Source organism: Nycticebus coucang, chromosome 22 (assembly GCF_027406575.1).
Source record: "Nycticebus coucang isolate mNycCou1 chromosome 22, mNycCou1.pri, whole genome shotgun sequence".
Taxonomy (NCBI): domain Eukaryota; kingdom Metazoa; phylum Chordata; class Mammalia; order Primates; family Lorisidae; genus Nycticebus; species Nycticebus coucang.
This window is the reverse complement of record NC_069801.1, coordinates 33,490,674-33,624,818: the sequence shown is the minus strand read 5'-3', so window position 1 is coordinate 33,624,818 and position 134,145 is coordinate 33,490,674. Positions and strand designations below refer to the sequence as shown.

General features: G+C 46.6%; 4 protein-coding genes and 1 long non-coding RNA gene across 12 annotated transcripts; 3 read left to right on the top strand and 2 right to left on the bottom strand.

Annotated features, from left to right (window-relative positions):
- Positions 1-9,604: 9,604 nt before the first annotated feature.
- LOC128574493 (small nuclear ribonucleoprotein Sm D2-like) lies at positions 9,605-10,290 on the bottom strand. The gene has a single exon (XM_053575087.1). It carries the CDS (start codon positions 10,062-10,064, stop codon positions 9,708-9,710), a length of 357 nt encoding a protein of 118 aa, XP_053431062.1. The 5' UTR covers positions 10,065-10,290; the 3' UTR covers positions 9,605-9,707.
- Positions 10,291-21,105: 10,815 nt separating this feature from the next.
- On the top strand, positions 21,106-25,933 carry LOC128574494 (60S ribosomal protein L39-like). The gene has a single exon (XM_053575088.1). The coding sequence runs from the start codon at positions 22,334-22,336 to the stop codon at positions 22,565-22,567; it is 234 nt and encodes a 77-aa protein (XP_053431063.1). The 5' UTR covers positions 21,106-22,333; the 3' UTR covers positions 22,568-25,933.
- A 43,979-nt stretch (positions 25,934-69,912) lies between these two features.
- MFSD2A (MFSD2 lysolipid transporter A, lysophospholipid) lies at positions 69,913-83,118 on the bottom strand. 3 transcript variants are annotated; one of them, XM_053575058.1, is made up of 14 exons: positions 82,856-83,118; positions 81,161-81,292; positions 79,236-79,360; positions 75,530-75,653; positions 75,315-75,393; positions 74,542-74,699; positions 73,999-74,089; positions 73,757-73,878; positions 73,501-73,584; positions 72,954-73,037; positions 72,753-72,865; positions 72,180-72,323; positions 71,913-72,089; positions 69,913-70,375 (listed from the first exon to the last, which is right to left on the bottom strand). In XM_053575058.1, exons 1-14 carry the CDS (start codon positions 82,946-82,948, stop codon positions 70,312-70,314), a joined length of 1,590 nt encoding a protein of 529 aa, XP_053431033.1. In that variant the 5' UTR covers positions 82,949-83,118; the 3' UTR covers positions 69,913-70,311. The 3 variants fall into 3 exon arrangements, with proteins under 3 accessions (XP_053431033.1, XP_053431035.1, XP_053431034.1); XM_053575060.1 differs by lacking the exon at positions 82,856-83,118 and adding an exon at positions 82,344-82,440; XM_053575059.1 differs by lacking the exon at positions 74,542-74,699 and having other exon boundaries at positions 75,530-75,583; positions 82,856-83,116.
- LOC128574497 (uncharacterized) lies at positions 82,505-86,189 on the top strand. Its single transcript, XR_008376811.1, has 3 exons — positions 82,505-82,615; positions 83,259-83,380; positions 83,896-86,189. It is a non-coding gene; the product is annotated as an uncharacterized LOC128574497 (long non-coding RNA).
- Positions 86,190-100,629: 14,440 nt separating this feature from the next.
- On the top strand, positions 100,630-132,604 carry MYCL (MYCL proto-oncogene, bHLH transcription factor). 6 transcript variants are annotated; one of them, XM_053575078.1, is made up of 4 exons: positions 100,630-100,790; positions 104,803-104,925; positions 128,380-128,884; positions 131,829-132,604. In XM_053575078.1, the coding sequence occupies exons 3-4, from the start codon at positions 128,389-128,391 to the stop codon at positions 132,428-132,430; spliced, it is 1,098 nt and encodes a 365-aa protein (XP_053431053.1). In that variant the 5' UTR covers positions 100,630-100,790; positions 104,803-104,925; positions 128,380-128,388; the 3' UTR covers positions 132,431-132,604. The 6 variants fall into 6 exon arrangements, 5 of the variants coding, with proteins under 5 accessions (XP_053431053.1, XP_053431050.1, XP_053431051.1 ...); XM_053575075.1 differs by lacking the exon at positions 100,630-100,790 and adding an exon at positions 102,835-102,948; XR_008376808.1 differs by lacking the exons at positions 100,630-100,790; positions 128,380-128,884; positions 131,829-132,604 and adding exons at positions 102,835-102,948; positions 125,637-125,831.
- The last annotated feature ends 1,541 nt before the right edge of the window (positions 132,605-134,145 follow it).

Here is a 134,145-nt window from a genome sequence, read left to right as displayed (position 1 = left end):
TTTAACTCTTCTTTTTCTCCTGTCCCATTTCCGATCAGTGCCTATTGGCTCTGATTTCAAAATTTATCCTAAATCTCTTGACTTAATCGTTTTCTGCACTGCTATCTACTCCAAGACACTATCATATTAATATCTTGCCTGAACTATCTTAAGAGTCTCTTAATTTATCCCCTAATTTGTCTCTCTTTGATATCCTTTCCTACATAATGAATCTATGAACTAAAGAGACAAGTTATCTGCTTTCTCTACACATCCTACAGACAAGGGTGGGAAAGGAATAGTATAACCACTACAGTGACGCTCTTTCAAAAAGAGAAAAAGGGAGGCACACAGCAGAGACAGTTCCAAAATCCAACAGGCAAAGGTTGATTAGGACTTAGTCCAACTGCCTGAGAGTCATTCACTATGGATTTTTGTTTGTTTTGAGACAGAGTCTCACTATATCGTCCTCGGTAGAGTGCCGTGGTGTCACAGCTCACAGCAACCTCAAACTCTTGGGCTTAAGTGATTCTCTGGCCTCAGCCTCCTAAGTAGCTGGGACTACAGGCACCTGCCACAATGCCCAGCTATTTTTTGGTTGCAGTTATCATTGTTGTTTTAGCTGGCCTAGGCCAGATTCCAACTCACCAGCCTGGATATATGTGGCCTGTGCCCTACTCACTGAGCTATTGGTGCCACCCTGGATTTTTTTTTTTTTTTAATATTTCAGGTTAATTTGAAGGTACATACAATTAGGTTAAATTGTTTGCATTTGTAAGGTGAAGTCCAAGTTTTAGTTGTATCCTTCATCCAAAAAGTGTACCATGTACCTATACATCGTACCCATTAGTTGGGAATTTACTGAACCCCGTCCTCCATATCCCTCTTCTTGAATTTGAGTTTTTCTTTAATGTGGGCCTGCAGTTGTTAATCTACTAGTTTCAAGTTAATATTGAGTATATACTAGTGGCGCCTGTGGCTCAATGAGTAGGGCACCAACCCCATATACCACGGGTGGTGGGTTCGAACCCAGCCCTGGCCAAACTACAACCAAAAAATAGCCAGGCATTGTGGTGGGCACCTATAGTCCCAGCTACTTAGGAGGCTGAGGCAAAAGAATCACTTAAGCCCAAGAGTTGGAGGTTGCTATGAGGTGTGACGCCATAGCACTCTACTGAGGGTGATAAAGTAAGACTCTGTTTCTAAAAAATAAAAAAAAAAAAAAATATATATATATATAGAGTACATAGGATGCTTGATTGCTAATTCTTTTTTTTTTTTGAATGGCATTAGCAAGAGATCAATGTATGATTTTCCTTTTTTTTTTTTTTTGTAGAGACAGAGTCTCACTTTATAGCCCTCTGTAGGGTGCCATGGCATCACACAGCTCACAGCAACCTCCGACTCCTGGGCTTCAGCGATTCTCCTGCCTCAGCCTCCCGAGTAGCTGGGACTACAGGCGTCCATTTTTTTTTTTTTTTTTTGAGAAAGAATCTTACTTTGTTGCCCTTGGTAGAGTGTTGTGGCATCATAGCTTACAGCAACCTCTAACTCTTGGGCTCAAGTGATCCTCTTGCTTCAGCCTCCAGAGTAGCTGGGACTATGGGGGTACACCACAATGCCCAGCAATTTTTATTTATTTATTTATTTATGTTTTGCTTTTTTTTTTTTTTTTTGAGACAGAGTCTCACTTTGTCAACTTCAGTAGAGTGCTGTGGCGTCACAGCTCACAGCAACCTCCAGCTCTTGGGCTTAGGTGATTCTCTTGCCTCAGCCTCCCGAGTAGCTGGGACTACAGGTGCCAGCTTTTTTTTTTTTTGTTGCAGTTTGGCCAGGGCCGGGTTTGAACCCACCACCCTTGGTATATGGGGCCGGTGCCCTACTCACTGAGCCACAGGCGCCGCTCACCCAGCTATTTTTAGAGACGGGTTCTCACTCTTGCTCAGGCTGGTCTTGGACTCCTGTGCTCAGGCAATCCACCCACCTTAGCCTCCCAGAGTGCTAAGATTATAGGTGTGAGCCACCGTGCCTGACCTATGATTTTCTTTTCTTATGATACTTTACTTAGGAAAATGTTCTTCAAATCTTTGCATATGAATACAATAGAAACAAAGCCTCCATCTTTTTCTATGGCTGAATAGTATTCCATGGTATACATATACCACAGGTTAATCCATTCATGGATTGATAGATGCTTGAGTTATTTCCACATCTTTGCAATTGCATTCACTGTGGATTTGGTTCCAGTGTCTGGGCTCTTGGTTCCACCCTCTGAAACATCCTTCCTTCCTTTTCCATAAGAAAATTGAGTTTCCATTTGAGTAGCCTTTTCAGCCTGCTTCCCACCCATGAAAAAATAGGGGTGCAAAGGCATCTTTGCATTTTGTACTATGTTCCCCTATCAATTCCAGATAACGATACTTCTGCTAGAGCAATTCCCTTAAGAGTTTTTTGAGTTTTTCTGCATCAAATTATAATCACTCCATTCAACAACAAGCCGCTGTCACGAATCTCTTTGAGATAAGCTCTTTTCTATTGTAAGAGACTGGTGGGAAATAATGTCCTTAAGGTCTTTGGAGAGCCTTTTTTCTGTCAGACACACTCTATAAAGAAACTCCTTAGATATTTTTGAAGTCTTAACCCTTAATTTCTTTTTTAGATAGTATTTTCCTATAATTTGTTGGATTTTATTTCTGCCAAGAGCCATTTCTTTTTTTTTTTTTGTAGAGACAGAGTCTCACTTTATGGCCCTCTGTAGAGTGCCGTGGCCTCACACAGCTCACAGCAACCTCCAACTCCTGGGCTTAAGCGATTCTCTTGCCTCAGCCTCCCGAGTAGCTGAGACTACAGGCGCCCGCCACAGCGCCCGGCTATTTTTTGGTTGCAGTTTGGCCGGGGCCGGGTTTGAACCCGCCACCCTCAGTATATGGGGCCGGCGCCCTACCGACTGAGCCACAGGCGCCGCCCCAAGAGCCATTTCTTAATTTTAGAATCATTTACCATCTGAAGAGACTGGCAATGAAAAACAGTTTTATGTTCAAGCCCATTAAGTCCTGGTCTCATATATTAGCTGTATTGAGATACGTAGTATAATTCACATGCCATACAATTTACCCATTTAAAACATAGAATTCAATAGTTTTTATTTTTATTTTATTTTATGTATGTATTCATTTTTGAGACAGAGTCTCAGGATGTCCTGGGTAGAGCGCCATGGCGTCACAGCTTACAACAACCTCAACCTCTTGGGCTTAAGCAATTTTCTTGCCTCAGCCTCCCAGGCAGCCGGGACAATGCCTGGCTATTTTTTGGTTATCGTTGTCATTGTCGTTTGGTGGGCCCAGGCTGGATTCCAACCAGCCAGCTCCAGTGTATGTGGCTGGCACCCTAGCCGCTTGCGCCACAGGTGCTGCGCCTGTATTTATTTATTTATTTATTTATTTATTTATTTATTTATTTTGTAGAGACAGAGTCTCACTTTATGGCCCTCGGTAGAGTGCCGTGGCCTCACACAGCTCACAGCAACCTCCAACTCCTGGGCTTAAGCGATTCTCTTGCCTCAGCCTCCCGAGCAGCTGGGACTACAGGCGCCTGCCACAACGCCCAGCTATTTTTTGGTTGCAGTTTGGCCAGGGCCGGGCTTGAACCCGCCACCCTCGGCACATGGGGCCGGCGCCCCACTGACTGAGCCACAGGCACCGCCCTTATTTATTTTTTTTTTTGAGACACAGTCTTACTTTGTTACCCTTGGTAGAGTTCTGTGATGTCATAGCTCCCAAGCAATCCTCCTGCCTCAGCCTCCCACATAGCTGAGACTACAGGCGCCTGCCACAACACCTGGCTATTTTTAGAGACGGGGTCTCACTCTTGCTCAGGTTGGTCTTGAACTTGTGAGTTCAGACAATCTACCTGCCTTGGTCTTCCAGAGTGCTAGGATTACAGACGTGAGCCACTGCACCTGGCCAATTCAGTTGTTTTTAGTATATTCATAGACTTGTACGACTATCATCACAATCAATCTTAGAACATTTTCATCACATAAAATATATACTAGGATCTTTTTTGATCCCACTAGCAGTCATGCTCCATTTCCCCTTGTCTTAGTCTGTTTGTGCTGCTGTAACAAAATACATGAGACGAGATAATTTGTTAACAACAGAAATTTCTCACAGTTCTGGCGATTTGGAAGGCCAAGATCAAGGAACTGGCATGTGGGGTCTGGAAAGGGCCTTGGTGTCTGGCCTTTTTTGCTGTGTCCTCACATGGCTAGAAAAGCCAAAGGGTGGAAGGAAAAAAGGAACAACCACTGTGTCCTTGGGTGGCAGAAGAGGTGGGAGGGAGTGGGCCGGCTCGCCTCCTCTCATGAGACCTTTGTAAGGGCTCCGAAAGGCCCCACCTCTCGAAACTGTTACACTGGTTTAAATCAGTGGTTCTCAACCTTCCTAAAGCTATGACCCTTTGGGTCGCGACCCACAGGTTGAGAACTGCTGTTTTAAATAAAACCTAAAATAGTTGGGCGGCGCCTGTGGCTCAAAGGACGTAGGGTGCAGGCCCCATATGCCGGAGGTAGCAGATTCAAACCCAGCCCCAGCCAAAAACTGCAAAAAAAAAAAAAAAGAAAAAAAAAACCACTAACATATTTTTTAAGTTTCAACAGATGAATTTGGGGGACACATTCAAACCAGAGCACCCCCCACTCCTCCCTGCTCAGCCATAAGCCATCACTAATCTACTTTTTATCTCTGTAGATTTACCTTTCTGGGCATTTCACACGTTAAATAAAATTTATCAGGCTGCTCCTGTGGCTCAAGGAGTAGGGCACCGGCCTCAAATACTGGGGGTGGCAGGTTTACCCCAGCCCTGGCCAAAACCTGCAAAAAAAAAAAAAAGTTTATGGGAGCCCATTGATTTGGACTAGGCTCCTACACTAACCCTAATAAACCAAACTGATACAGAGTTTAACTACATTTGCTTAACTTTACTTAACTGCAAGAGGCTCTATAACCAATTAACCAATCAAACTATAACCAATTACTTGTCTCTACACCTCCACTCCCGTTTCCTATAAATGCTGCCAGATCACGGTATTGAATGGAGTTCCCTGAACTTGTTCCTGTCTGGAGGGCTGTCCAATTTGGAAATTGTTTTTGTTTTGCTTTGCTTTGCTTTGTTTTGCTCTGTTTCACTTTGGTTGTCTTTGTTCAAATAAACTCAGTTGAAGTTTGGACTTGTCTAAGATTTTTTTTTTTCAGTTTAACACATATAAATGGAATCATATAATATGTGGGTTCCTTTATACTTAACAGTTTGTTTTTTAGTTTATCTCTTTCCTCTCACATTTTATCACAGGCAGCATGTAGAAGCCAGGTAGCACTTTCAATATTTTGCCTAGAAATCTCCTTGGCTAGGTTATTCAGCTCATTAGAAACATTTCCTATTTTCTATATTATCACTTGTGACAGTACTGGGAAAAGATTCCCTTTCTTACAGTTTTCAAAAATTGTTTTCTTTCTCACTTCCCTTTTTGCTCCCATCAACCACCTCCCCAAGGTCCTTCAGGTTTCAGTCAACACTCTGTCTGAGGCCCTGTGGCATTTTCCCTCAAATCCCTTCCAGGCCAGGCAGTGGTTCACACCCGTAAACCCAGCACTCTAGGAGGCCAATGCAGGTGGACTGCCTGAGCTCAGGAGTTCAAGACCAGCCTGAGCAAGAGTAACACCCCATCTTTAAAAATAGCCAGCGTTGTGGCGGGCACCTGTAATCCAAGCTACTCGGGAGGCTGAGGCAAGAGAATCACCTAAGCCCAAGAGGAGTCAGAGGTTGCTGTGAGCTCTAATGCCATGGCACTCTAACAAGGGTGACAAAGTCTCAGAAAAAGAAAAAAAAAAAAAGCCCTTCCAGCTTCTGTCTGCTGTCCAGTGATAAAGCCAATACCATATGTTTTAGGCTCTTATTATGGTAGCACACAGACCAAACCGTTTCTCAGAAACAGGGTAACCTCAAGTCCTCCTGCAGGCAGCTGCTAAGGATAGAATCAGAAATTCAAAGGAGAATTGCCTGTGAAAGATAAATGAGAGGAAGCAGGAGTATCCAGGAAAAGCCTTCAGGCCATGATGCAGGCCTGACACCCATGAAAGGAAAGGAAGAAAGAAGGAAGATTGGGTGGGAAGGGGCCCAGAGTGTAGTGTAGCTCTGAAAAAGTCCAGGCCAGGCCGATTGCCCACTGGAGGAGTCCCACATTGGGTGGAAGTGGCCCACCTCTACGTGCCGGCTGGGCTCAGTCATTGGCTGGGACTACTACAAGGAGAGTGTGCCTTGGCAAGAGTGCCATGCCAAATCCCAAAAGTATGGAAGTTGAAAGTTGTCACCCACTTCCACTTCTCACAGCAGATTCTCTTCTTGGAGGTAGAGGTTGTACACACAGTTCAACCCTGCACTGCTCAGATGTACTGTGCCATAATCTTTGGAGAGCATCTCCTCTGTGGCTCTCACAGGCCTCTCTTCCTGAGGGGAAACTTAGAAAAGGGAGGTTAATGGGGTAACCTACAGCCCCCTACTGCTACACACAGTTGTCTTTTTTTAAAAACCAGTTTTGAAATACTTGTGTAGTACAAGTTTAACCCCCTTTCAATTCCATGCTTTGCAAATATTTTTATCTTTGGCTTTATTCTCTTTTTCTTGGCTTTTTATAGCACATGGTGGCTTGAATCTGTAATCCCAGTTACTCAGGAGGATGAGGCAAAAGATTGCTTGAGGGCAGGAGTTCAGGGTTAGAGTGAGCTATGATCATACCACTTCAGACAGAATAAGAACCTGTCTCAAAAAAAAAAAGTAGTTTAAAAGAATTTTAAAAAATGGGCCAGGCAAGGTGGCTCACATCTGTAATCCTAGCACTCTGGGAGTCCAAGGTGGGTGGATTGCCTAAGCTCACAAGTTCAAGACCAGCCTGAGCCAGAGTGAGACCTCATCTCTAAAACTATCCAGGCATTGTGGTGGTGCTGGGAGTCCCAGCTACTTGGGAAGCTGAGGCAAGAGAATTGCTTGAGCCCAAGAGTTTGAGGTTGCTGTGAGCTGTAATGCCATGGCATTCTACCCAGGGTGAGATAAAGTGAGATTCTGTCTCAAAAAAAAAAAAAGGATTTTTATGAAGTCTAATAAACCTAACTTTGCTATAACCTCCTGAATTTTTCTCTTGTTTAAAAGGTCTTTATAGGCTTGGTGCCTGTGGCTCAAGCAGCTAAGGCCCCAGCCACATACACCTGAGCTGGCAGGTTCGAATCCAGCCCAGGCCCGCCAAACAACAATGACGGCTGCAACCAAAAAAATGCCGGGCGTTGTGGCGGGTGCCTGTATTTCCAGCTACTTGGGAGGTGGAGGCAAGGAGAATCGCCTGAGCCCAGGAGTTGGAGGTTGCTGTGAGCTGTGATGCCACAGCACTCTATCCAGGGCGACAGCTTGAAGCTCTGTCTCAAAAAAAAAGTCTTTATAAATCATAAGCTATACATTTAGACTTCAAAATTTTATTTTACATTTCTTTTCCTTTTTTTTTTTTTTTGTCTTTTTTGTCTTTTCACTTTGTCACCCTTAATAGACTGCCATGGTGTCATAGCTTGCAGCAACCTCAAACTCCTGGGCTCAAGTGATACTCTTACCTCAGCCTCCCGAGTAGCTGGGACCGCAGGCACTCAACACAATGGGCTATTTTTTCTCTTGTTCAGGCAATCCACACCTCTCAGCCTCCCAGAGTGCTAGGATTATAGGTGTGAGCCACCATGCTCAGCCCTTTATTTTACATTTTTTTTTTTTTTTATTTTGGCCAGGGCTAGGTTTGAACCCGCCACCTCTGGCATATGGGACCGGCGCCCTACTCCTTGAGCCACAGGCGCTGCCCCTATTTTATATTTTTAATGTTTTTTATATTTAAACTTTAGTGCATCCAAATCCAGAATTAATTTCTTTCTTTCTTCCTTTCTTCCTGCCTTTCTTCATTCCTTCATTTCCTTCTTCTGCTTCCTTTTTTTCCTTCCTTCATTTCTTTCTTTCTTCCCTCCCTTCCTCTTTATCTTTCTTTTTCTCTCTCTTTCTTCCTTTATTTCAGAGATGAGGTCTCACTAATGTTGCCCAGGCTGGTGTGCACTGGTTATTCACAGGCACTATTTAGCACACTACAGCCTGGAACTCCTAGCTTCAAGCAATTCTCTTGTCTCAGCCTCCCAGGTAGCCAGAATGTATTTCTGAATGTAGTTAAGTTTATAAATCCAGATTGAGTTTGGGAAATCAATCTCATTTTATTCCAGGTGGATGACTAATTGTGCCATTGCATTTATCAAATAAACCATACCTTCTTAAATAAATTAAAATACTATTTTAGGCTCAGCACCTATAGCTCAGTGGTTAGGGCACTGACCACATACATCAGAGCTGGTGGGTTTGAACCCGGCCAGGCCTGCTAAACAACAAGGACAACTGCAACAACAACAAAAAAGTAACCAGGTGTTGTGGTGGGTGCCTATAGTACCAGCTACTTGGGAGGCTGAGGCAAGAGAATTGCTGCAGTCCAAGAGTTTGAGGTTGCTGTGAGCTGTGATGCCACAGCACTCTACTGAGGGTGACATAGTGAAACTCTCTCTCAAAAATAATAATAATAATAATAATGAAATACTATTTTAATCATTTCTAAAATTTCCAGGGACATTGGAATACATGTCTGAACTCTATTTTCATGCTAACTTATATATTTCATAATCAATATTTTCTTATTTTGGTTTCATGATCAGAACACAAACATTATGAATAATTTGTACATAATCCTTAATCCAAACCATGTGACACAGGGATTTATATGGTGGAACCTCCATAGTTGACCACCTCCTACCTTGATCACCTCCTTAAGTTGACCTTATTTTCATAGACTGGACATGTATGTGTCAGTACAATTTGTGCATATCTTATAGATCCTCTCAAATAAACAAGGGGCTACTAAGAATGTAGATGCTTCAGAAACTCTTTTCTACTCTTTTAATAATCTTTTTTTTTTTGGCTCGGCGCCTGTGGCTCAAGCAGCTAAGGCGCCAGCCACATACACCAGAGCTGGCGGGTTTGAATCCAGCCCGGACCCAACAACCAACAATGATGGCTGCAACCAAAAAATAGCCAGGTGTTGTGGCGGGTGCCTGTAGTCCCAGCTACTTGGGAGGCGGAGGCAGGAGACTCGCTTGAGCCCAGGAGTTGGAGGCTGCTGTGAGCTGTGATGCCATGTCACTCTACCCAGGGTGACAGCTTGAGGCTCTGTCTCAAAAAAAAAAAAAAAAAAATAATAATAATTTTTTTTTTTTTGACACTGAGCCTCCCAAGTGGCTGGGACTACAGGAACCCACCACAACACTGGGCTATTTTTAGAGACAGGGTCTTGCTCTTGCTCAAGCTGGTCTCAAACATGTGAGCTCAGGCAATCCACCTGCCTTGGCCTCCCAGCATGCTAGAATTATAGGTGTGAGCCACCGTGCCCAGCTCTTTTAAGAAAAAAAAAATTTTTTTTTCGAGACAGAGTCTCACTATGTTGCCCTCGGTAGAGTGCCATAGCATCACAGCTGACAGCAACCTCAAACTCTTAGGCTGTTTTTTTTTTTTTTTTTTTAGAAAAAAACCCCACAGGGCTTTATTATTCCCATCACAAAGAGCAGGCCTTCACAGGACGGGGGAGCAAGCTGTCTGCGGGGAAGAGGGCCCTATTTGCCAGCAATAAGTGGGTTCCGCAGGACCACAATGACCGAGTCCCCACACAGGAACATCTTGGAGATATAGTGATCTTTGTTGACTGGCTTAGACTTCTTCTTACCCTTGCCACTTTTGGGGACCTCAGTCCACATCTCCTTCACATTCTCCAGCACCATGTTGCAGTGCCTATCAAAGGCCTTCACCCGGCCCAGGAGTTTCTTGTTATTGCGGCAATTAATAAGCACTTGAGTGTTGTTCTTGACTAATTGTGTGAGCATAGAGAGTGGACCAGTGTTAAATTCTTCTTCCTCCCGCTTCTGTAGCTCCTCTAGGGTCATCTTGCTCTTGGGCTTGTTGAGGAGGCTCATGGTGGTGGCTGTGCTCTCAAGTCACTTCCTTCTCTGCGTTGCTTCTGTCTCTCTGGGCTGTTGTTTAACTGGCCCAGGCCGGGTTTGAACCCACCAACTTCAGTGTATGTGGCTGGTGCTGCAACTACTGTGATATGAGCCCCGAGACCCTTTTAAGAATCCTTTTTATTTTTTTTTTTTGCAGTTTTTGGCCAGGGCTGGGTTTGAACCCGCCACCTCTGGAATATGGGGCTGGCACCCTACTCCTTTGAGCTACAGGCACTGTCCCCCTTTTAAGAATCTTAAGAGTGTGGGTGGCACCTGTGGCTCAGTGAGCAGGGCGCTGGCCCCATATACCGAGGGTGGCGGGTTCAAGCCCAGCCCCGGCCAAACTGCAACAAAAAAATAGCCGGGCGTTGTGGCGGGCACCTGTAGTCCCAGCTACTCGGGAGGCTGAGGCAGGAGAATCTCCTAAGCCCAGGAGTTGGAGGTTGCTGTGAGCTGTGTGACACCACGGCACTCTACCGAGGGCCATAAAGTGAAACTCTGTCTCTACAAAAAAAAAAGAATCTTAAAAGTGTTTTCTTTGGTGTCTGGCCCCCGCTCTCACAGCCATTGCAGTACATTGAGCTCCATAGAACAGCACTGGGGCAAGTGAGAGCCGGACAGGCACTGGGTGACTCTGTGCTTCACTGAGGAAAAATAACTAAACATGGGCAAAGGAGATCCTAAGAAGCCGAAAGGCAAAATGTCATCATACGCATTCCTTGTGCAAACTTGTCAGGAGGAGCACAAGAAGAAGCACCCAGATGCTTCAGTCAACTTCTCAGAGTTTTCTAAGAAGTGCTCAGAGAGGTGGAAGACCATGTCTGCTAAAGAGAAAGGAAAATCTGAAGATACGGCAAAGGCGGACAAGGCCCGTTATGAAAGAGAAATGAGGGCGGCGCCTGTGGCTCAGTTGTTAAGGCGCCGGCCCCATATACCGAGGGTGGCGGGTTCAAACCCGGCCCCGGCTGAACTGTAACCAAAAAAAAAAAAAAAAAAAAATAGCCGGGCGTTGTGGCGGGCGCCTGTAGTCCCAGCTACTCAGGAGGCTGAGACAGGAGAATCGCTTAAGCCCAGGAGTTGGAGGTTGCTGTGAGCTGTGTGATGCCACGGCACTCTACCAAGGGCCATAAAGTGAAACTCTGTCTCTACAAAAAAAAAAAAAAGTTATTATCAACAATGCCCTTCCCTACTCTAAAATCCTATAACTATTCTTTTCCCACATTTTAGGGTCTCATAAAAAAATGTATGTTGGCTCAGCGCCTGTAGCTCAGTGCTTAGGAGGTTAGCCACATACAGCGAGGCAGGCAGGTTCGCACCCGGCCCAGGCCTGCTAAACAACAATTAACTGCAACAACAAAAAATAGCGGGGCATTGTGGTGGGCACCTGTTGTCCCAGCTACTCAAGAGGCTGAGGCAAGAGAATAGCTTAAGCCCAGGAGTTGGAGGTTGCTGTGAGCTGTGTGAGGCCACGGCACTCTACCGAGGGCCATAAAGTGAGACTCTGTCTCTACAAAAAAAAAAAAGAAAGAGAAATGAAAGCCTATATCCCTCCTAAAGGGGAAACAAAAAAGAAGTTCAGGATCCCAATGCACCCAAGAGGCCTCCTTCGGCCTTTTTCTTGTTCTGGTCTGAGTATTGCCCAAAAATCAAAGGAGAACATCCCGGCCTATCCATTGGTGATGTTGCAAAGAAGCTGGGGGAGATGTGGAATAACACTGCTGCGGATGAGGAAAAATACAAAAAGGATATTGCTGCATACTGAGCTAAAGGAAAGCCAGATGCAGCGAAAAAGGGAGTCGTCAAGGCTGAAAAAAGCAAGAAAAAGAAGGAAGAGGAGGATGATGAAGAGGACGAAGAGGATGAGGAAGATGAAGAAGAAAATGATGATGATGAATAAGTTGGTTCTAGCGCAGTTTTTTTTTCTTGTCTATAAAGCATTTAACCCCCCTGTACACAACTCACTCCTTTTAAAGAGAAAAATTGAAATGGAAGGCTGTGTAAGATTTGTTTTTAAACCGTACAGTGTCTTTTTTTGTACAGTTAACACACTACTGAATGTGTCTTTAGATAGCCCTGTCCTGGTGATATTTTCTTTTTCTTTTTTTTTTTTTGTAGAGACAGAGTCTCACTTTGTGGCCCTCGGTAGAGTGCCGTGGCCTCACACAGCTCACAGCAACCTCCAACTCCTGGGCTTAAGCGATTCTCTTGCCTCAGTCTCCCGAGTAGCTGGGACTACAGGCGCCCGCCACAACACCGGGCTATTTTTTGGTTGCAGTTTGGCCGGGGCCGGGTTTGAACCTGCCACCCTCGGTATATGGGGCCGGCGCCCTACCCATGAGCCACAGGCGCCACCCCCTGGTGGTATTTTCAACAGCCACTAACCTTGCCTGGTACAGTATGGGGGTTGTAAATTGGCATGGAAATTTAAAGCAGGTTCTTGTTGGTGCACAGCGCAAATTAGTTATATATGGGGATGGTAGTTTTTTCATCTTCAGTTGTCTCTGATGCAGCTTATATGAAATAATTGTTGTTCTGTTAACTGAATACCACTCTGTAATTGCAAAAAAAAAGTTGCAGCTGTTTTGTTGACATTCTGAATGCTTCTAAGTAAATACAACTTTTTTTATTAAAAAAGAAAAAGTCTTTTCTTTTCTTTTTTTTGAGACAGAGTCTCACTTTGTTGCCCTGGGTAGAGTGCTGTGGTGTCATAGTTCACAGCAACCTCAAACTCTTGGGCTCAAGCAATTCTCTTGCCTCAGCCTCCCAAGTATCTGGGACCACAGGTGCCCGCCACAATGCCCAGCTATTTCTAGAGACGGGATTCTCCCTCTGGCTCAGGCTGGTCTCAAACCTGTTGACCATCTCTGTATGTTGACTAGTTTGTTACAATCCCTTGAATGGACAACTTCCAGAGGCTCTAGTGTAATTATTTTCTAAATAATTTTGCAATGATTTTCTAGCTTAAAATTTGGAATTAATTTGTTCACATAAAGAGGAATCAAATATCAGTATCTTAAAATATTGATAAACTGTTAGGTGTAAAACTCCCCAAATTCAGTTTATTATCAAGCATACTATGCACACCATAAAAATCTTCAAATACATCATGTCACATTCACAATGAATGGAAAAACGGAATTACTCTTGCCAAAGATGTCACAGCATAGAATTCTAGCAATGGTATCCAAGACTAGGCAGCAGTTAAAAAAACAAAACACTAACAGGTTTGACATCATAGATTATATTTAGAAAATGTTACTCAATATTAGAGAATATTATTTTCATCAAGCATTTCCATGGAGCTTTTATAAATATTGACTATGCTCTAGGTTACAAAACAAGTCTTAAATACCAAAGAATCAGTATACTTACCACATTGTGTGTCTACATCATAATTGGGAAACAATAACAGTAACAACTTAAAATACTCTGTATGTTTGGAAAATTTTAAATATACTGTTGATAAATTGATCAAAGAAGACATATACAAAATGAGAAAATATTAAGAAGTGAATGATTAAAAATATTCTATTTTTAATACTCTATTTCAAACTTACCTGACGTACATTAGGAAAAATGCATAATGTTGAGGGCTTGTATTAGAAAAGAAGGTAGGATGGGCCAGGAGAGGTGGCTCATGCCTGTAATCCTAGCACTCTAGGAGGCCAAGGCAGGTGGAGTGCCTGAGCTCACAGGTTCGAGACCAGCCTGAGCCAGAGGGAGACCTTGACTCTAAAAATAGCCAGGCTTAAAACAACAATTTATTATTGCTCATGCTCCAGTGACTTGGCTGAACTCTGCTGGGCAATCCTCACTTGGGGTCTCTCATGTGACTGGGAGAGGATGATTGGGGTTGGAGACATCTAAAAGCTTCACTGGGCTGGCTGGATATCCAGAGTGGCTCATTCACATCATGGAAGGTGATCTGGTTTGTCTTCTTGAAGCTCACATGAGACTGTCAGAGTGTCACATCATGGTATCTGGGTTCTGAGAAGGAGTGCCTCAAGAGCAAATATCCCCGGAGATACAGAGGGAAGCTGAAATGTTTCTTATGATCTAACCTTGGAAGTTCCCAAAGCACACTTCCTTTGCATTCTATTGATTAAGCAAGTCAGCATTCTATTGATTGAGTTGCTAAGCCCAGCCCAGGTTCAAAGAGAAAGATAACTCCCCATCAGGGAGGGAAGGAATTTATCTCTGGTGACTATCTACAACATCAACTTAAAGATTATTTTATTCACTTCAAAAAAGTTATTAAGTTTATAACTAGAATTGTATTAAATAAATTAATTTCAGTAAACTAGACATTTTAATCCTCCTACCAAGAATGAAAGATGTTTTTCCATTTGTTTAGATTTTGTTGTGTAATTTACAGTTACACTTAATCTGTGAGAAAAAAATCCCCTTTAGAACAAGGATGTAAAAGAAACAAAGTACCATACACCAAGGTTGGTGGGTTCAAACCCACCCCGGGGCCAGCTAAACAACAACAACTGCAACAAAAAATAACCAGGTGTTGTGGCGGGCGCCTGTATTCCTAGCTACTTGGGAGGCTGAGGCAAGAGAATTGCTTAAGCCCAAGAGTTTGAGGTTGCTGTGAGCTGTGATGCTATGGCACTCTACTGAGGGCAACATAGTGAGACTCTGTCTCAAAAAAAAAAAAAAAAAAGAAAGAAAGAAAGTACTATGCATACTTGGAGCATTTTCCAGAGTTCCTCTATGAGGCTGCATTGTAAAGATTTACGGTTTCTAATTACACCCAAGAAAATTCAAAAATTATAGATCTATCAGAATTATTATGGGAAAAAATGCCTACTTAATGTGAATTATGGGTGATGGCTAAAGCAGTGGCTAAAAGTCAGAAAATGCCAGACATTCCTGAATTTTTATTCATTCATAAATTAACTGAGAAACAGCTGGGCGTTGTGGCGGGTGCCTGTAGTCCCAGCTACTCAGGAGGCTGAGGCAAGAGAATCGCTTAAGCCCAGGAGTTGGAGGTTGCTGTGAGCTGTGTGATGCTACGGCACTCTACCGAGGGCCATAAAGTGAGACTCTGTCTCTACAAAAAAAAAAAAAAAAAATTAACTGAGAAACATGCCTCTCTCCCTACTGGAGTTGCCTTGCTTCTCCCAACCCATAAAGTTACATTAAACCGCGATTATTGGTCTTAGACAGGTGCTCTGGGAGGGCAAAGATAGGTAGGATCCACCATGATCATTATCACTATCATTCGATGAGTACCTACTGTGTGCTAGGTAATGGCTAAGTACTTTTCACCTATTACCACATTAAAGATTAAATTATGCCAAGAGACCAATAAAATAAAATAGAGATCCCAGAGATAGACCCATGTATAAATATGAACATTTAATATACAATAAAAGTACACTGAAAATAAATGACAATACGACTCTAGGGTTCAAATGGGAGACAGAAACCACACAGTAATTTGAACAGGGAAAGTTTAATCAGACTTTACCTATAATGAGGGATGAAAATAATAGGAGATTGGGTGGTAATAAATAGAACCCTAAAGAATATGTGAGTCAGAGATGTAAGGGTCAGCCACTAACTCTAGGGAAAGATAGAATGCCCAAAGATGAGTCCTCCTTACTGTCAGACCTGAGATCTAAACATATTGCAGAGGGAGTGGCCTCTTCACTGGATGGTGGGAAAATGGAATTTGCTAAAAATCTACCCAAGAGGGTTCCAGGGGAAGCTGGTGATACTGAGCACTGCTGGCTACTGCGTGCTGGAGAAGCCATGTAAGAAATTGCATTCTACAAAATCTTGCCCAGAGGGAGAACCAAAAACCTCTTTTTCCTCTGGTCTCTCTCTAGTACCCTCTACTGATGAAGTTTTTTTTTTTGTTTGTTTGTTTTTTTGAGATAGAGCCTCAAGCTGTCGCCCTGGGTAGAGTGCTGTGACATCACAGCTCACAGCAACCTCCAACTCCTGGGCTCAAGGGATTCTCCTGCCTTTGCCTCCCAAGTAGCTGGAACTACAGGTGCCTGCCACAATGCCTGGCTATTTTTTGGTTGCAGCCATCATTGTTGTTTGGCGGGCCCGGGCTGGATTTGAACCAGCCAGCTCAGGTGTATGTGACTGGCACCTTAGCCGCTTGAGCCACAGGCGCCAAGCCTACTGATGAAGTTTTATATCATGCCAATAGGCAAAGGAGAATCTATCTTTAAAGGGATCATCTTGATTTCTGCTAAGCAGGCAATGAAGGATAGATTTTGAACTGTAAGGCAATATATTGAAAACTGGCACAGAAACAAAACTATTCATTTAACAGAAGAAAAAGGAGAAAGATTTTTTTTTTTTTGCAGTTTTTTTTTTGGCTGGGGCCAGGTTTGAATCCGCCACCTCCAGTATATGGGGCCGGCACACTACTCTTTGAGCCACAAGTGCTGCTGAAGAAAGATATTTTTGTAACCTAGGGGCAAGGAAGAAATTTTTTTAAACTTAAAAAAGTATAATTTGGTAAATGTGGTAAAACTTAATGGATTTGAATATATTATAATCAAGGTCTTTGGTTCATTGAAAAACTGCATGAACAAAGTTAAAAGAGAAATGACAAAATGGGAAAAGATATTTGCCATGTCTATTACCAATAAGGGATTGTTTTTTTTTTTTTTTTTTGTAGAGACAAGAGTCTCACTGTACCGCCCTCGGGTAGAGTGCAGTGGCGTCACACGGCTCACAGCAACCTCTAACTCTTGGGCTTACGCGATTCTCTTGCCTCAGCCTCCCGAGCAGCTGGGACTACAGGCGCCCGCCACAACGCCCAGCTATTTTTTGGTTTCAGTTTGGCCGGGGCTGGGTTTGAACCCACCACCCTCGGCATATGGGGCTGGCGCCCTACTCACTGAGCCACAGGCGCCGCCCCCAATAAGGGATTGTTGTCTACAGCAGAGTTGACAAACTTTTTCTTTTTCTTTTTTTTTTTTTGTGGGTTTTGGCCAGGGCTGGGTTTGAACCTGCCACCTCCGGCATATGGGACCGGCGCCCTACCACTTTGAGCCACAGGCGCCGCCCGACAAACTTTTTCTATAAAGGGACAAACAATAAATATTTTAGTATGTCTCTGTGGTCCAAATAGTCTCTGACACAACTATTCAACTTTTCTGTTGTAGCAGGAAAACAGCCATAGACAATAAATAAGTGAATGGATATGACTGTGTTCTAATACACCTTTATTTACAAAAATTGGAGGTAGGCCAGATTTAGTCTGGGAGCCATAGTTTGAGCTCTGACCTAGAAAAGACAACAAGAAAAATACAGCAACCTCAATTACAAAGAAATGGAAAGGGATATGAGTAGGCAAAATACAGAAGAAGAAACTCAGAAGGTTAATAAGTATATTTAGTGATGGTAAAACTCAATTATAATCAGAAAAAATACAAATTAATCTAATCAGATAGCAAAAATTAGAAAGATGGCGAATTTATTGGGGAAATAGGAACTTCATGGTAGAAATAAAGACAGTTGCAACTATTCTAGAGTGCTACATGAGCAGAGTCAAATTAGTGTATGTGCAACCAAATGACCCAACAAACCAGCTCCTGAGTTTATACCTCAATGAAATTCCCACAGGAGTCCCTAAGGGGGCAGCATTATTTGTGAAGGAGTGGAAATGATCTGTATTTTCATCATTTCACAAGTAAATACATAAAATTTGCTGAATGTACACCATGGAATGGAATACTATACAGCAATAGGGAATGATAGATTAGATATACACCTAATAACATGGATAGATCTTGAACTTAAAAACCATGTTAATGGCTCGGCGCCCTTAGTTCAGTGGTTAGGGTGCCACATACACTGGGGCTGCTGGGTTTGAACCCAGCCCGGGCCTGCTAAACAACAATGAGAACTACAGCAACAACAAAAAAAATAGCCAGACGTGTAGCGAGCACCTCTAGTCCCAGCTACTTGGGAAGCTGAGGCAAGAGAATCACCTAAGCCCAAGAGCTGGAGGTTGCTGTGAGCTATGACGCCACAGCACTCTACCAAGGGCAACAAAGTGAGACTCTGTCTCAAACAAACAAACAAAAAGCGTTAATTTTAAAGTGAGAAACAGAATAAGTTATAAACAAACAACTTAGGAAAATTTAAAATATCTGCAGAAAAAACAATATACATTTTGCAAGAACACAAACCACAAAGATACACATTGAAAACATTATAGTGGTGTCTATGGGGATGGTGAAAGGAAGTGGGCTATGGAATGAAAGGGGATAAATAGATAGACAAACAGATGGATAGACAGATAGATAGATAGATAGATAGGAGGGAGAAAGGGAGAATTGCATGGACCAATGTCAATAACGTGCCGAGAAAGATTAACTGCATCTGAGGTTAAAATAAAAATAACAGATAATGGGCAGCTCCCGTGGCTCAAAGGAGTAGGGCGCTGGCCCCATATGCTGGAGGTGGCGGGTTCAAACCCAACCCCGTCCAAAAAACTGCAAAAAATAAAAAAATAAAAAAACAGATAATATAAAAAGTCAGAGTGGTGCCCGTGGCTCCGTGAGTAGGGCGCTGGCCCATATACTGAGGGTGGTGGGTTCAAACTCGGCCCCGGCCAATCTGCGACAAAAAATAGCTGGGCCTTGTGGCGGGCGCCTGTAGTCCCAGCTACTCAGGAGGCTGAGGCAAGAGACTCGCCTAAGCCCAAGAACTAGAGGTTTTGGTGAGCTGTGACGCCACAGCACCCTACAGAGGGTGACAGAGTGAGATTGTCTCTAAAAAAACAAAAAGCAAACAAAAAAAAAAAGCTGGGCGTTATGGTGGGAGGCTGAGGCAAGAGAATGGCTTAAGCCCAAGTGTTGGACGTTGTTGTGAGCTATGATGCTACAGCACTCTACTGAGGGCCACAAAGTGAGACTCTGTCTCAGTTAAAAAAAAAAAAAATAATAATAATAAATAAAAGGAAAAAAGGAAAGAAAATTAAAAGTCAGATGATATAAATTTTCTTTCTTTTTTTTTTTTTGAGACAGAGTGCTGTCATATCACAGCTCACAGCAACCTCAAACTCTTGGGCTTAAGTGATTCTCTTGCCTCAACCTCCCAAGTAGCTGGGATTATAGGCGCTCTGAATTTTCTTTCTTTCTCCCTGTCTCTCTCCTCTCTCTCTCTCTGTTTACTCCCCCCCACCACTTTTTTTTGAGACAGAGTCTCACTTTGTCACCCTGGGTTGGGTGTTGTGGTGTCATAGCTCACAGCAACCTCAAACTCTTGGGCTCAAGTTATCCTCTTGCCTCAGTCTCCAGAGATTAGAGAGATTTATTTCCCTCCCTCTCTCCCTCCCTTCCTCCCTCCCTTCCTTCCTTCCTTCTTCCCTCCTCCCTCCCTTCCTTCCTTCAGAGTGTCACTCTGTTGTCCAGGCTAGAGTGCTATGGAACAGCAACTTCAGATTCCTGGGCTGACACAATCCTCCTGCCTTAGACTCCTGAGTAGCTGGGACTACAGGCACCCACCACAACACCCAGCTAGTTTTTCTATTTGTAGAGACAGGGGTCTCGATCTTTTTCAGGCTGGTCTTGAACTCCTGACCTCAAGCAATCCCAGAGTGCTAGGATTATAGGTGTGAGCCATCATGCCCGGCTTCTCTTTCTCTTTTCCTCCCTCCCTTCTTTCCTTCTATTTATTTATTTATTTATTTATTTAGACAGAGTCTCACTATGTTGCCCTGGGTAGAGTGCCCGGGGAATCACAGCTCACAGCAACCTCCAGCTCTTGGGCTTAAGGGAGTCTCTTGCCTCAGGCTCCCAAGTAGCTGGGACTACAGGTGCCTGCCACAACAGCCGACTATTTTTTGTTGCAGCTGTCATTGCTGTCCAGCTGGCCCAGGCCAGGTTCTAACCTGCCACCCTCGGTGTATGTGGCTAGCGCTGTAACCACTGTCTGCATTTTTTATTATACCCATCCTATATTCAGGGGTCCTCAAACTTTTTAAACAGGGGGCCAGTTCACTGTCCCTCAGACTGTTGGAGGGCCAGACTATAGTTTAAAAAAAAAAACTATGGGGCGGCGCCTGTGACTCAAGGAGTAGGGTGCCGCCTGTGGCTCAAGGAGTAGGGCGCTGGTCCCACATGCCGGAGGTGGCAGGTTCAAACCTAGCCCCGGCCAAAAACCAAAACCAAACAAACAAAAAAACTATGAACAAATTCCTATGCACACTGCACATATCTTATTTTGAAGTAAAAAAACAAAATGGGAACAAATACAATCACACCGCCTCATGTGGCCCACCGGCCACAGTTTGAGGACCCCTGCTACAGGTGTGAAGATATATTTCATTGTGGTTTTGATTAGCATTTCTTTAATGACTATATGATTTCTTTTTAATGCCTGTGTGTCTGGGCAGCGGTGGTGGCATGATAATTACTATGTTATAATGACAAGACATTTATAGATTATATGATGAAGAAAGCATAAAATACAGAAAAAGTTGGTTCCAGCATCTCCTACATTTTTCATTCATCTGTCCCTGCAACAAACATCTGGTCAATTAATTTTCACCTCTAGCAAGGTGACTAGATTGGACACAGTTTGGAATTCAGTGCTTCTAATCAACGGAATTCCATAACACCTTTCTCTCCACCTTCACATACCTATTTAAATCTATATTAGTGTGCTTGGACTGCCATAACAAAATGCCAGAGACTGTGTGGCTTAAACAGTGGAAGTATATTTTCTCACAATTCTGAAAGCTGGAAAGCCTAAACTCAAGGAGCCAGTCAGTTTGGTTCCTGGTGAGGGCTCACTTCCTGGCTTGCAAAGCACCAACTTCTCACTGTTTTCACATGGCCTTTCCTCATATTTGTGCATGTGTGAGAGTTTTCTGGTGTCTCTCTTATTTATTTTTTTTTTTAGAGACAGAGTTTCACTTTGTCACCCTCAGTAGAGTGCTGTAGCGTCACAGCTCACAGCAACTTTCAGCTCTTGGGCTTAGGCGATTCTCTTGCCTCAGCTTCCCACCCGGCTATTTTTTGTTGCAGTTTGGCTGGGGCCAGGTGTGAACCTGCCACTCTCAGTATATGGGGCCAGTGCCCTACTCACTGACCCATAGGCACCACCCGCTGGTGTCTCTTATAAAGACACTAATCTATTGGATATGGCCCCATTTTTAGGACCCCAGTTAACCTTAATTACTTCCTTAGAGGCTCCATCTCCAACTACAGCCACACTGGGAGTTCAGGGTATACACAAATATTCAGTATATCCCCTGATTTCTTAGGAACTTCCCGAAAAACAAAATCTTGATCTCTGTCTCCTGTTTGATTTAGACACAAACAAACCGATCTGATGGAATGGGAAGGCCCTGCCTGATTGCAGGGAAGCTCAACCGTGCATCTGAGAGACAATTCAAGGAAAAGAGTAGGCTGCATGAGGCTGCATAAAAAGCCAAACTCAGCAAGAGAACTGACCAGAAGACAAAAGTCACTGTACTGCCTAACACCAAGGGCACATTCACATATCTATGTGGGTGGCATTGTTGCAGGAAGATGAGGCCCAGTGGAGAGAATGAACACCCAAACACCGTGTTTAAAAGAGGAGGGGCTTTATTCCAGCACGGAAGAATTCAAAATGATTGTGCTCCCAACTGGCTGTGTCTTCTCCTTTTTATCCCCAGTCAAAAAGTTCCAGCCCACAGATACCTTTCCCATTAGTCAGTTTGAATCAAGCTGGAGAAGCAGGCTCTGGCTTTTACAGAAGCAGAAATAACCATTAGTTTCTAGGTCCTAGGAAGTTAAGTTTCTACAAATCCTAAGAGCTGAGTCACTCCAGGGAGGATCTCGCAAGCGTATCCTTAGAGTCTCCTTGGGAAGACTTCTGTTCTCTTAGACCTTACTTTTTCTGGGTATCCTCTCTCAGCATTTCCTGGAGTTTTTTTTAATAGTGCAAATCCTATGAGGCCATACCTTAGGTAATGGTCCTGAAGACAACATGTAAGCAATTGCTGTTACCCTTCCTGAGACCTTTTCCAAATCACATGCTATGGACATATTTCTGGGAAGAAAATTGCTATATGTATATGTTGAAGAAGCTGGATCACTATCATCTTATTTTTGGTTCTTCTTTGCTTTGGGATCGTCCTAATTGAGCTAATGCCCAGAGATTAACTACTAATTAAAGTCTTTGGCTGCAAGCAACAGAAAGAGAAAAATAAAGGAATTTATTAAAAAAAAATGCGAAAATTCGGAGTGTGAGTAGTCCCGTTTGTCGCCATGTCCTCTCATAAGACTTTCAGATTCAAGCGGTTTTTGGCCAAGAAACAAAAACAAAATCGTCCCATCCCCCAGTGGATTCGAATGAAAACCGGTAACAAAATCAGGTACAACTCTAAGAGGAGACACTGGAGAAGAAGCAAGCTGGGTGTACAGGGAATTGCACATGAGATGGCACGTACTCATGCTGTGCTGTACCACGGTCACTATCATCACCTTACCGTATCAAGCTGAAAATGTCATCAGTTGGACATTTGCCACACTTCCTTGGGAAAATGAGTTTTCTCCTCGTTTATGTGCTGTTCCCTACTAAGCCGGTGTAGTAATAAATATGTCAGACCTTGAAAAAAAAAGAAAAAGAAAATGTGAAAATTCACAAATCAAAAGACAATCTGAAACAAAAAGGGACAAAATGAGAGGACAGACATCAAGAAAAAAAGGACAATCTGAACAGCCAAGTATCAAGATACACAAGAGCCAGGGCAGTTCTGGATACATAGTCTAGAGAAATGAACAGACAGTCCCTTCAGAATATCGCTCCAGAATGAATCAGCTTTAAGAATTTTCTGTCTCCTGCCTCCCATTAAAATTTTCTTCCAGAGCAAGCAGTTCCAATTTGCCTACATGGGATTGGATGTCATCCCCTCTTTGGGGAAGGGCGTTGAACCGTGATTGACAGCCCCACCACGCCAGCGTGCCGTGGGGGAGGAGCGTTCTCCAAAAGAAAGAGGTAGAATGCTGATACAGAAAAACGACAGATGTCCTCTGCATTCCGGCTATGGGTTGCCAAGCAACGTCTTCCCACTTTTTAAAATACCATATACAATTTTTAAAATGCCTCTGCCTAACATAATATAATTATCTCACTTGCCAACAAAAGATATACCCAACTCCTTCTAAAAGGGAACAATACTTACCCAGTTATGGCATCCATTTCTTTCCTGGTTCTATCATGCCCTTCCTCCATATTTTGCAACTTGTGGACAAACCGACAAATTTAAGCATTACTAACCCATATCATACACAATTCTAGGAGAATATAAAAGGGAAGAGAAGGATAATTACTTTTTAAATATATCTGATTTCTGCATATTACTGTATATAAGTTATGCCTCCATAAGAGAAAAAATACCCATAACACAACAAAGAGGGACTACAGGTAGAGACTACAGTATTCATTTATGGAACTGATCATGCTATTTATAACCTCTCTCATCCTTTGCCCAGTCCACATTCTCTTGACATTAATTGGATGGGACCCCAATTGGTTTAGTGCTTTGCCAGATGGGTCATTGGTACCCAGCCTTCAAAGTAGAGCCCAATCACCCTCACCTCCTGGTGTACAGGGCCTTTTGTGATTCCCTCCCACAGTAAGTATATCTTAGAATATTTTAGATAATTGGAATTATATTGTCCCAGCATAGCTGTGCTGTCTGTTCTCTAGATCACCACTCTGCTTTTCAGCTCTCTCTTCACTTTGGACCCCGGCGATTTCTCTTTCTTCTTACAAGTTTAGTTCTGCATTTTTTTTACATTTTAGCCAGCATTTGTAAGTGTTTATCATAAGAACATTTTCAGGTTATGTATTCTGCCAGATTGCTGGAATTGGAAGTCCTGTGTTTTCACTTTTCTGTCTACCCATCTAGACTTGGAGTTCCATAGAGAAAGGAAGATACCTTGTTCATAACTGTGTTACCATAATCTAGCCCTGTTCCTGGTACATAGTAGGCATTCATTACATGCTTGTTGAATGAATGAATGTAACCAAGGAAGCACTAGAGGCTGTACCTGGACTGAGTTGCCTTCATTTTGGAAGGAGTTGAGTGCATTTTTTGCCTACATGTAAGGTAATTGTATAAATAATTAACTAATGAAAACAGAGAAGACTTTTGCCCAGTTATAGAGAATCTAAAGATTATCTTTCAGAATTGTCTAATGCTAATAATTAAAACTCAGGACTTGCCTTTTACATTTATTGCTTGGCCTCCAAATATAGTGGTCATTTCAGTTTTTCTTCTTTTTTTTTTTGTTGTTTTGTTTTGTTTTAATTATTATTATTTTTTTTTTTGTGGAGGCAGAGTCTCATCTTATTGCCCTCGGTAGAGTGCCATGGCGTGACACACCTCACAGCAAGCTCCAACTCCTGGGCCTAGGTGACTCTCCTGCCTCAGCTTCCCGAGTAGCTGGGACCACAGGCACCCGCCACAATGCCTGGCTATTTTTTTGTTGTAGTTTGGCTGGGGCTGGATTTGAATCTGCCACCCTCAGTATATGGCGCCAGCGCCCCACCTGCTGAGCCACAGGCACCGCCCTTTTTTTTTTTTTTTTTAATTTATTTACTGTTGGGGATTCATTGAGGGTACAAGAAACCAGGTTACACTGATTGCATCTGTTAGGTAAAGCCCCTCTTACAATCGTGTCTTGCCCCCAAAAGAGTTTTACTTCTTTTTATATATTATTTTTAAGCCTTGAAATTCTCTAGAGCAGTGGTTCTCAACTTTCCTAATGCCACGACCCCTTAATACAGTTCCTCATGTTGTGGTGACCTCCAACCATAAAATTATTTTTGTTGCTACTTCATAACTGTAATTTTTCTACTGTTATGAATCGTAATATAAATACCTGATATGTGGATAGTCTTAGGCAACTCCTGTGAAAGGGTTGTTCAACCCCCAAAGGGGTCGAGACCTACAGGTTGAAAACCATGGCTCTAGAGGAAGTGGAATTTGGTTATTCTGATCTAATAATAACACTGACAGGACATGGATTTCTCCATGTCTTGGTAATAGAAAAAAAGATTATTTGCACAAATATATCATTTTGCATTGCCTTTTTTTTTTTTTTTTTTGTAAATTAAGTACACTTAGCTATAACCTATTAGGATTTTTTTTTTGTTTGTTTTTTGAGGCAGAGTCTCCTTCCCAGAGTGCACTGGGTAGGGTGCCATAATGTCATAGCTCACAGCAACCTCAAACTCCTGGACCCGAGCAATCCTCTGGCCTCAACCTCCCAAGTAGCTGGAACTACAGGCACCCACCACAATGCCTGGCTGTTTTTAGTAGAGATGGGATCTTGCTCTTGCTCAGGCTGGTCTTGAATTCCTGAGCTCAAGCAATCTACCTGCCTTGGCCTCTCAGAGTGCTAGGATTATAGGTGTGAGATACCTCGCCTGGCTTGAAACTATTCTTTAATGGATGAATATTTAGTGATTGACTTGAAAATTTGGATTGTTAAGAACAGGTATGTCATAGCCTGTGGAGTTTGACCTCGTCCATTTCATGATCAAAAGAGAATTCTCATTTTTTTCAAACTTGTACTTGCCCCCATCTTTCTTTTTTCTGTAATTTCATCTACTAGTTCAAGCCAAACCCTACAAATCCACCTTGAATCCTCTTTTCTTGTCCCATTCCTCAGCCTCCCACCCCGTAGTCTATTAACAGTCCTGTTGGCTCTCCCTTTGAAAGATATCCAGAATCCAGCTTCTTCTCAGAAGTCCTACCTCCAAAACCCCGTCCTCTCTTGCCTAGACTACTCCAACAGCCCATTAGCTCATCTGCCTGCTTTCATTCTTGTCCCCACCATCAGTTCCACACACAACAGTGAGAGGGAAGTTTTCAAAATACAAATCAGATCACATCAGATATCTAGTCAAGGGCCAATTTAAAAGACAACTGGAAAATACAGCCTTTCTGTCATCCCTGGTCACACTACAGGAAGCTAGGGTCCGCTGCTTTAAAAAAATGGTGTGATAGTTCATTCCTAGCAAAAAAAAAAATTTTTTTTTTAAGGTGGGGGATATTGCTGCTATGGGATGTTATAAATACCAGAGCTTGGCTCTTTTCCACATTTCATTGTGCAAAGCAAACAACCTCTAAGCAATCAGCATGCAAATGCTGAGAAAATAGTCATAATAACCCAAATGTCTGGCAGATAGGTTCCTGCCATTTACACTTGCTTCTTTTTCTTTCTTTCTTTCTCTCTTTTTTTTTTTTTTTTTTTTTGAGACAGTCTTACTTTGTCACCCTCAGTAGAGTGCCATGGCTTCATAGTTCACAGCAACCTCAAACTCTTGGACTCAAGTGATCCTCTTGCCTCAGCTTCCCAAGTAGCTGGGGCTACAGGTGCCCATCACAACCCCTAGCTATTTTTTAAAGGCAGGGTCTCACTCTTACTCAGATTGGTCTTGAACTCCTGAGCTCAGGTGATCCACCTGTCTCGGCCTCCCAGAGTGCTAGGATTATAGGCATGAGTCACTATGCCTGGCCTCTATTTGCTTCTCTCATTTCAAAGTTGACCTTTGATGAACCAGGGAAGGATTGGTTTCTGCATGTTATGCCACCCACTCGGCAGGAATGAACATGGTGGAATTTGGTCCTTTTTCACGTTGCCTTCCAGAAGTACTGATGGCCAGAAATACACCGGACATAAAAAGGCTCCCTAAATCTCAGGCAGTGTTAAAGGCATATTTACCACGAAGCTAATGAAGCTTAAGATTTAGGGCCCCTTACTTACGTGACACCCTTCCAAGGCCCTGTACTTAATTTTGTATTCATACTTCTATATTCTTTTTCTTTTTTCTTTCTTTCTTTTTTTGTAGAGACAGAGTCTCACTTTACCACCCACGGTAGAATGCCGTGGCATCACAGCTCACAGCAACCTCCAGCTCTTGGGCTTAGGTGATTCTCTTGCCTCAGCCTCTTGAGTAGCTAGGACTATAGGCATCCACCACAATGCCCAGCTATTTTTTTGTTGCAGTTTGGCCGGGGCCGGGTTTGAACCTGCTACCCTCAGTATATGGGGCCAGCGCCCTACCCACTGAGCCACAGGTGCTACCCTGTATTCTTTTTCTTAAGAAGGACTCCATTTGTTTGCCACCACGCTACTGATCCCTTTTCCTGGGTGTTGTAACAGTGATGAAGAATAGAAATTCAGGACGTCAGTGGCGCCCGTAGCTCAGTGGGTAGAGCACTGGCCACAGACACCCAGGTGGTAGGTTTGAACCTGACCTGGGCCCAGCTAGAACAACAATGACAACTGCAACAACAACCACAAAAAGAAAAAAAACAAGAAAGAAAGAAAATAAATTCAGGATGTCAGGTGGTGCCCTTAGCTCAGTGGGTAGGGTGCCGGCCACATACACCCAGGATGGTGGATTCAAACCCAGCCCAGGCCAGCTAGACAACAATGATAAGTGCAACAACAACAACAACAACAAAAAAGCCAGGTGTTGTGGTGGGCACCTGAAATCCCAGCTACTTAGAAGTCAGAGGCAAGAGAGTTGCTTAAGCCCAAGAGTTTGAGATTGTTGTCAGCTGTGACACCACATCACTCTACCAAGGGTGACAAAGTGAGACTCTGTCAAACAAAGAAAAAAACACACCAAAAAAAAGAACTGGCAAATTAGATTTTGTTATTGAGAGACCTTCATTTATTTCCACTTAGAGATCAAATTATTAAACATTAATATATTCTACATAGGGTGAGGAGTCTCATGCTGGTAATCCTAACACTCTGGGAGGCCAAAGCAAGTGGATTGCTTGAGCTCAGGAGTTTGAGACCAGCCTGAGGAAAAGTGAGACAGGGTCTCTACTAAAAATAGAAAAACAAGCCAGGTGTTGTGGCAGGTGCCCATATTCCCAACTTCTGGGGAGTCGGAGGTAGGAGGATTGCCTGTGCCTAAGAGTTTGGGGTTGCTATGAGCTATGATGACACAGCACTCTGGCATGGGGCAACAGAGTGAGACTCTGTCTCGAAAAGAAAATTAATATATTCTTGATCAAACTAGATATGTAGAACATTACATATTTCCCAGCAGTAAGATGGAAAGTAATGGAAGTCAATGTGACAACTTAGGTTTCCAGTCCTGTCTAAAAGTTACCCTGTTTCTAATTTTACCTAACAGTCTATACTTTTCTCCTATTTATTAAGTATCACATAACCCAGGAGGTTCACCGGCAAATTACATGGTTGAATAAAACCAACATTTTTTTCTTAGGTTCTTATAACAGCATTATATGTAATAGTATTATAAAGAGGACAGATTCCATTAAATTTACGACCCTTCTTGATAGGTTTAGACATGCAAATACATGGAGGTTCAGATGTGGAAGTTTGGAATTGAGGAGACCTAAATTGCTTTGCACAATAGAGGAAAACAAGTGTGGAGTACAGAGGGAAAAGGAGATGGGAAGGGGAGAGAGGGGAGCCAGCAAAATTCTTAAAGACTGGGTGAACCTGGGGTTAAATGTCAGTGAGAAACCCCTAGAATGGTAGGATAACTGAAAAGAATTTTAAGATAGGAGTTGTTCCTTATGCTAAGTTCAATCGTACATTATTTCAATTTAAACAGTTCCTTCGTGTTCTTCCAATCCTCCACCCACAAGTCTTTTATAATACCTACTACCCAAACAAATGCTTTGTATGGGCAGTATTTGTAAAACCTAGAGAAAGAGATGAGATCATACTTGTGAATTTGAAAACCAGAAGGACAACATGAGAACAAAAAAATCCCTGGAAATTCTCAGGAACCTTAAGGAGGGTGGGTATTTCCCCCTACCCTCACCCCGGGTTTGGGATTGGAGGACAGAGGCGATTTAAAGTGATCTCAGAGGGCAGAGAGCTGCGCACACAGGTAACCTGGGTGCTTGGTCTCCTCTCCTTTTCTCATTCCGCAAGGTGTGACTGGAGATGAGGCAGAGTCCTGGGCATTGCCCTTGTTCTGAGTCCAGTCCTGTAGGCAAATGTGCCTTTGCAGCTCACTAGTTTACAGTAAGAGCTGCCATTCAGGGACATTGAGCACACACAGCCTTGGGACTCGTGCAGTGCACAAGAAGTGCCCAGCCCACACTCTTCTCACCAAACTGTGAGAGGTTCCACTCAGAGAAAGGGCACCTTTTTATAACTCCCACCAAGGGGCCCTTTGGGATAGAGGTAACCCTGCTGCCACTGGCTGTGTCAGAACAGAAAAGAGAACCTATCCCTCCCATTCCTGTTCTATACCCATATAACGCCTCACCTGCCTTCCCCTGGAGGTTTATACAACTCTTGGGTTGCATGAGTTAGTTGCTCCTACCCTACAGATCTCATTCCCTCGCCTTTAAGTTGCAAAGCTGCCTCTCTCCCAAGGGAGTTAGGACTTCTCTTTGCAATGCAGAACAGTTTTATTTATCTCTTTGATCCTTGGCCTTTCAAACTGTGCTCTCTAATGCCTGCTGGGAATAAAGAGCAAGGCTATTGAAGAGTCAGGTACCTCTTAAATAGCTTCTCCCTTGTCTACACAGAGACACAAAGGCATTGCTAAAGCTTTGAAACTAAACCCTCAGACTTCTCCAATCTGTGCTTGTGTGTATTACTGTAAAAAGGAGCTTAGAGAAAGGGACAAAGAAGGGGACAAACAGTGTGGTTTTCTTTTTCTAGTTACATTGTTTGCATTTTCTGATTTTTCTGAAATGAGTGCACAGAGGCTCAGGGAGGTTTATACAACTTGCCTGGGGTGACACAGCTAGTAAGTCACGGAATGGAAATTGATCCCAGGACTTCAGATCGCTAGCATAGGGCTCTTCCATTACTGCTCAGCTGTCCCTGGAAGGTTGAGGCTAGCTGCCAGGCCTGGAGTAGAAAGAGGTTTTTCCATAGGAGAGATACATATCACTGTCCCTCAGCAGATTGGAAAACAAAAACAAACACAAAACCAAAACCAGTTTAGGGCCTAAATATCTTTTTTTTTTTTTTTTTTTTTGTAGAGACAGAGTCTCACTTTATGGCCCTGGCCTCACACAGCTCACAGCAACCTCCAACTCCTGGGCTTAAGCGATTCTCTTGCCTCAGCCTCCTGAGTAGCTGGGACTACAGGCGCCCGCCACAACGCCCGGCTATTTTTTGGTTGCAGTTTGGCCGGGGCCGGGTTTGAACCCGCCACCCTCGGTATATGAGGCCGGCGCCTTACCGACTGAGCCACAGGCGCCGCCCTTTTTATTCTTTTTTTGAGACAGAGTTTCACCCCGTGGCCCTGTGTCATCATAGGTCACAGCAACCTCAAACTCTTCAGATCAAGAGATCCTCCTGCCTCAGCCTCCTGAGTAGCTGGGACTACTGGCACCCTACCACAATGGCCAGCATGCTTTTCTATTTTTATTTTATTTTATTTATTTATTTTCAGTTTTTGGCCAGGGCCGGGTTTGAACCCGCCACCTCTGGTATATGGGGCCGGCGCCCTACTTCTTTGAGCCACAGGCACCGCCATTTATTTATTTATTTATTTACTGAGACAGAGTTTCACTATGTTGCCCTTGGTAGAGTGCCATGGCATCACTCTTGGGCTTAAGCGATTCTCTTGCCTCAGCCTCCCAAGTAGCTGGGACTACAGGCACCAACCACAACGCCCAGCTATTTTTTGGTTGTAGCCGTCATTGTTGTTTGGCAAGCCCAGGCTGGGTTTGAACCCGCCAGCTCCAGTGGATGTGGCTGTTGCCCTAATGGCTGAGCTACAGGCACCGAGCCTACTTTTTTTCAGTAGAGACAGGTGTGAGCCACTGCACTGGGCCTGACTGGGCCTTGACTCCTGAGGCATCTGTCTACCCAGCGAATGACCCAAATACCAGATGGTGCACTTCGTGACTCTACCCCCTGTGAGCACAGTTGATTGGACCAGCAACTGCTCCCTGATTCTAACTGGCTCTTAAGGTGTCACTCTCTCTCTCCACCTGCCCCACCGCCTGTAATTAGAATCAGGAGATTCCAGTTCAATCTGGGAAGGTTGTGCAGAGGAGATACACACTCAGGAGTTGTGAGTCGGCTGTCTTCTACCTGCCATGTAGAACAAGAAGCCGATGGATGGGTGAGATAAGCAGCAGAAAGAGGAAGAACAACATGTGAGAGAAAGAAATAAAAAGAGATTCCTGATGTATTTAGTTTCTGGCCTCAGTGGATTTCTACTTGGATTCACTAGTCCAAAGAACTTGGGATAGAGGATGCTACATCCCAAACCAGTCATGTCTAAACCATAAATCAATACCGATTTATCACACATTCTCATGTAACAAGAGGCCATATAGCTTTAGGGTTAAAACACACAATGAGGACACAGATTGCCTGGGTCAGTCAGATAAGGTTTTTCTTTGTTCGTTTGTTTGAAATGGAGTCTCACTCTGTCACCCTGGGTAGAGTGCTGTGGCGTCATAGCTCACAGCAACCTCAAACTTCTGGACTCAAGTGATCCTCTTACGTCAGCCTTCCCAGTAGCTGAGGCTACAGGTGCCCACCACAATGCCTGGCTAGTTTTTCTATTTTTAGTGGAGATGGGGTCTTGCCCTTGCTCAGGATGGTCTTGAACTCCTGAGCTTGGGTGATCCACCCACCTTGGCCTCTGAGAGTGCTGGGATTACAGGGGTGAGCTGCTATGCCTGGCCCCAGATAAGTTTCCTTCCTTCCTTCTTTTTTTTTTGACAGAGTCTCACTATGTTGTCCTGAGTAGAGTGCCATGGTGTCACAGCTCACAGCAACCTCAGATTCCTGGGCTTAAGTGATTCTCTTGCCTCAGCCTCCAAGTAGCTGGGACTACAGGCTCCCACACAGCATCTGGCTATTTTTAGGTTGTAGTTGTCATTGTTGCTTGGCAGGCCCAGGCTGGATTCAAACCCACCAGCTCCGGTGTATGTGGCTGGCACCCTTAGCTGCTAAGCTTTAGGCACTGAACCAACGCCCGGCTATTTTCAAAGACTGGGTCTTGCTCTTGCTCAGGCTGGTTTCGAACCTGTGAGCTCAAGCAATTCACCCGTTTTGGCCTCAAAGTGCTGGGATTATAGGAGTGAGCCACTGCACCTGCCCTCCACCCCCCAGGTAAGTTTTCTAATAACTGTTTTCCCAACTATAAGACAGGAATATAATAGTGCCTTTCTTGTGCAATTTCTGTGATGATTAAATGAGTAGATATAAAAGTTCTCCGATTAATGAATGAAATAGTTATGCAGTATGTGCTAGATATTATTCACATTTGTTTTCCTTATGGAAAACATACATACATTTTATACATAGGGAAACCAAGACCTAAAAAGTCAAGGGTTTGGTCTTGGTGTAGCAACTAATCTAGTAGAGCTGGACCTGAAACTAGGGTTTGCTCATCCTAAGTTCAAGGTTAGACCCATCGACTTAAATGTCCTGGCAGCCAAGCACCTGTTGGAGAGTTTCTTTGGGAAGAGTGTTAGAACGTAAGCCCAAGGGTGTTATGAAAACTGACCAGGAAGCAGCTCCACCTCTCTGTTCTTGGTTAGAGCTACTTCAACTTGGCCTGCCCAGAGGGACTTCCATGCCTGTACAGCTGAGGAAGAGGAAGAAGGCTTAGGAATGATAATATTTGATTTTGAGAAGTATTTTACAAAGAATCCTGCAGCCAAAACATACCTGCTAGCGTTTAGGAAATCAGGAAGGGCAAAGATCACCAGGTACCACTATCAACAGTCTTATCAGCATGGCATGGCATGGCAGTGGGCAATTCACAGGAGGATGCCTGGAAGCTGCACCCCAAACTCCCATCTGTTGCCTGCTGAAGTCCTGGGCCTGTTCACCACTGGTAGAATAATAATGATCTCTCCTTTCCTTCTGCCTTCCAAATCTCCACAAGCACCTCTCATTTGCAGCACACAGCCTAGAACTCTGCGGTCAAGAGAGTCTGGGAAATGTAGTTCTGAGACTTCTAGTTCTCAAACAGGGGTCCTCAAACTACGGCCCGCGGGCCACATGCGGTGGTGTGATTGTATTTGTTCCCGTTTTGTTTTTTTACTTCAAAATAATATATGTGCAGTGTGCATAGGAATTTGCTCATAGTTTTTTTTTTTTTAAACTATAGTCTGGCCCTCCAACAGTCTAAGGGACAGTGAACTGGCCCCCTGTTTAAAAAGTTTGAGGACCCCTGGAGGGGGAACGCATAGAAGAACGTGAGAATGGTTCTAAGATAGCAACTGAGTGTGGGACAAACGTGCAGCCTCAAGGTCACCTGTGGTCCTCCAGATCCCCAAAGGCGGCCCCTTGACTAAATCCAAACGTCACAATATAAATCCCTTTATTAAAAGGATTTGTTCTGTAAAATTTGAATTCAGTCAAAAGAGCCTACTCAGGGATCCAGAAGGCCACGTGTGGCTCCAATTAAATTTAGGATGTTTGAGGTTACAGTTTTTTAAATCCATGTTTCACTTTCAAACAACAATATTAATGATAATATCACACTCCTACCCAATATGATACAACTATTCCTAGTAAATTGTTTCCTCAAAATTCATATGCTGAAGCCCTGACCACCCCGTCCACTCCCCATCCAGTACCTCAGAAGATTTGTATTTGGGAATAGGGCCTTTCAGGAAGTGATCAGGTTAAAATGAGGCCATTAGGATGGTCACTAACCCAATTTGACTTGTGTCCTTATAAGAAGAAATTTAGACACACAGAGGGACACCAGGGGTGTGTATACATGGAGGAAAGGCCATATAAGGACGTGATGAGAAGTTGGCTGTCTACAAAACAAGAAGAAAGCTGCACTTCAAACCAAACCTGCTGGAACCTTGATCTTAGACTTCTAGCTTCCAAAACTATGAGAAAACAAATTTATGCTGTTTAAACTATCTGGAATATTTTATTTTATTCTGTAATATTTTATTGCAGCAGCCTTTGCAAATTAGATAGGTATGTTCACCCTCTACCCAAAAAGGAAGTTAGGCTGGGTGTGACAGCTCATGCCTATAATCCTAGCACTCTGGGAAGCCAAGGCAAGAAGATTTTTTGAGGCCAGGTGTTTGAGACCAACAGAAGATTGAGACCCCATCTTTACTAAAAATAGAAAAATTAGCTGGGAATGGTGGTGTGCACTTGTGGTCCCAGCTTCTTGGGAGGCTGAGGTAGCTTGGGCCCAGAATTTTGGCATTTCAGTGAGCTATGATGATGCTAAAAAAAGGGAAGAAGAAGACAAAGTCTCATCAATCTCAGGATGGTACATGTATTAATTCTTCTCATGAATTAATCATGACTCTACCTCAATATCCCATGAGAGAAAAACTAAATCACAAGTTAACCACTACCAACTTCCTTTATAAGACAGTGAAGAAAGAGGCTGAGTGAGTAATCTTAGCACTCTGGGAGGCTGAAGTGGGTGGATTGCTTGAGCTCAGGAGTTTGAGACCAGCCTGAGCAAGAGTGAGATCCCATTTCTACTAAAAATAGAAAAACTTGCTGGACATTCTGGTGGGCACCTATAATCTCAGCTACTTGGGAGGCTGAGGCAAGAGGATTGCTTAAGTCTAGGAGTTTGAGGTTGCTGGGAGCTATGACACCATGGCTGTCTACCAAGGGCACAGAGACAGACTCTGTCTCAAAAGGAAAAAAAAATAGTGAAGAGAGAGGGGGGAAACTGCTTATTGTACGTAAATATATACACAACAAAGTAAAAAAGAAAAATATGCATAGTTGTAACAGTCTCTATTTCTGTATCATGTCCCATGGACATAAGTCAGAATTCACAACTTTTATTACTCTCCATTCTACGTTCCCTTAGGTTTCAGCCAACAGCACCTGAAATGATCATGACTTACTAGCCTGGCCATTGTGGGTGCTATAAATGGGAGCAGAGAAATGGAGCCATATGTAGAAGAGGCTTTTCTTTCTTTCTTTCTTTCTTTTAATATGAGAGATAAGGCAACATGTTTTTGTGCTGATGAAAATAGTCCAGTACTATAGAAAAACTTATGTTGCAGAAAAAACAGTGGTTTCAGGAGCAATGAGCTTGAAAGGGGGAGAGGAATCAGATCCCAAGTGCATACGCAGAGGGACTGGCCTAAAACAGGAACACCATCAGTGTCGTCCAATATAACAGAAATGAAGACAGACTGTATGGGTTGAGATGTCATGGTAAATTGTTTGAAATTTATCTTCTGGAAATGGGGAACTGATGACAAGTTTTACATAGGGGTATGTCATGATCAGATCTGGGGGAGGGGTTCGTTTGTTTGTTTTTAGACAGAATCTCACTTTGTTGCTCTTGGTAGAGTGCCATGGCATCATAGCTCATAGCAACCTCAAACTCTTGGGCTCAAGAAATCTGCTTGCCTCAGTTTTTTATTTCTAGTAGAGATGAGGTCTCATTCTTGCTCAAGCTGGTCTTGAACTCATGAGCTCAAGTGATCCACCTGCCTTGGCTTCCCAGAGTACTAGAATTACAGGCATGAGTCACTGTGCCTGGTCCAGATCTGTGTTTAAGAAAAATGTGGAGTGCTCGCTTCGGCAGCACATATACTAAGAAAAATGTGGAGTGCTCGCTTCGGCAGCACATATACTAAGAAAAATGTGGAGACAGAACCGTTCACTGGGTGACCCTGTTGGGAGTAAACACGAAAGGTATAGGAACAGTAAAGAAAAAGGAAAGAGAAGATTCAGGTAAAAGATGAAAGAGCAAGGACTCCTGTATTTTAGGTCATGAGGAAGAGTTTGCCTATGTTCAGGCTGCTCTGAGACAAGATAATTTGAAGCAAAGGTAGAAGAGAAAAGGAAAAAGAAGGACAAGGAGGTGAATAACTAGAAAGAACACATGAGAAGAAACCAACAGAAAAATTTGGGCAACGTGAAAAACCAAAACAGAGCAACTCCCCAAGGGATCATGAGGCAACTACTGAAGAAGAATCCACCTATAAAGAATTAATGGATTTGACAGAAAAGGAATTTAAAATATGGATGATAAAGACAATAAAAGGAATGGATAAGAAAATGGAAAGTAGATCTTGATGAGTCTGAGCAATATGATATCCCATGACACCATAATAGCCAGGGACTTTAACACCCCTCTGACAGAACTGGACAGATCCTCTAAATAGATCTAAACAAAGATACAAAGGACTTAAATGTGACTCTAGAACAAATGGGATTAATAGACATATACAGAACACATCATCCCCAAACTAAAGAATGTACATTTTTCTCATCAGCCCATGGTACATACTCCAAAATAGACCACATGCTAGGATACAAATCAAATCTCAGCAAAATTTAAAGAATAGAAATCATACCTTGTATCTTCTCAGACCACAAGGCAACAAAGGTGGAACTCAACTCCAACAAAAACATTCATCCCCACACAAAGACATCGAAATTAAACAACCTTTTGCTGATTAATAGTTGGATTCAGGAAGAGATAAAAGAGGAGATTGTTAAATTCAGTCTCCTCAAACATAATGACAATGAAGACTCAAGTTACCAAAACCTGTGGGATACAGCAAAAATGGTCTTAAGGTGGAAATTTATTGCACTCAATGCCTACTTTCAAAAAACAGAAAGAGAGTGCATTAAAAAACTCCTGAGCTGGCTCAGCGCCTGTGGCTCAAGTGGCTAAGGCTTCAGCCACATACACCTGAGCTGGCAGGTTCAAATCTAGCCCAGGCCTGCCAAACAACAATGACGGCTGCAACCAAAAAATAGCCGGGCATTGTGGCGGGTGCCTGTGGTCCCAGCTATTTGGGAGGCTGAGGCAAAAGGAGTTGGAGGTTGCTGTGAGCTGTGATGTTATGGCACTCTACCCAGGGCGACAGCTTGAGGCTCTGTCTCAAAAATAAATAAACAAATAAATAAATAAATAAAAACTCACAAGCTATCTTATGGAATTGGAAAAAGAAGAACAATTTAATCCCAAACCCAGCAGAAAAAATATATATATATATTAAATTACAGATTAATGAAATGGAAAACAAAAGAATCATTCAGAAAATTCACCAAACAAAAAGTTGTTTTTTTAGGCTCAGTACCCATAGCTCAGTGGTGAGGGCACTGGTCACATACATTGGGGCTGGCAAGTTCAAACCTGGCCTGGGCCTGTTAAACAACAATGACAACTACAATAACAAAAACAACAAAACAAATAAATAAATAATAGCCGGGCATTGTGGCAGGAGCCTGTAGTCTCAGCTACTTGGGAGGCTGAGGCAAGAGAATCACTTAAGCCCAAGAGTTTGAGGTTGCTGTGAGCTGTGACACCATGGCACTCTACCAAGGGTGACATAGTAAGACTCTGTCTGAAAAAAAAAAAATCTATCAAACCTGCAAAGAAGAGCTTATATCTATGCTGTAGAAATTATTTCAAACAATTGAGAAGGAAAGAATCTTCCCCCAACACATTCTATGAAGCAAAAATCACCCTGATATCAAAATCAGGAAAAGATTCAACTAAAAAGGAGAACTTCAGACCAATTTCACTAACTAATATAGACGTAAAAATTCTCAATAAAATCCTAGCCAATAGATTACAGCTACACATTAAAAAAAATCATTCATTGGGCGGTGCCTGTGGCTCAGTTGGTAAGGTGCTGGCCCCATATTCTGAGGGTGGTGGGTTCAAACCCGGCCCTGGCCAAACTGCAACCAAAAAATAGCCGGGCGTTGTGGCAGGCGCCTGTAGTCCCAGCTACTCGGGAGGCTGAGGCAAGAGAATCGCTTAAGCGCAGGAGTTGGAGGTTGCTGTGAGCTGTGTGAGGCCACGGCACTCTACCAGGGGCCATAAAGTAAGACTCTGTCTCTACAAAAAAAAAAAAAAAAAAATCATTCATTATGATCAAGTAGGTTTCATCCCAGGAATGCCAGGATGGTTTAAGATACACAAGTCCAGGGTGGCGCCTGTGGCTCAAGGAGTAGGGCATTGGTCCCATATGCCGGAGGTGGCGGGTTCAAACCCAGCCCTGGCCAAAAATCACAAAAAATAAATAAATAAATAAATAAATAAAAGAATTGTTGAGCCAAGAGGTTTAAAAAAAAAAAAAAAAAGATACACAAGTCCATAAAGATAATTCACCACATCAACTGAAGCAAAAACAAAGACCATGTGATGTTCTCAATAGACACAGAAAAAGCATTTGATAAAATTCAGCATCCTTTTCTAATTAGAATACTTAAGAATATAGGCATAGGTGGTATATTTCTTAATCTGGTCAAAGCCATCTATGACAAACCCACACCTAATATCATAGTGAATGGAGTAAAAAACTGAAAGCTTTTCCAGTTAGAACTAGACAAGGGTGTCCTCTATTGCCACTACTATTCAACATAGTGCTGAAGGTTCTAGCCAATACAATCAGGCAAGAGAAGAAAATAAAGTACATTCAAATGAGGGCAGAGGTGGTCAAACTCTCACTCTTTGCCGACGATGTGCTCTTATATTCAGAGAATTCCAGGGACTCAACCACATGACTCCTGGAAGTGATCAAAAAAACAGCAATGTCTCAGGATATAAAATCAATGTCCACAAATCAGTAGCTTTTGTATACGCCAATAGCAGCCAAGATGAGAAACTAATCAAGGACACAATTCCTTTCATAATAGCTTAAAAAAAAAGAAGAAGAAGAGGGGCGGCGCCTGTGGCTCAGTGAGTAGGGCGCCAGCCCCATATGCCGAGGGTGGCGGGTTCAAACCCAGCCCCAGCCAAACTGCAACAAAAAAATAGCTGGGCGTTGTGGCGGGTGCCTGTAGTTCCAGCTGCTTGGGAGGCTGAGGCAAGAGAATCGCGTAAGCCCAAGAGTTGGAGATTGCTGTGAGCCATGTGACGCCACGGCACTGTACCCAAGGGCGGTACAGTGAGACACTGTCTCTAAAAAAAAAAAAAAAAGAAGAAGAAGAAGAAGAATACCTAGGAATATACATAACAAAAGAGGTGAAGGACCTCTACAAAGAAAAGTACAAAAACCTAAGAAAAGAAATAGCAGGGCGGCGCCTGTGGCTCAGTCGGTAGGGCGCCGGCCCCACATACCGAGGGTGGCGGGTTCAAACCCGGCCCCGGCTGAACTGCAACCAAAAAATAGCTGGGCATGGTGGCGGGCTCCTGTCGTCCCAGCTACTCGGGAGGCTGAGGCAGGAGAATCGCTTAAGCCCAGGAGTTGGAAGTTGCTGTGAGCTGTGTGATGCCATGGCACTCTACCCGAAGGGCATAATGTGACACTCTGTCTCTACAAAAAAAAAAAAAAAAAAAAAAAAAAAAAAAAAAGAAAAGAAATAGCAGAAAATATTAACAAGTGGAAGAACATATCATGCTGATGGCTGGGGAGAATCAACATTGTCAAAATGTCTATACTTCCCAAAGCAATCTACAGATTCAATGCAATCCCTGTTAAAATACCTTCACCATACTTTCAAGATTTGAAAAAAAAATTCTTCATTTTGTATGGAACCAGAAAAAACCCCATCTACCCAAGGCAATTCTTAGTAATAAAACCAAAGCCAAGTATCATCCTACCAGACTTTCAGCTATACTACCAGGCCATAGTAATCAAAACAGAATGTATTGGCACAAAAATAGAGACATTGACATTTGAAACCAAATAGAAAGCCATGAGATGAAACTAACCTCTTACAGCCACCTGATATTTGATAAAGCAAACAAGAATATACGCTGGGGGAAAGAACCCCTATACAATAAATGGTGTTGGGAGAACATGTAAAAGACTGAAACTGGACCCACACCTCTCACCACTTACAAAAATTAATTCAAGATGGATAAAAAATTTAAATCTAAGGCATGAAACAATAAAAATTGTCAAAGAAAGTGTGAAGAAAACACTTCAGGATATTGGCCTGGGGAAAGATTTTTATCAAGAAGACTTCCAGGGCAAGTGCAATAACAACAAAAATAAACAAATGAAACTTAATTAAATTGAAAGTTTCTGTACATCTAAGGAGACAACAACCAAAGCAAGCAGACAATCTTCAGAATGGGAAAAGATATTTCCATATTATGAATCAGACAAAAGCTTGATAAACAGGATCTGCAGAGAACTCAAATCAACAAAAAAAGACCAAACAATCTCATATATCACTGGGCAAGAGGCATGAATAGAACCTTCTCTAAAGAAGAAAAACAAATGGCTAACAAACATATGAAAAAATGCTCATCATCCCTAATCATCAGAGAAATGCAAATCAAAACTACCCTGAGATATTACCTAACCCCAGTGAGAATAACCCACATCACAAAGTCTCAAAGCTGCAGATGCTAGAGTGGATGTGCGGAGAAGTAAACACTTTTACACTGCTGGTGGGACTGCAAAGTAATACAATCTTTTTGGTAGGAAGTATGAAGAATCCTCCAAGAACTAAAATTAGACCTCCCATTTGATCCTGTAATCCCATTACTAGACATCTACCCAGAAGAAAAAAATCCTTTTATCATAAGGATATTTGCACTACCCTGTTTATCGCAGCTCAATTTACAATCACCAAAAGGTGGAAACAACCTAAATGCCCACCAACCCAGGAATGGATAAACAAGCTGTGGTATATGTATACCAAAGAATACTACTCAGCCATTTAAAAAGACAGAGACTTTACATTTTTTGTATTAACCTGGATGGAAGTGGAACACATTCTTCTTAGTAAAGCATCACAAGAATGGAGAAGCAAGAATCCAATGTACTCAATTCTAATATGAAGACAGTAGATCAGCTAATATAAGGGGTGGGGTAGGGAAATGAGGTAGTGGGGAGAGGGGAAGAGACAGAGGGATGGGAGGTCAAGGTATATGGCACACCTCTTGGAGGCGGGACACAAGTAAAGAGGGAGTTTATCTAACAAATGCAACCAATGTAACCTAATTCTTTGTACCCTCAATGAATCCCAAACAATAAAAAAAAAAAGAAAAGTTATATGAACTGGCCTCTTACTAAAATTTAGAGAAAACCAAATTCACAAAAAAGAAAAAAAAGAAAGAAAGAAAAAATATGTGGAGGCCAGGTAAGGTGGCCCACCCCTGTAATCCTAGCACATTGAGAGACTGAGGTGGGTGGATTGCTTGAGCTTAGGAGTTTGAGACCAGCCTGAGCAAGAGTGAGACCCTGTCTCTACTAATGGAAAAACTAGCCAGGCCTGGTGGCAAGCACGTGTAGTGCCTATTACTTGGGAGACTAAAGCAGGATGGGAGGCTAAGGCAGGATGAGCAATTGAGCGCAAGAGTTTCAGGTTGCTGTGGGTTATGACATCATGGCACTCTAGCCTGGGGCAACAGAGTGAGACTGTTTCTCAACAAAAAGGGAAGGGAAGGGAAGGGGAGAGAGGGGAGAGGATGGGAGAAAAGGGAAGGGGAGGAGTAGGGAAGGGAAGAAAGAAAAGAAAAATATGAGGTGACTTTGAGGAGGCTATTTTATTGACCTAGGGCAGAAATGATAATTTGAGAGAGATTTAGGATAATAAAGTCAATCTCAGGAAGGTTAGAGAATTAGGTGGCCTTGGACTTGAGTAGCCATGGCCAAGACCTTGGCTCTAACTCTAAGTGCAATGGGGAACTATTGCAGGGCTTGAAGTTGAGGCATGATCTGATCAAACTCATTTTTAAAATGATCACACTGGCTGTCATGTTGCAAATAGAAAGCAGAGACCAGAGTGGAAACAGGTAGACCATTTTAGTTGCTGTTGTCATAGTTTAAGGAGGGACAATAGTAGTTTGGACCAAGGTGGTGGTGACAGTGATGTTGGTAGAGGTAAAAAGTGATCAGATTGGAATATATTTCCAAGGTAGAACCAACTGAGTGGTGCCATGGATCAGATGCAGGGCATGAGAAAAAGAGAGGTCTCAAAAATGAGTCTGATATTTTTGGCCTGAAAAAGTAGAATTGAATTGTCACATACTAAACTAAAAAAATCTGGGAAAGGAAAAGGGTGGGGGATGTATATGTTGGGGAGTAGAATCAAAGTTTTGGTTTTGACATATAAATTTCAAGATTCTAGCTAATAATGTAAATAGAGATATTAAGTACAAATTGAAGGCAGCCTCGGGCAGCACCTGTGGCTCAAGGAGTAGGGCGCCAGCCCCATAAACTGGGGGTGGCAGGTTCAAGCCCCGCCCAGTCAAAAACTGCAAAAAAGAAATTGAATACATACATGTGAGTTCAAGAGAAAGGATGAGGCTGAATAAATATATATATATATATTTTTGTAGAGACAGAGTCTCACTTTATGGCCCTCGGTAGAGTGCCGTGGCATCACACAGCTCAGCCTCCCGAGTAGCTGGGACTACAGGCGCCCGCTACGCCCGGCTATTTTTTGGTAGCAGTTCAGCCGGAGCTGGGTTTGAACCCACCACCCTCAGCATATGGGGCCGGCGCCTTACCAACTGAGCCACAGTCACCGCCCGAGGCTGAATAAATATTAATATTATAGTTTGAAAGGCATTAAATCCAAAGGACCAAAGGAGATCACGTAGGCCAATACTTCTCTACTGGTATGACGCACCCCTAAGAGACAATTTTTTTTTTTTTTTTTTGAGAGAGAGCCTCAAGCTGTCGGCCTGGGTAGAGTGCTGTGGCATCACAGCTCACAGCAACCTCCAACTCCTGGGCTCAAGCAAGTCTCCTGCCTCTGCTTCCCAGGTAGCTGGGACTATAGGCACCTGCCACAACGCCTGGCTAATTTTTGGTTGCAGCTGTCATTGAGAGACAATTTTGGAAAACTGCATGACATTGGGTGGGGCAGAGGTCATCATGATGATTAGGATGAAAAGCACTGCAGGATTCAGCGGGTGGAGCCAGAGCTGCCAGCGGTCTGGCAATACACAAGACAACACTGCACAACAGAAATTGTCCCACATTCCGGATGCTTTTCAATTGTCCCATTAGACATTCACGTGGGGAAAAGTACATTTGTTCTAAGTCATGGAAGAAGCCCAAGTGCCCATCAATCCACGAATGGATCAATAAATTGTGGTATATGTACATCATGGAATATTATGCAGCCTTAAAGAAAGATGGAGACTTTACCTCTCTCATGTTTACATGGATGGAGCTGGAACATATTCTTCTTAGCAAAGTGTCTCAAGAATGGAGGAAAAAGTATCCAATCTACTCAGCCCTACTATGAAACTAACTTCAAACTATCATATGAAAATAGCTTTCGTATGAAAGCTATAACTCATTTATAGCCCAAGAATATGGGGAAAGGGAAAAGGGAGGGAAGGGAAGGGGGAGGACGGGTGGAGGGAGGGTAATTGGAGGGACCACACCTAGGGTGCATTTTACAAGGGTACATGTGAAACTTACTAAATGTAGAATATAAATGTCTTAACACAATAACTAATAAAATGCCATGAAGGCTATGTTAACCAGTGTGATGAAAATATGTCAAATTGTATATAAAACCAGCACATTGTACTCCATGACTGCATTAATGTACACAGCTATGATTTAATTTAAAAAAAAAGTACATTTGTCATTTACATCAACCTAAACTCTAACTCTGTTTTTCACATGAACATGAAGTATTTTTGGTAAGACTTTAATATGCATCGAGTTTCCCAGGAATACAACTTCCGCGTAATTGATTAAAGAATGTGCTTTGTTTTGTTTGGAAAATCAGCAACGCGCTGCTCGCTCTATTTGAGCTGTGAGTCCGGTTCTCCTGGATCAGTTTGCATGTGTGGCTCTGGATGACTTCAAGCATCTTACGATTATGTCAGGGCTTCTGATGAAGTTGTGCATAATTTTTACATGTTGAAATATGAAATATTTTTATGCATTAATTTCTTCTTCTCCTTACATTACATTTAGGAAATTGAATTTATTAGCTTGAAGTTATATGGGCAGATCAGTGTGGACCCAGCTTCCTGCCCCAGGAGACCAACTTTTACAGATGGCATCCACCAAGCTGGTTTACCCAGTGGCTTCCAGTTGGGTTCAGCCAAGGGCTGAACCACTCCCTTGTGTTGGCCCTTCAGGCACATACTTCTTCAGTGTTCCATCATTTCTTGTTGGCTCCCTTAATTTTGCCTACATCTTTGGCAATAATCCATCATTAAATTGGTCTCAATTGGACCAGTTTGAGTGTGCCATCTGTTTCCTGCCAGGCCCTAACAAACACAGTAGTTACATTATCTCTGAATTTCATTTCAGGACAGTAAAGGGCCAAGTTACACAAGATTTGTTGTAAAAAGGGAGTACATCCAGAATGTGGAACATTCTACAGGACAATTGAGCAGGTTTCGCAGTAAATCAATGGCATGAAAAATAAAGGGGGTAGAGAAAAGCTAGAGATTAAAAAAGATTTTAAGGGCACAGCAAAAGGTAATGTGTAGGCTTTTTTTAGATCCAAATGTGAACAAACCCACAAAGACATATCTGAGTTATTAGGAAAGTATGATTCCACACTGAGTATTAATAACAGCAAAGAACTATTACAGTTCCTATTAGGCATGGTCATGGCTTAGTGGATATGCATGAAAATGGCCCGTGTTTTTAAGAAATGCATCCTGAAGTATGCAGAACAAAATCACATGATGCCTGGGAGTTGCTTTACAATACAGGGTATCCCAAAAGTCTTCCATAAAGTCATCATATGTACAGAAAATGGGAAATTGTAGCTAAATGTACTTTTATTTATAAAATATCTATTACAAAATTTTGCAAAGAGCTGGCCAACACACAGAGAATATTTTGTAAATATTTTATAATAAATATCTTGTGAATAAAGGTACATTAAGCTACAGTTTCTCATTTTCCTCACACATGACAACTTAATGGGCGAAGACTTTTGGGACACTGTGTACTTTGGTGAAGGCAAAGAAAAAAGGGATAGATAAAGCAAATAAAGGGAAATCTTCTTAAATATTGAATCCAGCTGATAGGTATATGGGAAGACTTTGGATTGTTCTTTCCACTTTTGTACATATGTTTGAAATTCTTTATGATAAAAGATTTAGAAAATAAAATAAATGAAAAGGGGTCATTAGGTCTAACAGGGTTGAGAGTCACCAGCCAAGGCAGGGAGTGTACACAAAAGAAGAGGTGAATCCTGGGTCTTAGGAAGTCCAGGTGGAGGCCAGGAAGATGGGAAGAAAAGGCAGGGCTGGAAGAAGAGAGTGGTGTGCCTGGACAGTCACGTGAGCATTGTGAGGAAGAAATGGTCATCTGGGCTGCAGGTGGGTCAGGTGTAAAGATGACTGAGAACTGACTATTGTTTGTTTTGTTTTGCTTTTCAGAGATGGGGGAGTCTCACGATGTTGCCCAAGGTACAGTGCAGTGGCTGTTCACAGGTGCAATCAAAGCACACTGCTGGCCTAGAGGGATCCTCCCACCACCACCTCCTGAGTAGCGAGGACTACGAGGCATGCATCACTACACCTGACTGACCATTGGTTTTATTTTTTCCCCCCTGCATCTTATTACTAAACCCCCTGGTTTTAGTAACATGGAGGTCATTGATAACATTGACAGGTCAGTTTTGGTGTAATGGTGGAGGCAAAACCTCACCGGGTTTGAATTTAATCATCCTCTTCTCTATATAGTGCCCCATTTCTCTGTTCCCTTTTACAGCACCCTCTGTGTTTATAGTAAGTGGAATGGAGGGGATTCAAGAGAGAATAGGAGTAGGGAAAGTGGAGACAGAGGATAGAGTCAAACTTTTGAGATGTTTTGCTATTGAAGTAGATTAGAGAAATGGGCGGTAAGTAGAAAAGGATGTGCCATCAACTGAGGAGATTGATTTGGTTTGGTTTAAGATAGGAGCCTGGCATGGACCTTGGGAGACCCAGGCAGGTAGATCGCCTGAGCACATGAGTTTGAGACCAGCCTGAGCGCGAGTGAGACCCTGTCTCTAAAATAGCCAGGTGTTGTGGCTGGCACCTGTAGTCCCAGCTACTTGGGAGGGTGAGGAAAGAGAATCACTTGAGCCCACGAGTTTGAGGTTTGAGTTTGAGTTTGAGGTGAGCTATGATGCCATGGGACTCTACCAAAGGCATCAAGGGCTCACATAAAAAAAAAATAATAATAATAAGATAGGAAATATAGCACGTCTATAAGTTGCTAAGAGTGTATCAGTAGAGAAGGAAAAATGGAAGATACAAGAGAGATAAAAATAATTGTAGAAGGGAAATGCTTGACTAGGGGAGAGGAGATGGGATCTTGTACAGGTGGAGGGCTTGGCCCTAGATGGGAACAAGGATGATTCACTACCTGTTGAAAGGGGGAAGCAGAGCTCATAGGCGCAGATGCTAGTGGGCTGCTAGATGTGGTGGTGAGGGAACAGTAGAGGTTTTCTTCTGATTGCTTCTCTAATTAAATAAGGAGAAAAATCATTATTTGAGAGTGAGGATCGGAAGGAAACTTTGGAGGTTTGAGGTGAACCGGTATGAAATTGTTGGCTAAGAGAGTGGAGACCAAATGGGCTAGGGAAGTGAGCAGTATTTAAGGTAAAACTAGACAATATTGTGTGCTTTGCTCCATCATTGCTGTAGACTGAATTGAGTACCCCCCAAATTCATATGTTGAAGCCCTACCACCAGTGTGATGGTATTTTGAGATGGGGGTTTGGGAGGTAATTAGGTTGAGATGTGATTATGAGAGCAGTCCCATGATGAGATTCATGTCCTGATAAAGAACAGAAAGAGAGATTAGAGCTCACTCTCCACTATGTGAGGACACAGAGAGAGGAGGCTTCATAAGGGCTAAACTGTAAAAGAAAAATTGATAAATTGGACTTAATTAAAATTAAAAACACTTGATCACATGATAGCATTAAGAATGTAAATAGGCCGGTGGCTCCTGTGGCTCAGTCGGTAAGGTGCCAGCCCCATATACCGAGGGTGGCGGGTTCAAACCCGGCCCCGGCCGAACTGCAAAAACAAAAACAAAAAAAAATAGCCGGAAAAAAAAAAAAAATACCCGGGTGTTGTGGCGGGCACCTGTAGTCCCAGCTACTTGGGAGGCTGAGGCAAGAGAATCGCTCAAGCCCAAGAGTTGGAGGTTGCTGTGAGTTATGTGATGCCATGGCATTCTACCTAGGGCCATAAAGTGAAACTCTGTCTCTACAAAAAAAAAGAATGTAAATAGGCTTGGCGCCTGTACCTTAGTGGCTCGGGTTCCAGCCACATACATGGGAGCTAGTGGGTTCGAATCCAGCCCAGGCCTACCAAACAACAAGAACTAGAACCAAAAAATAGCCCGGTGTTGTGGTGGGTGCCTGTAGTCCCAGCTACTTGGGAGGCTGAGGCAAGAGAATCGCTTAAGCCCAAGAGTTTGAGGTTGCTGTGAGCTATGACGCCACAGCACTCTACCAAGGTCAACATAGTGAGACTCTGTCTCAAAATAAATAAATAAAGAACGTAAGTAAATAAGCTATAAACTGGTAAAAGTCTCATGTTGAGAATATACAAAGAGCCTCTACATGTCAATGAAAAACATTCAATTAAAAAAATGACCAAAGGGGTGGCGCCTGTGGCTCAGTGAGTAGGGCGCCGGCCCCATATGCCGAGGGTGGCGGGTTCAGGCCCAGCCCCGGCCAAAAACTGCAACAAAAAAATAGCCAGGCGTTGTGGCGGGCGCCTGTAGTCCCAGCTGCTCGGGAGGCTGAGGCAAGAGAATCGCGTAAGCCCAAGAGTTGGAGGTGGCTGTGAGCCGTGTGACGCCATGGCACTCTACCTGAGGGCGGTACAGTGAGACTCTGTCTCTACAAAAAAAAAAAAAAAATGACCAAAGGTGGGCGGCGCCTGTGGCTCAGTGGGTTGGGTGCCAACCCCGTATTCCGAGGGTGGCGAGTTCAAACCCAGCCCCGGCCAAACTGCAACAAAAAAATAGCTGGGCATTGTGGCAGGTGCCTGTAGTCCCAGCTACTCAAGAGGCTGAGGCAAGAGAATCACCTAAGCCCAGGAATTGGAGGTTGCTGTGAGCTGTGATGCCAGACCACTCTACCAAGGGTGATAAAGTGAGACTCTGACTCTGTTTCTAAACAAAAAAAAAAAAAAGAAAAAAATGATGGAAGGACTTAAAAAGCATTTCCGAAAAGAGGATGTTTGAATGGCCAATAAACATATCAAAAGGTGCTTAAAATAATATCCCATCAGGTTCCACGCCTAAACTCAGTAGCCAGAGCGTGGTCCACATACACCACAGCTGGAGGGTTGGAACTGGGGCAGGCCTGCCAAACAACCATGACATTTACATAGCCAGGCATTGTGGCAGATGCCTGTAATCCCAGCTACTTGGGAGGTTGAGGCAAGAGAATTGCTTAAGCCCAAGAGTTTGAGGTTGCTGTGAGCTGTGATGCCACAGCACTCTAGCGAAGGCAACACAGTAAGACTCTGTCTCAGAAAAAAAAGAAATCTCATCAAAGAAATGCAATTAAAACCACTATGAAACACTATATTCATTTAACACAGTGATTTTCAACTGTTGTGCTGAGGTATGCTGGTGTGCCACGAGAGGATCTTAGATGTGCCTCGAAAATTTTAAAGATAATTAAATTATTTTCAAAACAAGTTCAAAGCACAGTAAGTATATTCTTTCTTTACTTTTTTTTTTTAATAAACATAATTTAAATGTGCCACGGAAGTTAAACTATAGGTAGGTTCAAGTGTGCTGTGAGATCAAAAAGGTTGTAAAACACTGATTTAGCAGCATAATTACAAAAAAAATTTTTTTTTGAGACAGTTTCACTATGTCACCCTGGGTAGAGTGCCGTAGCATCACAGCTCACAGTAACCTCAAATTCTTGGGCTCAAGCGATTCTCTTGCCTCAGCCTCCTAAATAGCTGGGACTACAGGTGCCTACCACAATGCCCAGCTATCTTTTTTGTTGCAGTTGTCACTGTTGTTTAGCTGGCCCAGGCTGGGTTCGAACCTGCCTGCCTCTGTGCATGTGGCTGGCGCCATAACCACTGTTTTAAGGGTGCCAAGAAGCCAGATGTAAAGAATACATACAGTGTTTCCCAGAAAATAAAACATCCTCTGAAAATAAGACCTACTTACAGGTTTCCTTCTGGGTGAAATATAAGGCATCCCCTCCAAAATAAGACCCTCCCAGGCTCTATCTCAGAATGAAAATTAATTTACCGTAAACTGGTTGCTAGGGCCGCCCCGACTGGCGTCTAGCAACCAGTGACGTTAGGTGGAGTCTTGACCTCACTGCTGTGTGGAGGCTGAGCGGAGGTCGGAGTGAGTGGTGAGCGCGGGGCGGGAGAGAGGAGGAGACTTTCGTCCATGAATGTAGAAGAACAGGAGGATCAGAGCGGATGGGACGCGGTGAAGGTGGTGAGTGCTGGTCTGTCTCTGGTGACACTGCCTGATGCTCGCGGCCACCCTCATGATGACTGAAGGTTCTCAGTCAGTGGCAGACCCTGCTCCAGCCCAGGTCCAGGCCCCAGCTAGCCCAGTGACAGTCCCCAGGCAGACCCCAGGGGGGAAATGTCTGATAAAGGGGTGGGGGGGATCACTTAAAATGACATAGGTGGATCAGAGGGGGCAATCAAAATGACACAGGAGGATCAAAAGGGGTTACTAAAATGGTAATCCCCCCTCTGATTCTCCTGTGCCATTTTGATTCCTCCCTCTGATCCCCCCCGTGTCATTTGAAGTGATCCCCCTCCCCCCACCCTGATACCCCAGTTCCTTTTTTTTTACCCCTAGAAATGAGCGCAAAAGGAAAAAGCTACTCCGTGGAGTACAAGAAAGGAATCGTGGAAGACTCTTGGGGCCAAAATCTTACTGCTTTCTATAAAGAGAAGATGTTGAGTATCCGAATGGTCTGAAAATGGCAAGCAGAGTTTGGTAACCTCATTGAACAAGTGGACAAGGGAAATGCTAAAAAGCGCAAGTGTGGATCAGGTCTGCAACCATTATTTTCTGAGCTGGAAGACCTGATCTGTGAATGGGTTGTTGACAGGAGAGCAAAGGCTTTGGTTGTGAATAGGGCTCAGATTCAAGAATTTGCCCTTGCAATGGCACCACAGTTTGACATAGCCCCTGAAAACTTCAAAGCATCACAACACTGGCTGGATAATTTCCTTCAGTGAAGTGAACTGTCTTTAAGAAGATCCACAACATTGTTTAGACTGGAAGATATTCAAGTTACTACCGTACCGTATACAGGTAATAAATTTCCTTTATTTTCTTTCTTTTTTTTTTTTTTTTTTTTGTAGAGACAGAGTCTCACTGTACCGCCCTCAGGTAGAGTGCCGTGGCGTTACACAGCTCACAGCAACCTCTAACTCTTGGGCTTACACGATTCTCTTGCCTCAGTCTCCCGAGCAGCTGGGACTACACGCGCCCGCCACTACGCCCGGCTATTTTTTTGTTGCAGTTTGGCCGGGGCTGGGTTTGAACCTGCCACCCTCGGCATATGGGGCCGGCGCCCCACTCACTGAGCCACAGGCGCCGCCCAATTTCCTTTATTTTCATTTAACAATAAATGTGTACCATATTCTTCTTCATGGAAAAATAAGACATCCCCTGAAAATAAGACCTAGCGTAGCTTTGGGAGCAAAAATTAATATAAGACACTGTCTTATTTTCGGGGAAACAGGGTAATATAGGCTCACGCCTGTGGCTCAAGTGGCTAAGGCGCCAGCCATATACACCTGAGCTGGGGGGTTCGAATCAAACCCAGACATGCCAAACAACAATGACAGCTGCAACCAAAAAATAGCTGGGCATTGTGGTGGGCGCTTATAGTCCCAGCTACTTGGGAGGTGGAGGCAGGAGAATCACTTGAGCCCAGGAGTTGGAGGTTGCTGTGAGCTGTGATGCCACAGCCCTCTACCCAGGGCAACAGCTCGAGGCTCTGTCTCAAAAAAAAAAAAAGAAAGAAAGAATACATAATACATATATGATTCTGTTGCAGGAAGATGAGGAAAATGGAGAGAAAGAATACCCAAACACGATGTTTAAAAGAGGAAGGACTTTATTCCAGCCAGTGGAGCAATGGCACAAAAGAGTTCAAAATGAACGCTCTGGCTCAGTGCCTGTAGCTCAAGCATCTAAGGCGCCAGCCACATACACCAGAGCTGGCAGGTTCCAATCCAGCCCAGGCCTGCCAAACAACAATGACAACTACAACCAAAAAATAGCTGGGTGTTGTGGTGGGTGCCTGTAGTCCCAGCTACTTGGGAGGCTAAGGCAAGAGAATCGCTTAAGCCCAGGAGCTGGAAGTTGCAGCGAGCTGTAATGCCATGGCATTCTACCCAGGGTGACAGCCTTAGGCTCTGTTTCAAAAAAAAAAGAAAAAAAAAAAGAATGCTCCTAAGGGGCTCAGTCTTCTTTTTATCTCTAGTCAAAAATTCTAGCCCATGGGTATCTTTCTTTTTTTTTTTTTTTTTTTTTTTTTTTTTTTTTTTGTAGAGACAGAGTCTCACTTTATGGCCCTTGGTAGAGTGCCGTGGCCTCACACAGCTCACAGCAACCTCCAACTCCTGGGCTTAAGCCATTCTCTTGCCTCAGCCTCCCGAGTAGCTGGGACTACAGGCGCCTGCCACAACGCCCGGCTATTTTTTGGTTGCATTTTGGCCGGGGCTGGGTTTGAACCCGCCACCCTCGGTATATGGGGCCGGCGCCTTACCGACTGAGCCACAGGTGCCGCCCCCATGGGTATCTTTCTTTTTGGTCAGTTTGAATCAAGCTGGAGAAGCAGGCGTGGGCTTTTACAGAACCACGGGCTTTTACAGAAGCGCAAGCAAGCATTAGTTTCCAGGTCTCAGGAAGTTAAGTTTCTACAAACTCTTAGGAAAGAGCTGAGTCATCATAGGAAGGACCTTCCAGGGGTCTTTGGGGTCTCTTAGACCTCACTTTTTCCGGTATCCTCTCTTAATTCCATTCACAAAATTCCATTCTATCACTATAGATTAGTGATAGAAATCGGAACAGTGGTTACCTTTAGTGGATTGAGTATTGATTTAATGGGAAACGGGGAACCTTCCAAGAAGATGGAAATGTTTTACAAATTGAACTGTGTGGAAGTTACATGGATGTATGCAATATAGGAAAACTGACCTGTGTGGTTAAATTCTGTGCATTTTCTGTGTGTAAATTATATCTCAATTAAAAATTTAAATACAAGAGATTTCCTTCTTTCCTTCCTTCCTTCCATCTTTCCTCCCTCCCTCCCTTCCTTCCATAGAGTGTCACTCTGTTGCCCAGGCTAGAGTGCTATGGACCAGCATAGTTCACAACAACTTCAGATTCCTGGGCTGAAGCAATCCTCCTGCCTTAGCCGCCTGAGTAGCTGGGACTACAGGTGCCCACCATCATACCCTGTTAATTTTTCTATTTTTTATAGAGAAGGGGTACTCTTGCTCAGCCTGGTCTTGAGATCCTGAGCTCAAGCAATCTATTTACCTCGGCCTCCCATTGTGCTAGGATTATAGGAGTGAGCCACTGCATCCGGCCTGGGATTTCTTCTTTCATTGGGAAAGCAAAATAAATGCATGGTTTTTATAGAATAATAAAACAAGTGTAACAAGAAGAATGACAAGCCTTGATCCCATTTCTAAGGACATAGTCTGTATTTCAAATTTCTGCAGGTCTTTTACAGGGTACATCGTACAGGCACCAAAGGACAGATCTAGGATCTGTGGGGGAAAGCCACAGAAGTTAGTTTCCATTCAACAAGAGGAAAAGACCTTTTTTTTTTTTTTTTGCAGTTTTTGGCCGGGGCTGGGTTTGAACCCACCACCTCCAGCATATGGGGCTGGTGCCTTACTCCGCTGAGCCACAAGTGCCGCCCCAGAAAAGACCTTTTTTATACCTTTCCCCAGAAGTGAAACAGGCTGTCTGGAGCCATAATGAGTTGTCTGCTCATTATGCGTAATCAGAAGGCAGCCAGCCAGCCAACTTGGCATCCAAGCCTTAGGTGGAGGCATTAAGACAACCCAGGTCTCTTCCCTCTGCCACCAGGCCCTTTGGCTCAAGGAGTAGGGCGCCGGTCCCATATGCCGGAGGTGGTGGGTTCAAACCCAGCCCCGGCCAAAAAAAAAAGAAAGGGTAGGGAGTGGAAAAACTCTTCCCATGTACTGAGTTATCCCATTGTGCTAACCAAAATGACTAAGCTCATGACATAGACTGCTATATCTATGCCAGAATTATCTCTGGACTGGGCCTTGATGGGATTGAAGAGAGATGGTAGCCGGGCGTTGTGGCGGGTACCTGTAGTCCCAGCTACTCGGGAGGCTGAGGCAGGAGAATCGCCTAAGCCCAGGAGTTGGAGGTTGCTGTGAGCTATGTGATGTCATGGCACTCTACCGAGGGCAATAAAGTAAAACTCTGTCTCTACAAAAAAAAAAAAAAAAAGAAGAAGAAGAAGAAGAGAGAAAAGTCTCAGATCTGACTAAGAAACTGACAAATTTGGTGGGAAAACAAAAATAACTGAGCTGGGAGCCAGACCTGGATGGTCTTCTCCTGCCTCTGGCTGGACCTGTGACCTGTACAACTCCTTATCCCTCTCTGAGCTTAGGGGTGAGGCTGGATGGTTCCTGTGCCTTCTGTAGTACTGGCAGCCTTTCAGGCAGCATGGGAGCCACTGAAGGTACCAGGATGAGTGACTTCCGTGACTGTAGTAGCCGTCAGAAGTCAGAGAGGTTACAGACCTCATTCCTCTTCTCTTATGAGTCACACTAAGGGCAGACAGTCCTGCCCCTCCCTATTTCTCTGAGACTGGGTCACCCTTAGAACTAGATCCCCTCAAGCCATTCAGATCACTGTGGATCATTTTGTGGCAGGGACCCAGTCCACCCAGCCCAGGCCAGTTTCAACAAAATTTCTGCTACACAAAAGTCAATTTCCTGGATGGTGAGCAACTTGGGTTTACCCTGGGCTCGGCCTCTTTAGGGCTACACCCTGGAAACAGCCTTAGGCCACAGCAATCGGTGACTTCCTTGATTGAACCGAGATGTGAGCCCCAGCCAGCCCTGCCCAGCTGCCCTAGAGGAAATGGGGATCTTGCCCCAAACACTCAGTCCTAAGCCCTCTCTGACTGCTACCTTCTTGCTTCTTCCCTGTCTTCCCTGTCTCGCTTCTTTTCTTCAACAGGTGTGACAATTAAGTTTTCAAACTCATCCTAGAAAAAGCGCTATATACCTCATTGCCGAATATCACTATGATCCCCTTTGAAGTACTCCCCTGAGAAGCTATGCACTAATGCCAGCACCTAGCCTACCTTTGTTCTTTTTTTTTTTTTGCAGTTTTTAGCTGAGGCCGGGTTTGAACCCACCACCTCCGGTATATGGGGCCGGCACCCTACTCCTTGAGCCACAGGCGCCACCCCTAGTCTACCTTTCAAAGTAATCTTGGAACTCTTTTTCTGGAGTGGCCATCAGAACTGTCATTACTCTTGATGTCCTGAATATCATCAAAATGTCCTCCTCTTAATATTTGCTTTATTTTCAGGTAAATAAAAAAGACATTTGGGGCCAGATCGGGTAAGTAGGGAGAGTGTTCCAATATAGTCATCTGTTTACTAGCTAAAACTGCCTTACAGTGTCGTATGAGCTGGTGCATTGTCATTATGCAAGAGCCATGAGCAGTTGGTGAAAAGTTCAGGTCATTTTGTAGCAAGAGCCAATACAGACAAAAGACCCCAGGCACGAGTTGGAAAAGGAAGTGGCCTTATTTACCAGCCGGGAGACTCAAAGGACTAGTGTCCCCAAAACTGAGCTCACTGACTCAATCTCTGGCCTTCCTTTTACGCATTTTAGGGCTTGGGTGCACGTAAAAGTCCTGTGATTCAGAGAAAGATCAGGTTGGCCTGTGCCCTTGGTGCAGGGCCACCTGTCCTCAAAGAGGACAGAAGGTGGGTGGCGCCTGTGGCTCAGTAGATAGGGCGCCGGCCCCATATACCGAGGGTGGTGGGTTCAAACCCGGCCCCGGCTGAACTGCAACCAAAAAATAGCTGGGCGTTGTGGCGGGCGCCTGTAGTCCCAGCTACTTGGGAGGCTGAGGCAAGAGAATCGCTTAAGCCCAGGAGTTGGAGGTTGCTGTGAGCTGTGTGATGCCACGGCCCTCTACCGAGGGCCATAAAGTGAGACTCTGTCTCTACAAAAAAAAGGACAGACGGTTAGAGAAGTTACAAGGTTACTACCTAGGTCCAACACATACCCTCTGAAGGACATTTAGACAACAGAGACATCTGCTACAGTAGGGGTAGCAATTAGTGGCTTTTGTACTTGACACAGACTGCCTGGCTAATGCCTGTACAGAGTTACTAGGACGGAGTCTAGAGAGTCTAGCTCTGCTTTACTCCCTTGCCTCAATATTTGTCTAACTTTTTCACTCAGCCTTTTCAGCACTTCCAAATAGTAAATTTGTTTAACTGTTTGTCCAATTGGTATGAATTTTTGCAATTTTTTTGGTCAGTCTGCTTCTTACTGGCTGTCCTGACCTCTCTTCATCAGTGACTCTTTCTCTCCCTTCAGAAAAACATTTAATCCATTTGTACACTGCCATTTTTTTCATGGCATTATCCCCATAAAATTGAACTAACATGTTCCTAATTTCACTTCCACTCTTGCCAAGTTTAACAAGAAATGTAATGTTTGTTTATTGCTCTAATTCAAATTCCAGCATTCTTGTGACAGAGCACAAAAACATACAAAACAATAATGAATGCCACTCAGCAAGACACTGCCACACATCCACACAGACCTCATGTTATGCCCAGGAGTTCTCTCAAAGACCATACCTCCAAGACAAGTCAAATTTAAAGAGGAGTCCTTTTATTGAAGAGCTGGCCGGCGACTGCCTCAGTGCCCCAGCATGGGGTTTCTGAGAGCAGCCCCGAGTGCTTAAGAGGTCGGGTTTTTAAGGCTTGGTCTGCATGCTGGTTGGCACGCAGGCTGCCCAGGTGCATTCGGGTAGGTTAGCAAGCATTGTACAGAAGCAGAATTTTGTGGTTAGTGGTTAGTGGTTAGTCATACATCTTTGTTTCAGTACTTTTGCCACCTGGTATTTCTTAAAGGTCAATCTGGGGACAGTTGGTACTTCCTTGTCCATTTCTCAGGGGAGTTAGTCAAGCAAGAAGTCAGTGAGCGCTTTTCCATCTATCTTGGGAGTGAACCAGACTTACTCCATTTTGTTGAGGGCTTGACGCCCAGAAATTGGCTAGGCATTAATTGGTATTTTTCTACCTATAGCTGTGATACACAGATATGCCAAAGTTACGAACCCTTAGTGAGTTGTTTGTACAGTGCTGCTAATGTAAGCACATGGTAGCAAGTTCTTGAACTTGTCAGACCTTGTATATTGTGATGACTATATTGTGCTAGGTATTGCATTACATCCTAGAAATGCAAGAATCTCACAGCCCAGGAGAGAGACAGACATGTACATGTACAATGGTACTCATTATTTGTAGTATATTCTTTTGGTTTGTTTGTTTGCTTGTTTGAGACAGAGTCTTGCTGTGTCGCCCTTGGTAGAGTGCTGTAGTGTCACAGCTCACAGCAACCTCAAACTTTTGGGCTCATGTGATTCTCTTGCCTCAGCCTCCCAAGTAGCTAGGACTACAGGTGCTTGCTACACCTGGCTACTTTTTTTTTTTTTTATTGTAGTTGTCATTGTTGTTTAGTAGGCCTGGGCTGGGCTCAAACCTGCCAGCCCCAGTCTATGTGGCTGGCGACATAACCACTGAGTTATGGGTCCCAAGCCTGTAGTTATATTCTTTTTTTTTTTTTTTAGAGACACTCTCACTTTGTCACCCTCAGTAGAGTGCTGTGACATCACAGCTCACAGCAACCTCTAGCTCTTGGGCTTAGGCAATTCTCTTGCCTCAGCCTCCCAAGTAGCTGGGACTACAGGTGCCCGCCACAATGCCCAGCTATTTTTTTTTTTGAGACAGAGCCTTAAGCTGTTGCCCTGGGTAGAGTGCTGTAGCATTACATCTCACAGCAACCTCCAACTCCTGGGCTCAAGCGATTCTCTTGCCTCAGCCTCCCAAGTAGCTGGGACTACAGGTGCCCGCCACAGCGCCCGGCTATTTTTTGGTTGCAGCTGTCATTGTTGTTTGGCAGGCCCAGGCTGGATTCGAACCTGCCAGCTCAGGTGTATGTGGCTGGCACCTTAGCCACTTAAGCCAAAGGTGCGGAGCCAATGCCCAGCTATTTTTTTGTGGCAGTTTGGCCGGGGCCAGTTTTGAACCTACCACCCTTGGTATATGGGGCCAGCACCCTACTCACTGAGCCACAAGCACCACCCTGTAGTTATATTCTTTATGAAACAATGGTCAAATCCTAGACCATTGTTTCAGGGGAAATACCAGGTTAGGTTCCTATGCGCCTCTATCCATATAAAACCAGTATCAGCCACCTTATTTAATGTGTGTTTCTATTAAAAGACATCTTATTTAATATGTATTATTGACTCATTAACACTGAATTCACTTTAACTCATGCCTGAACAAAGCTTGTCTAACATACATATTTTCTCTGTAAAGCACATCTCAATTATCTTAGTCCACTTTCTGTTGCAATAGCAGAATACTTAAGACTGGATAATTTATAAGGGAAAAATGTATTTCTCACAGTTCTGAAGGCTGGGAAGTTCAAGAGCATGACTTCAGCATCTGGTCAGCGCCTTCTTGCTGCATCAGGACATGGCAGAAGGCATCACATGGTGGGAGGACAAGAGTGTGTCAGCTCAGGTCTCTCCTCCTCTTCTTATAAATCCACCAGTCCCATCATGAAGGCCCACTCTGATGACCTGATCTAATCCTAAGTAAGTTAAAAACCCAACAGAGAAAACATTAAACCTTGAAGCTGAATAATAATCTCTTTTGACTTCATGTCCTGCATCTGGAGCACACAGGTACAAGGTTGGGCCCCCACAGCCTTGCTGGGCTCAGCCCAGGCTTCAGCTATCTTGTAGTTGTAGTCTCCTGCCTGTATCTCAGCCAGGCTGGTGCTCCATACTGAGGTCTTGGTGGTGGTCTCACTCCCATGGCTCTCTACTAGACATGGTGGAGCCTCTGTGGTGACTCCACCACATGACAAGTCTCTGCCTGGGCCGTCAGGCTTTTTCAGTACATCTACTGAAATCTAGGTAACTGAATCCATGTCCCCACAACTCTTGTGTTCTGCACTCACATGAACACCATAAAGGCTTACTGCTTGCACCCTCTGGAGCAGTAGTTTGAGCTACATCCGTGTAAGGCATGGTGTGGTGCCACTGAGGTTTATGGCTTGCACCTTCTGGAGCAGCAGGTTGAACAGCAGGTTGCTAGGCCATAAGTGGGGTGTCTGAGGTGCACTGTGCTAGAATGTGGGGAGGATAGTCCCAGGGTAGCTCTGAATCATGAGCTCATGGCAAATGCCCTGGCTCTGACCCTCAAAACCATTCTGCCCTTCAAGAGTTCTGGGCCTGTGTTGGCCCAGTTCTCTAAAATGCCTTGGGGTCTTTCTCCCATTGTCTTGATTAATAGCACCTGACTCCCTTTTATCCATGGTAATCTTTTTATCAAAGGGTGGCATGGTTGCACATTTGCATGCTTTTTAGATCTTTACATGATCAAGATATGAATTTTCCAATTTTTTTTTTTTTTTTGTAGAGATAGAGTCTCACTTTATTGCCCTCGGTAGAGTGCCATGGCATCACACAGCTCACAGCAACCTCCAACTCCTGGGCTGAAGCGAGGAGTTGGAGTTCCAAATGAAAAAATTTGGAAAATTCGGGCGGTGCCTGTGGCTCAGTCGGTAAGGCGCCGGCCCCATATATCAAGGGTGGTGGGTTCAAACCCGGCCCCGGCTGAACTGCAAACCAAAAAATAGCTGGGCGTTGTGGCGGGCGCCTATAGTCCCAGCTACTTGGGAGTCTGAGGCAAGAGTATCACTTTTAGCCCAGGAGTTTAAGGTTGCTGTTAGCTATGATGCCATGGCACTCTACCCAGGGTGACAGAGTAAGACTCTGTCTCAAAAATAAAATAAAATGAAATTTAAATTTAAATAAATGAATCAGTAAACTGTCTTCAAATAATCTCATTCCTCTTGTATCTCACTATAAGCAATTAAAAGAAACCACACAGCAATCTGAATGCTTTACTGCTTAAATATTTTTTACTATCAGATATCTTAGATCATGACTCTTAAGTTTCACCTTCCATACAGCCCTAGGGCATAAACACAGTTCAGCCAAATGCTTTGCTACTTTATAACAAAGATGGCCTTTATTTCAGTTTCAGTAAGATATTCCTCATTTCTGTCTGAGATCTCATCAGAATGTCATTTACCATTCACATTTCTTTTCTTTTTTCTTTAATACCATGTATTAAAATGTGATAGCATACCACGCACATTTCTAACAGTGTTCTTGTCACAGCTATTTAAGTTCTAGGCTTTTTCTGAGCCCTCACCAGAAATACCTTTAGCGGTCAATTTACAGATATACAGGCCTTTTCTAGCTTACTCCCACAAACTCTTCCAGTCTTTGCCCATTACCTAATTCCAAAGCCACTTCTACATTTCAGGTTATAGCAACCACCCACTCTTGGCACCAATTTTATTCATTTCCTGTTGCTATAACGGAATACCCAAGACTGGATGATTTATGAAGAAATGTATTTCTTTTCTTTTTTTTCTTATTAAATTATAGCTGTGTACAATAATGCATTTATGGGGAAGAAATGTGTTTCTTACAGTTGTGAAGGCTTGGATGTCCAAGATCATGGCTCCAACATCTGCTCAGGGCCATCTTTCTGACAAAGGGCATCACCTACTAAAAGGGCGAGAGTGTATGTCAGTTCATGTCTTTCTCTTCTTGCAAAGCCACCTTGATGACCTTATCTAATCTTAATTACCTCCCAAAGGCCACACTTCCAACCAACATTTAAATTTGAGGATTAAGTTTTCAACTCATGAAATTTGGGGGACACATTCACATCATAGCAACAATCTTCTCATGCTTAGGAACACTAGAACGTACTTCAGTGCTATCATTGGGGGCAATTTTATTTTTACTTTTTTGAGACAGAACCTCACTTTGTGCCAAATCCTGGGCTCAAGCCATCCTCTTGCCTCATCCTCCTGAGTAGCTGGAATTACAGGTACACTCCACTATACCTGGCTAGTTTTGCTATTTTTAATAGAGATAGGGTCTTGCTCTTGCTCAGGCTGGTCTTGAACTCCTGAGCTCAAGCAATCCACCTGCCTCAGCCTCCCAAAGTGCTAGGATTATAGGTGTGAGCCACCACACCCAGCCTTAGGGGTCATTTAGCAGTGAAAGCCCAAGAAAGACACACACACACACAGATACACACACTCAAACAAAACATGGCACTAAATAGACCACAAAAAGGACTTTTTTTTTTTTTTTTTGAGGCAGAGTCTCACTATGTCGCCCTTGGTAGAGTGCTGTGGTGTCACTGCTTACAGCAACCTCAAACTCTTGGGATGAAGCGATTCTCTTGCCTCAGCCTCCCAGGTAGCTGGGATTATAGGCGCCCTCCAAAATGCCGGGCTATTTTTTGTTGTTGTTGTTGCAATTGTCATTGTTTAGTTGGCCCGGACTAGGTTCGAAATCACCAGCCTCAGTGTATGTGGCAGGCGCCATAACCACTGTGCTATGGACGCTGAGCCAGGACACTTTTTTTTGAGACAAAGTCTCACTGTGTTGCCCTGGGTAGAGTGCAATGGCATCATAGCTCACAGCAACCTCAAAATCTTGGCTCAAGCGACCCTCTTGCCAAAGCCTCCCAAGTGAGAGATTCTGGTGTAGAACAGGGGTGAGAAAGGAGAGGAGCCCAGTCCAGGGACAAGGAAAGACTTTAATAGAGGGGGAAAGGAAAAGGGAGACTGACCAGGTATCAGCTCAGCTCCCACCCAGTTGCAAAAGGCTTTTATTAGCTTCATCAGTATAGCTGGAATGGGGCAGTGAACCCAGAGAGAACCACCTGGGCTCTTCTCTTGTGCGGGTCAGGATTATGGCCATATCCTTAGTACCTTCCAGGATATGAGGCACTCCAGGAATCTGGGGAGGGGATCGCTGGTTTCTGACCTGATTTCCTAAATGGATGCACTTCTGTCAGGGTTATGAGAATTCTTTTCCTACACCAAGTATCTGGGACTATAGGTACCCGCCACCACGTCCAGCTTGTTTTTCTATTTTTAGTAGACATTGGGTCTCTCTCTTGCTCATGTTGGTCTTGAATTCCTGAGTTCAGGCTTTCCACTCTCCTAGGCCTCCCAGAGTGCTAGGATTACAAGCATGAGCCATGGCACCAAGTGGAATTATTTCATTCTTATTTCTAGGTATTCTGTTGCTCTCATAAATAAGGTCTTCTCTTTCACTGTATCTTCTAAATCAACACTGAACAACAGAACTTTCTGCAATGATGGAAATGTTCTATAATGGCATTAATATAGTGGCCACTAGTCACATGTGGTTATGACAACTTAAAATGTAAGCAGTGTGATTAAGGAACTGAATTTTACATTTTATTTTCTTTTAATTAATTACATTAAGTTTAAAATTAAATAGCCACATATGGTGTGTTTATCACATTGAACACTGCAGTTTAGCTATAGAAAAGTTTGTATATAGAAATAGTATTGATGGGCGGTGCCTGTGGCTCAGTTGGTAGGACACTGGTCCCATATTCCAAAGGTGGCAGGTTCAAACCCAGCCCCGGCCAAATTGCAACCAAAAATAGCCAGGCGTTATGGTGGGTACCTGTAGTCCCAGCTACTGGGGAGGCTGAGACAAGAGAATCGCTTGAGCCCAGGAGTTGGAGGTTGCTGTGAGCTGTGATGCCACAGCACTCTACCAAGGGCAATAAAGTGAGACTCTTTCTCTACAAAAAAAAAAAGAAAGAAAGAGTATTGATTTTTGTATATTAACTTTATTCCCCATTTTCTAATAATGTTTTCTTGTTTATAGTAGTTTTTTAGTTGGTGCACTTAGGTTCTCTTAGAATAAAAACATAAGGGCTGGGTGAGATGACTCACACCTGTAATCCCAGCACTTTGAAAGGCTGAGGCAGGAGGATCCCTTGAGCTCAGGAACTTGAGACCAACCTGAGCAAGAGTGAGACCTCATCTTTACTAAAAATAGAGAAATTAGTAGGGTGTGGTGGCAGGCACCTGTAGTCCCACTTACTCAGGACACTGAAGCAGGACTGCTTGAGCCCAGGACTTTGAGGCTGCTAAGAGCTAGGCTGACACCATGGCATTCTAGCCTCCAAAAATAGTAAATAAATATATGATTGACAAATAAAAATAATTTTACCTATTTCTTTCCATTTTTTCCCACCTAATTGCATGGGCTAATGAAATTTATATTGCATATTTATATTGGCCATATTTATATTGCATATGTTATATAATAGTAGTGATAGTACCTTTGCTCCTGACAGTAGAATTTCTTCTTTATTTACATAAAAATTGTACAAACAGGGCGGCGCCTGTAGCTCAGTGAGTAGGGCGCCAGCCCCATATGCCGAGGGTGGCGGGTTCAAACCCAGCCCCGGCCAAACGGCAACAAAAAAATAGCCGGGCGTTGTGGCGGGCGCCTGTAGTCCCAGCTGCTCAGGAGGCTGAGGCAAGAGAATCGCGTAAGCCCAAGAGTTAGAGGTTGCTGTGAGCCGTGTGAGGCCATGGCACTCTACCCGAGGGCGGTACAGTGAAACTCTGTCTCTACAAAAAAAAAAAAAAAAAAAAAAAAATTGTACAAACAAGTGACAAATGAAGAATTGTCCTACCTCCCAATCTTGCTCCTGCTCCTGTGTTTCCTGAGTACACTCATTATTTCCCAATAATGAGAAAACCAGACATCACCTTCATATACTTCCCTCCTCCCGCCTCCCCCCACCAATTATATCCAATCTAACCAGCTACCAAATCAGTCCTTTTTTTTGGAGACCCAGCCTCAAGCCTTGGGTAGAGTGCTCTGGCATCACAGCTCACAGCAACCTCCAATTCCTGGGCTTAAGCGATTCTCTTGCCTCAGCGTCCCAAGTAGCTGGGACTACAGTTGCCCACCACAGCACCTGGTTATTTTTTGGTTGTAGTTGTCATTGTTGTCTGGCAGGCCTGGGCTGGATTCGAACCCTCCATCTCTGGTGTATGTGGCTGTTGCCTTAGCCACTTGAGGTACAGGTGCTGAGCCAAATCTTCTTTCCATCTCCACTGCCACCACCCCAGTCTGGTATGTTTTTCTTGGAACATTACATGAGCAGCCTCTCCATTAGTCTTCTTGCTTCTACTTTCACCCTCAACTCTCTCTCCACAGAGCAGATGATAGGGTCTTTCTAAACTCTTCATCTATCTCAGTTGTAGGTTTTTTTTTGGCCGGAGCTGGGTTTGCACCCACCACCTCCGGTATATGGAGCCGGCACCCTACTCCTTGAGCCACAGGCGCTGCCCCCTCTTCATCTATCTCATGGCTCCCCTACTTAAAAGTCTTTAATGGCTTCCCTCTTCCCTTAGGATAGGGACAAAAATGTTTCACGTGGCCTTAAAGCCATTAGTGCACCATCTGCCTCCACCTTCATCCTCAGCCTCAATTCACATCTCCTCCCTTTAATTTTTGTGCTCCAGCCACTTGGGTCCTTCTCCTTCTCCTTCCGTTCCTCCTCCTCCCCCCTCTTCTTCCTCTTCCTCCTCTTCTTCTTCTCTTCTTCTCCTTCTTTTCTTCTCCTTCTTTCTTCTTTTTCTTTGAGACAGAGTCTCAAGCTGTCACCAGGGTAGAGTGCCATGGCATCATAACTCACAGCAACCTCCAACTCGGGCTCAAGTGATCCTCTTGCCTCTCAGTTTTTCTATCTTTAGTAGAGAAGGGGTATGGCTTTTGCTCAGTTTCATCTCAAACTCATGAGCTCGAGCAATCCACCCACCTTGGTCTCCCAGGTGTGAGCAACCGCACCCAGCCACTTGGGCTTTCTCCCCATTCCTTGACCTCACCACGATCTCCCTAGCCTCTGAACTTTAGCGCATTCTGTTCCTTCTCCCTGAAAGACTCTCCTGCTTTCTTCTCTTTGCCTGGCTAACTCCTATTCTTTCTTCAAGTCTCAGGCCAGGAGCTCTCAACCGTCTCTGATCCCCTCGCACTTTCACAGCTCCTTCATCTCCCTTGTAGCATTCATGCTATCCATGTTCATTCCATTCATATCAACTTTTCCAGGCAGTAAAAAGTCCACAAAGACAGGATTCTGCTGTCTGCCCCACACTCAGAAGGGCCTGGCACATGGGAAATACTCATTCAACATTTGTTTGCTAATACCCCTTTGGAATCATAATGAATAAATGGCTTCTGCCCATGCCTCATGAATTTGAAGGAGGCAGGATTATTTAGCCCGTACATTGTAGATGGGAAGGTCTTGAGGGCCCAGCCTGAACTACCAGCAATCTCCCCTGGATTGTATAGGAGCCTGTTCCACTCAACTTCTACCCCTCTCTAATCAGTTCTCCACACAGCACTCAGGACAACATTTTTAAAAAATGTAAATAAAATTTCTGCTTAAATGTCTTCATTGGCTTTTTAGCGGCCCTCAAAATTCAAATTCTCACTGTGGGCTACAATGCACTAGATGATCTGGGTCTGGTGCACCTCCCAGCTCCAGCCTTCTCGTTCTCCACACTTTGGCCGCACTGGTTTCCTTCCTGTCCTTCAAATAGCCTAAGCTCTTTGGTGCCTCAGAGTCTGCGCCAACTGTCTCCTCTACCCACAATGCTTTCCCCCACAAGCTCTCCAAACTTCTGCGTAATTCTCTTTCTTCAAGATTCAAGTCAAATGTCACTCTCTCAGAATATTCTTTCCTGAGCACCCGACTTAACGTAACCTCTGTACTAGTTCCCTCTACCACATCACCCTGCATATTTCTTTCATGGTGCTTATTATTCATTTGTCATTAGTTCTTACAAGAATGCAAGCTCTATTTTATTCACCACTCTACCCTCAGTGCCTGGCTGGTGCATGGCATATAGTAGACTCATTGTAAATATCTGTACAGATCAGGAGAATCTATTCCAGATAACAGAACTGAAATTCTCTTTGCAATATTGAAGTGTTGCCTCTCTATTCCAGCAGGTGGCGCCAAAACCTGCACTTGGTCCTTAGAAGAGTTGGTGGTAGGGGTGAGGTTGGCAGAATCGAGGGGTGCATAGAGAGCCAGTTAAGAGAAAGACCAGGTATGTCATAGCAATCCTGGATCCAAGCATAGAGCAAATCAAGATGGCACTTCTCCCAAAGAATGAGGAGGTATAAGCTGCCTAGAAGGGATCTTGAATAGCCAATGCCCTAAACGATACTGTTTTCCCTCCCTCCCCACCTGTCCCACTCCCAAATCAAACTCCAAGAACTCAATGGGAGTCTTGGAAGAGGAGAGCAATTTCCTGTGAGCATGAAACTGAAGAAGAGAAGGGGTTTAGATTTTTATTATTATTTTTTTTTTTTTTGGTTGCAGCCATCATTGTTGTTTGGCAGGCCTGGGCCGGATTCAAACCCGCCAGCTCAGGTGTATATGGCTGGCACTCTAGCCACTTGAGCCACAGGTGCCAAGTTGATTTTTTTTAGAATGTTTTGAGGGGGATAGTTTGTTTTGTTTTATTTGATACAGGGTATTGCTGTATTGCCTGGGCTAGAATGCAGTGGTATCATCATAGTTCACTGCAGTCTCAACCTCCTGGGCTCAAGTGATCCTCCTGCCTCAGCCTCCCAAGTAGCTGAGACTACGGGTGCATGCCTTCATGTCTGGGTAATTTTTCTGTTTTTGTAGAGACTGGATCTTGCTCTTACCCAGGCTGGTCTTGAACTCATGGCTTCAAGTGAACCTCTTGCCTGGGTCTCTTGCAGTGTTAGGATTACAGCCATGAGCCACCATATCTAGGCAAGGGTTTTCAATTTTAAATCCTCATAGAACATTTTGGGGAAACTGAGGACTGGGGAGAAGCATCCCAATGGATCAGAGGAAGTTAGAGCTAGTCCCCAGCCAAAGTCCTGTGTAGTCACAGCTCAAGTTCACATCCATTCAGGTTCATGTGCCCCGCCCATTCACCAGGTGTGGCCCTGGGATTGGTATGGAGATCAGGATGTAGGGGATGGGCTCTCAGAGCCACCCCAGGAAGCAGAGGGGCAGGATGCTGCTTCAGAGAGGATTGCTGGAGCCAATGCATATTGGGCAAGCATCAGCCAGTGGAGCTGAAGCAGTAATGTATGCCAGGGCCAGGCAAGGGGCCTGCATGATCGGGATAGAGTCAATAGGGGTCTCAGACGTCCTCCTGAAAGCAATGAAACTCACAGAAGTGTTTGTACTTGGCTATTTCAGATAGTTTGCAGAAGGAATGTGAGAAAAGATTATAGAGTTGGAGGGCCATGCCTGTAATCCTAGCACTCTGGGAGGCCACGGTGGGTGGATTGTCTGAGCTCAAAGGTTCAAGACCAGCCTGAGCCAGAGCAAGACCTCATCTCTAGAAATAGCCAGGTGTGGTGGTGGGCACCTCTAGTCCCAGCTACTCGGGAAGCTGAGGCAAGAGAATCACTTGAGCCCAAGAGTTTGAGGTTACTGTAAACTATGACTCCACAGCATTCTACGGAGGGTGACATAGTCAGACTGTCTCAAAAAAAGAAAAATAAGGGCTTGGCGCCTGTGGCTCAAGCGGCTAAGGCGCCAGCCACATACCCCTGAGCTGGCGGGTTCAAATCCAGTCTGGGCCCGCCAAACAACAATGACGGCTGCAACCAAAAAATAGCTGGGCGTTGTGGTGGGCGCCTGTAGTCGCAGCTACTTGGGAGGTGGAGACAGGAAAATCGCTTGAGCCCAGGAGTTCGAGGTTGCTATGAGCTGTGATGCCACAGCACTCTACCCAGGGCGACAGCTTGAAGCTCTGTCTCAAAAAAAAAAAAAAGATCATAGAGTTGGGAAAGAAGTAAGCTTGACCAGTTCAGAAAATTGAATTTTTTTTTTTTTTTTGCGGTTTTTGTCCGGGGCTGGGTTTAAACCCACCACCTTCAGCATATGGGGCTGGCGCCCTACTCCTTTGAACCACAGGTGGCGCTCTTAATTTTTTTTTTTTTTTGATACAGAATCTTACTTTATTACCCTTGGTAGAGTGCTGTAGCATCACAGCTCACAGTAACCTCCAACTCCTGGGCTTAGACGATTCTCTTGCCTCAGCCTCCTGGGTAGCTGGGACTACAGCCGCCCACCACAACACCCAGCTACTTTTTTGTTGCAGTTTGTCCAGGGCTGGGTTTGAACCTGCCACCCTTGGTATATGGGGCCAGCGCCCTACTCACTGAGCTACAGGTGCTGCCCTGTAAAAAAATTTAATTTTTTTTTTTTTTGAGACAGAGCCTCAAGCTGTCGCCCTGGTTAGAGTACTGTGGCATCATAGCTCACAGCAACCTCCAACTCCTGGGCTCAAGCGATTCTCTTGCCTCTGCCTCCCAAGTAGCTGGGACTACAGGCGCCCGCCACAATGCCCAGCTGTTTTTTGGTTGCAACCGTCATTGTTTGGCAGGCTTGGGTTGGATTTGAACCCAGCGCAGGTGTGTGTGGCTGGCGCCTTGAGCCACAGGCACCGAGCCCTTAATTTTTTTTTTTTTTAAAGACTGGACTTGGTGATTATTGAGTAGAGTGGAAAGAGAGGGCATGTGTGGTGGGCCTCTCTACCAGCAGTCCCCAACCTTTTTGGCACCAGGGACCAGTTTCATGGAAGACAATTTTGTTTGTCTGGGGGCTGGATAGGAAGCAGAGCTCAGGCAGTGATGCCAGAGATGGGAAGCAGTGGCAGCTTCACTCACTTGCCCTCTGCTCACCTCCTGCTGTGCAGTGGTTCCTAACAGGCCAACGACTGGAACATTTTTGGCACTGGGGGTGCGGGAGGGGAAAGGATGGGACAGGACAGGAGGTGGAGCTTAGGTGGTGATGCTCTAAGCTGCCAAAGACTGGGGGTTGAGGACCACAGTTTTATAACACATGATCCCAGAGTCTCTAACCACTGTAGGTACAGAGGCCTGACAACACTCCAGGCTCCTGCCTCACCCAGGCAGCTTCTGATGTAAGATGACAGCTACAAAGGCAGGGGTACGGGCTTGGTGGCAGCAAAACTGTGGGTTCTCATAACAGCTTTAAGTGGTGATTAAGAGCACAGCCTGGATCCAAATATCAGCTCCTGTACTTATGTACTATCTAATGACCTTGGGCAGATTACTTAGTGCCTCAGTTTCCTTATCTGCAACATGGGGATAATATTAAAAATAGTACCTTCCTCATAGGGAAGTTCTAAAGACTAAGTGAATCAATAGTTATTAAGCATGCATAACAGCACTTGTGAGTAACATCTTATGAAATTTATAAAAGTATTGGCAGAACTTCATCAATAAAAATGGAGACCCCTTCCCATTAGTAAAAATGGAGACCCCTTCCCATCAGTAAAAATGGAGACACAAAATACAGCCTGAAACTAAGATAAAAATCCAAACCTGAATAAACACTCCTCTTCTCTGGGCCTCATTTATCCATCTATGAAATAAGGAGGCTTTGCTTTCCTACGATTTTTGGAGCTTAACCCAAAATGTGAGACCCAGTGGTGTGCTGGGGCAAGTGCTTATGAGCCTGTGAGAGCTATTAACTTTTCAGGAATTTTTCAAGTTAGAACAACCCTTGGTAACTTGAAATTGGCTATGGCAGGAGTTTAGTTACACCATGGAACTCAGCATGTACAATCTAGGGCTTCCCTACCACAAGTGTTTTTGATTTTTAGATTTTTTTTTTTTTTTTTTTTGAGACAGAGTCTCACTTTGTCACCCGTGGTAGAGTGCCATGGCGTCATAGCTCACAACAACCTCAAACTCTGGGGCTCAAGCAATCCTCTTGGCTCAGTCTCCCATGTAGCTACAACTATAAGCACCCATCACAATGCCTGGCTATTTTTAAGAGATGGTGTCTGGCTCTTGCTCGGGCTGGTTTAGAACTTGCAAGCTCAGGCGATCCACTGCTGTGGCCTCCCAAAGTGCCTAGGCTTATAGGCATGAACCACCATGCCTGGCTTGATGGTTGTTTTTTTACCTACCAGCACACCAGTAGTGAGATCCTCCCTCATATGGCACAAACACATCTAGCCAGGTATATCCTCCCTTCCAACGGTGTTGGAAGAAAAAATCACAAGTCTTCAGGGACAAACACTATAGGGCCCAGATCACAGACTCAGGCAGGCACTGGGCAGAAAGCACAGAGCACAGGCCCAGGCATGGCAGTTGTGTGTCTGCCAGTTCACCAGTCACTCTCAGACACAGGTAAGTGGACAGTGGGTTTAAGGTACTAGAGTCTCTTAGAGCTGGGAGGGAATTCCAGTTAGGTCACTGTTGGCTGAGTGACTTTTCACCAAGTCCTTCTCTATACTGGAGCTTGGTTTACTTATCTTTCAAAAGGACAGTCCTGACTCAGCAAGATGGTTTAACCTCAGGGTTAAATGAGGGAACCAGCAAAGCCTCCACACAGTGCCTGGTACAGAGTAGGCATGTCATAAACATCAGGTGAGGCTTATTATAATACCTCCAGATGCTTGCTCTCTTCCTGCCCAGTGGCACCTGGGGCTCCGTGTACCCTCTCACTATCAAAATTTTGGCACAGAGCGGCGCCTGTGGCTCAAAGTGGTAGGGCGCTGGCCCCATATGCCGGAGGTGGCGGGTTCAAACTCAGCCCCAGCCAAAAACTGCAAAAAAATGAAAAAAATAAAATTTCGGCACAGTGGGCCACACCTGTGGCTCAAAGGAATAGGGCACTGGCCCCATATGCCAGAGGTGGTGGGTTCAAACCCAGCCCTGGGCATAACTGTAAAAAAAAAAAAAAAAATTTTTTTTGGCACAGAGAGGCTCAGTGAGTGGCTGAGGACACAGACAAGCTCCGTTTTCTGGCTTTTATGAAAATTAATAACATTAATAGCTCACAGACATATACATCCACACACATCGCTATATACAGTCATTAAGTTATTAATTAGACTCTGTATAAAACGTTTCTACATTAGTGTTCCGGGCTAAGCCCGATCAGTCCTTGGCATATTCACAGTCACAGCCCCAGGGCTCGGCCCCACAGGCAGGAAGAGGGGAGGCAGGAAGCCGTCAAGTGGCGGTCCCACAGTGGGCACAGCGGATGGCCTGGGCTCGCTTACTCTTAGTCTTTGGTTCCCTTCCTGGCACCTGCAGACCAGCTGCTCAGCGAGCAGGAAAATAGGTCGTGATCCCTCTCGTAGTCTGGTGACATAGGACCTGTGCATGGTGGCTTCAGCAACACAGCAAGCCCTAGAGGATGCTGGCCAGCTCTGTGGAGTCTGTGTCAGAGCAGCCCGAGCTGCTGGCTTCATCCCTGCCAGAACCAGAAGAAAAGGGTTGGAGCAAGAGCCGTTACCCCTCCCCCGCCCCACCTGCCTCCTTCTTCACAGGATCTTGGCCCCACAGTCTTAGCCAGCCGTGAGACTAGTGTAAACCGCAGGATGCAGAGTTTGTTCCTTCTCGCTTTTCAGCCCAGAAATTGCTGGTTGGTCTGTTTACTGTTCTTGCTGCTTATAAGACACTGCAAACTCTAGAACTATATTCTGATGTGGGCTGGCTGATGGGATGGCAGGACTAACTGCCCCAACCTCTGGTCTCCTGAAAGGTAGAGCCCAGGCTACACCTGAGGGCCCACGTGCCAGGAAGACAATGAAGAGTGCAGGCCTCAGCCCCAACGCCATTCCTATCAGCTGGGCCAATAGTCACTCTCCTAGCTAAACCTCAATTTCTTCATCCACAGAGTGGGAATCCAGGAATTTGACACCTAGAGGACTACAGAAGACCACAAACTAAGAGCTCTTCTAGGACAGAGAGGGTTTTTTTTTTTTGAGACAGAGCCTCAAGCTGTCACCCTGGGTAGAATGCCGTGACATCACAGCTCACAGCAACCTCAAACTCTTGGGCTTAAGCGATTCTCTTGCCTCAGCCTCCCCAGTAGCTGGGACTACAGGCGCCCACCACAACACCTGGCCATTTTTTGGTTGTAGTTGTCATTGTTGTTTGGCAGGCCCAGGCTGGATTCAAACCTGCCACCTCTGGTGTATGTGGCTGGCGCCTTAGCCGCTTGAGCTAGAAGCACTGAGCTGGACAGTTTTGTTTAGTTTGCTAGATTAATGCCTGGCATGCAGTAGGCATCCCATAATTATCTGTTGAAAGAAAAATGTAGGCCAGGCGCGGTGGCTCACACCTATAATCCTAGCACTCTGGGAGGCCAAGGCAGGTGGATTGCTTGAGCTCAGGAGTTCGAGACCAGCCTGAGCAAAGAGCAAGACCCCATCTCTACTAAAAATAGAAAAATTAGGGGCGGCTCCTGTGGCTCAGTGAGTAGGGCGCCAGCCCCATATACCAAGGGTGGCGGGTTCAAACCCAGGCCCGATCAAACTGCAACAAAAAAATAGCCGGGCGTTGTGACGGGCACCTGTAGTCCCAGCTGCTCGGGAGGCTGAGGCAAGAGAATCACTTAAGCCCAAGAGCTGGAGGTTGCTGTGAGCCATGTGACACCACGGCCCTCTACCAAGGACAGTAAAGTGAGACTCTGTCTCTACAAAAAAAAAAAATAAATAAATAGAATAATTAGCCAGGCGTTATGTTGTGCACCTGTAGTCCCAGGTACTCAGGGAGCTGAGGCAAGAGTTTGAACTCAAGAGTTTGAGATTGCTGTGAGCTAAGATGACTCCATGGCACTGTACCCAGGGCAACTGGGTGAGACTCTGTCTCAAAAAAAAAAAAAAAGAAAGAGTAAATGTAAAACCACTTAGCACAGTACCTGGCGAATGGCTAAGTGTTGGAGCTATTGAGAGAAGACGTATGGGAAGGAAGTCTGCCCTTGGCCTGTCCCCCCCCACTCTCACCTCAGAGCCTGCAGGGCCTTCTTGTTCTGCCGCCGCTTCTCCTCATCAATAGGGTACAGCTTGAAGAGCAGCAGGCCCAGCAGGATGAGGACTATGGGCGCCATGGTCACCAGCATCTTCAGCGTAAACCTGACGCCTGCCGGCTGGGAGCACCCGCGGGTCTGGTACCCAGCAAAGCTATGGGACCCAGGGGGCAGGGCAGCGGTGAGGAGGGGGTCCTGGGGTAGGACTGGCAGAGCCAGGCCCCAGGGACCCCATCCCACTCACTCGAGACTGAGGGTGGAGATGCCTAATGAGATTCCAGAGGCGAACTTGGTGAAGAAGACATAGAAGGAAAAGAAAATGGGCTCCGTTCCATGGGAGTGGGGCTGCTTCAGGTGGAAGTCATCAATGACGTCAGGCAGCATGGACCTGTGCAGAGTGGTGGCAGCCATGAGGACACACCCACCTAGCAACCCCAGACCCGCACTAACCCATATGGTGCCTTCTTGTCAATGAGACGAGGTGGCCCTCTGGGTGCGTGCAGAACCACCACAGGTACACAGCTCAGGGCGGGGAGGACATGTTCATGTGAATAAGAAAAGGAGACATCCTCCTCCAAGACGAACTACCCCATTCTGGGTGCTCAGCTTGGCAAATGGAATACAGGCCACATTTTAGCCCCCATTTCCCACCCCAGCTAGGGAACCTGTGCAACCGTATACAGCAGAATTGGCCCCGCTCCAACCTAGACCCACAGAATGGTCTATAAGAGCAGGAGCCCCCATAGAACTCTTCCCAAGGAGCTTCCGTGAAGTAAAGCGCTGGGGAATATACCCAGACGGGCCTGTATATACCTACCAGGGTAATAAGAAGGCAGCTGCCACGCTGATGCCAGCTGCCACAGCTACCACGTATGTGATGATGAGATTACTCTCCATGAGGGCCACCAAGATGAGAAATGGCACTGCTGACTAGGGGAGGGGAGAGAAGGAAGATGAGTCAACTCATAACTGGTAACCCCCAGCTCAATCTAGGCCCTACCCTTTCAGCCCCACTCACTGAGATCCCAATGTATACAGCTGTCTTCTTGCCAAACCGGGTTAGAAACCACTGCCAGATGGGAATAGTGAACGTGGCCGAGAGCTGTGGATGGACAATGGGCATGAGGGGGGTGAGCTAGAGCCACAGAACCCCTCCTGCCCTCCCCAAGACCCCGAAGGTACTCCCAGCCCTCCCTAAGAGCATTAGATGATATCATCTGGGCAGCAAGGAAGTTGACAGGCACCTTTGAAAGCTTCCCAAGGGAGCAGAAGGTGGTCCTAATGGATGGCATCTCCTGCCTTCTAATACTTCTGAGCACAAAGTTCCACGAGTTTCTTGGCATCCATACCCTGGCTTTTGCTGTGCTGTCTACTTTAACATCCAACCCCAAACTTTCTCTCACAGTCCTACCTATGCAAGGTCCAAGCAAATATTCTGAGAAGCCTCCCTCATCCCTTCATGACCTTGAATGAGTCTAGGAAACATCCTCTATTATAAAAAGAACCATCCCACTACCATTTCAGCCCATGCTGCCCGCCCACTCTTGCACTCTGCTTGCACACACCATGATGGCCAGGAGTAGATTCTGGAATTCATTGCGGAAGCCCAAGGTGTAGGTGCAAAACAAGGCGAAATTCCCTTCCACCAGCTGGGGGACATGGCAGGAAATGCAAAAGAGATTAAGGTTGGGACTGAGCCACCCCCAAAACGCTCCAGAGACCTCTGCTCACCCCACCTCCATTCCACCCACTCAGATGTCATCACATCCTGAGTCCTCTGTCTACCCGCCTCTCAGGCTGAGCAGTCAAGCCCCCACTCACCATGAAGGCCAACGAGGTGAAGAGGAAGCCAGCAATAAGCTTGATGTATGGGCCATGGCCCATGACCAGGCGGAGGCCCCGGAAGAAAGACATCTGCTCAGCCTGCTGCGTCTCATAGGGTTCTGGGGGCCAGAGAGGACAGTACAATGAGGGGGGCACAGAAGGCCCTACCAATGCCTGAGGGCCAGAAAGACACAGCTATCCATGTAAGGGCCTGCACCCCTTCCCAAGGCCCCCCTCACCTCTCTGCTCCCGCACGCCCAGGGTCAGGATGACAGCACAGATGACGTAGATGGAGGCGATGACTCCTGCTGCCAGCAAGTATGCATTTTGCTATAAAGGAGGTGAAACAACATACAGAGAGACAATCAGTCGAGTCTCCCAGCAGCTCCTCAATGAGCTTGGGCCAGTACCTTCTCCTCTGGGGGCCTGCTGTCTCCATCTCTGGGATGAGAGTAACATGCTGGGCCTGGTTTTGCTTCCAAAGACTGAGTATGGTTCAGATCGACAAAATGTTAAAGAGCCCAGGGTGTGGAGTCTGAGAGCCCTAGTTCAAATCTTCCCAAATCTCCACAATTCACTGCCACTATGACCCTGGACAAATTCAGCCTCGCTAAGCTTCAGATTCCTTATCTGCAAAGTAGGTGTATTGGGCCTATTAACAGGTAGGTTCCTCAAATGCCCAATAGTTAATAAACATCAGTTGTTATTGCTGTTTTTAAGATGCCTGGAAACCACCTCATCGTTCCTCATCTCCCCAGATCCCTGCCCTGCGGGGGCCTCACCGTGTCTCTGAGTGAGGTGGTGCTGTGTGTGCGATTGGCACTTCCCAAAGCCACTGCAGAGCTGTTGGGGCCCTGAAGACAAGGTGTATCTGCTTGGCCCACGATTTGCCCCTGGATCGCTGTGCCCAGCACTGTGCCCAGCACCTCCACGGTCATCCCTGGGCAGTGAAAAGGAGGTCTTTTGGAGGATCCTCATGGCTTGTGGGCCCAGGGAGGAAGGATGGATGGGGCCCAGCTCTAGCTCCAGATAGGGTGGGTATAAGTGGGGGGAGCAGCCAGCACCATAGCCTGAGCACATGGCCTTACTCTTTGTGGCTTCTGGTAAGTCCCTGCCCCACTGTGGGTCTCACCTGAGTAATAAGGGTAGTAATTTTTTTTTTCTTTTGAGACAGAGTCTCACTATGTTACCCTTGGTAGAGTGCCGTGGTACTACAGCTCACAGCAACCTCAAACTCTTGGGCTTAAGTGATTCTCTTGCCTCAGCCTCCCGAGTCACTGAGACTACAGGTGCTCGCCACAACGTCCAACTATTTTTTGGTTGCAGTTGTCATTGTTGTTTAGCAGGCCCAGACCTGGCTCAAACCCATCAGCCTCAGTGTATGTGGCTGGCGCCCTACTCACTGAGCTAGGGCACCAAGCCAAGGGAGTAATTTATTTTTAGAATGGTTTCATACCCATGCCCAAGAGCAGAGCAGAGAGCTAGGCCCATAGGGAAGAAGCATGTGGCGGGAGGGTCTCCGGCAGGTGGGGCAGGTGGGCTGGGAGAGACTTACGGTAGGCTGTGGCAGAATCCCGCTCACTCTGCTCTGTGCTGATGAACATGGTGAGGGCTGAGTAGGGAACGTGGAAACACTGGCACAGAAGAGAGGCCCTTGGCCAGTCAGGTGGATAGACAGACAGATGTGGCTTTGGGCAACAACCCTGGCGTCTCCAGGGACCACCCTCATCCCTGCCCCCAGAGATATCCAGGGGAGGTGCCCACACTCACCGTGACCAGCGTCTCAAAGAGGCAATAGAAAAGCAGGTACCAAAGGGGCTGGACCTGCGGGAAGTCAGGCACGAACCAAATGAGGAAGTATGCGATGATGGCCAGGGGCGTGGAGAAGATGATCCTGAGGAAGGGGAGGGTCTGAGTAGAGGTTGGATGCCGGGACCCCAGGAGCCAGGCCCAGTGGGACTGCTCTGCTTCACAGAGTACAAGCTAGGAAGGAAACTCCTTCCCCTGAATGCACCCACCCCAGGGCATCTGGGAAGAGGCCAATGGCCACGCCTGGAAAGGCAGAGACTGGGCCTCTGAACCAAAATCCTGAGCAGGGAGTGTGATAAGGTCAGACCCTGAATCTTATCCGTGTCTTGTTCAGAGTGAGGGCTCCAGAGACACAGCTTCCCGTGAGCTGGGGGGGCTGTGAATGGAGGCTAAGACCTCAGTGGTGGGGGCAAGGGGTGAAGCAGCAACCCTAACACCCATGTGTTCCCACAAATGCATGCTCATCAACTGTTCTCTCTCTCTCAAAAACACACAGGGAAGGGGGGAGGGGCCACGTGGGGGACGGGGCCTAGTGAGGAACCTGGGACTGGGGGCCATGTGTGAGTCCCACACCCCACAGGGGTAAGGCCTCAGGATGGTCTAACTTAGTGACGTCTGTCTAGAAAGGCAGCTGAGAGCCATATTTCAGTTCCAATTTTGGCTCTACCAACTAACTATAAATAACTTAGTCTTGGGCAAATTACTTAACTTCTCTGAGGTTCATTTCCTCATCTGTAAAGTGAGAACAGTAATACCACATAACTTACACTCAGCATTTACTCATGAAATTTTTATTAAGTGCCAACTAAATGCAGGAGCACTATTCTAATAACTTAGGATATATCAGTGAACAGAAGAGACAAAAAAATCCTCACCCTTGTGGAACTTACATTCCAGTTGGCAAATAGAAAAAGTAAAAATCATTTAAAAGTTATATATATATTCAGCCTTACAAAGGAATGAAGTTCTGACACATGCTATAATATGGAGGAACCTTGAGGACATTATGAGAAGTGAAATAAACCAGATGCAAAACACAAATATTGTATGATTTCACTTGTGTGAGATGCTTAGAGTGGTCAAATTCATAGAGACAGAAAGTAGTTGGTGGTTGCCAGGGGATGAGGGGTAAGGGGAATGAGAAGTTAAGTGTTCAATGGGTACAGAGTTTAAATTTGGGAAGGGGAAAATGTTCTGGGGATGGAAGATGGTGGTGGTTACAACAATGTGAATGTACTTAATGCCACTGAACTGTATACTTAAAAATGGTTGTAATGACCAGGTGTGGTAGTCCCAGCTACGTGAGAGGCTGAGGCAGGAGGATCGCTTAAGCCCAGGAGTTTGAATCCAGCCTGGGCAATATAGCGAGACACAATCTCTAAAAAGAAAGAATTAAGAAAGATGGTTTTATGAATTTTATGTTAGATATATTTTACCAGCTTTACCAAAAGGTCATATAATGTGGAGGTAAGTGCTATGGAGAAAAGAAATAAAGCAGGCCACAAAGGGTTCGAATGGGGTGCAATTCACAACTGGATAGACAGGGTAGGTCTTACTGAAATGGTGGCATCTATGCCAAGACTCAAGTGAGAGGAGGGAGCTGGTCTTGCAGATGCCTGAGGCAAGAGTGGGCCAGGCAAGGGCAATAGTCAGTGCAAAGGTGCTTGGGCAGCAGCCAGGCAGGTCTAAGGAATGGCAAGGCTGGTGGGGCTGAACTGCAGTGAGCAAGGGAGATGGAATTAGATGAGGTAGGAGAGGAAATGGGACTCCTTACAGGCCATTGTAAGGACTTTGGTTCTACTTCATAGGGTTGAAGTAATTTTAAGACTTACATAAGTTGATACTAAAATTTCAGACAGTGTTGGAGACACTAAGTGCTACAATTATCACATCAGGGAAGCTTAGCAGGAGAGCCAGCATGTGGTAACTAGTACGGGCCACAGCCAGGGAACTAAAGCAGTGGGCTGGGAATCAGACCTCAGGCCCAGCCTGCCACATGTGTGACAGCTTGTCTCTCACAAGATGGCCTGGGGAAATCCAGCAACGTGAATGTCAAAGTTGTGGTGGTTTGAAGAATTTAAATGTAGGTTTACAGCAGGGGCTGCCCCGAGGGAACCTTGACAGGCCCAGCCTCTTCCTATGCTGAAAGGAAGGGAGTGCCAGGTCTCCAGGCCTGAGAAGGGGCCCGGTCCTAACTGTAGTCTGGATTGGTAGGCCACATACACGGCAACACATCAGCCCATGAGTCATCCTGTGTGCTCTCAGACATAGGCTCCACAGACAGGTGAGCACACACATGCAGATACCTGCTAAATCAGAAAACAGTCTGAAAGGTCCCCAGCAGCTTCCCCAAGCTGGCTGCCACACCTGCCCAGCAAGAAGCCCTCATGTCCCTCCCCACAGAGAGGCCCTTCCTGCTTCCACCCTTCCCGAATCCATGTTCCCTCAGAGAACAAGGGCTCTTCATCACACACCCCATTCTCTGCTCATAGGCAGCTGAGAAGCCCAGTGTGACTGTGAGTAACCCGGCTCCATTGGGCTGGCCCAGCAGCTGCCTGCCATTGGCTAAGCCTCATGAGGAGATGTGGCAGCAGAGCCCCGCCCTCCACTGGCTGCCAGAGAAACGGGCACAGGGCCAAGTCCTATGGGTGCCCAGGGAGCCCTGTGCAGCCTGCCCAGGTAAGGCAGCCTGTCCTGCCCCTGGCCCTGAAGCCTGGATCAAAGGCTCCAACCTGGGCCTTAGCCAGGAGCTGGCAGGATTGGTGTGGGTGGGGGGCCTCGTGGGAAAGGAAGCTGTGGGGGGACGGGGGCTGCGGGAAGAGCTTTGAAGGCCGGAGACCAGGTATGGGCGCCCCTGGGGCAGGAAGGCGCCCACTTGGGCCTGGATGGGCTGGAGATGAAAGGGGTATACCCCCCCCCACCCTCTGAAGCAGGAAGTCCTGGAGGGAACTAGAGCCCCAGCCTGACAGCCTGTCCTGTGTATCTCCCTTGCTGTCTGATCTATGCTTCTACCTCCCCCCAACACCTTGCCCCACAGCCCGAGGCTGAGTAGTGCAGGCGTTCCAAGAGAAAAGGGAATTTATATCATCCAAGATGCCAGAGGTTATGGGTCTCACCAGGAGGCATCTTGAAGAGGTGCCCAATTATATATCACTCAGTATGTTCTGGGAACTGTTCTAACTACTTTAAATATAAAAAAATTGAATCCTCACCATAACTCTGTGAGACAGATGTAGTTATGACCCCTATCTTACAGATGAATTAACTTAGGCTTAGAGATGTTAAGTGACATGCTCAAGGTTACACAGCTGTAAGTAGGAAAGCAAGTCAACCGCTCTGCAGACCACCTGTGCCACTACGGGAAATAACAGTAAAAGGTGATAAAATACCAGCTTCACCAAGGGGAGTGAGTAGACCTGGGGAAGCAATGGGGCCGGGGCTGGGGCAAGCTGCCTAACTAGCCCTTTGGCCACACTGAGAATGAACTAGCTGGGTGTCCCAGTACTTGGGGCAGCTGAGACCGCAGATGGGGTTTCAACACCCTTGGGCTTTTGCGTCATTCCTCCTCCTCACTCCCTAGCCTGTGACAAGCCAGATGGAAGGACCAAGGGGCAGACATGCTGGAAGCCCCATCTTCTGCCACCTTGAAGAAGCCTCATCTACTCACCAGGGCATGAGTCGGCCCAGGGGGGTCCAGGAGGATTTGCTAATGCAGAAGCCCACCAGAGGGTCTGTGAAAGCATCCCAGGCTCGGCCCACAAATAGGATGATGGAGGCAGGGAAAGGGTCCACCTAAAATAGAAACAGGGAAAACAAAAAAACTCCCTCATCCTTCCACTCACCTGAACCCTCATTTGCAGGCAAATGCAGGGAGGGGCTCCCTCTCCCTGCCTCAGCCAGGCCCTTGAGACCCTGTGCTGCTCTCATGTGGGCCTTCACCATCTTCACTCACCTTGTTAATAGCATTTCTCCGATAACAGTAGCACTGTGTGCCTCCTTACAAGCTTTCCCAGATCTGGCCTCTTATTTCCTCCCCTGCACTGCCCTTGAAAACATTCCCACCAATTAGAATGAATCCTGAAACATTTCTTTCCCTCCCTCTCACAGCCCTGACCACCTGACACCAGAAAAAGCATTTACTGGGTTACAATGATAGTCCTCAGTTTCTCCATCTATATAATAGGAGTTATAATTTCCCTCTTATAGGGTCAAGGTCTATCTTGAGTATAGAAAAGGAATCTACAGGTGCTTTCCAAAAAGTGATCTAGGCTGGGCACGGTGGCTCACACCTGTAATCCTAGCACTCTGACAGGCTGAGGCAGGTGGATTGCTTGCGCTCAGGAGTTTGAGAGACCAGCCTGAGCAAGAGTGAGAACCTGTCTCTACTAAAAATAGAAAAACTAGCCAGGTATTATGGCTGGCACCTGTGGTCCCACCTACTTAAGAGACTGAGGCAGGAGGATCATGTGAACCCAGGAGCTGAGGTTGTTGTGAGCTAGGCTGACTTCATGGGACTCTAGTCTGGGCAACAAAGTTGAGACGCTGTCTCAAAACAACAACAACAACAACAACAAAAGTGACCTATCAACTATGCACTCAAGCTGTTCTCCTTTTCCCCTTCCCCCAAATCCTCTAGGCCCTAAGTATAGTTTCTTTGGACTCCTCCCCATCCATCAAAGCCCTGCTATGCTACTACCCTGGGAAGCTGGTATTCTCCCCTACACTGAAGTCTTCCCAGTCTGACCCCCACCCCACTCACTACCACATGATTTTATCCTGCACAGTTCCTCATATTCATACCCCATCAGGGCCCAGCCTATGGGAGTTGCTCAAAAACTAGCTGCTGAATAGTCATTTGTCCTTCTTGGGGCTTATTGTTCCCCACCTGTAAATGGATACAAGTAAGATGCCCTTCTTGACAAGTCAGATGCTACAGAGAGAAGATGGCCAGTGAAGGAGCCCTGGTAGCCATGGCTATTCAGCTTCTCACTCTCCCATGCGGACAGGGTGAATTCTCAGGATGCCAGGCTGTTGGCCAAGACATCTCAAAGCACAAAGTAGCCCTGCTTCATCCTAAGTACCTCTCCCACTCAAAGACCCTATGTATTGGGGCACTCCAACTTGTCCTAACACTTGAGAACCCCTCTGTCCACTAACCTGTGAATCTCAGGTAAAGGTGGGAGGTACCTTGTCTGCAAGCCTGGGAACATCCACTGATCTTAGTGCCAAGCCAGCTCACTGTCTTCCAGCCAGGGACATGGTGTGCCAATCTCTTCCAAGAACAGCGTCACCAGCAAACCTCATTCTCCCTCACACTACCACCTACCCCTACAGGCTCTATTGCTCTTGCCAAGCAAAGAGGAATTGCTAGACCTTGCTTGTCAGCTAAGACTCTTGGGGTGGATAGATGCCCCTCCTGGATATTTTCCAAAGTCTTCTCATTTCTCATCCACTATGACTCTGAGAGGCAGCAAAGGAGGAATTTCTGGTCCCATTCCACAAATGGGGAAAACTGAGTGAACTTATCCAGGGGTACCCAGTCTTTCCCACCTCAGGATACTGGAGGAGCCCTGGGGGGCTCAGGATACTCACCTGAGCCACGTCCAACAGGTAGATCTGAAGGAAGAAACCCAGGGCACAACCTGTCACCTGGTAGGGGGCCCCTCCAACTGCATAGCAAAGCTTGTTGCAAATGGTCAACTGTTGTTTCTTCTTTGGTTCTTTCTGGGAAGAAGAGGAAAGGATGAAAAGAAGCCCAAGATCATGGCCTCCATTCTAGAAGGTTCCAGATGCAAGACCACCCCTCTAGCCAACTTTGCCAGGATGAACGACTCTGCCCTGCCCTGTCCCACCCATGAAGATCTCCTTTACCACAAAGAAAAAAGTATTGTTACTGAGTGTCTGAGTGGGAACGGGGTGGGAAGGGGCTCCCTAGAAGGGGCCTCCAGGTCCCTGCTATACTGTCTGGCCCAACCAGGGCCCTGAGTGAGGGAAAAAGGGAATTCATGCTCCTGAGGAAGTTGCCCCTAAGCCACCTCCCTCCTCCAGATTCTGAGGAAGTTTAGCCCACCATCTCTAAAGAACTCTTGCCAAGGCCTCAGCCACTGCTCCTTTCCAAGTTACAGAAGGGGAACATGCTTCAGCAATGGACCTGTCCCCACCCGGCACCAGCTGTCACAACCTGAAAATCCTTTTGCTGCCAAGAGCTGCCTGAGCCCAGCCCAGGCTCCTGCCCCAGCTCAGAGGCCAGGATCCACCTGCCTACTGGTGAGAGCTCTAGAAAGTGGTAGGGGCCCAGCCCAGCTAGCTGCAGGCACAGCTGTTCCTTCCATCTGCCCCAGAGCTCCCTGGGCCCTGTAGGCTGCCAAAGCTTCAGACAAACCCAGGAGCTGTCCTGCCCTCTAACTCCCTGTCCCCACAACACACACACCCCTAGTTCCTAGGGGGCCTTGGAGAGGGAAGGAAAGAACTCCAGGTGCAGGACTTGACCTTCTCTGGGTGGGGCACTAGGGAGGTTGGGGTTGCCAAGGCAAAGTAGAGATTAGTCATACATAGTAACAGTGTAATTGCTCACCCCCACTCCTTCCAAGGATCAGTTAATAAAATTAAAAGGAAAAGGCAGTCAGTCACCTCCCTATTGATATCTGCTGCCTGAGATCTATTCCCCCCGCCCCTGATTTCATTCAGTCCTTTTTCATTCAGTCTTTCAGTAAGTCCCCTAGGGCCGATGGTAGTGATGAGCAAAGCACCGTTGCCTGTGAACACCCACACTCACACAGATCGGAATGCGGCTCCTTTAAGAGCAGAGCCCTTGTTCTTATGAATGAATGTGAGCGGCCCTCGCAACAGAGTTGAGGCGCGAGAGTAAGGGGGTAAGGGGTGAGAGATGGGGAACTAAGGAAGGGGTTCCCAGATTTCTGGTGTGTCGCCAGCTTCCAGGACGCCAAACTCCAGCCGCTAAGTACAGAAGAACGGAAACCAGCACAGAAGAGCAAGGCACCACGTGGAGCAGCCGGCGGAACCCTTTCGCAGAGATAAGGAGTAGAGGTGAGCAAAAGGCGGCGCCGGCGCCTACCGACCTCCTCCATCATCCTCTGTCCCCCCCGGGCATCCCCCGGCCCTCTCCCACCCGCAGGCCTGCCTGCGGCTATCCTGTCCCTGGCTATCTCGACTGTATCCGGACAAGGCCTATCCCCCGATGTCCCCCCTTCCTCCATCTCAGCCAGCCCACCCCACACACACACACACACACACACTTGCCCTTCACTCGCGGTTCCCGGTCCTCACCTTCACCTGGGCTGGACGTTCACCCGCTTGGAGGATGCCGGTGGGCAGCAGCCCTGCCGCGGAGCCGCTCTCGGCGCCCTCTCCTTTGGCCATGACCCGCGGGCCACGCCGCTGGGACTAGGACGCCGGGATGCTCCTGTGCTCTGTGGGCCTCCACTCTCCCCGGGCTCCCTTCGTAGCTGCCGCTGCTAGAGTCGCAGCACACTATAAGCCCAGTAGGCAGGCGAGACACGCACTCGGCTGCACGCCCCCTCCGCTCCTCTTAAAGGTTCAGCCCTGCCCTCTCGGATCAGGCCAATCCCTGAGCCCTACTGTGCCATCTCCAGCCAATCCCCTCGCTCGCCGGCCCTCCCGCCCCCACCCCTGCCCGGCGGCGCTCTGCAACTGAGCCACGTTCTCAAAGCCCCAGAACCTGCATCCGGCTGCGCTTGCTGCTAGCGACTGGAGAAGGCCGGCGAGACCCCCTGACGCGCACTAGGAAACAGAGGCCCTAGGCTGAACGTGACCTACCCAAGGTCCCACAGAGTGAGTTCACCCTGCGTTGGCTAAAAATCTATAGCCCGTGACTTTTGACCCCCAGAACTAGGAAAGGGAGGAGCGCGGGAGCCCACCACTGCCCCCTTTAAAATCTGGAGTCAGAACTTGTCTCTTTCTCCAAGCCTGGAGGATGTAGTTTGGCACTTTTTCTAACCAGTGTCCGCTGTCCGGTCCCGCAGGACCTGCCGTTCCCTCCTCCTGCCGTTGGCATCTGTGTTATGGGGGAGAAAGATGAGGCCCTGCCCGGGCTGCAGCCGCTAATACACTATGATAACAACAGTGGCCTTTTATGGGTAGCTTTCTCCAGGCTCAACGTGGATCTCTTTCCGTCCTCACAACCACCAAATGAGGGTGGTACTATTATTATCCCCATTTTACAGCCAAGGAAAGGGAGACTCAGAGAAGCGAAAACAGCTGTTTTGTGGCAGAGCCAGGCCTGGAAGGTTTTGTCTGATTCCAAAGCCCTGATTCTTTCTTTCTTTCTTTCTTTTTTTTCGAGACAGAGCCTCTAGCTGTCGCCCTGGGTAGAGTGCCTTGGCATCACAGCTCACAGCAACCTCCAACTCCTGGGCTCAAGCGATTCTCCTGCCTCCTCCTCCCAAGTAGCTGGGACCACAGGCACCCACCAGATGCCCAGCTATGTTCTGGTTGCATCCGTCATTGTTGTTGTATGGTGGGCCCGGGCTGAATTCAAACTCACCAGCTTAGGTGTATGTGGCTAGCGCCTTAGCCGCTTGAGCCACAGGTGCCAAGCCCAAAGCTGTGGTTCTTAACAGCCCTGCTCTCTCTCTCAGCATAAATGACAGCAGACTGAATGGGGTGCATGTGTCTTCCCGACAAAGAAGCCCTGGGAGGTGCCCAGCTACAGAGGCACTCTGGGTTGAAACAATCAAGGAAAGTTTTGGAAAAAGAGAGTGCAGGGTAATCTGGTCCTTGAAAGAAGATGGGAGGACATTAGTTTGACACAGATGCCAGAAAAGAAGGCTATAATTTTGCCTCTATCCAGAGATGAGGCAGACCCTTTATGCCAATGTCACCCCAGTCTTCCCAGTTTTATCTGATAGCAAAGGGGCTGCTGGGACTCTCAAAGACCACTCACTCCTGTTACTGTGGTTCTTGATGTCATGCTCCTTTTTTCTTTCTTTAAATATCTCCTTGCAGCTGCCCCAAGATGGCCACACCAAGCTCCCTCATATGCCCTAGCGAGCAGATAATCTGGGCCCACAGCTTTTGGCCACTGCGGAAGAGAAGAGAGCCCCAGTAAGGCAGTGAAATATCTTGAAAAGGGCAGGGACTGGGCTCCTTGCTTCTAACCTGACACTGTTCTGTCTCTCTTCCCCTCTCTGGGCTTGAGTTGGCTAAGGCAGACTCTGTGAGCCCTTTTAACCCTAAAATCTTCACTCTCATAGAATCACACCACATCACAGGTAATTTGGACTCCTTACCAAACCATGTGGGCTCCATGAAGGTAGGAACCATAACCTTTCCCTAGTTGCTGTAACCCCAGCAACTAGCTTAGGGCTTGACCCATAGTAGAACTTAATCAATATGTGTTCCGTGATTGACTGTTCATTCTTCCTCCCTAAGGTACAAGCACAAGAGGAACCCATTTGGAAAAACCCTACCCTCCTCCATTTACAGGCTTTGTGGTTGACCCTGGACAAAGTTAACCTCTTTGTACGTAAAATGGAGATGTCAATAGTAGCTACCTAAGAAAGTTGTTTGGCGCATGAAACAAGAAATGCACAAGACGCATTTAGTACAAGTGCCTGGGAGCTGCGGCTGGGCTGGTCCCCCTCCTGGCCTGATTCCAGTCTGCCAGTGTAGCAACGCAAGATTCCAGATATGGCCTGACCAAGCCAGCACAATAGGCCTATTATTTTCCCCAGTCTGGACGCGACACATTGTTAATGCAGCCTAAGACTGCAGGGCTTCAGAGCCTTTCTCTCCCATGATTAGTTCCCATCAGGTTTTGTGGTCAAGTAAATCATTCAGATCCTTTTTTATTGGAGTTGAGGTCAAGTCAGGTCTCTCCCTCATCCTCTGCTTTGTGTAATGTCTTGAAGCTACAATAGAACAATGTCATCTTGCTTATTCCAGCCTGTCGACATTGTTTTGGATGCTGGATCTATGGCCTACTGTTTTCTCTCACTCTCAATTTAGATCCAGCCTATCCCTTACAACTTCAACTTCACCAGCCATATTGCCATGAAACACACAAGAGACACTCATTCATCATAAACTGAATCAGGGCACTGCCAATACAACAGCCCCCAGTTATGAAGCACCAATGGTATGATGGGCAATCATTGTGCTAAATGCTTTATATATAGCATTTAGCCACTGAGTAGAGTGGGCTACAAATAATGGTAGAGTTGGGCTATGAAGCCAGGTAACTGAAAGGGTCATTTATATTAACCCCATTTTACAGATGATAAAACTGAGGGTAAGAGAGGGGAAGCAGGAATTCAATTTTATAAACTCAGAGTGAGGCCCCTTTTTCTGATAGTGAGCTTTGTTGTTGATTTGTCATTTAGAGATTTTGTCTTCCAGGTGCCTACTGTCTTGACCAGTGGCTCCATTGCCGGCCACACCACCACCACCCCTCACCAGATATTCTCCTTCCTGCCTCCTTACTCATAACATGTATGGAGCCCAAGAGGCTTTGCTGAGGTTCCAGTCCATGGTGGGCAGAAGGCAATCTTACCAGCTCTATTAGCTTCAGGAGCCTGGAGCAGAAACCTGGGCCCATTCTTTGCAGAAACATTCTTTCCATCTAGAATAGCAATTAACAAATTTAACAAAGACTTCTCCCTGAAGGGCAAATAGTTCCCTACTCTGAGGTGGGACCATCCTCCCTGCTGTCCTTGATCCTTTCTGGGTCTAGCCCAGCTTCATAGCCTAGGATACAAAAACTAGAAAGAGCTCCCCTTGTTGCTGTCCACCTGTCTACCCTCATGGGATACCAAACCTAGCATAGTGGGCTTCTTTATATGCCCAAGTGTACTCATCTGAGGCCATTGAAGAGGCCACCACATCCTCTGGGCTTCTTGGGAGGCAGGGCAGCAGAAAGAAGTACAGAGATCCCATTCAGGTAACCTGGCTACATAGCCCAACTCTACCATTACAGTTTACTCTTGGGCAAATTACTGACTGCCTTTGAGCCTCAGTTTCCTCATCTATCAAATGGGGTGATAACTGTAACTATCTCATAGGGTTGGCATGAGGATTAAGTGGAGTGCATAAGCATAGCACATGGTAAGCATTTTAAAAGATTCATTATCGGGCGGTGCCTGTGGCTCAGTGAGTAGGGCGCTGGCCCCATATGCCAAGGGTGACAGGTTCAAACCCAGCCCCTGCCAAACTGCAACAAAAAAATAGCCGGGCGTTGTGGTGGGCGCCTGTAGTCCCAGCTGCTCGGGAGGCTGAGGCAAGAGAATCGCTTAAGCCCAAGAGTTAGAGGTTGCTGTGAGCCGTGTGACGTCATGGCACTCTACCCGAGGGCGGTACAGTGAGACTGTACAAAAAAAAGACAAGAGAATCCCTTGAGCCCAAGAGTTTGAGGTTGCTGCGAGCTATGACAGCACAGCGCTCTACTGAGGGTGACAAAATGAGATTCTGTCTAAAAAAAAAAGAAAAAAAGATTTATTATCATTATTATAATTTTCATTATTAGTACTCTGGGTAAAATCTCACCAAGTAAGGCCACTTATGTCAAATGGGAGAAAACTTCCATATGAATGGTTAGGGGCTAGATTTATGTCAGTGACTCAAAGTGGTATTTTTGGCATAGCAGGACACTGCCAGGGGCATAATTACCAGGTGCTGGTGTTGCCAGGTTGGGTGGCTTGTAGTCTGTTATCCAGTGGTAAGATCTCTCCAGTCCTGCTCTCTGACTTCTGGGAAAAAAGGAGCCATGTCCATGGCTTGAAACACACTTGGCTCAGCCAGTCACTCAGAAGATCCATCTCCTAGGTGGTAGTGCTCTGTGGGAGTGGCCAGGTTGAAGAGGTGAGAGCTGAGCAGGCCTTGGAGCAGAGCCTTCCTGGAATAGCTGCTGTGCTGGGGATGCCTCAGCCTATTCCTCAACTTGCTCCTTTGTTTGCCCTGTGGAGAGAGGCAGGGCAGAAAATAGGGACGAGGAACTCTCAAGGGTCCCAAGAGAGGCTCTTTGGGGAGGAAGTATCCGAGGGTCCTTGAAGTCACTTGACTTCAGTTCCTGTGTAGATGCTGGTTGGGCAATTGTGGAGCATGAGAAGCCTCCCAGCCGGTTCCATCTGGTCTCATGAGGCTATGGACTACTCCACAGAGACGCCCCCTGTGCTAGGTGATGCCAAGCCTCAGTTCTCAGGGGACTGAGTTGGGACAGCTTGTACCCTCTCTCCCCCAACCAATGTTCCAGCGTCTTCTCATCCTAGACTCCCCCAAGGCCCTCCCAGAAGAGAGTCCCACTCTTTTTGGAAGAGTCTGACTGCAGAGTAACGTCACCCTTGGCTCAGAGAGCCATGCCACCTGAGGACATAGTGTAACTCTAGGAACGCCAGTGGTTGGACCAAGCTACCAGGTGGCCTCAGGTGAGGTGTTCCTTGGGCAATAGCCCTGGCCTCAGAGGAGAGGGTGTGAACTGAGGCCAGCACAATACCTCTCCCTTCCTGGCTGGCCAGAACTCTGCCCTCATGCTCACACCATATTCCTACAAGGAGCCTCTGCCTTAGGCTGCTGGCCTGAAGCCTCTCAAAGTTGTAAGAGTCTTGGGCGGCGCCTGTGGCTCAGCGAGTAGGGCGCCGGCCCCACATGCCGAGGGTGGCGGGTTCAAACCCAGCCCCGGTCAAACTGCAACAACAAAAAAAAATAGCCGGGCGTTGTGGCGGGCGCCTGTAGTCCCAGCTACTAGGGAGGCTGAGGCAAGAGAATCGCGGAAGCCCAGGAGTTAGAGGTTGCTGTGAGCCGTGTGACGCCACGGCACTCTACCCGAGGGCGGTACAGTGAGACTCTGTCTCTACAAAAAAAAAAAAAAAAAAAAAGTTGTAAGAGTCTTTCAGAGTAAGTGATTTGCTATATTCAGCCAGTGTGGCAGAATTAGTACTGGACACGTTAACACCGTGAGCTCATGCTGATTAACAGCAAGAGATAAAGGCATAGCAGGTACTGTATATACCTGGAGTCAGGCTCATCAGGGTCTGAATCCAGTTCTCTCTCTAGCTGTGTAACCTTGAGCCAGTCACTTACTTCTCTGAGCCAATATTCATAATGTTATCCTAAGGATCTAGTGAGAAAATGTGTATGTACAAAACAAATCTTACAGTTGGTACTCAACAAGTGTTAATTTCTTTCTTTTATCCTTTCCTTCTGATTGGCAGGATGTGTATGTCTGGTTAACAGATAATGGGAGAACAAGTTCCTTACTGGGATTAAAAGTCTAAAACATGGGGACTTAAAGGGGGGAAAAAGCACACAAAAGGATACTAGGTGATATAAGGTGGCCTTGTCAGTACATTCATGAAGCCTATTCAGGAACACGGAGATGAATAAGGCAAGGATGATCTTGTCCTTCCAGGGGGTCATATCTAGTTATAGAGACAAGCTCAAGCATAATGTTATAAAATAATTTGGCAAAGGTGTAGTGAAGGCACAGAGTTCTGGCAAGGCTTCACAGAGGAGGTGATGATGGAGCTAAGCCTTGAAGGCTGAATAGGAGTTCCTGAGACAGAGAAGGACATGCCAGGCAAAGGGTATACCACAGACATGGAGGTGTGATGGAGGATGTGGGTGCAGAACCAGTGAGCAGCTTGGACTGGCTAGAAATTTGCTGGCTGGGATATTGGTAGACCCAGGGCTGAGAAGGAAGAAGGAGGCCTTGCATTCTCATCCTGAAGACAGTGGGGAGCCGCTGAAAGGACTCTGAGCAGAGAAATAAAATGACCTCGTGTGTACTTTATAAAGATAACGCTGCCATTTGGCCATTCTTGGACCCTCATCCCATCTCTCCTGGACTGGTGCAGCAAGCCCATTTCTCTCTGATCCAATCATCAACAATAATCAGACAAATTTTTTAAAAAATAAATCTGACCAGCTTGGCGCCTGTAGCTTAGCGACCAGGGCACCAGCCACATACACCAGAGCTGCTGGGTTCGAATCCAGCCCTGGCCTACTGGACAACAACGACAACTACAACCAAAAAATAACCAGGCATTGTGGCGGGTGCCTGTAGTCCCAGTTACTTGAAAGGTGAGGCAGGAGAATCACTTAAGCCCAAGAGTTTGAGGTTGCTGTGAGCTGTGATGCTACAGCACTTACCAAGGTTGACATAGGGAGACTCTGTCTCAAAAAATAAATAAATCTGACAATTTTATCTCCTTATTAAAAATCTACTTATTATATGTGTTCATACTTATTAACAGTGTTCAATAACTGTTTAATGAATAAATGAATGACAGAACTATCTGTAATAGTCTCTTCCTCTAAATTCTGAGTCCATGGGTCTAAATAAAGTACCTTCTGAATTCCTTTCTGGGAGAAGAAAGCCAGAGAAGGGAAGGGACTTGCTCAGGGTTACGTAGCAACTCAGCAGCAACAAGACTCTGCTTCCTATCCCATTGGGGTTCTAGAGGCACTTCTTGCAGAGAAATCCCAGGCCATGTTTTGCCTGGTCTCCGAATCCCCTGTATAGACCCTCTAGACCAGGGGTAGGAGGACACAGAACGCCCTCCTCTCCCCCTGCCCCACTCTTCAGGAGGAGACAAGGAACACAAACACTGGTTCCTTGTCTCCTCCTGCCAGGGGTAGAGTTAGGATCTGGAATCCCCTGCTCTCAATTTATAGCCTTGGCCTCTTCCTTTGATGTTGCTCCTAGTAGGAATATCAAAAAACTGTCAGGCTCTGGGCTGGGAGGAGAGTTCTAGGCTACCTTGACTATTAGGTTGGACACTGTTCTGGAGCTGAGATGGGTCTGTGCTGAACCCTGGGCTGCTCTGGACTCTAGCTTACACTTAGCTTTGGACTGAATTCTGGGCTCTATGTGCTGGGTTATAGGTCCTTGGCTTTGCTCTAAGTTCTGAGCTCTGGTCTTTGGTCCTGGATGAACTTTGGGCCTTGCCTGAGTTGTCCTCTGAGTTCTAAGGTCTGGATTCTGGGCTCTGGGCTTCAGTTCTGAATTCCAAACTGGACTTTAAACTCAGGTTGGGCCGGCTTGGGCTCTGAGTTCTAGGCTTTAGGCTGCAGTTTGGGCACTGGATAGAGGTGGGTGGAATTTGAGCTCTAGTCTCTGGGCTGAACTTAGGGGCTATGCTGGTTTTTAGACCTTAAGCAGTAAGATGTGGTCTCTGTCCTCTGAACCCCAGGCTCTGAGCTTATGTGGGGTGGGAGTGGTGGTGATGGAGGGATGGGGGACGGGGGTCATACAAAGGGGAATATCAACTTCTTGAGCCTCTCCCTTTGCCCCGCTCCTCTTCCTGGAGACTTTTAGCCTTACCCCACCCTCCTGGAAGAGAGGACCAAAGTGAAGGTGGTAGTAGGCTTCCTTGAAATGCTCAAGAATTTCCCACCAAGGAGAAGTAACAGGGGTAAAGGGCAGGGCAATGGTACATGGAGGTATCTTCTTGGTGGCCAGATCCATTCTATTGTTGTCAAGGAACTTTCTGCAGAGCAGAGAGCAGTAAGGAAGCCCAGGCCCAGCCCACAGCCTGGCTTTCCATGGGAAGACAGTGAGAAAGGCAGCAACCAGGGCCCAGGGCTGGGTCTTAGGGGCTCCCCACCCCATTCTTGGAGGCTTTGCCCTACCCTCCATTCTAGCCAGGAGCTGGGCTTGAGGTTCTCAGTGCCCAGAAGAGGCAATCCCAGGGCTCACCCAAGCCTTTGCCAGAGGCCTGACGCTTGCCCTGGATCATCTGTCCATCTGTCCACTATCATCCCTCATAGTGGGCCACACCACTTTTTTTCTTTTTTTAGTTGAGACAGTCTCACTTTGTCACTCTTGGTAAAGTGCCATGGTGTCATAGCTCACAGCAACCTCCAACTCTTGTTGGGCTCAAGCGATTCTCTTGCCTTAGCCTCCTGAGTAGCTGGGACTACAGGCACCCAGTGCAAGGCTCTCGCTATTTTTTTGTTTGTTTGTTTTGTTTAGCAGGCCCAGGCCGGGTTCAAACCCACCAGCCCCGGAGCATGTGGCTGCGCCCTAACCGCTGAGCTAGGGGTGCCACCCATACCATTTTTGTTCTCTTTCATGGTCTTTATCTCTGCCTGAAGTCTCCCATCCAACAGGCCTCCCCCACAGCTGCACTGCTGGCCACACATACGCCAGGATGCCTCCTTCTCACATAGACCCCCCCAAGAAGACGGCCTGGCAGGCTATATCTCCTTTACTTATCTTGCCCCCACTAGCCCCATGAACTCAAGGCCTACATGTATGCAACAGACTTTACTGAAGGAGTAGGAATTCCTGTAGGAAATAAAACCAAAAGAAATCATTTTAAATTTTACATGTCGGCAGCACCTATAGCTCAATTGGCAAGGGCACTGGCCACATACCTAGGGTGGTGGGTTCAAACCCAGCTCAGGCCTGCTAATGCTAAGCAACAATAACAACTGCAACCAAAAAAAAAAAAAATAGCTTGGTGTTGTGGCAAGCGCCTGTAGTCCCAGCTACGTGGGAGGCTGAGGCAAGAGAATCGCTTAAGCTGGCGGTGCCTGTGGCTCAAGGAGTACGGCACTGGCCCCATTGGGGGTGGTGGGTTCGAGCCCAGCCCTGGCCAAAACTGCTAAAAAAAAAGAATCACTTAAGCCCAAGAGTTTGAGGTTACTGTAAGCTGTGATGCCACAGCACTCTACCCAGGTGACAGCTTGAGACTCTATCTCAGAAAAGAAAAGAAAAAAACAATTGTACATGTTACATAACTGCCTGAGGAGAAAACAACCAAAACCTATGAAACATTTTCACAGGATATCCCCTCATGGGTACACTTATTTCCTAAGTTTATTCTCTTGTCTCAGATCCTTCTTCCTTATGCCCACAGAAAGAGACCACTTTTTCACTTCTCCACTGGGCAAAATCTTCATCAGGGTCTATGTAGGAAACCTCACCTCTAAGACTTATGCGATAGGATCAACAGAAACTACAGTAAAGGCTTGGCGCCTGTGGCTCAAGGGGCTAAGGCGCCAGCCACATAAACCTGAGCTGGCAGGTTCGAATCCAGCCCGGGCTGCCAAACAATGACACCTGCAACCAAAAAATAGCTGGGCATTGTGGTAGACGCCTGTAGTCCCAGCTACTTGGGAGGCTGATGCAAGAGACTCGCTTGAGCCCAGGAGTTGGAGGTTGCTGTGAGCTGTGATGCCCCAGCACTCTACCCAGGGCGACAGCTTGAGGCTCTGTCTCAAAAAAAAAAAAAAAATAGAAAGAAAAAGAAACTACAGTAAAACCTCCATAGTTGACCACCTACCTACACCGACCACCTCCTTTTTTAGAGGCAGTGTCTCACTCCGTTATCCTTGGTAGAGTGCTGTAGCGTCATCATAGCTCACAGCAACCTCAAACTCTTGGGCTCAAGCAATCCTTCTTCCTCATCCCTCCAAGTAGTTGGAACTAGAGGCGCCCTCCATGATACCTTGCTAGCTTTTCTATTTTTAGTAGAGATGCAGGTCGCACTCTTGCTTAGGCTGGTTCCAAACTCCTAAGCTCAAGCAATCCACTTGCCTCAGCCTCCCAGAGTGCTAGGATTATAGGTGTGAGCCACCATGCCCAGCCAAGTTGACCTAATTTTCATCGACTGAACACACACTGAATGTATTCAATGGAAGTTCCTTATGTTGATCAGTTTGTTACAGTCCCTTGGGTGGTCAACTTATGGAGGTTCTATACTAAGTTTCTACTAAGAAACAGTTAGAATATTTCCCAATCGGGGTGGCACCCATAGCTCAGTGGGTAGGGCACTGGCCACATACACCAAGGCTGGTGGGTTCAAACCCGGCCCAGGCCAGCTAAACAACAATGACAACAACAGCAACAACAACAGCTGGGCGTTGTGGCAGGCATCTGTAGTCCCAGCTACTTGGGAAGTTGAGGCAAGAGAATTGCTTAAGCCCAAGAGTTTGAGGTTGTTGTGAGCTGCGATGCCACGGACTCTATGCAGGGTAACAGCTTGAGACTCTATCTCAAAAAAAAAAAAAAAAAAAAAGAACAAGAAAAAAAGGGCAGTGCCTGAAAAAAAGGGCTGTTCCAACCCAGCCCTGGCCAAAAACTGCAAAAAAAAAAAAAGAAACTTCCCAATTGTTTATAATAGTATCATAGCAGGGGGATGGATCAGTGCAGGAAACAGCTTTAGTCAAGCAGTTCAGGTGAGGCTTGGCAATTTTGATCCTCAAGGTCCTGTTCCTTTAAAGTCTTTGGGTTTTTTTTTTAGAAACAGAGTCTCACTTTATCACCCGTTTGGTAGAGTGTTGTGGTGTCACAGCTCATAGGAACCTCCAACTCCCTCAGCCTCCTGAGTAGCTGGGACTAATAGCCTGGCTATTTTTTCATTGCAGTTTGGCCAGGGGCAGTTTGAACCCATCATCCTTGGTATATGGGGCTGGCACCCTCCCCACTGAGCCATAGGTGCCGCCACCTTTAAAGTCTTTCAACCAGTGAGAAGTGATGAGCCATGCTGCTTCCTCATTGTTGAGCCTTGGCCTTTTGGAGCAAGTGTGAATGAGAGTGGGGTGCTTAAATGCAGCTCAAACACACACACACCTACAAAAGACAAATGTTTATTCTCAACAATACACAGTCTAAATCTCTTTTAAGGAAGAGAAACACTTTCCTAAATGTCCTATACTCTGGTCCCTGCCTATGATGAATCTAACCTGGAAATTATACCTGCTTCCAGGCTGTGCTCCCTTTCCCCCACCCCTGCTGTGCATAATAAATGGGCCTGGTGAAGAGACTCAACCCATGGTTCTCTTTCGATACCTAATATCCCTGCAAAAGCTTTCTTTTTTTTTTTTTTTTGAGACAGAATTTCGCTATGTCACCCTTGATAGAGTGCTGTGATGTCACAGTTCACAGCAACATCCAACTCTTGGGCTTAGGTGATTCTCCTGCCTCAGCCTCCCAAGTAGCTGGGACTACAGGTGCCCGCCACAATGCCCGGCTATTTTTTTGTTATAGTTGTCGTTTAGCAGGCCTGAGCCGGGTTGGAACCCACCAGCCCCGGTGTATGTTGCCAGTGCCCTAACCACTGAGCTACAGGTGCCGAGCCCCTGCAAGAGTTTTGAAACAATTATTTTCTTGATTTTTAGGACAGATGAAAATCATGGGCTGGGGGCTGTAATTCTTTCCAGCCCTAAGCAAAGCTATCCAGAACTGTGAGGCCTTGGGTGTTCTTTCTTTCTTTCTTTCTTTTTTTTTTGAGACAAAGTCTCACTTTGTCGCCCTCAGTAGAGTGCTGGGGTGTCACATCTCACAACAACCTCAAACTCTTGGGCTGAAGTGATCCTCTTGTCTCAGCCTTCTGAGTAGCTGGGACTACAGGCTCCTGCCACAATGCCTGGCTATTTTTAGAGATGGGGTCTCACTTTTTCTCAGGCTTCTCTCGAACTCCTGACCTCAGACAATCCATGCACCTCAGCCTCCCAGAGTGCTAGGCTAACAGGCGTGAGCCACTACACCTGCCTGGGTTTTCTTTTCTTGAGACACAGTCTCACTTGGACACTCTTGGTAGAGTGCAGTGGCGTCTTAGCTCACAGCAACCTCAAACTCTTAGGTTCAAGTGATTCTCTTACCTCAGCCTCCCAACCAGCTGGGACTACAGGCACCCACCCACAATGCTCAGCTATTTTTTTTGAAGTTGGGGTCTTCCTCTGGCTCAGGCTAGTCTCAAACCTGTGAGCTCAGGCAATCCACCTGCCTTGGCCTCCCAAGTGCTGGGATTATAGGCGTGAGCCACCAGGCCCGGCCACAAGCCACCAGGCCCAGCCACCGGCCTGGGTTTTCTTTTTGTAGAGACAGAGTCTCACTTTATGGCCCTGGGTAGAGTGCCGTGGCATCACACAGCTCACAGCAACCTCCAACTCCTGGGCTTAAGCGATTCTCTTGCCTCAGTCTCCCGAGTAGCTGGGACTACAGGCGCCCGCAACAACGCCCGGCTATTTTTTTGGTTGCAATTCAGCTGGGGCCAGGTTTGAACCCGCCACCCTCGGCACATGGGGCCGGTGCCTTCCGACTGAGCCATAGGCGCCACGCGGGCCTGGGTTTTCTAAATATACACTCTCATTCTTCCCATGTCCAACTTTAATCCCCCACTCTGATCGCTGTGTCCTTCATAGCTCTGCTTGTCCTAGGAAATGTCAGAGATGTCAACTTCTTTTAATGCTTAGTGTTTTTTTTTTTTTGCAGTTTTTGGCCAGGGCTGGGTTTGAACCCGCCACCTCCAGCATATGGGGCCAGCGCCCTTCTCCGTTGAGCCACAGGTGCTGCCCTCATGCTTACTTTTTGACATGTTTCATGTTGGTTCATTCTGTCTCCCCAAGCAGGTTGGGAGCTTCAGGATACAGGAAGTAGGCCAGAATGCCTTCATTCAGGTGAGCATTTTCTGAGCCCTGACTGTGTGAAGCAGAGTCCTTGAGGAGTTCAGAGTCTGAGGGAGAGACCAACAAATAAATAAATCATTATGGTGAGAGTGTGATAAAAAGTATGATAGAGTGAAATAGAGGAGAGATATGGGCAAAGTTGCCACATTGCACGACTCTCAGGGTCCATATGACTGGTCCCCCCTGGAGTTGTGCAATAAGATAGCCACGGTCATGTGCAAGCCCAGAGTGGGCATCTGACCCAGCTGGGAAGTCCAGGCAAGTGCCTCAAGAAGAACAGGTCTTAGCTGAGGCTCAAAGGGCAAGTTTGCTGGGCAGATGAAGAAGAGCAAACGGCATGTGAAAAGCTGCAAAGGGGCGAGAGAACATGTTAAAGTGTTGGGAAAGATCAGGAAATAATTTTGGCTGACGCACTGAGCACATGTGGAGGAATGCCTAGAACTTGTTTGTTAAATTAGTTAATGAGTGCAGGAACTATAACAACGAAAGTCATAATTACCAACATTTGTTAACTACTCTCTCTATGCCAGGCACCGTGCTAAGTGGTTTACATGCATTTTCTCAATTTAACTTCACAACAACCCCCATGAACCTACCCATAAGGTAGGTTCTTTATTATCCTCCCCTTGGCAGATAAAGAAACTGAGGTTCAGGGAACTTAATCAACTCACTCAAGGTCACAGAGGTAATGAAGGGCAGAGTGAGGACGAAAACCCATATCTCCTGGCTCTAGAACCCTGAGCCATTGACCACTGCCTTCCTTCAACATCAGTGCCTTTGACTTTAGGTAGCGGTGGCCTGGGTGCAGATGCAGGGGACACCAGAAGTCATGTCAGGCCCCCTTTGGGCTTTGCCAGCAGCAGTGCCCTTGGTGGGTATGGGCATTCATTCACAGGGGTCAGCCCCATTGAGCTTCTGAGCAGGAGAAGGGGAGACGGATAGGGACTCTCAGCATATATAAGAAGCCCCTGGGATTCCCAGAGCTCTCTGGGGAGAATTTGAGGGAGGCTATTGTGCTGTAGCACCAGAAAAACACTATTTGTGTGAAGTTGTTTTTATTATAGGCATGGTGTGGCCTGCTTACACCTAAAAAATGCCAAATTACATTTTGCTCACTCATGTCTGCATTTCCTCCCACGTCACCTGTCTTTTAACCTCATCAGGACCACCCATACTGCTCCCCCACCATCTTCTCCCAGACTATCAGACAGGGCTAGTTTTACTCTGCCTGTCCTCCCCCCATGGCTGGCATGATTCTTTCTGCACCTTCCCCTGCCCTCTTCCTGGGTCAGACCCAAATGATTCCTTTCTCTGCTCCTGTCTCAGGCTACTGTGAGCAGCTGTGGGAAGCCATGCAGTCTCTGAGTTCACTTGCTCTACAGCCCTTTGCCTGGTCCTTACCAGATCTCTGGCTCTTCCTTAGCCTTACCCTAGGCCGCGACCCACAGGAACTGTATTAAAGGCTCGTGGCATTAGGAAGGTTGAGAACAACTGTCCTAGGGCTTTCTCTCCTCAACACAACCTTCAAGGATAGAGTTCTAAGGACTTCTTCCTTTAGTTCTCTTTTCTCTTCACCCCATCCTCTCCCATCACTTCAGTGACCATATTATACTAGTTAACTTATTATTATTTTTTTTTTTGAGACAGAATCTCACTATGTCACCCTTGGTAGAGTCCTGTGGTGTCACAGCTCACAGCGACCTCAAACTCTTGGGTTCAAGTGATTCTCTTGCCTTAGCCTCCCAAGTAGCTGGGACTACAGGTGCCTGCCACAACACCCGGCTATTTTTTAGAGATGGGGGTATGTGTGTCTTACTCTAGCTCAGGCTGGTCTCGAACCTGTGAGCTTATGCAATCTACTTGCCTCTGCCTCCCAGAGTGCTAGGATTACAGGTGTGAGCCACTACGCCTAGCCTTAAATCTATAGCTCCACCTAAATATTCATGCCCGAACATATGTTTTGTACATTTGTTCATACAACTGACATTTCTTGGTTTGTTAGACACTGTGCTTGGAAAGTGACATGGACCCTGCCCTTATGAGATCACAGTCCAGGGAGCAGATAGAATCAAGCAATCACAACAGAGTGTGTCTGCAGAAAGAGCTGATGAGACAAGGGAAGAGACAGCTTGGTCAAGGAAAGTGTGTTAGTTAGGCTTGGGCTTGGTTGGGGGTGACAGAAAATCCCAAATCACAGTCATTACAACCAGTTGGAAGTCTGGAAATAATTAACACAGTGCTAGTATGGTGGATCCATGATCATCAGAACCCTGGTGTTTTCTGTTTTATTGCTCTGCAATTCTCTGCCGTCCTTGACACAATGCTTCTACCTCCTTGTCCAATATAGTTGCTCAAGCTCTAGACATCATATCTGCATTCCAGACAAGCCCAAGCAGGAAGGCGCAAAACATGGCACATTCCCTTTTAAAACGGTTCATGGAATAGACAATCTACACAATGGGAAAGGATATTTGCATATTTTGAATCAGACAAAAGCTTGGTAACTAGGATCTATGGAGAACTCAAATTAATCCACACACAAAAAGCCAACAATCCCATATATCAATGGGCAAGAGACATGAATAGAACCTTCTCTAAAGAAGACAGACAAGGTTCAGCGCCTGTGGCTCAAGTGACTAAGGTGCCAGCCACATACACCTGAGCTGGAGGGTTCGAATCCAGCCGGGCCCACCAAACAACAATGATGGCTGCAACCAAAAAATAGCCGGGTGTTGTAGCTGGCGCCTGTAGTCCCAGCTACTTTGGAGGTGGAGGCAGGGACTCACTTGAGCCCAGGAGTTGGATGTTGCTGTGAGCTGTGATGCCACAGCACTCTACCCAGGGCCACAGCTTGAGGCTCTGTCTCAAAAAAAAAAAAAAAAAAGAAGAAGAAGACAGACAAATGGCTAGCAAACATATGAAAAAATGGCTCATCATCCCTAAATATTAGAGAAATGCAAATCAAAACCACCCTGAGAGGGTAAGCACCTGTAGCTCAGGGGCTAGGGCGCCAGCCACATACACCAGAGCTGGAGGGTTTGAATCCAGCCCAGACCTGCCAAACAACAATGGCAACTACAATCAAAAAATAGCCTGGCATTGTGGCGGGCGCCTTTAGTCCCAGCTACTTGGGAGGTTGAGGCAAAGAATTGCTTAACCCCAGGAGTTGGAGGTTGCTGTGAGCTATGACGCATGGCATTCTACCCAGGACAACATAGTGAGACTCTGTCACAAAAAAAACAAAAACAGGTGCCTGTGGCTCAGTGAGTAGGGCACCAGCCTCATATACCGAGGGTGACAGGTCCGAACCCGGTCCTGGCCAAACTGCAACAAAAAATAGCCTGGCATTGTGGCAGGCACCTGTAGTCCTAGCGACTTGGGATGCTGAGGTAAGAAAATCACCTAAGCCCAGGAGCTGGAGGTTGCTGTGAGCTGTGACGCCATAGCACTCTACTGAGGATGACAAAATGACACTCTGTCTCTAAAACAAAAACAAAAACAAAACCATATAACCCCAGCAAGAATGGCCCACATGACAAAAATCTCAAAACTGCAGATGCTGGCATGGATGTGGAGAGAAAGGAACACTTTTACACTGCTGGTGGGACTGCAAACTAATACAACCTTTTTGGAAGGAAGTATGGAGAACCCTCAAAGCTAGACCTCCCATTTGATCCTGCAATCCCATTACTGGGCATCTATGCAGAAGGAAAAAAATCCTTTTGTCATAAGGACACTTGTACTAGATTGTTTATTGCAGCTCAATTTACAATCGCCCACCAATCCAGGAACTGATTAACAAGCTGTGGTATATGTATACCGTGGAATACTATTCAGCCATTAAAAAAGATGGAGACTTTACATCCTTTGTATTAACCCAGATGGAAGTGGAAGACATTATTCTTAGTAAAGCATCACAAGAATGGAGAAGCATGAGTCCTATGTATTCAATTTTGATACGAGGATAATTAATGACCTAGTACACGGTGGGGGTGAAGGAAGGGGAGAGCAGAGGGAGAGAGAAGGAGGGAGGTGGGTGGGGAAAGGAAGAGCAGAAAGAGAGAAGGAGGGAGGGGGTGGGGTCTTTGTGTGTGACATAGCTTTTGGGGGCAAGACACAATTGTAAGAGGGACTTTACCTAACAAATGCAATCAGTGTAACCTGGTTTCTTGTACCCTCAATGAATCTCCAACAATAAATAAATAAATAAAATAGTTCATGGAAGTTGCAAAAACAATGCCTACAAGCTGTTGGCCAGCACTTAGTCACATGTCTATACCTAGCTGCAAGGAATTCTGTAAAGCTGGTTTTTACTCCAGGCCAAACATGTACCCAGCTCAAAATCAGGCTTCTATGACTAAGGGCATGCAAGATAATGGATACTAGGGAACTAGTAGTTTTAGCCTCTGCCTGATGAACTGACACTTGACCTTAATTTTAAGAGAAGAATCAGAATTAGGCAGAGTGGAACATATTTGTCAGTGAGTGGCAGAGTGCATTTTTGGAAATGCAAGTGATTTAGGGTGTCTCCAGCATAGAATGTATATTGGTGTGTGACAGGAGACAGAAGCGAATCACTTTCTTAAAGGAGTCATTGGGGGGGAGACCTGGCCCATTCTGAGGAAAGAGGCACACCCAAAGGTAGAGCGGGGAGGGGCTGGCCTGGGTTAAAATTAGGTTCCTCCAGAGATAGGCAGGCTGGTACAGTGGCCTTGGAAGTCCCTAACCTCTCTTCCTCACAGACCTGGAATTCCAAGAGACACTAATTTGCAGTTGAACCAGGTTTTCTTGGCAAAGAGGTTCTGGAAGCTCTGAAGCTGGCAAAAGTGCTGAGGTAAGAATGAAGGACTGGTTAGTGGCAGCAAGGCAATTGGCCTACCAGCCTCCACCATGGTCAGTGTCAGGGCAGTGGGGATGGGAGCATAGCCCACATGAACTGCCAGCTTTGTCTCCTCCCCAGACACATCACCAGGACTTCCAAAGGTTGTATTTATTTCCCTGGTGTGTTTGCAGACACCAGGGCAGGGCAGCTAGCTGGGCGTGGGGTGTCTGCCTCTGAGAGGAGTGGACTCAATCCCCTTGGCTCTACCCCCACTGTCCTTCTTTGCTCCTGCAACAAATGCACAATGACCTTGGCTCAGGTCACCTCAGAGAGTTCAACAGGGAATCCCAAATGTTCTAACACCTCTCTACTGCCTAACACAACTCACAGTGGCCCTAGTCCCCTCTCTACAAACACACCAACCCACATTGTTTACACCACAGATCCTGGATTGTTACACCCAGATCCTCATCCATCTCCAGATATACAAGATTCACACATGAAAGTCACATACACCACACACATGCTACATATGGAGAGCCCTCCTACTACCTACATTACATATAGACCCCCACACCCTGATGTACACAAGGCATATAGTCATACACACTCTACACACAATACTCCAACACACCCACATCCACCGCACACCATGCCATGTGTGTACATCCCATACATAACCCATATCCACACACTCACTCACCTACACTTCACCCCTAGACCTCCATCATTATTGTTTCTTATGTTTGGGGAGTAGGATCCTCAAGTTCTCTATCCGCGGGAAACTTTGCCTTCTGAGCTTTGATAGGACAGAGACCCAGAGAGGCAGTTGGAGAAGAAAAGGAAGTATCACCACCTCACGGACCCAGATGTGTATACTCAGCCCACAGCCAAGAAGGGAAGCTGGCCTTTCCCCTACTACCCTATGGACCCATGTTTGCCCCAACATCAGGGACATGGAGTTCTGGGCAGAGGATCAAGTACACCTCAGCCCTGCCCCCACTGCCCAAGATTCCACAGGGACAAGAGTCCCAGCCAGCACCCTGGCAGCAAGGCTGTGCCAGGCCCACCAATGTCATGGTGGTGGAGAAAGCCCTTATGTAATAGTTACTGTGAAATGTGCAGGGCACCTGCAGGAGCTGACCCAACAGACCTGGGAAAAGGGCAAAAAGAAAGGCCCTCATGGTTGTTGACATCTACTCTGTGCCAGGCACTGTACCCAGAGCACCACAGTATTGTCTCCTCTTGTTCTCACACCAAATGTTAACTCCATTTTATAAATAAGAGAACTGGGGCTCAAATCCTCACCGCCAGTAAATGGTAGGGTCTTGCTTTGAACCTGGGGCTACGTTTTCCCACAGCACTGGCCAGCACCTTCAGGTTGGGCTGCGATGCTAGAAGAGCAAGATGGCTCCATGGCAGTGGTACTGATCCGTGATCAGAGCTGTGTGGGGCTCTGTCCCAGGCTTCTTCCTCCTTCCTTCTAAGTGGGGAATACTGAGGCAGGACACAAGACACCAGGAAAGTGGAGCTGAGGACCAGGAGACAGAGAAACAGTTGAATGGGTTGTGAGTTTGGTCCAGTGCCATAGACTAAGCCCATGTGAGTCTGGATATTGAGCCAAAGCTGACACCACCGTGCTAGAGGCTGGGGCTAAATCTTAGGGCGGGTCAGAGCTAGAATCAGAGCAGGAGCTGAGTCCAGAGACAAAGCTAGAACTGCTAATGCTGCTGGGCAGATTCAGGCCAGGGCGAGGAGCTGAACCTGGAGCCAGAGCCAGGATGGCGGGGATGGGAGACAAAAGTTAAGGGACCACCACCACATGCTTACAGAGCCTCCTCAGCATGTCCAGCATGATGTAGGCACAGAGGGAGCAACACGCAAGAGCTCACAGTGCTCAGTAGGAGAGAGAGGAACATGAAAAACTTAAATCTAAGATACACTGGGCTCTGGCAAAAGGGCCCTCCACGAATTCTAGCTTTGAAAGGCAGCCAGAACTTCAGTCTGCAGAGATGGCTGAGAGAGATTATGGTTGGCTGACAGTGGTGAGAACAAAGGCCCAGAGGCAAGAAAGCCCAGCCCAGGGCCTGTTCATAGGGGAGGAAGTGAGCATTCTGTGTGGCTGGAGTGCACCCAAGGCCAGAAGAGCAGTGAGCATGGGGCTGCTGAGGTTGGTGACAAGAGCCCACAGTATTGGGTGATCTGCCCAGGAATTTGAACTTTATCCAGAGGGCAATAGGATATCATTAGCAGAAAGGACTGTGATGTGGTCAGACTTGTGTTTCAGAAGAGCCCTCTGGTTGCTGATGTGGAAGAAGGAGGGGGTGGCGGTGAGAGAACTGGAGGACAGGGAGACGGAGGGGGAAGTGGATGTAGTAGCTAAGGCAGGACATCATGAACCCCAAGCTGGGAGAGTGACCCAGGAGAGGGAAGAACAGGAGAGATGCAAGATCTGCAGAGGGGCAGGATTGACAGGATTGGCTGAGCATTTGGAGGCTGGGTGTAAGAGAGGGTAAAGGCTAGGGAGCCACCCAGGGCATGGCCCCAGTGTCAGGGAGGCTGAGATGCCATTGCAGAATTGGGACCACCCCAGGAGAAACCAGAGGGACAAAGCCTAAGCTCTGGGCTTGTCCTCCCAACTCTGCCTGTCACCAGCCAGCTGGGAATCCTTGGCATGTGACTTACACTCTCTGAGCCTCAGTTTCTTCTTCTGTAGAATGGGGAAATTTTTATTTCCTCCATAGGGTTTTCATGAGGATTAGACAAAACACCAGAGTATTTGTTTTTTTGGGTTTTTTTTGTAGAGACAGAGTCTCACTTTATGGCCCTCGGTAGAGTGCCATGGCCTCACCCAGCTCACAGCAACCTCCAACTCCTGGGCTTAAGCGATTCTCTTGCCTCAGCCTCCCGAGTAGCTGGGACTATTTTTGGTTGCAGTTTGGCTGGGGCCAGGTTTGAACCCGCCACCCTCGGTAAATGGGGCCGGCGCCCTACCGACTGAGCCACAGGTGCCGCCCAACACCAGAGTATTTGTTGTATAGTAAGAGTCAGTGTATGTTTTAAAGCTCAGCCCTGCCCTAGCCCAGAACTCCAGCTCCCATGCAAGATGCTGGCTCCTATCAATGCTGATCTCAATACCTTCTGGCCACAAGCAGTGGTCTCCCTAGCCTGGCCTTCAGCTAGCCTGGTATTCTGCCAGGAATGGTCTGAAGAGCCAACACGGGAGCCCTGGGTACCTCTGGCCTCCCAACTTCCCCACATCTGAGAAGATATCCGGGGTGTCCTGTTTGCTCACTCTTCAGCCAGTGGGGCCCAGCAGGGTTCTTCCTCTGAGCTCCCCTTCCCATCAGGGTCTAACAGACCCACCAAGTGGCCTTAGAGAACAAAAAAGCTGGTGAAGGGCACTTAGGCCTCCTGAAATTTCTTGGGATTTTGTCTCATCTCAGCCTTTACTTGGCTAGAGCAGGTGCCTGTCAGAATTCCCCTCTCCCCACCTGTTCCTCAGTCTGCCTCTGAAGTGAGATACTTGGAAGAGGTCCAGCCCTGCAGGTTGGAAGCTAAGACCACTTGGGGAGGCAGGTAGACCCTGTACAGTCTTTGAGGCTCCTGTCTTTCTCCTCTAACATCCTTCCAACTCCCGTAAACGTTATTTATTTCTTTATTTTTTAGAGACAGAGTCTCACTTTATCGCCCTAGGTAGAGTGCTATGGTGTCACAGCTCACAGCAACCTCCAACCTGAGCTTAGGAGATTCTCTTGCCTCAGCCTCCCGAGTAGCTGGGACTACAGGCGCCCACCATGACGCCTGGCTATTTTTTGTTGCAGTTTGGCCGGGGCCAGGTTTAAACCCACCACCCTTGGCATATGGGACCGGCACCCTAACCACTGTGCACAGGCGCCGCCCTCCATAAACATCTTTAATCCCTTAAATATAAAGAGATCCTCATGGTCTGTCCTAGTCTCTGGCTCTTTGAACGCAGCACTGGGTGTGATTTTACCACATCCCAGACACTTTGTCTTACCAGTGGTGAATCTAAAGCCCTCCTGGGGACCAGAACCCGTATATTCCACTGATCTCATGGCTGACCCAGACTCTCAAGACTCCATGTGGCTAAAAAAGAACTCATTCTCCTCCACTGGACTCTCAGGTGAGTGAATGTTTCCACATCCCACCCATTCTCCCAGGCCAGAAACCCAAGAGTCAACCTTGTCGCCTCCCTTTTCTCCATACCCCACAGCCTATCAATTCTACTTTTTTTTTTTGAGACAGTCTCAAGCTGTCACCCTGGGTAGAGTACTGTGGTGTCATAGCTCACAACAACCTCCAACTCTTAGGCTCAAGCGATCCTCTTGCCTCAGTTTTTCTATTTTTAGTAGAGACAGGGTCTTGCTTTTGCTCAGGCTGGCCTCAAACTCCTGATCTCAAGCAATTCACCCGCCTGGGCCTCCCAGAGTGCTAGGATGACAGGAGTGAGTCACCTTGCTTGGCCTCAATTCTACTTTTTAAATACCTGTCTCCTGTCTGCCCCTTCTCTCCACCTGCATTTCCTGGTGAGATTGCCACCTATTCTACCCAATCATTAACTTCTTCTGGTCTCTAGCTGAGCTCTGCAAACTCAAAGGTCTACAGATCTTTCTCTTGGTTCAGGGGATTCAAATGATATAAGCTGTTCCATTCTGACATGTTGGAGAAATCTTTTATTTTTTTAATTTTCTCTATACATGTACATGTGTTTTTTTTTTTTTTTTTTTTTGTAGAGACAGAGTCTCACTGTACAGCCCTCGGGTAGAGTGCCGTGGCGTCACATGGCTCACAGCAACCTCTAACTCTTGGGCTTACGCGATTCTCTTGCCTCAGCCTCCCGAGCAGCTGGGACTACAGGCGCCCGCCACAACGCCCGGCTATTTTTTTGTTGCAGTTTGGCCGGGGGTGGGCTTGAACCCATCACCCTTGGTATATGGGGCCGGCGCCCTACTCACTGAGCCACAGGCGCCACCCACATGTGTTTTTTTGATTTCCACTTTTTGCCTTCACAAAATTAAAGGGGTTTAAAATTTAATAACAATAACAATGTTTAAGCTAAGGACTAGAAACAAAAACCTTGTAAAGAATGAACGAAGATAAATACAATCGGAAAAGAAATCAGATGATTGCTGCAACAAAATATTGAGCAATAATAATAATAATAATGCAAAAAAGGTAACATTCACATTGTCAGATAAAAGTATGTCTATCAGCTTGGCTCCTGTGGCTCAAGCGGCTAAGGCGCCAGCCACATACACCTGAACTGGCGGATTCGAATCCAGCCCGGGCCCACCAAACAGCAATGACGGCTGCAACCAAAAAAAAAAAAAAAATAGCCAGGCGTTGTGGTAGATGCCTGTAGTCCCAGCTACTTGAGAGGCTGAGGCAGGAGAATCGCTTGAGCCCAGGAGTTAGAGGTTGCTATGAGCTGTGATGCCATGGCACTCTACCCAGGGTGAAAGCTTGAGGCTCTGTCTCAAAAAAAAAAAAAGTTGAATATATAGGATTCATGCTTCTCCATTCCTGTGATGCTTCACTAAGAATAATGTATTCCACCTCCATCCAGGTTAATACAAATGCTGCAAAATCTCCATTTTTTTAAATGCCTGAACAGTATTCCATGGTATACATATACCACAGCTTGCCAATCCAAGCTGGAGAAATCTTTTATATAAGATGTCCCAGAAGGCAATGAAGGGATCACAGCATAACTTGCCTTTTTCCCTTTGGTTGGTTTGCTGAAATATCAACTTACAATTATGATAGATTAATAAGAGAAAAGTTTAAGCTACTTGGGAGGCTGAGGCAAGAGACTCACTTGAGGGCGGCACCTGTGGCTCAGTGAGTAGGGCGCTGGCCCCATACACCGAGGGTGGTGGGTTCAAACCCAGCCCCAACAGAACTGCAACAAAAAAATAGCTGGGTGTTGTGGCGGGCGCCAGTAGTCCCAGCTACTCTAGAGGCTGAGGCAAGAGAATCACCTAAGCCCAAGAGCTGGAGGTTGCTGTGAGCTGTGATGTCACAGCACTCTATCAAGGGTGACAAAGTGAGACTCTGTCTCTAAAAAAAGAAAATAAATAAAAAAGAGAATCACTTGAGCCCAGGAGTTTGAGGTTGCTCTGAGCTGTGATGCCATAGCACTCTAACCAAGGGCGACATAGTGAGACTCTGTGTCAAAAAAAAAAAAATAGAGAAAGGTTTATTTCCATACACCATGTGCGTAGGGGGAATTACAAGAATGACCACCCAAAGTCTTGGTAATGGTCAGAGACTTTTAAAGATGCCTTTTAGAGGGCGGCACCTGTGGCTCAGTGAGTAGGGTGCCAGCCCCATTATACCGAGGGTGGTAGGTTCAAACCTGGCCCCTGCCAAACTGCAACAACAACAAAATAGCTGGGCGTTGCAGAGGGCGCCTGTAGTCCCACCTACTCCGGAGGCTGAGGCAAGAGGATCGCTTAAGCCCAAGAGTTTGAGGTTGCTGTGAGCTATGACACCAGGGCACTCTCCTGAGGGCAAAAAAGTAAGACTTTGTCTCAAAACAAAAAACAGAACAAAAAAAAAAAAAAATGAGAGACAGGTCTCTGCTTCAAATGACCTTAGGGCCGGGTCTATAAATATGCAATAAGGAAGTCAGCAGCCCCCTTCTGATTCCCAATCAGGTTACTCAGGTTTTATGTAGATAGACGAAGGCTTCTTTCAATGCTTTCTGATCATGACTGGGCTTTAATTCAAAATATTCTTTATACTAAGGAATCATATTTTGGGGTGAAATTTCCTTAGCTCCTTCAGAAATATTTTAAAACTCAGGCAATCAGGTATTATAACTAAATAAAATATCTGCCTTTTCTTTTTCTTTTTTTCTTTTTTTTTAGAGACTCTTACTTTGTCACCCTCGGTAGATTGCCATGGAGTCATAGCTCACAGCAACCTCCAGCTCTTGGGCTTAGGCGATTCTCTTGCCTCAGCCTCCCGAGTAGCTGGGACTACAGGCCACAAGCCCAGCTATTTTTTGTTGCAGTTTGGCCGGGCCTGGGTTTGAACCCGCCACCCTCGGTATGAGGCACAGGTGCTGCCCATATATCTGCCTTTTCAAATAGACTCGCCTTTCAGACCATTGTAACAGGGGAATGGCTCAAGAGTTTTCTTTTTGTTTTTTAATTTTTTTTTTTTTGGCCGGGGCTGGGCTCGAACCCGCCACCTCCGGCATATGGGACCGGCGCCCTACCCATTGAGCCACAGGCGCCGCCATTAATTTTTTTTTTTTTTTTTAGACAGAGTCTCACCCTGTCGCCCTTGGTAGAGTACCATGGCGTCACAGCTCACAGCAACTTCCAGCTCTTGGGCTTAGGCGATTCTCTTGCCTCAGTCTCCCAAGTAGCTGGGACTACAGGTGCCTGCCAGAATGCTCAGCTATTTTTTTGTTTTGCAGTTTGGCTGGGGCCGGGTTCGAACCTGGCACCCTCAGTATATGGGGCCAGCGCCCTACTCACTGAGCCACAGGCACTGCCCAAGAGTATTTTTCCTCAACAAGTAACAGCACTTTGCAAAAGTCATACAAGAATACATTATATGGGCGGCGCCTGTGGCTCAAAGGGATAGGGTACCAGTCCCATATGCTGGAGGTGGTGGGTTCAAACCCAGCCTTGGCCAAAAACCACAAAAAAAAAAAGAATACATTATATTTTTTAATATGCCTATAGCATAACAGCCAATATTAGCTTATAAAACACAAGTTTCCCAGATCTTCAATCTTTTCAAAACACGCCAAAATCTGAGTTTTTTTTTTTTTTTTTTTTTGTAGAGACAGAGTCTCACTTTATGGCCCTCGGTAGAGTGCTGTGGCATCACACAGCTCACAGCAACCTCCAGCTCCTGGGCTTAAGCAATTCTCTTGCCTCAGCCTCCCGAGTAGCTGGGACTACAGGCGCCCACCACAACGCCCGGCTATTTTTTGGTTGCAGTTTGGCCGGGCCGGGTTTGAACCCGCCACCCTCAGGTATATGGGGCCGGCGCCTTACCGACTGAGCCACAGGCGCCACCCAAAAATCTGAGTTTTTAGATGAAATTTCTCAACGTCTTTTTTTTTTGAGACAAAATCTGAAGCTGTCACCCTGGGTAGAGTGCTGTGGCGTCATAGCTCACAGCAACCTCCAATTCTTGGACTCAAGTGATCCTCTTGTCTTAGTTTTTCTATTTTTATTTATTTATTTATTTATTTGTTTATTTTGAGACAGAGCCTTAAGCTGTCACCCTGGGTAGAGTGCTGTGGCATCACAGCTCACAGCAACCTCCAACTCCTGGGCTCAAGCAATTCTCCTGCCTCAGCCTCCCAAGTAGCGGGGACTACAGGCACCCGCCACAATGCCCGGCTATTTTTTTGGTTGCAGCCATCATTGTTGTTTAGCAGGCCTGGGCTGGATTCGAACCTGCCAGCTCAGGTGTATGTGGCTGGCGCCTTAGCGTCTTGAGCCACAGGCGCCAAGCCAGTTTTTCTATTTTAGGTCTCGCTCTTGCTCAGGCTGGTCAGGCTGAGTGTGAGCTCAAGTATCCACCCACCTCAGCCTCCCAGAGTGCTAGGATTACAGGTGTGAGCCACCAGGCCCTGTCAAAATTTCACAACTTTTAAAAGTTAGCAATCAATTTAAAAAATTATAACTACCGTTCAGGCCTTCAGTTTGCAACTCTGGGCTCCTTTAATCCATGTTCTGCTCCTGAAATGGTCTTTTGTAGTAATTAAAATAACAATTAAAAAAAAATCCTACAGGTGGCTGGGTGTGGTGGCTCAAACCTGTAATCCTAGCTCTGTGGGAGGCCAGGCAGGTGGATTGCTTGAGCTCAGGAGTTTGAGGCCAGTCTGAGTCTAAGCAAGAACCAGACTCTGTCTCTAAAAACAGCCGGGTGTTGTGGCGGGCACCTGTAGTCCCAGCTACTTGGGAGGCTGAGGCAAGAGAATTGCTTAAGCCCAAAAGTTTGAGGTTGCTGTGAGCTGTGATGTTACAGCACTCTATGGAGGGGCAACATAGGGAGACTGTCTCAAAAAAAAAAAAAAAAAACTCCTACACATAACCATGCTTACATGATTTCAAATGCTTCACATAGAATTCATTCAATCCAGCACCCCACAAAATAGTGGAACGACCTGCATTAATATAATCCAACACTCCTCCTATGAGGCCCAGAAAAGTTATTTGCCCAAATTACACAGCGAATCAGTGGAGGAGCTGGATTCCAGCCCAACTGCCTGACGGTGCACACAGACGCAAACTGTAAAGGTCCTAGGATTATGGACTATGCTTTTGTGCACTTATTCCTGCCACAGCTCAGTGACTGATGGATGTATGAGTAGGTTAATGCATGAATGAATGAATGAATGAACTTGAAGATCTAGCCTTCTCTGTCCAGCTAATACCTGCCTGAAAGCCGCCGGCCCCACCCAGAAGCCCAAGCCAAGAACACGAACCAGGGGTCCGCGGCTGCTCAGCAGGGAGCCGGGCTCGCACAATGCGAGTGCGGGCTGCTCCCTCCCTTCCGCCGCTTTGAGGCTCCGGGACAGCCCGGGCCAACGCTTCCTGCCCTCAGCCCCCGGCCTGGGACATCCGGCTGCCCGCACTCCCTACCCTCACCCCGCCCCTGTCCCCTGCCTGCCGCCCTGCTTTCCCCAAGCATCAGGCTGAGAAGGGCGGGAGAGGAGAGGCGCTCCTTGCCAGGCATGGAGCATTTGGCTGAGTCCTGGCTGGAGAGCTGGTGTCCAGTGGTGGGGTCCACTTCCTGCGTTACTGGGCCACATCTGCCAACTGTGCCATCGTGGATTTATTTCCTCCTAATCTTTATTGCCCCACTACTCCGACTCCCCACCTTCCTCCTTGACACACAGGTTTGAGCCCGTAGTCAGGCACTCAGAGCCTAGTTAAATTCAGCAAACCCCCACACACACCCATGATGATAACAATAATAGCTTCTACATCACAGAACACCATCTAGGTGAAGGAAACAGCCAGCTGATAGTTTTACATGGATGATCCCATTTAATTTTCACAACAGCCAAGCATGATGAGCAGTAGTCTCCCTGTTTAACAAGTTAGGTTTTACAAGTAAGAGACTAGAGACAAAATTGGGTAAGTGATTTTCTCAGGTCATACCGTTAACCAGGTGGCACAGCCCAGATCTGTCTAAGTCTAATGTCTGTCTTGTGTTTTCCCCAAGTGTTCTGTGTGGCTACTCCAATATTTAGGTCCAGGGACTTGAGTCAGGCCTGGGATATAGACCCCATTGGGCACTTCCCTAGCCCTCATAAAAGCTCTCTTTCTGTTGGGGGTGAACATTTTCTGGCACTGGATGATCTAGAACCTCACTTCATTGCTACGCAGACAGAAAGGCATGCCTGAGCACTTAAATAAAAATGGATTTCCGGTGGATGGACCAGCTTGCCCAAAGCTCTACATGGGGTAAGACCCTTAGTACAAGTTCCTGCAACAACCCAATGTTACCCCCTCCTCTGCCTGCTGAAATGGGGTACTCTCCCCCAAGGAAATTTCTGAGTGTTTGTGCTGGCAAGACCTCTGGAAAAGACCATCTACTCACAATACCTGATGTGGGAAAGACTCAAGTGATGTTCTGACAGATGTTTAACAACCTAGAGGGGCAGCAGTGGCAGGCAGAGAACGCTGATTTGTAGAATTTGTGGGTTCCATAGAGTAAATATTATTTTTTTCTTTTCTTTTCTGTTTTCGTTTGTTCGTTTGTTTAGAGAAGATTTCCCTTGGCCACTCAGACTGGAGTACAGTCGTATGATCATAGCTCACTGCAAACTTTAACTCCTGGGCTCAAGGGATCTTCCTGCCCTGTGGAGTAAATTCTCTGCCACTGTCAATTTCAAGTTATCAGAGTTGAAGGTGGATAGTGGCACACCATGATATAGTACTTTTACATAGGTAAAAAAGACAGAGGTAATTAGGGAATGATGAGTGTGAAGTTTTTGTTTTAGTTGTTTTGCTTTGGTTTTTTAATATGGAAAAGATCAGGGGAAAATGTACATGCAGTCTCCCATTACCACAAATTAGGCAGTCAAGTTTCTCACCTTTGGGGAGATCCCAGGGGTCAGCACATCAAAAGTTCAATAGATAAGCCTTGCCATAGGCAAACCTCCATGATCATGGTTATCTCCCCTTTTACTTTTTTTTTTTTTTTTAGTAAGTCATATACACATAGATCATGAATACATTTATGCATATGTGAGGTGCAATGTGTTGATTTTTTTATACACTCTGACGTGCTTACATCAAACCAATCAACATAGTTTTCGCCTCATTTACTTGATTATTGTGTTAAGACATTTATGTTCTATACTTGACAGATTTGACTTGTACCCTTGCAATATGCTCTATAGGTGTGGTCCGGCTGTTTACCCTGCCTCTATCAGCCCTCCCCTCTCCCTTCCCTTCCCACTCCCATTTATCTCTTTCATCCTGGGCTATAGTTGTGTTTACTTTGTTTTTAATATAGTTGATTTAAATGTAAATCTATATAACTTAATTTTTTTTTTTTTGAGAAAGAGTCTCACTTTCTCACCCTCGGTAGAGTGCCATGGTGTCATAGCTCACAGCAACCTCAAACTCTTGGGCTGAAGCTATTCTCTTGCCTCAGCCTCCCAAGTAGCTGGACTACAGGCACCCACCACAACGCCTGGCTATTTTTTTGTTGCAGTTGTCATTGTTGTTTTAGCTTGCCCAGGCCGGGCTCAAACCCACCAGTCTCAGAGTATGTGGCCGGTGCCCTAACCACTGTGCTACAGGCGCCGAGCCATAACTTAATTTTTTTTTTTTTTTTTTTTTTTGAGACAGAGCCTCAGCTGTCACCCTGGGTAGAGTGCCAACGCATCACAGCTCACAGCAACCTCCAACTCCTGGGCTAAAGCAATTCTCCTGCCTCCGCTTCCCATGTAGCGGGGACTACAGGCACCTGCCACAATGGCCATCTATATTTTGGTTGCAGCCATCTTTGTTGTTTGGTGGGCCTGAGCTGGATTTGAACCTACCAGCTCATGTGTATGTGGCTGGCGCCTTAGCCGCTTGAGCCCCAGGCGCTGAGCCCCATAACTTAATTTTTAATGACCACATTCCTGAAAATACAACAATTAGCTCTCACCAAGCTGATATAGGCCAGCAGCAGCACAGCACTGAGCCCAGATTGCTCAGGTCCTGGGACTGTCAACTCCTTCCACTTCCTCCAGCCTCAAGGCCCCTACACGCAGATTCCCCATCTCTCTAGCCTGGGTTTCCCTCTAGTGGACAGAGGAGTCATTTCCAGGTGATTATCTAGCTCCACCTGTGCCCATAGCATCCAGAGAGGGATAGGGATGAAGTTTATTGTCATTCATAGCAAGAATTTCTTTTTTCTTTCTTTTTTTTTTTTTTGGTAGAGACAGAGTCTCACTTTATGGCCCTCGGTAGAGTGCCGTGGCCTCACACAGCTCACAGCAACCTCCAACTCCTGGGCTTAAGCGATTCTCTTGCCTCAGCCTCCCGAGTAGCTGGGACTACAGGTGCCCACCACAATGCCCGGCTATTTTTTGGTTTTGCAGTTTGGCCGGGGCCGGGTTTGAACCCACCACCCTCGGTATATGGGGCCGGCGCCCTACCGACTGAGCCACAGGCGCCGCCCATCTTTTTTCTCTTTTTTTGTAGAGACAGAGTCTCACTTTATGGCCCTCGGTAGAGTGCCGTGGCATCACACAGCTCACAGCAACCTCCAACTCCTGGGCCTAAGCGATTCTCTTGCCTCAGCCTCCCAAGTAGCTGGGACCACAGGTGCCCGCCACAACGCCCAGCTATTTTTTGGTTGCAGTTCAGGCGGGGCCGGGTTTGAACCCGCCACCCTCGGTATATGGGGCCGGCGCCACACCAACTGAGCCACAGGTGCCACCCCATAGCAAGAATTTCTTAAGGAGGGTCCGTACAGTTTCACGGTTGTCCTCAGGCACAGGACACTTGCTATTATGCCAGGAGTACCCCTGGGCTTTAATCCTTAAAACAATCTCCAGAGCTTCTCAGAAATCCCATCTCATACCCCATGTGATAGTACAGGCTGGCTACTTTAGCCCTACAGGTTTGGGACACATCTTTCCCCTGTCCAACATTCAATTCTATCTCTAAAAAGACTAACTGGAAGACCCAGTTTGTGTTAGGAATTAAGCTGTCACACAACTCATAGCCCACTGGGGAAACATTGACAGTGACCATTCATGTGTTGGGTACATATGAGAAAATGGAGTTAATCAGATGCAGATCTGGGGCTCAGGACACCCCCCTCCTGAATTTTGCCTGGACTCTCTTCTTCCAGAAGTGATCTTCCAAAGCACAGATATGTCTGTGTTACTCTGCTCTAAACATCCTATAATTCTCTGTCACTTTCAGCTTCAGTCCAAGCTCCTTAGCCAAGCGTTCAGGGCTTTGATTTGGATCCTACCCAAACTGTTCACCTTAAATCTCCAAAGACAGAGGGGGAAACTGACATTTTTGTAACTTTCCTCTGTGCTAAACACTTTGTAAACAGTTTAATTCTGGAATAATATTGCTGGATAAGCTTAACTACTTCACAGATGAGAAAACCCACTGTGACACAGCTTGCAAACAGAGTCCTTCATTCAACTGCTTCTTTTTCTTCTTGAAAGCTGCTCTTGTCTCTCTAGGCCTCTTCCCAGGTTGACTGCAGAATAAGGTGCAAAGTCTCCAGAACCCCTTTCTCACTGCTCTTAAAGCACAGCCACACTCCTCCGGGTTCTAAGGAAAGGACTGGTTTGCAGGGAAACCCAGGCAGAGGGTTAAGAAAGCAGATTTGACTGAGTCTGGTTAAATTCTTTTTTTTTTTTTTTTTTGTGGAGACAGTCTCACTATGTCGCCCTCCATAGAGTGCTGTGACGTCACAGCTCACAGCAACCTCCAACTCCTGGGCTTAGGCGATTCTCTTGCCTCAGCCTCCCTAGTAGCTGGGACTACAGGTGCCTGCCACAACACCCAGCTCTTTTTCTGTTGCAGTTTGGCCGGGATCAGTTTGGCAGGAACCTGCCACCCTCGGTAGCGCCCTACCCACTGAGCCGCAGGTATTGCCCTCTGGTTAAATTCTGATGCTGGCCCCAGAGCCCGTCCTCATCCTCCCTTCCCCCCACTTCACTCTTCTTTTTCATCCTTTTCCACCTTTGTCTCTTTACTTCTACTGGAATCCTAGACATTTTATGGCTCAGATTAAATTTCCCTCTTCTAGAAAGCCCTCTCAGACCACCTGGCTCACTCTTCACTCACTCCCCAAATTTCACTAAAATGACAGCAAATGGACTTTTTAAAGTTTAAATTCTCCCCGTAAAAAAAGAAAAAAAAAGTTTAAATTCATGAGAACAAAAAAATAAAAAAAGAAAGATGGTCAGCCTTAGTGGCTCATGCTTATAATTCCAGCATTTTAGGAGGCCCAGGGGATGGGTAGTTGCATGGGGCCAGAAATTGAAGACCAGTCTAGTCAACATAATGAGATCCCCTTTCTCTATAAAAAAGATTTAAAGTAGGGCGGTGCCTGTGGCTCAAGGAGTAGGGCGCCGGTCCCATATTCCGGAGGTGGCAGGTTCAAACCTAGCTCCAGCCAAAAACCACAAAAAAAAAAAAAAAAAAAAAAAAAGATTTAAAGTAGCCAGGTATAAGTAAATCTCATTGAAAATCAAACTGGGGATGGGGAGAGGAGGGAACAGGTAAAAATTAAATTTAAAAATATTAGCCGTGCATGATAGTGCACACAGGGGAGGTTGAGGCAGGAGGATCACCTGAGGTCAGGAATCAGAGGTTATAGTGACCTAGGACCACACCACTGAACTCCAGCCTGGATGACAGAATAAGACTCCCATCTCTTAAAAAAAAAAAAAAAAGAAAGAAACAAGAAAAGTTGGACCATATACAAAAAAACAATTTGAGACAGAGTCTCACTTTGTTGCCTTCAGTAGAGTGCCATGGCGTCATAACTCACAGCAACCTCAAACTCTTGGGCTAAACCAATTCTCTTGCCTCAGCCTCCCTAATAGCTGGGACTATAGGCACCCACCACAACGCCCAGCTATTATTTTTAGAGACAAGGTCTCAATCTGGCTCAGGCTAATCTTAAACCTATGAGCTCAGGCAATCCACCAGCCTTGGCTTCCCAGAGTGCTGGGATTACAGGTGTGAACCAGCACGCCCGGCTACAAAAATTAATTCAAATGGATCAAAGACCTAAATGTAAGAGTTAAAACTATAAAAATCTTAGAAGAAAAGATAAGAGGAGGCTTGCCACCCATAGCACAGTGGTTACAGCGCTAGCTACATACACCAAAGCTGGAGGGTTTGAACCTAATCCGGGCCAGCTAAAACAACAAGGAGTAAGGCGCCGGCCCTATATACCGGAGGTGGTGGTTCAAACCCAGCCCCGGCCAAAAAACTGCAAAAAAAAAAAAAAAAAAATGACAACTGAAATAAAAAAAAATAGCTGGGTATTGTGGCGGCCGCCTATAATCCCAGATACTTCGGAGGCTGAGGCAAGAGAATCTCTTAAGCCCAAGAGGTTGAGGTTGCTGTGAGCTGTGACGCCATAGCACTCTACCGAGAGTGACATAGTGAGGGACACCAAAGCTGGAGTACTGCTTCAGGACAGGAGTTCATGACCAGCCTGGGCCATATAGACCCCATCTCTACAAAACACACACGCAAAAGAATTAGCTGGGCATGGTGATGCACACCTGTGGTCCCAGCTACTGGGGAGGCCACTGTGGGAGGATCAACTTCTTGAGGGCAGAAGTTTAAGACCACAGTGCATTATAATAGTACCTGTGAATGCCACTGCATTCTGGCCTGAACAACATAGCAAGACTACCATCTTTAAAAAAAAAAGGAATGGGCTGGGCACCTGTGGCTCAAGTGGCTAAGGCGCCAGCCACATACACCTGAGCTGGTGGGTTCAAATCCAGCCTGGGCCTGCCAAACAACAATGATGGCCCAAGAGTTTGAGGTTGCTGTGAGCTGTAACCCAAAGCACTCTACTGAGGGCAACATCCTGAGACTGTTCCCCTTCCAAAAAAAAGCCCCCCTCCTTAGGTAAAAGCCAGAGCCAGCTTCTCCACCTTGATTCAAACTGACCAATGAGAAAGGTACCCATGGGCCAGAACTTTTTGACAAGAGATAAAAAGAAGACTGAGCCAGACAGGGAGGGTGGCCATTTTGAACTCTTCCCTGCCCTTGCTCTCCTGGCTAAAATAAAGACAATGTTTGGGTGTTCCTTCTCTCCATTGAACCTCATCTTCCTGCAACAACAGCAACCTCAAACTCTTGGGCTCCAGAGGTTCAACTGCCTTGCTTTCTGAGTAGCTAGGACTACAGGCACCCATCATGATGCCAGGCTAATTTTTTTCTATTTTTAGTAGAGATGGTTTTTGGTTTTTGTTTTTTTTTTTGAGACAGAGCCCTAAGCTGTCGCCCTGGGTAGAGTGCCATAGCATCACAGCACAGCAACTTCAAACTCCTGGGCTTAAGCGATTCTCTTGCCTCAGCCTCCCAAGTAGCTGGGACTACAGGCACCTGCCACAACATCTGGCTATTTTTTGGTTGTATTGTCATTGTTGTTTGGCAGGCCCAAGCTGGATTCAAACCCGCCAGCTCTGGTGTATGTGGCTGGCGCCTTAGCCGCTTGAGCTACAGGCACTGAGCCAAGATGTTTTTTTTGTTGTTGTTAGACAGAGTCTCACTATGTTGCCCTATGAAGAGTGCTGTGGTGTCACAGCTCACAACAACCTCAAACTCTTGGGCTTACGTGATTCTCTTGCCTCAGCCTCCTGAGTAGCTGGGACTATAGGCGCCCACCACAACGCCCAGCTATTTTTTGTTATTGCAGTTGTCATTGTTGTTTTGCTGGCCCAGGACGGACTCAAACCCGCCAGCCTTGGTATATGTGGCCAGCACCCCACTCACTGAGCTACGGGCACCAAGCCTACACAAGATATGGGGTCTTGTTCTTGCTCAAGCTGGTCTCAAAGGCCTAAGCTCAAGCACTTCGGCCTCCCAGAGTGCTAGGGTAACAGGTGTGCTGTTTAAAGAAAGCCTCTAACAAAAAAACATGGAGTAAAGTAAAAAGGGGAAGATTCAGAGGAAATAGAGAAAACAAGGAGCAGGAAAAGCTTTCAAAATTCATAATTAATACAAAACTATTATTAATAGTCTCACAGAAAAAATAGAAAAGTTGTCTCCATGTTTTAAAAAACCCAAAGCTGCCAGGTACGGTGGCTCACACCTGTAATCCCAGCACTTGGGAGGCTCATATGGGGTAGATTTCCTGAGCTCGAAAACAAACAACACCAAAAACCGCCCAAACCTGGGGAAATGGAACATTTAGAGAACAAAAAAGAGTTCTTAGGGTGGCTCAAATGAGTAGGGCGTCAGCCCCATATACCAGAGGTGCTGGGTTCAAACCCAGCCCCGGCCATAAAACTGCAAAAAAAAAGGGCGGCGCCTGTGGCTCAGGGGGGTAGGGCACCGGCTCCATATTCCGGAGGTGCCAGGTTCAAACCCAGCCCTGGCCAAAAACTGCAAAAAAAAAAAAAAAAAAAAGAGTTCTTAAATTAAAAAATACATCAAAACCTTTTTTTTTTTTTTAGACAGGGTTTCACTATGTCGCCTTCGGTAGAGTGCTATAGCATCATAACTCACAGCAACCTCAAACTCTTGGGCTCAGGCAAATCTCTTGCCTCAGCCTCCAGAGTAGCTGGGACTACAGGAGCCTACCACACGCCCAGCTTTATTATTATTATTTTTTTAAAGATGGGGGTCTCACTCTTGCTCAGGCTGGTCTCAAATTTGTGAGCTCAAGCTATCCACCCTCCTCAGCCTCCCAAAGTGCTAGATTTCAGGCAAAAGCCACCATGCCCAGTAAGAGAAAAGGTTTTTATTTTATTTAATTTATTTATTTTTTGAGACAGAGCCTCAAACTTGTCCTGGGTAGAGTGCTATGGCTACAGCTCACAGCAACCTCCAACTCCTGGGCTCAAGCAATTCTTCTGCCTCCGCCTCCCAGGTAGCTGGGACTACAGGCGTCTGCCACAACACACAGCTATTTTTTGGTTCCAGCCCTCATTGTTGTTTGGCGGCCAGGGCTGGACGCCAACTCACCTGCGCAGGTGTATGTGGTTGGCGCCTTAGCTGCTTGAGCCACAGGTGCTGAGCCAAGAAAAGGTTTTTAAAAACACTATCAGGGCTCAGCGCCCGTAGGTCAGTGAGTAGGGTGCCAGCCACATACACCAAGGCTGGCAGGTTCGAGCCCGGCCCAGGCTTGCTAAACAACAATGACAACTGCAACAAAAATAGCCAGGCGTTGTGGTGGGCGCTTGTGGTCCCAGCTACTTGGGAGGCTGAGGCAGGAGAATTGCTTGAACCCAGGAGTTTGAGGTTGCTGTGAGATGTGATGCCACAACACTCTACTGAGGGCGACTCTATCTCAAAAGAAAAAAAAAAAGAATGCAAAAGAAGTTACAGTGCAGGGCGGCGCCTGTGGTTCAGTCGGTAGGGCGCCAGCCCCATATACCAAGGGTGGTGGGTTCAAACCCGGCCCCGGCCGAACTGCAAACCAAAAAATAGCTGGGCATTGTGGCGGGCGCCTGTAGTCCCAGCTACTCGGGAGGCTGAGGCAAGAGAATGGCTTCAGCCCAGGAGTTGGAGGTTGCTGTGAGCTGTGTGAGGCCACGGTACTCTATCCAGGGCGATAAAGTGAGACTCTGTCTCTACAAAAAAAAAAAAGAAGTTACAGTGCAATTCTGACACCATCTGGAATTAGGCCAGCTTCAGAGGTTAATGGCACGATTTCCATAAGACACACTTCTCTTCAGAAACCAGCTGCATGCACGGGGTTTCCTAGGCCACTCACACTTCTGACCAACCAGCTACAAATTTGGAGCTTCCCACTACACCTTCAGGTTCAATAATTCTGTGGAATACTTCATAGAACTCAGGAAAATGCTATACTTATAGTAACAGCAAAGATGATACAAATCAGGACCAATCAAAAGAAGAGTCTCAAAGGGCAAGGTCTTGGAGGTGTTACTGAATGAAGAGGGTCTGGCCACCTGTCACTGTCAGGCAATATGTAGAGATGGGTATAGGTCCACCAAACTTTATTTGTCAAAAGGCCAGCAATTCTGGAGAACAGTGCCAGTAGCCTCTCTAAGACTGTTCCGTTCTTCCATTTCCAAAATTACAGTGTTTTTTTTTTGTTGTTGTTGTTTGTTTGTTTTTGTAAAGACAGATCTCACTTTATCACCCTCTATAGAGTGCCATGGCGTCACACAGCTCACAATTTCCAACTCTTGGGCTTAAGCGATTCTCCTGCCTCAGCCTTCCGAGTAGCTGGGACTACAGGCGCCCGCCACAACGCCCGGCTATTCTTTTTGTTGCAGTTTGGCTGGGGCAGGGTTTGAACCACTACCCTAGGTATATGAGACCAACACCTTACCCACTGAGCCACAGGCACCGCCCCCAAAATTACAGTTTTATATGTAAAAGTTCAAAGCAAAGACCACATTAACCCTTATTTTAAATAATAATCAGCATAACTCAGTGACCTATTACAATATTCCAATTCAACAATGAATCTCCTAAATCAATCTACCTAAACTACTCAAGATAGGCATCTTTAGGGTGGGAGCTAGATTTATAGAACAATAAGAATAGGAGACAGGAGGTAGCAGTCACTCAGGACCTCGCTTAGACCCTAAACTGACCAGACCAGCTGTGTCACTTTGGCCTTAGCCTAACTCCATTTTATTCTTACTACATGTACTTCTTTTATTTCATTCTTTCTTTCTTTCTTTTTTTTTTTTTAGAGACAGAGTCTCACTTTGTCATGCTTGGTAGAATGCCATGACATCACAGCTCACAGCTCACAGCTCCAACTCCTGGACTTAGGCGATTCTCTTGCCTCAACCTCCTGAGTAGCTGGGACTACAGGCGCCCGCCACAACGCCTGGCTATTTTTTGTTGCAATTTGACCAGGGCTGGATTTGAACCCACCAACCTCAGTATATGGGGTTGGTGCCCTACTCACTGAGCCACAGGCACCACCCACTACATGTACTTTCAGAGGGTCTCAGATGTGAAGCTTTCATTGTCTTCTTCCCATGAAATCAGGACACATTAATGTGTAACAGTACAGAGTATTATTAATTATAAAAGCTCACCTGAGTTTCAGTATCCAGAGTTTTTATTGAGGGTTCATTATATAGGCAAGATTGATTGGATCATTGTCCACATAATTGAACTCAATCTTCAGTCCCCTTTCCCAACCCAGAGGTCAGACTATCATTGTGTGGTTCAAAGCCCCAACACTCTAATCATATGGTTGGTCTTTCTGGTATTGCCAGTCCCTATTGTCTATTGTGAGTCACCTTAAACTATCCAGGGGTTCATTATAGGTAACCTTATTAGCAAAAATGATCAGGACCCACCATAAATAACAAAGACACTTCTTTTTTTTTTTTTTTTTTTTTGTAGAGACAGAGTTTCACTTTATTGCCCTCTGTAGAGTGCCGTGGCATCACACAGCTCACAGCAACCTCCAACTCCTGGGCTTAGGCGATTCTCCTGCCTCAGCCTCCCGAGTAGCTAGGACTACAGGCGCCTGCCACAACGCCCGGCTATTTTTTTGTTGCAGTTTGGCTGGGACCGGGTTTGAACCCGCCACCCTGGGTATATGGGGCCGGCGCCCTACTCACTGAGCCACAGGTGCCACCCAAAGACACTTCTATTACTTGGGAAATTCCAAGGGTTTAGAGGCTACCTCCTAGGAACTAGAGACAAAGGCCACTCAAATTCTTTATTATAATAGATCCATACCAAAGCCCATCATTGAAAAGTTCAGAATTATAGGGACAAACGGTACATCCTGAACTATACTGCAGAAACAATTTGCACACAAAGGTTTATAGATCAAATGATATCAGTCTTCTCAATAGCAACATGAGTTGCTAAGAAACAGGAAAGTAGTACCTTTAAAATTCTTGGGAGAAAGTATTTCTAATTTAATATATATATATATATTTTTTTATTTTGGAGACAGAGCCTCAAGCTCTGGGTAGAGTACCGTGGCATCACAGATCACAGCAATCTCCAACTCCTGGGCGCAAGCGATTCTCCTGCCTCCGCCTCCCAAGTAGCTGAGACTACAGGTGCCCACCACAATGCCCAGCTATTTTTTTTTTTTTTTGGTTGCAGCTGTCATTGTTTTTGGCAGGCCTAGGCTGGATTCGAACCCACCTTAGCTGCTTGAGCCACAGGTGCCGAGCCTCCAATTTAATATTTTATACGCAGCCAAACTGTCAACCAAAGGGTACCATAAAAACAATTTCAGAAATGCAAAGTCTCAAAAATTTTACTTCCCAGATACCCTTTCTCAGGCAGCTACATGAGGATATGTTCCACCAAAGTGAGGAAGTAAATCAAGAAAGAGGAAGAAATGAGCTCTGGAAACGGGATCAAACACAGAAGCAGAGGGAATTTCCAAGATAATAGTGAAGGGAAGCCACAAGATGACAATCGTGAACCAGGTCAAAAGATCAATAATTCTTCTTTTTGGAGACAGAGTCTCACTTTGTCACCCTTGGTAGAGTGCTATGGTGTCAAAGCTCACAGCAACCTCCCTCTCTGGGGCTTAGGTGATTCTCTTGCCTCAGCCTCCTGAGTAGCTGGGACTACAGGTGCCCGCCACAACACCCAGCTATTTTTTTGTTGCAGTTTGGCTGGGGCTAGCTTCGAACCCACCACCTTCGGTATATGGGGCCGGTGCCCTACCCACTGAGCCACAGGCGTGCCCCCGGCTATTTTTCTTTCTTTTTTTTTTTTTTTTTGGTTTTTGGCCAGGGCTGGGTTTGAACCCACCACCTCCGGCATATGGGACCGGCGCCCCACCCCTTGAGCCACAGGCGCCGCCCAACCCCCAGCTATTTTTAAAGACAGGGTCTCGCTCAGGCTCAGGCTGGTCTTGAATCTGTGAGCTCAGGTAATCCACCTCAGCCTCCCAAGTGCTGAGATTACAGGTGTGAGCCACGAACCTGGCCCTTAGAGATTAATAAATCTTGACTGGAACAGGAAGACAAAGGATTCTAAGAGAGATGATTCAAAAAAAAAAGTAACTGGGCGGCACCTGTGGCTCAAAGGGGTAGGGCGCTGGCCCCATATGCTGGAGGTGGCGGGTTCAAACCCAGCCCCGGCCAAAACTGCAAAAAAAAGAGTAACTGACAGGCTCAGCACCTGTGGCTGAAGTGGCTAAGGCACCAGCCACATACACCTGAGCTGGTGAGTTCGAATCCAGCCTCGGCCTGCCAAACAGTGACAGCTACAACCAAAAAATAGCCAGGCGTTGTGGCGGGTGCCTATAGTCCCAGCTACTTGGGAAGTGGAGGCAAGAGAATTGCTTGAGCCCAGGAGTTGGAGGTTGCTATCAGCTGTGATGCCATAGCACTCTACCCAGGGCCACAGCTTTGAGGCTGTTTCAAAAAAAAAAAAAAAAAGTAACTGATAGATCGATTAACTGAAGTGTTTGACCATATGGAGAGATTTTATAGTTCTGGTGGGAAATGTGTAGAGTTAAATTCATAACAAATACATAAAAATCAAAGCAAAAGTAAATAATTTAACTATAAAAAATATAGAAAAGGAAACATATGGGCGGCGCCTGTGGCTCAGCGGGTAGGGCGCCGGTCCCATATGCCGGAGGTGGCGGGTTCAAACCCAGCCCCGGCCAAATTAAAAAAAAAAAAAGAAAAGGAAACATAGACATAGTACACCATACTGTATCACCAAAGTACTGTGAATATTGAATATTTATTTATTTAAAAATTGAATGGTTTGGTTTTTTTTTTTTGAGACAGAGTCTCACTATGTCGCCCTGGGTAGAGTGATGTGGCATCATAGCTCATAGCAACCTCAAAGTCTTGGGCTTAAGAGATTCTCTTGCCTCAGCCTCCCAAGTAGCTGGCCACGGCTGAGTTCAAACCCGCCACCCTTGTTAATGGGGCCAGCGCCCTACCCACTGAGCCATAGGCGCTGCCCTAGAGTTGAAGTCTTGATCTGGCTCAGTCTGGTCTTGAACTCATGAGTTAGGGCAGTCTACCCACCTCGGCCTCCCAGTTGAGCCACCATGCCTGACTTGAATCATTATTTATTAAAAATGGAATGATTGGCTAGGTGCCTGTAGCTCAAGCGGCTAAGGCGCCAGCCACATACAACAGAGCTGGTGGGTTCGAATCCAGCCTAGGCCTGCCAAACAACAATGACAACTACAACCAAAAAATAGCCAGGCGTTGTGGTGGGCGCCTGTGGTCATAGCTACTTGGCAGACTAAGGCAAGAGAATCACTTAAGCCCAGGGGAGGTTGCTGTGAGCTACGATGCCATAGCAGTCTACCCAGGGCAACAGCTTAAGGCTTTGTCTCAAAAAAAAAAAAAAAAAAAGGGCTCGGCGCCTATGGCTCAAGCAGCTAAGGCGCCAGCCACATACACCTGAGCTGGTGGGTTGGAGACCAGCCCAGGCCCGCCATACAACAATGACGGCTACAACGAAAAAATAGCTGGGCATTGTGGCGGGCGCCTGTGGTCTCAGCTACTTGGGAGGTGGAGGCAGGAGAATCGCTTGAGCCCAGGAGTTGGAGGTTGCTGTGAGCTGTGATATCACGGCATTCTACCCAGGGTGACAGCTTGAGGCTCTGTCTAAAAAAAAAAAAAAAAAAAGGAAAAGATAACACAGATCCTTTTAGCTCTTCCTAGCACCCAGGCTGACTATTTTATAGGTAGAGTTGCACTGAAGCTATAATTGGTGAATTCCTTGGCAACTTTCCTTGATATTTGGCTTCCTTGACTGCCCAGACCCCTCTGACTGGTCCCTTCTTTCTTTAGCTGTATTAACACCTTTAAACATGTTATAGGCGGGGCATTGTGGCTCATGCCTGTAATTCTAGCACTCTGGTCTGGGAGGCCAAGACGGGTGGATTGCTTGAGCTCCCAAGTTTGAGATCAGCCTGAGCAAGAGCAAGACTCCATTTCAAAGAAAAATAGCTGGGTATTGTGGTGGGCACCTGTAGTTTCAGCTACTCAGGAGGCTAAGGCAAGATGATTGTTTAAGCCCAAGAGTTTGAGGTTGCCGTGAGCTATGACGCCATAGCACTCTACTGAGGGTGACAAAAAAAAAAAAAAATGATTGCTTAAGCCCAAGAGTTTGAGGTTGCTATAAGCTATGACTCCACGGCACTCTACCAAGCGCAACAAAGTGAGGCTCTGTCATAAATAAATAAATAAACAAAATAAATTAAAAAACAAACATGTTATAGTCTAGACTTGGGCTAAGACTTATTGTCTCCATCAGGTAAGTTGGCACATTGTTACTTTAAAGTACTAGAGGTTTATGTTCAATCAAACAGACAACACTTCTACTAAGCACCCATGAAATGTCAAGCTTTGTTCTCAGCCCTGGGGTTACCTCAGTAAACAATACTGACATTTGTCCCTGCCCTCATTGAGTTTACAATCTGGTGAGAAGGACATTAAAGAAACAAAAGTATGCAAAGTGAAGGAGCAGCTTTACTCTCAGAAGATGACTTAATTTCCTTTTTCCTACTCCTGGTTGCTCCCAGACACTATCTATAACAATGAAACCACGGGGAGGGGCACCTAAGTAGGGATGCTACTCTAGGGAGAGAGGGCCTATACTCCAGGCATGGATTCCCAGCCTCCTGTGAATTCTATACCCCACAGTCTTCCAATTAAGTCATTTTCTGCTTACATTTATCTAGGGTTGAATTCTGTCATTTGTAACCAAGAACCCTGACTGGTACAACAACCATCTCAGACATCTGTGGACCAAAGAACCAAAAAACAGTCTAATCTCTCTGCCTCAAGGCTGCCACCAAACTTGGAACCTTTCTGATCTGTGCCTTCCATTCAGCACAAAGCATGGCACACAGTCTGTCTCAATAAAATCTGGTTGGCTGGCAGCGCCGGTAGCTCAATGGGTAGGGCGCCGGCCACTTACACTGAGGCAGGCAGGTTGGAACGTGGCCCCCACCTGCTGAAACAACAATGACGACTGCAACAACAACAACAACAACAACAACAAAAATAGCCAGGCGTTGTGATGGGCGCCTGTAGTCCCAGCTACTCAGGAGGCTGAGGCAAGAGAATTGCTTAAGCTCAGGAGTTAGAGGTTGCTGTGAGCTGTGACATCACATAGCTCTACCAAGGGCGACATAGTGAGACTCCGTCTTAAAAAAAAAAAAAGAAAAAGAAAATGTGGTTGGCTAAGTCTCTCAGCAAAATAGTTCACAAGGATCTTCTAGAAGCTGTTCTAGGTGCTGAGATTACAAAGCTAGAGATAGTTTCTGCCTTTAAGGATGTTTCGTATGTATTTTAGACCTAACTTTTCCAAAACTGAGGGTTGCATCTTCCCTGCCCTCTCTCCCAACCCATACATCAACTCACACCTGTTGCCTCTAACCAAACTGAACGTCTCACTTCCTCTGCCGGGATGCCAACAGTCCTCAGTTTGGTGTTCTTATACCACAAGGGTGGGAGGAAAAGAGAGACAGCATACAAGCAGCCTAGGGTAGACAAAACCTCCATGCCAGGTGGAGGAATCTAGATGTCTTGGCTGCTATCCCCAGTTACCTTTCTCAGGTCTAATCTCAAACTAGCCGTATAGTTTAGTTTTTACTCTTTCACCAAAGGCCAGAGATGCAGGGCAAAGCTTCAACGGACTTGGCTAGCAAGTGGGCAAAGCATGAGCTTGAGGGAAGTTGCCAGACTCCAAATCCCCACGCTCGGTGAGGAAGCGGAGTAGGTCACAGCCCTTGGTTCTCCTGGCTAGGATATTTCCTCTTCACTGCTGCTCCCTCGCCCCACCCCCGGAGCTAGGCCAATCCTGCTTGCCTTTCCTCCAAGATCAGGTCCCTTCCCTAGATGCTCTATCTTCTTCTTCTTTTTTTTTTCTTTCTCTTTTTGTTCCTTTTTCAATTATGCTCTATCTTCTTAAATCCTCACAACCACCCTTCGTTTTAGCAAGTATTACATCCTTTCACTTTACAGATGAAACTGAGGCTCAGAAAGCTTAAGTTTTTCCGCTGAAGCCTGTAATCTTTACCACTTAGCCCTCTAGGCTTAGGTCACTGAGCTAAAGAAATCGGCCTTGCTCAGCGCCTGTAGCGGCTAAAGCGCCAGCCACATACACCAGAGGTGGCGGGTTCGAATCCCTGCGCAGGGCTGCCAAACAACAATGACAACTACAACCAAAAAATAGCCGGGTGTTGTGGCGAGCACCTGTGGTCCCAGCTACTTGGGAGGCTGAGGCAAGAGAATCGCTTAAGCTCAGGAGTTGGAAGTTGCTGTGAGCTGTAATATCACAGCACTCTACCCAGGTAGACAGCTTGAGGCTCTGTCTCAAAACTAACAAACAAAAAATAAAACAAAATAAAATAAAGAAACCGGCCAACCGGTGAAGAACAGAACTCGGGAACCAGCCCTAGTTCACGGCCGAGGGCCGCCAGGTGGCGCCGTGGAGGTGCGCTTGCCCCCAGCCGCGGGTTGCTAGCACCTGAACCAAGCCGGGCGCGTCCAAGGAAGTAGGCTCCCAGGATGTGGAGGGGAGTAGCCCTTATTCCCCAGCCCAGGGTGGGCAAGGAGCAACGCCGTTTAGTTCCGTCGAGTGAGGACCTCCAGATCCTCGCTGAAGAGTCACGCCTCCACCAGACGACCAGGTTGCATCAGCTAGCCTCCTGCTCTACGCTCCCCAGCGTGCAATTTATATAGGGGCTATAAGGGATAGAATAGAAGGGGCGAGCGCAGCCAGGAGGTGTGGCCTGCCCGACAGTCAACAGCCGGGACGGGGGCAGGGAGTGGGAGGAGCTTCTCCCATAGGGCCCGCCCCCCAGTCCCCGAGTCCGGGGCGCGCGACCAGATATAAGGCAGTCGGGAAACAATGCGCCTGCAGCTCGCGCTCCCGCGCCAATCCTGGGAGCGTCCGGGCCGTCGTGCACGAGCTTGGGTGAAGGCGCGCGCGGAGGCAGCGCGCTCGTGAGTGCGGGCCGCGCGCTCGGTGGCGCGCATGTGCCTGTGTGCTGACGGCCCGGCTGCCCCGAGCCGGCCGGGAGCCGGTACGCTCCAGGTGGCGGGCGGCGGGAGCGAGGTGAGGCTGCGGGTGTCCCGAGCACGGGCGCGGGTGCCGGGAGACGGGCTGGCTGCAGGCTGCCTTCTGGGCACAGCGCGCCCCCCCCCGGGCTGGGCCCTGGGAGCTGCGCTCCGGGCGTCGCTGGCAAAGTTTGCTTTGAACTCGCTCCCTGCAGCCTGGTCCGCGCTCTGTGAGCGGCTTCCCTGGGCGCTCTAACCCAGGGCTGGGCTTCCCAGGACGCTAGGACAGGACTCAGACTGCAAGCCGGAGGGGTCAGGGAGGGAGGAGAGCCTGGCAGCGGTCTGTGCCCAGGGACCCAGGGACGCCTCCTTCCACCGGCCGGCACCCAGCCAGCACGTCCCCCCTTCCTCCCGCAGGGAGCGGACATGGACTTCGACTCGTACCAGCACTATTTCTACGATTATGACTGCGGGGAGGATTTCTACCGCTCCACGGCGCCCAGTGAGGACATCTGGAAGAAATTCGAGCTGGTGCCGTCACCCCCCACGTCGCCGCCTTGGGGCTCGGGTCCCGGCACCGGGGACCTGTCCACTGCGATTGGTCCCCCGGAACCGTGGCCCGGAGGGGGCGTTGGGGACGAGGCGGAATCTCGGGGCCACTCGAAAGCTTGGGGCAGGAACTACGCCTCCATCATTCGTCGTGACTGCATGTGGAGCGGCTTCTCCGCCCGGGAACGGCTGGAGAGAGCGGTGAGCGACAGGCTCGCTGCTGGCGCGCCCCGAGGGAACCCGCCCAAGGCGCCCACCGCTCCGGACTGCACCCCCAGCCTTGAAGCCGGCACTCCGGCCACCGCCGCCCCCTGTCCGCTGGGTGAGCCCAAGACCCAGGCCTGCTCGGGGTCTGAGAGCCCTAGTGACTCGGGTAAGGACTGCCCCGGGCCATCCAAGAGGGGGGCACCCCATGGGTGGCCAAAGCTCTACCCCTGTCAGGTCAAGCACTGGGTCTTCTCAAGCCCTTCGATCACCTCTTTCTTTGGCAGAAGCTGCTGAGTTAGCCCCCAGCAGTGTCTGTCTGGCACGTGGGTGTGTTGGTAAACACTTTCAAGATGTGGCGTGGGAGCCAGCATCCCCTCGCTGATGATTGGAGCCCCAGGGGACAAGGGAGACGTGGTGAGGGTTGGCACTTAGAGAACAATGCTGGGGTTGGACTGTAAAGGATTTCTTTCCAAAGGAGGCTGGAGGAGTCACTCCAAGCTTGAAGCGTTTTTGTTGCCGCCTCTTTCCCTGAGAAATTCACACTCCCCTAGGGAGCAAAGACTCTGAGGAGCTTTTTGTGCAAAGCCAAAGCCTTCATCCTTTTAAAAACCTGGGTCTGCAGTCAGCTTTACTTTAAAACGCCAATAATGAGTGTCCTCCCCTTGCACCTCCCAGCCTTAACTTGTGCATCGTCCCCTCCATCACTCATGAGATGGGAGGAATGAACACTCCCCATTAACAGATGGAATAACTGAGAATTAGAGATAGAAATTTTGCTAGAAGTGAGCCCCAGCTCTCTCTCATCTAGCTAGCCTCTCTTCCCCAAGTGGCTAGGTGCTCCCAACCTGGTACCACTACTTTGGTGTTATAGGTTCTCTGTGGTGGGTTATCTGAGGACTGAGGACTACACTTTGCCTTGCTACTTTGGCCTGAGGTTCTCCTAGCTCCCTCCAATATGTCTGCAGGCTTCAGATGCCCCCTTGCATTCAACAAATACTCACTGGCCCCTACTTTGGGTCAACCTCTGGCCATAGAGCTCCAGGCCCCCCTCCCTGATGCTTGATTCAAGTGCAAACCTTGAGGGCAGAGTGGACTGGGCTGTTCCACCAGGCTGTGTTCTTACCTCAACATCTTTGACATCTGTACTCAGAAGCACTGGAGAGGGTGCTTTTTTAGGGTGTAGACTGAGGCTAGCAGCATGTAAATCAGAACAGAGAAAACTCACCGTAGCTTTTAAAAGAATAACTTTTACATGATCATTTGAGAGCAAACTGGGGAATGGAGTATGAGAGTTGTCATACACTTGAAGGGAAAAGTGAGGATGACAAGACAAATTAAAAGTCAATTTTTTCCATTCACTGCGTTAAGGTCATTTTTAATCTGCTTGTTTTCTACACCAAGAGCTTAATTTGTTTAATGGCTGGCATGGGAATCTTGAGATCAAGAAACCAATAAAAATATATCTATTCACTGACTAGCCTTAAAGAAAAAAGATATACAAAGGCTGGGGGAGGTAGGGTGGAAAGAGATTAGTTTGACATACAGACTGTTTCAAAGATTTGAAATCTGGGTCTCAGTTTCTCCTTCTGCACATGAGAGGATTGGAGTTGTTCTGATGACATTTCCTTTTCTGAGTAGAGTTAGACACAACTCTCTGAAAGGGAGAATAGTGTCTTAAATTATTTCTTCCTTAAGCAGAACCTTCCTGAGCCATGAGGTTTAACAGTGAAAATTAAAGCTTCGGGATGTAGGGAAGCTGGCTCCCTGAATCACTTTCTGGCCTGCCCTTTAACCTGAACCTGTTTGTGGGCTCTTGGTTCACTCACAGGCCACATGGCTTAGAACAAAATGCAACAGATTGCAAACAATGAGGAGGCGGTGGGGAGAGTGACTGACAGCAGAGTTTAGCCAATAGGGGTTAGGGGCTGTGTAAAACTGCATTCCAAACACAGCATAAACAGCCAATCATAGGCTTTGGGGCCAGGAGGGCTGAATGGTCAGGTTTTATTAATGGAGAAATAATGCGATTGTCCACACAATGGGAGCCTTCCTGACAAAGGGGCTCAAGCTTCCTGATATTCAAAGAGACTGAGAAAGGAGCTCTTCAACTGTCAGGCTGAAATGCGTTAAGGTGGCCCTCTGTGTGGGGGCTATAAAATTGTGTGGAGCTGGAGGGTTTTCCTCCAATTGCCCCTCCCCTGGTTGGGTTAGCCTAAGAGACCTTGGAGCCAGGGAATAATAGGGAAGTGTCCAAGTGTCTCTAGGTCCCTGGTGTTTTGGCTCTTGTATCTGGGACATTATCCTGCTGCCCAGTTTCTGCCTTTGGTGCAGGTAGCTTGGAGAAGGTTGCTTGTACATTTGTGAAGTTCCTGCAGTTTCTGCTGACCTATGATTACAAATCCAACCTTCTGGTCCAGGGAAGGGGGTAGGGTGGATGACCTATAAATGATGGATGACTTTAGAAAACCATTGAACCTAGGAGCAAAATGCTCCCAAGGGACACCCCCCCACCTACCCTCCACCCCGTGGGTGATGAGGAATGGGTTGTAGCCCTCCCTTCTCTGAATCTCCAGCTGAAAGGGAATGGCAGAATAGAGAGGTAGGGGAATAATAGGATTTATAACTTGTGAAAAGTAACAATTCCCCAAGTGCAGGCTGTGTTGGGCAGGAACAAAGGGCAGCTCTGCCCACAGACCCCTCATTTACAATTCTGATGGGGCATGAAAGAGCCCGACTGGGGAAGATCTTTATAGCTAAACTTTGTCCCAGGCTGGTAGCTCTTTCTCTACATCCCCTCAGTGGGGGAGGGGAGAGGCTTTGCAGACTGGGGGCTGTTGGCTTGGGTCTGCCTTTTGTTCTTATCTAAGCCTTACTGTGCAAAAGGAAATCGGAGAATATTTTCCTTCTTGCTTATTTCCCGTCCTGTCCTTTGCTCTGCCCTTACCCCACGACACACGAGCCCACTTTCTCCTCACTTCAATTTGTTTATCTCCAAATTGAGAAAATATTACCGACTTTCCCAAGCCCCAGCATAGAGAGCTAAAGCTGTAGGGTGTGTGTATACTTTCTCATGGGATGTGTTTCCTCTCTTGATCTCTCTTCTTGGACAGAGGGTGAAGAAATCGACGTTGTGACAGTAGAGAAGAGACGGTCTCTGGGTATACGGAAGCCTGTCACCATTACAGTGCGAGCAGACCCGCTGGACCCCTGCATGAAACACTTCCACATTGCCATCCATCAGCAGCAGCACAACTACGCAGCCCGTTTTCCTCCAGAAAGTTGCCCCCGAGAAGGGGCTCCAGAGAGGGATTCCCAAGAAGAGGCTCTTGGGGATGGAGATGCTCCAGAGGAGAAGGAAGGCGAGGAGGATGAAGAGACTGTGAGCCCCCTGCCTACAGAAAGGGAGGCTCCCCGGTCCTGCCACCCCAAACCTGTCAGTTCTGATACTGAGGATGTGACCAAGAGGAAGAACCACAACTTCCTGGAGCGTAAAAGGCGGAATGACCTGCGGTCACGGTTTTTGGCCCTGAGGGACCAGGTACCCACCCTGGCCAGCTGCTCTAAGGCCCCCAAAGTAGTGATCCTAAGCAAGGCCTTGGAATACTTGCAAGCCCTGGTAGGGGCTGAGAAGAGGATGGCGACAGAGAAAAGGCAGCTTCGATGCCGGCAACAGCAATTGCAGAAAAGAATTGCGTACCTCAGTGGCTACTAACTGACCAAAAAGCCTGACTGTTCTGTCTTACAAAGACAGTTTATTTTTAACCTCCCTTTCCCCTTTAGTAATTTGCACATTTTGGTTATGGCAGGACGATCTGGACGGTAGATCCCAGGATGCATTGCAGCCAGTGCACAAAGAATAGGGCTTGCGTTCTTGGAGACCTTGAAACCCAGCTCTCCCTCTTCCCTAACTCATGGGGGTGCTGTGTCTTCCCTGGCGCCTTGGCTTCCCAGCAGGCAGCTGACTGAGGAGACTTGGGGTCTGCCTAGCTCACTAGCTCTGAAGAAAAGGCTGACAGATGCTATGCAACAGGTGGTGGTCGTTATCGAGGGCTCCAGCCTGCACGAAATCTCACACTCCGAATGAGCTTTAGGCTAGGAAAGGATGCTCCCACTGGTGTCTCTGGGGTGATGCAAGGACAGCTGGGCCTGGATGCTGTCCCTGAGTCTCCTTTTTCCAGGAGACACATGAGCTGTCTTGGGTAAAGACAAGCTCACAGACTTGATAATATGGACCATTACCTCACTGTCAGACACTTTATAGTAGCTGAGGAGTTGGAAACCTATAATATAATGTTAACGTTGTTCGATGACACCTCTCCTTCTGCTCTCAATGCTGCGACCCTGAGAACATTTAAAGAGCTTGGCCTCTAAATTCTTTGTCTCAGAGTCCTCTGGGCCCTCTCCTCTGAGGGAGGGACCTTTCTGTCCTCACAAGAGACTTTTTTTGTTTCATTCTGCCTTTGTTATGCAATGGGCTCTACAACACCCTTTCCCATAAGTCAAATATTTCCCCAAGACACAGGGAAGTGGGTCCTAGCCTGGGGCCTGGGGAAGGCTTAGAGTCCTGGCCAGTGAACTTGTTTCCTGCCCAGGTGATTTCCAAGGAGCACGCGAGGCCCATCTTAGAATCTTTTCTCAAGGCACCTCAGAAGGGAGAACTGTAACACTTCCTCTTTTCCACCTGCCTCTCAATACTTGACTGACGAGTTTGAAGTTCTACTGGAACCATGCAAATCTGTCCTTCAGCAGCTCCAAGGAGCTTGCTGGCTCTACAGCCACCTTTGGGCTCCTGCCAGCCTGCCATGACTCAGATCCCTTTCCCAGAATCTTGGCCTTACTGAAGTTCTGGGGAGAGCAGTTGGGACTCATCCAGCACTCTAGAAGATGGATTTATACTTCCTGGTGGGTTTCAAAGGAGCTTCCAGGAGCTCTGCTTAGCCAACCATGATGGACTTTGCCCCAGCAGGACCATGCAGCTCCAAGTGGGATCCAGGTGCAGCCTCCAATCTGAGAAAGTCACCCAACCCAGCACGTGTCATATAGGCAACCTCAGGAACCCCTAAGCCTGTCTTGAAATAAGGACCAACCTCTTGAGAACTCAGCCCAGGATAGCAGGTGCCTACTGGCTCTGGGTTTGACAATGGGGGAGAGGGATAGTAAGCATTATATTTGCCTCTGAAAAACCAGCTGCCACTCCCAAACCTATTGTCCATTATGATTTCATTCTGAGGTTGCTTCTTGGCCTCAGAGAATCCCAGTGGAAGTTTGGAAATAGCCTCTCTACCTTTTGGAGCATGGTTTTCAGAAGCCACCTGACTTCTGGAATTATCTTTGGAGGACAGGTAGGGTGTAGATTACTGATATCTCACCGGAATAGCTTGTGTTTTATAAGCTGCTCTTGGGTATTATGCTCTTGGGGGAGTTTTT

What these genes read in the sequence shown, in the direction of transcription:
- LOC128574494 (XM_053575088.1), top strand. Translation starts at nt 22,334, where the DNA reads ATGTCCTCTCATAAGACTTTCAGATTCAAGCGGTTTTTGGCCAAGAAA.
- MFSD2A (XM_053575058.1), bottom strand. Translation starts at nt 82,948, where the DNA reads ATGGCCAAAGGAGAGGGCGCCGAGAGCGGCTCCGCGGCAGGGCTGCTG. An exon ending in CCACCTCACTCAGAGACACG is followed by an intron (nt 74,090 to 74,541) that starts GTGAGGCCCCCG and finishes CCTCCTTTATAG; the next exon opens with CAAAATGCATACTTGCTGGC. An exon ending in CTGTATACATTGGGATCTCA is followed by an intron (nt 72,866 to 72,953) that starts GTGAGTGGGGCT and finishes CCCCTCCCCTAG; the next exon opens with TCAGCAGTGCCATTTCTCAT.
- LOC128574493 (XM_053575087.1), bottom strand. Translation starts at nt 10,064, where the DNA reads ATGAGCCTCCTCAACAAGCCCAAGAGCAAGATGACCCTAGAGGAGCTA.
- MYCL (XM_053575074.1), top strand. Translation starts at nt 127,940, where the DNA reads ATGTGCCTGTGTGCTGACGGCCCGGCTGCCCCGAGCCGGCCGGGAGCC. An exon ending in TGGCGGGCGGCGGGAGCGAG is followed by an intron (nt 128,021 to 128,379) that starts GTGAGGCTGCGG and finishes TTCCTCCCGCAG; the next exon opens with GGAGCGGACATGGACTTCGA. An exon ending in TGAGAGCCCTAGTGACTCGG is followed by an intron (nt 128,885 to 131,828) that starts GTAAGGACTGCC and finishes CTTCTTGGACAG; the next exon opens with AGGGTGAAGAAATCGACGTT.